Here is a 114,540-nt window from a genome sequence, read left to right on the forward strand (position 1 = left end):
GTGTAACTTCCTGGATGCCAAAATGGCAAACAAGGAATTGTGAGGTGCTGGGGAAAGAGAAGATATTCATCCTGAGCGCTTGTGGCTCAGATGGTTCTGAGAAGGATGTGCAGCTAGAGACTACTTGTCTTATTAGTACAAAGAATGACAGCAACTAAACAGCAGAAACATACAGAACTATCAATGGCCTCGTGTCCAGAGAAGGGCAACAAAGCTGTGAAGGGTCTAGAACACACGCCTTACAAGAAGGAGCTGAGGGACTGGCATTGCTCAGTCTGGAGGAGACTCAGGGACACTTATTACTCTCTACAGATACCTGAAAGGTTGTAGCAAGGTGGGGTGGGCCTCTTTCCCTGCTTACTAATGACTGGACCAGAGGGTATAGCCTTAAGTTGTGTCGGGGGAGGTTCTGGTTGGATGTTAGGAAGCATTACTTCACAAGCAAAGTAGTGAGGCACTGGAACATGCTGCCCAGGGAGGTGGTGGAGTCACTGTCCCTGGGGGTGTTTAAGAAACACGGAGATGCAGCACTAAGAAACATGGTGGTGATGGGCTGATGACTGGACTAGACAATCTTAGTGATCTTTCCAACCTTATTGACTCTGGAATTCCAAGTTAAGTATAAAGAGAAAAGAGACTTCTCCAACTGTAAAGACTAAATATGAGTAAGCATTAGATAATGATAAGGAAAAATCAATAAGAGCTAACCCTGCACGCCATATTTCCCTTTAAAGTCCAGTGGGCCTATTATCCCCACCTTAGCTTTTACATCACCCTATTCACAATCCTATTCTTCTGGATTTTCTTCTTTCTCGAGTCTAAGCCTGAATTTCACACTACAACAATATAAACAGAACAAGCATAACCAAAGCTATCTTTAGCTATCACGACTGTGACCTGACCTCACCACTCCTCCACCATCATATCCTTCCTCCAATCTCTGCATGCAGAGTGTCACATTTTCTCAAACTAATTGTTATATTCAGGAATTATACAACTGACTCAAGCCAAGAAAGTCAGTTTAAAGGAAAGAACAAAAAAATCACATGCCTTACGTAAATTCTTAAGTTACCGTGCTCAGTATCTCAAATGTTTTTAGTAGAAATCAAAATAATCAATGAAATTTGACCCTCTTAGAGCAAATGAAAACAGAACAAGAAAGCAAGGAGCAAAAACACAGAGTTAAACAGAAAAAAAACCAGCACAATCAGCTTACAAAGGACATCTGAATTACTGTGATTACACGTGGGACAACTGGAAAAGACGTGCACTAAGCACATACAAGAAAAACTTAATGACTGCATTAGCTCAGATTCACCACTGCCTTTCCTCTTCTAAGGTTGTTTGTTCTTAAAAGGACTTAAGACATGCAGAAATAGTTCTGAATCGAGAGGAATACAACGTTCAGCAATACATGCTGTAACCAATTTCACTTCAACGTGGCAAAAAAAAAAAAGTGAGAAACTATCTCATTTCAGTAGCTGACACATGCAGTTGCGACTACAGGAAGAGAGCAAGGAACTGAACTTGTAAATAACACTACCAAGCTGCAACCTCATTCTGCCAACACCCTGAGCCTGATTACAAGTGCATGCGCACAGGAGGTGCTCACCTCATGCTCCATCTGATCCTGCTCCCCTCTCAGTGGGCAACTGACACCCATACAGGCTACAATGGGGGCAAAGATTGCCCTGCAGGGAGAAGTGAGCTAAGCAGGAGGTTTGCAGAACGCTGCTACTCACAGGAAGAAACTGTACAACTGTATTTCAGAACAAACCTTGAGTAGGAGGCAACCCACCAAGATCTCTATGAGAGTTCTCCATCACTGAGCTAGGAAACGTCTACAAAAGGCTACGGGTGCCATGAATAACATGTGCACTACCATGCAACTGAAATGCTAAAGAAGCACTGCAGAGCATTTTCAGCTCCTAAAATAATAATAAAAATCCCTCTGTGAGGCACCTATGTAACTGAGCAGGACTTGCAATTTAAACATAATTCAATTGAATTTCACTCTGTATCAGAAGGCCAAGCATAAAACATATCTTTTAAAACATATATTCATACATAGTTCTTAAATGGCCGCTAACATCTCCTTACCTGATATGACCAACCAGCTCAATCAGTTTGTGGCTGAAGAAGTAGGCAGTCAGCTCAGACACGTGGCTGAGCACAGAGCAGACCCCAAAGAGGGTGGTGGTACCATTCAAATCTTCCAAGTGCCAGTAGAGAAAGGTGAACACAAAGCCATATCCAAAGCCCATGAACCACGCCACAAAGAGCACCGAGCCATACTGGATACTACACAGCAGCTTTATTAGGTCCCAAAAACTGAAAGACTGTGACTGGCTCATACTGGTTGTGGGAGTGTTGTCAGAGGACTCATTGGAGGCATTTCTGTCCACTTGTGATATTTCCACCTCTTTCCTCTTATTTTCATCTTGCTTGAAGTGCGTATAATGAAATCGAAACTGGGTGGCCACAATTAATGCCACTGTCATCAGAACACCAAAAACAATGAAGACTATTCTGTAGTTCTTGTATTCGGGAGCTTTACATCCTTGACCTTCAACGACAACTTCTATATGGGTATAGTCAATTCCGATTCCCACAGAGAGCATGGCCAGCCCCCAGCCCAGAGACCCCCACATCCGCTGCAGTCCATACCGGTCCCTGTGTTTGCCAAGGTACTGCAGAGTTACTGTGTCCACAATAGTAACAGAGGAAGCACTGAAAAACTCTCCTATTATGACAACAAGCAGAATGAGCAGGAAGATGGCTTCTACTTCTTGTTGATCATAAACCAGCATGGCTTGGTCAGAAGGCATCGGCTTGGTGGTGGTGGCAGATGGGGTGGTGCTGGGGGTCACATTCCCCGGTGAGGTGGTGGTGATAGTGGTGTTCTTCAAAATAAAATGAGTACTGTTCTCCAAGGCAAACTCCATATCACCACTCTGTGTAGGTAACAGAAATGTTACTTCAGGAGTAGCAGTCCCTGTAGCTCCCAACGTGACTGGCCTGGAAGTGAGCAGGTCTCTCTTCCCACGAACTTCTGGGGACGCAGTACTCACGGTTGTCAGTGGAGATGACACGGAGGTGTTTAGTGAAACGGTTGTTAAAAGGCTGCTTGCATTGGTGGGATGTGCTGGGGGAAGGCCCTTCGGCACACATCTTAAGGTGGCCGGTCTAACAAATCCAATCCCTAAGTTAAATAAAACCCAGCATAAAAGTGAAAAGAGAAGGACGATCTTCCCTTTCTTGAAGCGATCCGCAACCACTCCCCAGAAGGGAGCACTGCAAAACTCAATAAAGTACCTGATGCCCACCAGAAGTCCGCTCTGACTGGGTGACATACCCAGCTGCTTGTAATACACAGGGAGCAAGGGGTAGAGAGAGCCATACGCAGAGTAGAAGAAAAAATAAAAGACCTTGGAGATCAGAAGATCGTTGTTGATTTTGACGCAGTGCTTTTCTAACCAGTCCAGCTCTTCATCTGCGACGGTGGTTGTCTCTGTTGAAGGGGTTTCATTCTGGGGATGTGAGTCTTGATCCTTGGAAATGCCATTGAAAGGATCGGCAAGCACATATTTTCGCTTCTGTTCTTCTTCATCATCGGTTAAAATGGCAACCTTATCATCAGCTGCCATGGCTTACCACAAGCATCCAATGCTCGGTGCACTCTCAAGGAACCAGGGCTACCCTGTAAGCAATAAAACACAACACAATGAAGTTACCACAAAGGAACAGGTGTGCTATGCCATTCATCAAGGACAAACGTAGATAATTTTTTTCTTAAGTGACATTCCTAAGCAATACAGGCAGTATCAGAGCACGGAAGGCCATCTGCCTGGATTACTGGTACACAGTAGCATCAAGAAAAACATGCTTTATGACCAATGCTGTGACCAATTGTTCACCCAGCGTGTTCTCTTTCATTTTTAGGAGACAGAATACTAAATATACTCAAAGTTACTGGGGCAGTTAAGTGCTATTTTACTTTCTCTATGAAATAAAACACTAATAACAGATATTAAACACAATATTTCCTGCTGATCCAAGCAGGATCTTGCACAACAATTGTCAGAACAAGCCTCAGACACCTCCGGAGCAACAGCCCATTAAAATCCTCCAAACCTTACACGGCTCAGCATCACACAGGTGTAAAAATACCACCACTAGAACCCCAAACTGCCCTGAGATTTCTGCTTCTCGCTTCAAACATCACTTGCATGGAACACTGTCTGCAAGGATCTCTGCTTTCACTTAGGCAGAGAAAGTTACTTACAAAACTTGGATCTATAAACATTCATGTGTTCAAGGTCAGAAGTTAATCCAAGCACTGCCCGTGCATATACACGCAATGCTTTTTTCCTCCAGTTGCTCTAGAAAAACTTCAGAGATTTCCGATTTAAAATAAACACAACGTGTCAAAAGATTAGACAGAACGTTCTATTTAAGTTGCTAGAACAGTCAAATGTGAAAATACATTTCCTTGCTCATACCCATGAACACCAAAAGCCACTGAAACCCAGCAGCTGCATCGTTAGTTCCTGTAATTCCCAGTTCAGCCAACCATTTTCACAAGGTCACCTGTGGGCTTTTAGCTCTACGTGCTCACCCATTTCAGGCTCTCTTTCCACAAAACAAGTCCTTTTAATAACTAAATTACATCAGCCATCACCTGTGCTTCTGTTTTCTTTAAGCCTTCCCTTGCTTTGACAACAAAACCTCCAGAACTGGTGTAAAGCCCCACTCACATCAAGGGGACAACACAGAGGAACAAGTGTTGCTTCTATCCTGACCAAAGCAGGCTACCATTACCAGCTTACAGCAGCTTGATAATCAGCTGCACCAAAGCTTTACAGCATCTCTTTCTTTAGGATCAATTCCCTCCTGCGGACCCCATGATAAGATGAAACTCCCTCTTAGCCACCGGGATATCAAGACAGCTTCCTTCCAACCACAAACAGCAATGATCCTCATGTGAACCCAACAGCCATCCATATCCATAATTATAAACTCAAAACCACGTGATTTCATATCAACCATACTAGAGACATGAAAACTAACTTGTATTTGATCTGCTTGTTAAATCAGCTTCCCTTTTGTATTGGAATGGTACAACAATTTCTCAAGTTGTGCTGCTAACATTGCTGGTCTTCTTCCCTTCCTCCTGACTTCCAAGAGCCACAGCATCCATCCTCTTCTAACCTGCTGTGTCCAAGGAGGAACCCAACACTTCTAGCACACTGACTGGAGCATCTTAAGTAAGAACGCTATGAAAAGTATATTTCATAATTGCTTCAGTAAATATTTTACCATCCTGAGAGTGTTTCATTGAACATTATTAATAACACAGAATACACGCTTCAGAAATACAACAGCATCAAGACTGGTAGGAGCCATATGGCATTCTTTAATGTTTTGATCACCAGTTTGTTTGGGAGACAGGTTTCAAAAGTGATTTTATTTTGTGAATTTTTTTAACTCTAAAAATAAGCAACTGGAAATGAGAGAGCCAGCAAAGTGGTTTTGTTACTAAAAAATCCACAGAAAACTTATTAATGTGTCTGGCTTTCCTTCTCTTGATCACAAGAACCTAAGCCAGCTAGATACTGAACGTGCAGCAAAATCAATTGGATGGCAAAAATAAAGGTCTTGTAAGGACCAGCAAGGTGCCTGACGATTATTTTAACCACAGCCTTCAAATACTGCAGCTTCACTTAGCAAAAACCTTTTCTGATCCATGAGACAGCAGGGGGACAGAAGACAGCGCTACCAGTAAGCTGAAAGCAGCAGAGAACAGGAGCAAGAAGAGAGGCCAAGAAAGTAAGTAAAGATTCAGGCATGAATAGGAATTCTAACTCATCCAATGCAGGACAGAGCATGAAGTTTGAGCCCAAGGGCTGTCAGTATACTACAGTATACAACACACCCTGGAGCCATCTGTCCCAAAAACACAGAGAAGGAAACTAAACAAACTAACAGCTTTGCCCTGACTCACAGCTGACCAGCGCATCTGGCTTAGGAAACATCTCCACTCCTCACAGGGCAAACACCATGGCAGCTTTATAGGGTTAAAAAAGGCACAAAAACTCCATCTGCCAACTAACAGAACGTTAAGATTTGGGATGGAAGAGCACTGTGAATAAAGCTTAATTCAGCATTAATATTCAGTTTGCTAAGAGCTGATAATTAAGTTACAATTGGGGCTCTCAAAGCAAAACATCTAATAGCCCCAAAATCAGGGTTTGGAAGTATTAAACCGAATTCAAACAGTTCATTAGCCACACCTCAGTTCATCAGAACACAGAGGATAAAGAGTAACTTGAGTCCATCTGACACCTGCAAAGCCAGCTACGTCCATGCTGCCTCTAAAAACACCCTCCAAGGGCAGGGTTCCAACACAGAAACCAACCTCCCAGCAATATGCAGCTGGATGAACAGAGCAGGCTGGAGTGCTGTTTGTCTGCAAATAAAGCAAAGCCAGCCAGGAGGAGATGGCTTCCCACCTGACTTTCCCTGAGTAGAAACCTGAGTTTGTAGCTCACTTTGGAAACTGCACAAGTTCTACTAGGAACATCTGCAAACAAATCACACAAAAAGAAAACGTGTTATTAAAAAGTGCAGTGAACGTTTATTCAAGTTGCTAATTAACGTTTGCTTCACAGCAGGTCTGTGCCCAAAGGAAACTTACAAACCATCTGCCTTCCATAGCAAACTCACCTCCTGTTGTGGCCCAGCAGCAGCCACAGCACTGTACCGTGGTACTGCAGCTCCTCCTCAGCCCTGTCCCTGCACTGATCCCAAACACAGCTTTATTCTGTGCTCCTTGGCAGGCACGTGCTTTGTGTTTTGATCTATACAGGCCTTTTCCTCCTCTCACATAAAACCCCACACGCTTTGACTTGAGTCTCTCAATTAGACTGAGAGACTACAGTATGTCTGAGTATGGCAAGAACAGGTTTATAACAGGTTTAATGCACTTGATAATAGGTCTGAAGTTGCTAAGTTGATACAACCCTGGTGGCAGTAGCATTAAAGAAGATAAGCCTGTCAGGGCCCTGTCTGTGAAAGCAGAGCCATCAAACTGACATCTCAGGACTCTCGCTTTCCTAGCTATGTTTGCTATTTAATGTGCGCCAATTAGGATGCAAGCATAGAGTATGAAACTATCCATATAATATTAAGGAGTAAAAGAAGAGCAACTACACATATTGTTAATACGAGTAACTAGGCTAATAAGCGTATGATGTTAAGCTCAGTTCTCTGTCAGTCAAGCAGCACGCTCCCAGCTCCAACCTGCTGGTGATGGCTGCTGACTACATGCAATAAGCATCCAGGTAATGCAACCAGCTGTGCGGCCCAGGGCACGGGAGACACGCAGCACCCAGCCTGGGCGGTGAGTGCTGCTGCAGGTTTAGCCAGACGCAATGTAGGCCGCTCAGGATCCCGTGCCCTCAGTTCCACCCGTGAGCAGCACAGCTGTCTGTTCTGCGTGTGTTCGCCCCCACGAGCCGCTCGGGCCGTGCCAGGGCCGGCTGTACTCTGAGCAGCACCGCCCTTGGCGAGGGGATCCTTCTGCTCCCCCTCCGTGCCCGAGGGCTGTCAGGGCGCACACAGTCACATGGAAGTCCCTTTGCCCGCCGTTTGTTTACACCCAGTAATCAAACCCAAGCGCAAACCAAGCTCGGCAGCTGCCACCTGACATTCGCTTTCCCTGGACAAGACCCCGCGTACCTCGGTAACACAACGATGAGCGGAGCGAGCCGCCCGCCGCTACAGCTCCGCATTGCCGGCCCGACCGGCTGGATGGCTCTGACAGCGATACGAGAGCCAAGCGCGGCGGTGCGGGGATGCCCGATAGGGAGGCGGGCACGGAGGAGGCCCGGGGCACGCAGCACGCCAAAGGCAGGCGGCGGCCGAGCAGAAGGCCCACAACCCGCGTCCCGCCGCCCGGCCCCGCCGACTCACCTCGCCCGGGGGCGGCTGCGCGGGGGGCGCCGGCCCGGCACCATCGCACCTCTCCTGCCGCTGCGGCTGCTGCGGGAGCCGTATCCGCGCAGCCAGGCCCGCCCCCACCCGGCCGGGCCCTGCCGACACCAGGCCGCCGCCGCCGGCGCGCAGGGGCGCTGCGGGAGGGAGGAGCCGCCCGGCACCGCCCCCGGCACGGGGAGCAGCGGGGGGAGCAGGAGCGGAGCTGAGTGCGGGGGGTCGGAGTGGAGATGGATTGTAGCGGGGATGTGTGAGGCGATGGACTGCGGCCCGGTGGAATGATGACACTTGCTCAGACAGTCCCTGCTCTGTTCCGTCACCTAGAAAAATGAGGAGTAGCAGAAATGGACAAAATGCTGCATTGCACTAAAGTGCACCTAACATTTTTTTTTCCTTAAAAGCCAATGCATTTCTAGCCTAAGAGAGCTCAGAGAAGAGAAAATACAGTTTTTGGTCACATGAAGTACAAACTTACCCACTGAAACACTCACTCCTATAAAGCCATTATAGAATTGAAGTCAGCTGTGTTGAAATGAGTTAAAAGATGATCTTACTTGTGTCCAAGAGACCTCTTGGTCAAGCTCCACAACACCATGAAATAGCATTTAGAAATGTGCTACAGAACGAAAGGAACAACAGCCAGCCAAAGCTTCCCTATAGTAACTACTGACAAATACCACTGGACATTGGAGTATTCAGAAACTGCTTTATGTCTCACCAATATAGGCCATCTATAGGCTCTGCATTATGAACCCACAGCTTCTCAATGAAACGGGAGAAATTGCTGGGCATTTCTGTGTGGGCTTTTGGTTACGAATTTATCTTATGTTATAAAGATCTCAGCCCACGTGCCCCATCACAGTGAGAATAGTTGCCACTAAGTGGTTACCAACACCTCATTGCTTTACAAGGCCAAAAACTCGTGCTACAAAACAAAATCCAAACTAAACTGAAAAAAATATATAGTGAAGTAATTATGATTAGTAAAAATAGGATCCAATTAGCTACAAACATGGCTGGAGCTGCACACTGCTAACAGTAGGCTTTGCTTGGGAAGGACTCGGTGTCAGCTGACTCTGGAAGCAGCTGACTGGTCTCATGGGTTAGAGCAAAAATAAAGCAAATACAGCACAGGCAAAATTAGTATGTAAAGACATCTGACGCCATCGGTATGGTACATGCAGCTGGTATTTGACAGTAATGGCAAAGGTAAAGTACCTGAGTCCCATAAGGAAATGGTTTCTAGGAGCTCATAAGTTAATTTATAGTAAAGCTTGTCAGCTGGTTTCTTTCATGAAGTCGGGCTGTACTTGGAAAGCAGGAATTTCCAGTTGACACCGAATCTTCAGCTGCCCTTCAGCAGCTTTTAACTGTGGGCCAAAAAAGAAGAAAAAACAAAGGTAATTTACAGCATCCAGATGAGAAAGAGAAGCTGAAGGTGAGAGCTGTTATGCTAGGACTTGTTCCAGAGCAAACTGGAGATAATGGAAGAGCTTTCATTTCAACCAGGCCTTTAACAGTTTGCACAAAACATGAATGAGATCACTGGATCAGGCCCTGGGCAGTCTGATGGAGCTGTGGTGTCCCTGCTCACTGCAGGGCAGCTGGACTAGCTGGCCTTCAGGGGTCTCTTCCAACTCAAAGGTTACTCTGATTCTATACCGTGTGGTGCATTATGTTGACTATAGCAGTGGTTTCTTGCACTAGGAAGCTTTTAATCACACACAGTTTGTAGGCATTCCCAGGTAATCTGCGCAGAAGTGAAGTCACGATGGGGAACAAAGTGGCTTATCCCCTCCTGTTTCAGAGGCAGCCAGCAGCTCCATTACCAGTACACATGATCAGCAAAGAGAAACGCTGACAGAAGAACTGAGAAATAGTCCTGGAGTGAATCAGCAAATCACACACAGCTACGAGCACTGCTGATGGTAATTGAGCACAGCACATTCACAGCTGGTAAGATGAGGAGCTGCCGTCGCCGTGGCCTGTCTGGTTTGGCAGGGAAGCAGGGGATCCCCTTCCTCTGGATTTGCCTCTAAGGCCTTTGGATGTACTGCACGCATTAACAATCAGAAGGCAAAGTAATGCACAAAAGCAAATGCCAGCTGCAGAAACATATGTGCTTCTTCATACTGCATGAGCCTTTCCCACTCTCAAAGCCATCTTTCTGTTTGCATAGTCTCTGCCTACAGAGCAGTCAACCTTTCCTCACCTCATGAACATTTGAACCCACTGGCAAGTATCAAATTCGATGCGTGGCAGCGGCCTTGCAAATATTAAATTCCTTCAAGGTTGTGTGAACACCAGCAGCTGGCAAGGAAAGAAAGGCAAGAGTGCACTCTGTGGGAGGAAAGCCCGCAACTTGAACTCCTCCATGGACTCCCCTTGGCCAGAGACTTGTTCTTGCCCAAGCAGGAGCTGACATCAGCTGTGGAGAACAGGGGGAGCAGAGGGGGAACTTGCGTGAAACAGAAAGAGCATGTGAGGCTTCTTAAGTGGTGGAGGAAAGGTAGCGGGTGTAAAACTGAAATGCATAAACCCACAGGAAATCAAGCTTCATTAGATCTTGCTGTCTGCAGAGCAAATTGTTTACATGTTGCTTACATTAATGGCATTGAATACATGCTAAAAATATTGTGACCTTGATCCTATCGTGAGCCTCGCTGCTACAGACTGTGCAGTGAACAAAGCCCTGCTGCCCTTGCTATGCTCCTTGCAGGAGCCAGGGAGGCTTGTGCCATTTAGCTACTGACAACCTGCAGCGGGTTCTGCATGGCCCTGTCAGTACGGAGGGAGGCTCAGCTGGCCACAGCTCTCCAACACATCTTCCGAGACCTCCTCTTGTAATGGAGTGCCCAGAAAAGACTGCAGAATTTAAGCCAACAGCTCGTGTGCAAAGAACCCACTTTTACTCAATATGTGCAAACATCATTTGTGATGAAAACCACTTAAGTGGCACAAACAGGAAAACTACCTTTGGTGCCGTGGCATCAGACTCAGGGTGAGGCTCACCACTGACTTCAGAGGCTTCATATCCAGCTCTCTCCAGCTCTAGAGCTGAATTTGCCTGGCTATAAATAGGACCAGAAACAACACAATACAAAAGGGAGTCAAGTGTTAGCCAATCGCTCTGACCTTTTCCTGTAAGGAACAGATCCATCTCCTATTTCCTGTTTCACCTCAGGACCACTGGCATAACTGATGTGTTGGTCTCCTTGAACAACTTAGTGAAAATAAAGCAGCACCGTAGAGATAAAAGCAGTTGAACTCAGTTTCAAGGTGAAATAGTTTTTCCTCTTCCCAAGATGTGAAAACAAGCAATTTACTGATGCCCTTTTCGAATCCTTGAGATGATAGTCCTTGTTGTGGAGAGCAAAGGACCTCAGTATTTCAGTGTTGGTGGGACTGCCAAAGATGTCAGTTACACTGAGATTCAAAGCTGTATCTCTGATCAGAATAGACTGAGAAATAAATAGGACCTTCATAGACAGATGGAAGCAGTCATCAGTTTAGCATGTGCCCAGGACAGGTAGGCTGCTTTGTCAGTCATGCCACAAAATGATGTACAGGAGCTTTAACATACACTGACAACACTGTAGAATCAAGTAACGTTGCAATTTTTCCACTCAGATTTATGACTAGAAACAAAAATCTTTAGTCACATATAAGAAACACTTTGGAAATTTTCAGTGTGATCAGTGCAATCTGAGCTAAAGATCTCAGGTAATTGGTTTTAAAAGCACTGCACACAGCTATTTACCCATTTCCTACAATATCCTGGTAATCTCAGTGTATTTAAAATAGGACCTAACATAGGGTAGTACTCTCAGTGGAAGGCTTCAGAACATCTGTTTATTTCAGAGTCTGAAGCTGAAGACAAAAATAACACAAACAAGATCTCAGGAGATATTAATAGTCCCACACTTACCCAGCTCATTAATAAATTCATTGGATTCCTCCCCAGCAATGTTTCTTTTCCAAACCTGGAAACTAAATTGTTGACAGTGAAGAAAAACAACATATGTTTAGTCTTCAACAGAATGTTAATTTAGGTTTAAAGAACCTGATTCTGCAGAGTGCGTATCGGCCTGAACTTGTACAAAAACCAACAGCAGTTGGAGACGCACTTCAAGGACACAGACCAGGTGCAGCACTGGTGATACGCCATTGTATTTGGCAGAGACTGAGAACACAAAGCTTGTGCCAACGTGACACCGCTCCCTTGAAACCCAGCCTGCTTTCAGGAAGCAACTTGTCTTTAAAACATTAACGTGCCACGGGAAGATAAGTCCCTTCCACTGAATGAGTTACTTTACAACAGTCACCAAACCATCTTTCTCATAGTTACTCTGGTGGAACTGGTCAAGACACAAGCAGCTGGAGCTCAGCTCCGTGTACTCACCATCAGCTTGGAAGTATCAGCAGGGTCTAAAGGATCTTACTACAGGAGGCACCCAAGCAGAAACAAAAGAATATCAGACTATTTCCCACTCATGATTATTCTTTTTTACTGCCTCACTGGACAGGACAAGTGTTCAGCCTGTGCCAAGACACTTTGGTGATGTTAAGGCCTTTTGGAGGTAAAGTGGAAAATGGGAGCAAGCCTGATGCTACCTACATCAATAGTGCCAGAAAAGATACAGGGCAAAAGTAGCACAGTCTGGTTTAGTGGCTGCAGTGTGTGTAATAGAGCAATTGACTCCAGCGTTTCATCCTACAGTGAGGAAGGGCAAAGTGCTTTCTCCTCACATCACTGAGCCGTGAGCTCCCCGAGGCGAGGCTGGGTGTCACTCGGTGCTCGGCTCCACAGACGTAAGTGTTACCTTTCTCTGCATGGCCTTTCCCCACCGCTGCACAACAGGCCAGGTTCTTCTGCTGCCCTCAATAAAGCATTTCAGACTGAGTGCTTCCATTCTCAGAGACATCTGAAATATCAATCCACATCTAACGTTTTCAGCCAACCTTTTACAGTATTTCCATTCTCTTTGTCTCTTGCAGATTGCTTTCTATTTATAACATCCCAGCTATTTCTAAACCTCAAGCAGACACAAAATTGATGCGTCACTGCAAAGACATGCCTTTGAAACGGAAGGGTGGGGGAAGAAAGAAATACGGGAGGGTGACAAAAGCTGAAAAACACTGTCTACGTAACAGTATTAACACGTCTCACCTTTTTTTTCTTATGCCGTATCTTACAACTTCCTCAATCAGCACACGAGGTGTGAATTTTAAGTAGCTCTGCCTTTTAAAATCATTGACTAAATCCTTTATCACTTTTCTTCCCCCTGCTCTGTTAATAGTTGAGAAAAGGTTTGCTGCCTGCAGAGTGGGACAATTATAGCCACCTTGGGGATGGATATACAACCTACCTCCCTAAGGATTTGTTGCATTGTTTCAGTGTGCTGTTAACTGTTTAGTACCAGAAGGCCCAAAAACAGCGACAAAGAAGTCAGGAAGAAAAAAGTAAGAACTGCAAAGTAAGATGGAATCCTATTTTAACACAATGTTGGATTTTCTTTTTCCACATAGAGAAATCAAGATGTGGATCACGTGTGAATTCTAGCAGAAAAAGAGCTAACAGTATAGACTCCTCTTTTCCCAAACAATACGGAGAAGTAGACAAAATTCAGAGAAGGATGCTCAAATGTCTGCAATGACTTCTCTGCTCAGAAGAGCTGTTGCCAGTCAGGACAGTGGCAACACAGCAGGGAAAGGGCAGGTTTACAAAGTCAAGAGTTGGAGAAAGCAGGTTTATCTTCCTTCTCATTTGTGGATTAGGGGACATGAAGCGAAGCTAATAGGAGGCATGTCTTAAGATACAACAGCAGGGCCATTCTTCTTATAGGCATTAGACCTGCAGAACTGCTTACTGTAGACGCTATGAGTTCATAAACGTTCCAGGGAAGGCTAGACAAGAGCACAGGAGATCATCAGGAGGCTACTAAACAGTACAGAAACTTCATTTATTTTGGAAATCCCTGGTCAAAAGCAGAAGTCAAGACACGTTCCTCTGTTCTTACCCAGCTCCCTGCAGCTGTATTTCAGGAGACAGTGACCTAAATCTGACCCAGCACGCTTGGTTTGTGTCTTTTCGCTTTCAACAGCTATTGTCTGGTGAACAATTAAAAGAGATTAGAATGACTGTGACTCAATAATTCTTAAACATTTCATACTGCAGTTTATATTCCCTTCTCTTTTTTGAATCATGGTGTATTCTTAGAAATAAACATTTCAGATAAACATGGCTCTGTCTTTGCAGATCGCCTTTGTTATCCAATGGTTTCATAGACTAAATCGGTCAGGCCAAAATATGACAAGTGCTACTAGCTCTTGTGCTTTGCTTTAAACAACAATTTATAGAGGCACTGTGTTAGGAAGGCATTTTTCTGAAGACATTCTGCCTTACAACAGAAGTGTCCATCACAAGCACAGGTTCATTCATGCAGAGTGATGGATGAAGACTGCTGTTGCTGGCCTGCTCTGGCTTCCCCTTCTGGATATCAGCTCTATCTCAATCAGGAGAGCATCAGTCCAAAGTTAGTTGTGTCTTCCATAGCCCTCGCTATTTACAGCATCAGCAGAGGGCTGTTAGAGGAAGCCTTAGCTCCTTCGTGCTTTGAAGCAAGCCTGCAAAGCAGCCCTCCCAGTGACTACAGTCCACGAGGACAGCACTCTCAAAAGTAACAGTGAATCTCAACAACTCTCAAACAAGCTGCCTACTTATCACTTCCTTTGGTGAAAGTGAATGTGTGTATGGACATGAACCTACATGATGTAATGACTTTCTGCCTTCCTCTTACAGCCCTTACTTGCTAAATTAATAATACGAGCGCCAACTATAGTTTCAAACAGTAATAGAATAATTAAACTTTAACTGCAATGCATTTTACATCTTTGACTTTCACAGCACTGAATCTTAAGCAATAACCATATCGTTATAACAGAGTGCAGTTTGCAGAGCCTGCCTTATCTTACCCACCTTCAGATTTATTAGTTAAAGGAAACTGGTGAACCTTTGGACTCAGGGCTGGGTGGTGGCAATTGTGCAGCACCAGTGGCTGAACAAATACATGTGGCTCAGCCACAGAAGGCTCAAAAGGAAGAATTGATTATTGGAAGGCTGAATACTAATTAAGGAGAGAGACTCAAAGTGGATTAAACTACGCTTTCATCTCCACAGAGTTGAGCTTTCATTTATCTACTCACCGACCTAAAGCACTTTCAAAATATGGCTGAGCTATGATTTTTTTATTTCTTATTATTTCTCCCATGAGACACTACTCCCATCCTGTATTTGAAAGACACGTGAAGGGTTATACGGCTGATCTGCAGACAGAAAGGTGAAGGTTATAGCACAGGTAACTGAAATATCTGGCAAAAAGCTTCAAGGCACTAAAGACAAGGTGGCATCTCTCAGGGAGGACATGTCCCTTGGCCCTCAAGAAATAACTCAGCACACTCCTGAGACATCTGTTTCTGTCTGCTATAATGCAGAGACTAAATGACAGCACGCTGTCGCAGTCATTTTGTAGTGAGTCACTGTGCTACCTACGAGTGTTATGACTGCCTATTACGAGGAACCAACAAAATTAAATGTGTTACTGTGAAGCCAAGCCGACTGCTTGTGCAAATACACCACGAACCTGACACTGCACACTGGGGGACATTAAAGGACTCCGGGCTTTTTATTCCACTATGTGATAAGCATCTTACTGAAAGAAATTAAGGAGATTCTCAGATGAGAAATACTCCTTAGTACAGTGGGGCTGAATAGGTACGAGTTCATACAGCAGTTTGTCATTTGCTAAGACACATCCTTGTTTCCTTCTGTACAGCTGGGTAACGTCTGGTGGGTGACAGCACCACCAGTTTGTACGAATTCTTGTATTCCAATGAGAACAATAAAGGCTACTCTCTTCCCTTTGCAGATGTGAAACACGTAGTAGCAAAGCGACTCACTTACACCTAAATAACCAAGGCAACTTTACTAACAGCTACAATTCCTCTGTTATCTCCAACAGCAGATTTGTGTTAATAGCCACAGTGATTTCCAGGTTACATGAAATCAGATGTTACTGCAATCTTTTGGCTACTTTTCATACCTTAATTAAAACTTTCAAGTAACGTAATGAATTTTAAGACCAACATTATCAGTTGCAGACTTGCTTCTCAATGTCTCATTCTCTCGACTGTTTAAAGAACACTGAGAATTATATGTTGCTATTGTAATTAAGAACATAGATGTACCTTCAAAATGCAGCTGTCTCCTACAAGGAAAGAACTGGTCAATAGTGAAAGTTTCAAAACGCTCAGAGGAGTGACAAGGATGCTTTTTAAAGGCTAGACATATCAATTAAAGCACTTTTCTAACAGTCTTAAATTTAACAGCTTACGTCCCAAGCTACTTCTGTAGCGTGGGGCTACACCCCCTAGGCAGAAGCACAGCTTCTAATTCAGGCAACTGATTTGTGTGTTTAAAGGTCTTTGCAGGCCCCAGACCCAAACCCTGCTGCTAACTCCTGCAGCTATCTGTGCAGTGAAGCAGCTTCATGCTCCCTGAGCCTGAAGGATTGCTCTCAGCAACAGCTTTATAAGGTAGTGCCTGCCTGTTTCTTGGCAGACAGAGGTGTGTCAAAGTATGACTAAATCACGCTGTGTAACATGTTATTTCTGAAATAATTATGTATTCCTACCTACTGCTCTTAGCAGCATGAACCTCCATTCCGGGCAGGCTGCTGTCACAGACAAAGCAAGTGAGAGAGAAGGAAGGTCTAGACAGAAGCAGTGGCATCACAAAAACCGTGGGGCAGAAAGAAGACTGAGATGACGAATTGGAACTAATGACGGCTTAACTGCCTGTAAACAATTCAGATCCATGCTGTGCCCTGCCGGGGCTGCCACTGCTGGCTTCACCGAGCTGCACCCCGCTGGAGAAGAGCACTCAGTGCACGGGGCTGCGAGAAACAAGCACTCCCCCCATCAGCTCCAGTACAGAAAGCTGATGACCCAAAATGACAATGTTTCTTCGAAACAAACGAAGAAGCACGTTCCCTTCTGACTTGCTACACATTCTTTCAATGAGGTTAATAATTACACCTACTTACAGGAATCTGCTAAATTAAGTTGCACTGAAGTTACCATTTGCCCACAATTACGTTGTAATGGAGCCTGGTAATTTACGCTTCAGAGCAGAGTATATCTTCGGTAATGAACGATAAATACTTACTTTTAAATAGCTTAAGGACCTCTCTTTATTCTCCTGACCTATTTTCTTCCTGATTTTTTACTTCTCTGATCTGCTCAGTTCTTTGCATCATCCGTGGCACTGAGATACCTTCCCCCAGGCAATGTTCTTCAGAGCCATTAGTTCATGAACAGCATTTGCTGCGCCTCAGAATCAAAGAAAATGGAAAGAAATTGGAACAGTTCATCTTAATAATACATTTTCTAAGCCAAACGTAGAACTTCTCAAGTGAAAATTAATACCTATGCAAGGTGCCAGGTGAGCAACATGTCAAGGTTTAAATACACGCACATCTATGTAATAAGATAGTGTCATTCTCAGCCTGACTGCCCTGCTGAAGAGGCTTACCTGGGTTTAGAGCAGCAACCAGCTCTTAACACAGACCCCTGAGGTGCTCTCTGTATCCATCCCATACTGCCAAAACACTGCTCAGCAACATCAAAGACTCTTATGCGTAGGTAATGACTGGTTCCCTGCAACCCCTGAAAAGGCAAAGTTTGGTACCAGGTGCTGCAAGAGCAAGTTGTGTGACAGCTCCAGGGTACAGCCAAAAGCCAAGAGCAGTGCTACATACATGACTGAGCTCCTAAAATAGGCTTGAAACTATTCTAAACGTTGGTTTCTTTTTTTTACTTCTTCAATAATATCACTCCACCACAATAGATCACCTGAGGAAAATTCCAGGCTAACAGCAGCTGGCAAGATAAGCATATAATCTACATTTAAAATCTGATGTACATTCGTTGATACAAAAGGTATGAAAAGCACTACCTTTAAAATGAACTGAACCAACGCTAAATGCAGGATAGTATTACAAGCATGCCAATACTGCTTCCAAACGCTGCTGACAAAGGAATTAGTGCGATGTTTTAAAGTAAATCAGCCAAGTGACATGAACTCACTAGTTGGAATATATTTCCTCCTCACTGCGGGTATGTAATTCCAGTAGATAATAATTACCAGTTACATAAGATTCGGTGCAAAGATATAAAGTGGTTAAAATATTAACCACTGAAGGCTTTTGGAAACGAGACTTTTAAAAGCTGGGGGTAGTTAGTCCCACTGATGTTACAGCTCTGTTGATCCACATCTCATCTCGCTAACCTAAATCCATCAGCCCCTCTGTCTGTTGTGTCACACGCAGATCTGCGTCAGGCTTAATCACAGCTTGGTTTGTTTCTGAGCCCACCAGTGGAAAGCATCATGTCTACACTTCCCATTCCTAAAGCCAGAGTAAATCTCCACAAATAAAGAAAATGGGCTGGGGTTGGGGAGGCAATGAAATCAGGGAGCCCAGTTCCCTTATGCATTACAGCCGAGCAGCTCCAGCCCTAGGAATGGCTCCAGAAGGATGCTGTATTGTCTAGATGGTAGATGCCTTTGAAAGGGCTTTGTACTCTAGCATGTGCTGGACTTCCACAAAGAAACTTACTGTATCAAGCAGAAACCACTCAAATATAGGGCTCAACACCAGGAACAAATGACACGCCCTACTGCAGATCCTGCAAATATCTCCTGTGCTTTGACAGTGCAATCCCCCAAAACACATTAGTTGCCTGCTATTGCGCCTCCTTGAACAGCTACAGACCACATTCAGATACAGCAATTGGCATCAGTGATGAGAAAGGAAAGACTGACTGATTCTGGTGAGAAACCTTGAGATACACATGGGCAGAGTTCCGGATTAAGAAGGACACCTGTGTCCTAACACAGGCTAGGACAGTTGGGTTAGAATTACACATTGGACAACCTTCCTTTCTAGACAGGTGGGTTAGGCTGAGTCAGAAGCTGAACGCCACTGTGTACTCTCAGTTCTGTGAGTCTATCAGAGATATTGCTTAAGAAACAGCGCTACCGCTTTGCACTCTATGCCACTGGTCTTATGATTTGTGTTTTCCTATACTAGTTCCACTGCTGTTTTCATGTAATACAGGCAAAGTATCTCAAATAACATCCCGTTAACATAAATAAACCCGAATTTAATTTCTTATCGGAGCACAAGCTTAGAATAAATAATGAATTAACTGGTATTCTGGGATGCTGCTATTTCAAGAGTTCCAGCAGGGGTGGTATTTGGAAATACAGGTCCATGCTACGAAAACCAGATGCTTTTCTTCTCTTCCTACAGAGCAGCAGCTCTGACTCTTAGTAAATCAAACACATAAAGCAGGAGCAGAGCAAGAGACAGGATGACACAATGGGATGCAGCACAAATATCCCTCGCTGCGCAGCCTCCTGGAGGCTTGTAGGCACGGAGCGCTGGCTGCCGCTTTGACTACCAGGGAAAAATAAACAGCATTTCATTCTTTCCAGTCTTGGGAAACTCAACCCTCACAACTAATTATATGCCTAAAGACACTCCCAGCAGCAAGTGATCCTTGAGTATTTTTTTTCCTAGTCTACTGGAAGGTGCTGTCCTACCAACAGAAAATTCGCTTTCCCCTGGCCCCATTCCCACACACTCTCCCTACAGCTATTTCCACCCACACTGCAGCTCTTTTTAACCGTGTTTAAAAAGCAGAGAGAGAAATGTACTGCTGCTGCTGCTCCTCCTCCTCAGGTGGGCGGGCTGGTGGCCGGTCAGTCTTCTGCAGCGTTTCTCATCGCTGGATGCGTAGGAGGCCGGGAGAGGGAGTGGAAGGAAGGAAGGCACATCATGGCAGTGGGAGGCGAGCAGCCCCTTCCCACCTGCACATGTGTAATTACACGCAAATGAAAAACTATAGCAATACATCTGCAAACAGAGCTCGCCGTGCTGTGAGCCTAAAAGGTATCCGACCCCTTGGGACTCAAAAGCCAAACACGGGGGCGACCGCCAGATCTCCAGGAATTTTTCATCTGCTGAGAAAAACAGAGCGGTGGGGAGCGAAGGGGGAAGGAGAGAGGGTGTTCCTTGCAGTTATGGTTCTGTGCGTGGGTGGTGGGTGGTTTGAGGGGAGGAGTGACAGATTGCTTGCGGCAGCAGGGAAGAAAGACGTAGGAGGGTGTTTGCCCAGGGTCCTGTCTAACCCAGAGGGTAATGGTGGGCGGATGCAGCACATCTAAGCCAAGGTGGTGGGAGTGCAGGAGCTCGCTGTGGATGGATGGATGGAGAGATGGACGGATGGACCTTGCTGGAAGGCTCTCCCAGCTGCGCCCACGCACAGCGCCTGCTGAGGCAGCAGCCACCCCCACAGCTCCCCAGTGCCCTGCGAGGCCAGAGGAAAATGGAAAAACCGCCTCATTCCTGCAGTTTCATCGTGCCTTCGCTTTCATCTTTTTCCAAACGCTTCTACTTCCCCACTAGCAAAACGCAGGCTACCTGGTAAAAGGGGAAAGAGCTTCCCCCCATTTTTGGTACAGGAGAAATTCAGTTCTGAGTGCCATTAGTCGTGCACTGCTCCCAAATCTATGACTTGGGAGACTATGTGGATGTGTTATCTGACAGGGCTCTGACTAAAAGCCTGGGGGAATCGAGTCTCTCCCTGTGGGATTACTCACATTACAAACAAAAGCAAAAATTGCTTCTCCTTACCATATATGTTTCCTGTGTTTCAGCCCTTCCTTGGGCTGCCTCATTTTTAGAGAGTGGACAGACAGATTAATTTCATACTTATTTTAAGCCAACTTCTGCTCTCAATGAAGCCAATGGCAGACAGTCCACTGCAGACATGAGCCTTTAGTGCTTGCTGTTCACATACCAGCAAGTGTATATTTAAACCTGTTACATGTGTTTTAAAGTGTTGTTAATATGGGCTGAACTGAGGAAAGAAAGAGGGAAAAAAACAGTAATTATGGTTTGCTTGCCAGTACACAAGTAATTGATTTGAACAGGAGATTCCCCCATTCTACTCTCCAGCCTTCACACTCATTTTATCCTTACCTTTGTTTACTCTAAGGATGCTCTACCTATAAGGATTACTGCCCACATAATCCACACACAGAAATTAGATGCCAGCTCTTAGACCAAAGGAGGCAAAGACTGAGTTTACTGCAAGCCAAGATGCGGTAACACAGGACATGATGAAGTACTAGCACCATTTATTATCTGGTCTTGGCAAAACACACGCAGAGCTCTGAGGCAAGTAACTGAGAGGCACAAATTAATCATTAATTAGGCACATAGAGGTGGCACACAGAATGCAGCTGAGCTGCTCTTGGAGTCCTTAGGAGCACAGTCACCCACGTCCTGATGTGTAAGTTACATATATCTAGAAAAGAAGAAACAAACAAAAAAAGCCCAATAACCCAACAAAAACAAAACCCCCAAACATCTGCTCAGCTCTGAAGTCCTCCTACAGTCAGCAGTTTGTTTTCTCTTTCCAAACCTGCTGAGCACACTGCCAGGAAATTTCTCCACAGGGAGGGATTACAACCTGCCTGTCCTTCTGGCTACTGGACTTGCACTCCCTGAATTCCTGGCTTGGTGACTGTGGTGCTGCTTACTTTAAAACATCCAGCCTCCTGCTGCAGTCTCAGCTAACTCAGCTAAAGGTCACCTCATTCCAATTATTTCCATGTAACTCCATTATTTCCACTCTTTTTTCCCATTTTTATTACTTTTGGTTTCCAATAAAGGCACATCTGAACAGTGACCTGCATTCAGGGCTGCTCAGCACCCACACTGTGTGTAATCAGGCCCTGATGACAGCCTTGCCCATAGCGTGCAAGTGGAATTTATTCAGGGTTTTCCAGGAATTACACACAGGCTCTTCCAGCTCATACCTGCAATTAGCTCCCACGGGCTAATTACCTCATTTGCATGGCACTAACACACGGATCACCCCACAGCAAGGTCTTCCTGCATCAGACACCAAGTACAACAACGTTACCTGCCTATTAAATTCCTGATAACCGGGTTATGCCCTGGCGAGATGCTCCCTCACCTTTAACGAGCTTTAAAGTACAGGATGGGCGGCAAAGCTTTAAAGTACAGGTGGAAGCGAGGGATTTGGAAGCAAGCATTTGGCTCAGCGATATCTTTGTATAACTCAGATTGGTTGAGATGTACGTGAGGTGATTCTACAAGGCCGGGTGGACACAGGCTGCACAGGAACAGACACAGGGCGGAGCGCCCACCCGCCACACAGAGCACGGCCGCCCTCTGCGGGTCAAGGCGGCACTGTGCGCTCAGAGAGCCGGTGTCCCATACAGGTGTAAGCGAGGACAGGCAGCGCTGACAACGCGACTCGATAAGAAGCCAGATAGCGCCAAGCAGCGACCATTGCCGTCTGAAAGCCGCGTTGTGCTTTGGGTACGGCCCCATCACCGGCGGAAAGTCAGACGAGGGCCACGCATGCGCCCGCCCCGCCTTACCGCCGCCGATGACGGAGACCGACGGCGCCTGGTGCCGCCATGGCGGCCCGCGTGATGATGGCGCCGCTCAGGTAACGGCCGGCCCGCTCCGCGCTCACACCTCAGGGCGGCAGCTGTGGGGACGGAGCCGCTCGGGCCCCGCTGCCCCTGTGTAGGGCTGGGGACGGGTGGGGTGTAGGCGGCTAGCTCGGGTTCGGCTCGCTCGGCTGTGTGCTCCTGCAGCAGGGCGCCGAGAGTACCCTGTTAGTTAGCTAACCTCAGAGCTTGGGGGACCGTCACCCTGAAGGGGACATGGCACGGTTACATGCTGCCTTAATACGGCTGTGCTCGGTCCCAAAAGATGACCTTGTGTAGGACAGCAGAACGTGCAGCCACTGCACAAGTGCAGCTGGCCAGGGCTGTGTGTACACTGCCTCATGTAACATCAGCCTGGCACCTGTAGTCTAAAGTCCAGCAAACCCCACAATTTTAAGGCATTAAACATATTGCCGCTTACCAAAAACATCCCCCAGACTCCAACTTTGCCCTGTTTGCACCCAGATCTCAGAGCTTAACACTGGTTGAATAGCCCAAAACCATTATAACATAATAAGAGCTCTTTGCCATCTTATTATAACATACAGTGACACCCTACAACCAGTTTGATCTTAAAATAGCTCTTGCTTAAGCACAAGTAGAACATAGAGCAATCCCAGCTAGGAGGCTTTCAGACAGAACTCTGCACTGCTCAGCAGTTGTGTGCCTGGGGATTGTACAGCTATTTTATAGCTACAGCTCTTAACGTTTCTTTTTCAGACCGAAGCCCTTTAACAGACTGCAAGTAATATTACAGCATTTGGTAAGGACAGCATGTTGTTTGATCAAGGTGGAAGCTTATGGGACACTCCTGAGACAGACAACACATGCAACTTCCAACATGTCTGTTCACGATGCTTCTAAGTACCATTTGAGCATAACATTGCCTCCATATTTGAGCACTCGCTTATAATAACTGTGTCTTAGATCTTAAACAAAACCCGATTATTTAAGCCTTAATAAACTTTGTAGCTTGCTTCCATGCTGCCTGCCTTACATTTCCCCCTTAAGTATTGCTCCACTTTGAAATCAATAGCAAAAATAGCTTAGTGAGCAGTTCTCTGCTAGTAGAAACGATGTACAGTCAAAAGCTGTGTGCTCATTCAGGCTTGTGGTATCAAACTGTCCCTAAGACACTTGGAGTTCTTATTGTAATTGTTGCAGGTGTTTGCAGAATGTCAGTCTTATACAACCATAGTTTTATGCATATGTGTTTGAAGTACCTCAGATGACTTGGTCAAACCGTGTATGACTCAAGCTTGTAGGAGGCATATTGCACAAAATGATTTCAAATGAACTTCATAAGAAGTATGAAAACTTCAAGTACATTAGGAAGGCCTTAGCTTGGAATTCAATGTCTATGTTCCTAAAACTTTCTTGAGTGTTACTTGAGATATCAAAGCCGTTCGCTTTACTTAGTGTTTTTGCACTTGCAGAAAACTTTTAAGCACACTGATTCCACAGCTGATGTTCTGTTGCAAAAGAAAGGAGGTGCAGGAATAATAACTTTGAACAGACCCAAGGTTCTCAATGCACTAAGTCTGAGAATGATCCAACAAATTTATCCACAACTAAAGGTGAGTAGCTGTTACATTAACAGATTGCAGTTTTAGGATTCAGCTTGGCTCTGCATAGCACACTGTGTGAGATCACTGGCTAATGAGCTCAGATCTATAGAAAGGAAAGGAACATGCAGTTTCAAGCACATTAGGAAAAGAAGCCAAAGCAAGAAGATACCAGACAAAAACTAAAGTTCTAGCATCTACACAGATAAGACATTCATATTAATGCTGTCTGAATTAAAGGCAAGCAGCTGTCAGCATTCATACAGTCCTATTTGCAACACCCAGCTCATCATGCACATATTCCAAGCTACACTTAGTCCTAACTATCCAAGCTCTTAATTGAGTGCATGCTTGGTTGGGAAGCTAAATAGCTTAAACAAATGATACAAGTCACTAGGAATAAAGTCGCTTTTAGTTTTGTTCCTTGTAGAGTAGCTTTATGGAGTTAAAGGCAAAGATCCTACAAGGTAGTGAAGTGATGTGACATTTTAAGCATGCAAACAATCCTTTTTTAGTTATGTTATTTATCATATTGATTATGTCAGACATGAAATACCAGTGTTGCTTAGATAGTTACCTGGCTGATAGTTAACCCTCTGACTTCCTTTTCCAACAAACTAGTTTAAGTACGTTGTTTTTTCTAAAAGCAAATCATAATCATGCACTGTCCACAGACAGTATATTTTCATGTACAGCCTTTAACCTTATGTGAGAACGTTTATTTCTCTTTAGGCTTGGGAACAAGATCCTGAAACTTTTCTAATAATTATAAAGGGAACCGGAGAAAAGGCTTTTTGTGCTGGTGGTGATGTTAGAGGTAAGGACTCTCAAACCAACTTCTATTCCTTTGTACTAAGTTGTAACAGTTCTCTCATGATAACGCAGCAAGGTGGTGTAAGTCAGCACAACTCATCTCTCCCTGTTAAATATCAAGTGTCGTCCATTTACCCAGGTCACAGTAAATAAAGGAACTCAATCCACACACAGTAGTAGCTGTGAAAAATACATGAAAAGTTTGCTTATGAGTAACTAGCTATAGTAGCCAGTCATTTTTGGAAAGAGACGATTCCTATCTTTTCCTTCCCAGTGTTTCCTTATTGACTGATTCCTCACAAGAAATTAGAAGGGTCTCAATAGGTAGCACTGTTACTGCTGAATAATTTATGTCTGACATTTGACTCAGAGATGGGAAGATACATAGCTGAGTGCAGGGACTATGCTGTATCTACATACAATAGGAAGCCTCTAAATGTGAGAAACAGTTGTTTAAAAGCTTTAGTAAACAAGCAACAGAGATGGTTGTTAAATTACACCCTGCTTTTACCATTATTTCCATTTTTAGTATTCAGTCCAGTTCTAAGTGGCTGGTCCATATACTGATACAAAACCACTGCTACAAGGTTGCCAACCATCACAAATAGTCTTACTGTGCAGCAAATAGACTGTACTCTCTGCAGAAGTAAGTGACAAACTCCACAAGATAATGGAGGGCACTCTATTTTGATAGTCTGTTTTCATATTTCAGTTTGTTAAGTTTGCTCAGTTAAAATAAAGCAGGATTAGGTGGTTGTTTGCTCAAGGATCAAGAGTCTTAAATAATATTAATAGAACATACAAAAACAAGTACTGAAGTTAATATTGCAGTGATTTCTCAAACTTCTGTTTCTCTTAAGCTATTGCAGATGCAATAAAAGCTGGAGATAGAATGACACAAGATTACTTCAGAGAAGAATATACCCTGAACAACGCTGTCGGTATGTCCTACAGAACACTTAAACACAACATAGTTCCCTAACAATGGCTTGAAATATACATTCACTTTCTCTTTTCTAGTCCATAAAGGATACAATAGAATCAGTAATTTATTTAAAAACCAAGTCCAACACTAGTAAGGTGGCAACTCCTTTTAGTACCTCACATTCTCTTTGTGTTTAACCTATCACAGCTACCTCATTCCATCCCGCTGTTCCTGGTAGGTCTGAAAAGCTGTTTTTGTTTGATTAGACAAGGTTCTCAGCCTTAGCATCTTTTAGCACGCCTTCTTGCTTTCAGCTTGAGATTTCTTGTAAGAGCTAACTATTGGTATGGCAAACATTGCAAGAAATGATACTCAAATGCTCGTTTGCTTGTTTTAAGCAATTAGGGTGTTTTAGTTAGCGTGTAGTTACAAAGCCTAGGTTTTAAGTAGTCCCGACAGGATTGTATTCCTTTAGGATTGAGATTTCTACCAGAAATAAATTCTTGATGTTGTACTCCACAACTTGAAACAGACAGGGGAGCTGCTTACACTACATTTGTTATTACAAAGACATGCCTCTATGGAAAAGTAGGTCAAAGACAAGCATCTAGAACCTACATGCCATCTTAAATGTTAATGAAAGAACAAAGTTAAAGATCCAGTTCTCATATTTTCTAACTAATAACCTCAAAGACTAAAGAGCCTTGTAAAATTTTTTTTTGTTGTTTTAAAACAAGTCTATACTTGTAGCAGATACTTGTATCAGAAACTTGACTCTGAGAACTAACCTGAATATTTCCATAAACAGTAATTGAAAGCAGCAGGTCTTTAGTTGTATAGCTCCCAAAAGCTCCAACAATGAGTACAAATAAAGCCACAGTGCTTTAGGATAGCGTCTGGACTCGCACCACTGGAACATGCAGCAGAATTGGCGAGACAGAACACGTTCACACTGCAGAAGGTGGTAGTCATGTCTTGGCTTAAACCTACCTTGGCTTTATGCTCAGCTCCTGGTACACACACTGCTTTTAACCCAGGTGTGAGGCAGGGTGAAAGGGGAGCTGTTGCTTCCAACTTCCTGCAAGGCCACTTAAAATAGCCAGATACTGCTAAGTTAAAAGGAGCCCACACTGACACTTCACGTTCTCTTACAACACTATGGAATGTACTAAGTCAGCTGCTGGCATTTCTTCCCATTGCTTAATAATCACATGGAGCAGCTTTGTTCTTAAAGAAATGATATTTCGCTGTTTAATTTACTATTTTCTGTTGCTCCTGCTTAAGTAAGACATGGGGAAATGTATAGTAAGCTACATACCAATTTTTTTTTGGAGGAAAACCTATTCTGTACCTTTCTTATAGGCACTTGCAAGAAGCCATATGTTGCCCTTATTGATGGCATTACAATGGGAGGGGTAAGTTAAGTACCTTGGTGTGATACCTGGTGTAGCTTGTTTTAAAATAATTTAACATGAAATACCTCAGTTGTATCATGTGCACACAGTGTTTCATATACTGCAGTTCATAAACATTTTAATCCAAACCTTTCCTATCTAGCTTGTCAGACTAAATTGCTGCTCTTCCACCACTTCTGCGATTGCTGCTACAAGTAAAACCTCAGAGGATTTGGCAGTAGTCTTGTCATTGCAGCAAACACCACTCCAAGGTTTTTAAAACACACAAGTTAAATTTTCCACTCAGTTTTTAATTGTATCTTTATATAGTTGTATTTTCTAGTAAAGGATGGTTATAGAAAAAAATAGATTAAAATGTCATTCGAAGCTTCATTTATCAGATCTTTATGAGATAGACATTCTTCTATCAAATGATCTAGAAAAGCATCTAATGTCTCACCTCTCCATCACTTCCAAATAATGAGTTAAAATTCCCTAATTTTTTATTCCAAAGTTGTGCCTTACTTACAAAGCATGACTGGGAGAGACTCCATCACTGCTTGTTCTACTCAGTGCTAATGATGGTTTAAGCAATTGCTGGTATTCACTAGTGACAATAGGCAGAACCATGCATTTCAACTTCTGTTTGACAACTGATACATGTGCATCATAGCAGGCATGAGAGTACACTAATTCTTAGTTTGAACAATGAATTGACAGTCATGGCTGTCTGCCATATTGCCATATAGATTTACTAGTGCTGACGAATATTTCTGGACTACTAATTACAATTGCTTCAATACAGTTCTTGACAGTTATTCTTCTTTTTCCTGTAAGTAAAGATTTGAAGGGCTCTGTACTGTGGGCTATCAGTAATTTTGCAAGAAAGCTGCTTCAGTGTTTATGCTGCCTGTTCACTCAGTCAGTGGGGTTTGTGATTTTGTGTTCATTTTGAATATTGTAGGCCTACTTACTACATGAAATCAATTGTTTTTATCAGGTTGGATCATCAAGTTCCAACCTCCCTGCCACAGGCCGGGCCAGATTCAGATTATTGCCTGAATCAGACTGAATGAGAGGTAATATCCCCCAGTAGAAATAACTTAGCTCCTTTTATCTGTAGTACAGAGGTCCATATGGCTATTTTAACTAGGATATTTGAAACATGACATAGGTCTTAGGTTTTGAGTATCTGTAAAACATCTTAAGAGGACCTTCCACTGCAGAACCTGACGACTATAAGCAGTTGTCTTACTGACAGAGTAAGTAAAGCCAGTTGTGCAGACCTAGCTTTGTTTTTATTGTTTGATTTCTTTCCTTTTGAGACCAACTCTTCAGGCATTTTTGCCTGACCCTTTTCCACGTAGCAGCTTCTATTCCACGGCACTCCTTCTCAGTGCTTTAAGAAATAACCTAGTCAGCTGTCTGCTTTAGGCTAAGTTTAGCCAAAGTACAGGCATGTGCATGCAAGACCTCTGTAGCTTTACATTAAGAGCCTTTGTCTCCTGCCTCTCTGAAAACATTAGTGCAGCGTAACAGCCTAAACCACTACTTTGCAAAAGGCATTTGGCCTCTTCTTACCTCAGGCCTTCTGAAAAAAATAAAAAGATGAGACAAGCACATAGTTGCAAAGCCTGTATGCTTTGACGACAATGAAGTGTCTGTACTCAATTCTTCTTCCACCCTTCAATCTGGTCTGACAGTCAGGATTTTGGTTCTCATATGCTGTATTTGAGCCTTTGCAGTACCACTTCAAGCTCTCAGATTATAGCAGACTTTCATTTTAATATAATAAAGCCATACAATATACAGGCTATTTAAATTAAGTTAATCAAAGACAAAGCACAAGAAGAGGAACACCACATGATCCTTCCCCTGCTGTGACTCTTGAATTTCTATCTATTCTTGGTCATTTTGTCCATTTTGGTTGCAGTGTTTTCAGGTCATAATGAAAAAAACCAACCTAACAATTGCTTTCTTGGTTCTTTTCTTCTGTGATGCTGAGCCCCAGAGATCTTGTAGATGCATTTGTTAAGAAAACAAAGCTATGAGGAGCTACAAAAATAAAACTGCCCAGCAGCCAAAGTATTTTTAGAGATCCTATAGATTGCTCACTATGATTGTGAAGTATGTGTGAGTAGAGTGTTCAAAAGGCAAAGTAACCTTGAGTGCCATTTGATTTCCACTTGTCAGTAGAGATGCAGTTCACTCCAAGGTAATGGCCTTCCTACACAGTGCACCCTTCCATCAACACTTTTCTCCTCCATGGCGTTATCTGCTGATAGTTCAACAAAGGAGGCAGAAAGCTTTATTTCAGAATACCTATTGATTTTGGTGTGTTTTTGTTTCCAACTACCTTCCTTTCAGACTGCTCTTCTCTGCCTGCAGGATTAGGTTTCACTTATAGAAATAGTCCAATGCTTTTGCAAGAGTTCCTTAACTGCCATCATATTTTACCCCTTTCCCTCCCCCCCATCGCTTCCACCATTGGGAACCCAACAAGTACTGACCTTAAACTTGAGGCTGCAGTGCTGTTTTCTGTTCACTGTAGCAAGATTCTTAGATTAGGCCCACTTCTGGAGCCCATGAAATTGCCATATTCATAGTAATAACTTGCTCTGCTCCTACTGTAATCATTCACTGGGACGGCATTCATACAAAGGGGTTATTCATGTTATAATTAGATACTCTGTTTTAAATTACTCAGATGCCAGCGATCAATATTTTTGACACAATCAGGTCATATTTAATCTATTTCATATGCTCACAGTCTGACTGCCTTAGTCCTACAAGGGAGAGGGAGCATTCGTCACTGACAAACCACAGTAAACACACAAGGAAATAAAACTAATGACTCAAATTCTAATTAAAAGCTAATGGTTTTCATTTGGACTTGAAAAATCATAGACCACTTCAAATACTTCTATTTGACTCTAGGCTACTTAACTATGATTGGACATAAAAAAAAAAATCAATGTTGCTGTTCTTAGAAAGGCAAATGCTCCTTTTGTGTCACTACAATTATGGAGTGCACTGTTGTTCTATTTTCAAAGTACTTAGAAAAACCAGCAGTGTATTAAAAACTCAGTTACTGTGCACTTTGGTAGTGAAAGTTACTATTGATTCTCAGCTATCTAAGATTGGTAAAGGAACTAGAAATTTAATCTTCAGAATGGAACTGGTTCCACTTCAACCCTGCTTAGAGGCTGGTAAGCAGTGCACTGCAGAGCTAATCAGCCATCAGGTGGGGCTGTGGTGCTTCTTTTCTGCACCTCTGACAGAGTCCTGGAGTTTATTAAAAAAAACTAAGTCCAATAGAAATGTGTTCTTTAATCTTTTTGTACCTCCCCAGCCTCAGAACAGTAGGCTCAAGTGATAACAACTGATGAAGCAACCATGGTGGCATTCCACTAGTAAAAACAGAGAAACAATTGAAACACCCTGAATACTGCCTTTACTATTAAAGGGTATGTGCTGTTGAAGGGCATGGCAGGTATATACTCATGCATTGCTAAGAAATACTACTCAAATTATTGCAGCTGCCCTCTATCCATAGACTTCTTACTTCAAAAAATAAAAAACTGAGCAGAAGATTGAATAAAAACTATTTTTAATAATATTGTCTGTAAAATGGAGTTGTGAAGTTGGGTTGCCTGGTTCTAGAAAAGTCCCAGTCCTTTGGAGACTAAAAGAATGCTTTCAGCTCCATCAAAAAACATGTTTTTCATGAGGGTTTTGTCACAAACTGAGTTACTGTGTTGGAGAGGGCTATTTTTTAACCTGCTTCCTAGACAAATGAAGTGAGTTGCATCAATTGGAGTATTGGCTTGGCAATCTTAGAGTTTAAGAGGAATATTTGTTAACGTTTAGCTAAAGAAATAGACTAAGAGTAGATGGTGATACATCCTTTTCAGCAAGAGGACACCACTGTTAGTTTAGGGAGGAATCTGAGAAAGCATATTTAGAACACTGTCTTCCTTACTAAGATGATTTAGAAACTACTTCAGCTAGGCTTCATTTCAGAACCTGTGTTAATAAGCACTTACAATTGTAGTTACCTCTATATTGACCTACTGTTTTTGATGTTAATTAGGCATAGTCCTTAGAAAGGTAAGTAACAATCTGGCAGTTTAATTACCTGTCACTCAGTGCTGTTGAAGGTTTATGAGCTTAATTATCTGAAAGGCCAAAATAGCTCCTCAGGTATTTCTAAATAAAGGCTGTTGCTCAAATGAAGATATTTGTGCCTTTCAACTTCCAAATACTGGATTTTATCTTTCAGTCCAACCTGTTACACAGTATATTTGCTAGGCTTACATTAGGAAGTTACCGACTTAAGGGTTAGGTTACACTTTCTACTTAATTAATGCTTTGAGTAGTATCGTAAGAAAAGAACTTCCTGTTGAACAAGTAGACTTAACATGCAAAACTTTCAGGATAGAGGTGAAGTTTGGCAGGGATGCCAGCTCTCTTAAGCCCTTTTTACAGAGCTCTTCTTGGAGTTACTCTGACAGTCTTTTTTCCTGCTATTCACATACAGAGAGAGTAATGGGAGGTTGGAATTACAGTATAGCTTGCAACTCGGAGATGGCTCAGCTTTGTTTCCACCCTCACTAAGGTACCAATATAAAGCACCCTTAAGATGACTTAGTTAAAGTACTGTTTGAGCCCATGTTAGTCATGCAGGTAGCAATGAGCAATAAGGTAAGCTAAAGACTACAGAGGTAAGAGCTGAGATTATCATCTTACACTTGAAGAAGGGCTGAACATGCTTGATGACAGCTTAGCAGATTTTCTGCTGTATTTACAAGTCTCTGACATCAATAATTGTCTTTTACTAGACATCCCACCCTAATGGCTAATGATTCTCCCACAACTTCCCTCATGCCTCATTTAAAACTTGAGTTCATTTAGTCATTTCATTCCTGTCTTGCCCCACCTCACTAAGAACCTTTTGAGGTACTTTCCTTCCTCCCTGTCACCCTGGTTTCACTGGATAGGACTGGTTATTTGCTTTTTACCACAGATTAAGTCCCTTGGCCTTCTTGCAAACCTCTGGAATCACTCCAATTCCTGTACTTTACAGTTCATTACCAAAAACCAGACAGAATTTCAGCTGGAGGACTCATTAGCACCAAGTAGAGCAGAATAATCATCCCTCATACATTATAGAGATATTCTATCACAGATAGCTCATGCAAACCACAAAGCGCCAAATGCCAGATAGGCCACATTCTTAAAGCCATTACTCTTGCACAGCATAACTACCATCACAATGCATTTCCTTAGCACTATTATCATCCCTAGTTGTACCTTGAATGGAATATGTACATCAAAGAATAGCTCCTGTTCAATTACCCTTTACCTGATAAAAAGAAAAACCCAAATACACTCCCTCCTTCAAACCTGAATCACCTGCCATTGCCTTTTACAGCCCCACCACATCAAGCAGGTCAGGCTACCCAGGTATATTAAAGATAGGCTGAGGCTACGCTTCAGCCCTTTGGTGCCATCTGGAGCATGATATCCTAAGTAGCTCTTTCTGCAACAGCATGTTGTATCGCTACTTGTGTTAGAATTAGGGCTGCTGTTATGATCTATAAACACCAAGGCACCTGGTGCAGAGAAAACAGACTTGCAGTCTCTGCATTGCGTTTTACTTTCGTAAACATAGTTGCTTTCATTTCATTCGTTACATCTTTATTCCACCATTTCTCCTAAATAAGACTAAATCCTCATCCCACCTCAGTTCCCCTCCGCCCCCCAAAAATGTAATCTCAGAGTTAGATAGCAACCTCATTATTTCATCATCCAAGCACCTAATGAAAACTTAAGTAACACTTGATTAATGATTAGCTTCCACAGTGCCTCAGATGAGGTGCATTTGATTTTGGCTGTCAACTGCTGCTATCTTAAACAGTTTCAGGTCATGGTGCCTTCTGTTCCATAGTGATACCGTCTAGCCTGTGTCGCATTAGTTTACCTGAGGAAACTGCTGCATAAGGGGAAGTATCACATACTCCACAGCTCACAACAGGAAGCTTTCTTATAATGTAGTTCTCTGAGTGCTAACATCATTGTAACCTCGACCACAGCCAGTCAGCAAGTGGCCAGCACTACAAATAGGAAAAACTCCTTCTGTTGTGCAGGAATGCTTCCTATCTGGATTACACGTTCAGTACAACAACTGAAGGTTGTAGCAGACAGCATGAACTAAATACCTAACATTTAGCTTGAACCTTCTGCCTGTACAATTAGCTTTTCTGCAGAAGATTCTAATGACTTCTATAGTTAGAGGAATCAGAGTCCTCTTTTGAGTCAGGTATCAGGACACGGAGTGTACACCTTAAAGACAGAAAACACTTGAGCTGAATCCAGCATCTCCACTCCATAATAATTCTGTATTGCATCACATAGAGCCTACTTGTCTTAGTAAGGAATTCAGTTGGAATCTAGGAGAAACATAATCATGTAATACTCTTCCATAAAGGGAAATGCTACTTTTTTAGACATACACTTTGCCTTAAGCAATAGACTTGTCAAAGCACTCAACCATTTTTTGGAGGAGTTTGTAGTGTTTATTTCAACTCAAGCCTGGCATCTTTGTGAAACTACCTCAAACGTTCTGTAAAGTTACAGCCCCACAAAGGAGACCCTTCACACTCTTAAAATATCTGCAGTCAGTTTTAGTTTAATTTATACCCTAAAATCTGCCCTGAAGTAACTGCCACACTAAATCTGGATAATCTGCTTTCCACTTCGCTCTGCCCTGCTCATCTACTAACTCATAGCGTGTACTGCCCCCAAAACAACCCAACTTCTGGCCTGTTTGTTGCAGCTACTGCAGAACAGATTAGGGATTTTGCAAACAGGTATCTCTTGTACCCTGAAGCAAACCTTTGTGATACTGACTGGTGCACTGCTTAGCATTTGCAATATAGAACATTGAAAACAGTGCTGGAGGAACAAAATGAGATTCCCCCTCTGTTGAAATTACAGTGTCCTTACCATCTGGCATGTAGGTTTGCCCACTAAGCTCCTCAGACTGATCCTGGACAAATGGCACTCTTGGCTTTGCAGTTAATTAGACCAACATAGCAGCAGTTTTTACATCCAGAAGAGATAACTACTGAGTACTCTGATTTGCACATAGCATTACTCCTCAAAGGGCTGATCACAAAGCACAAACTAGAACACAAGTACCTTAAGTTACAGATTTGATAAGAGTAACACCACAGCACATAGAAGTCCACTTCCACTCTCACACCTGCAATGAGTGATGTAATTAATGTAAAACCACAAAAAGGAATGATTCCATTATTTTATACTTAGAAAGAGAAGTAGATTTTCTTACCATACATTGCACAGGTGTTGTTACACAGTTGTACAGCACTTAATGTTTTCCAGCCACAGTGTAAATGCCCTTAGAGTAACGGTGCAGTGTAATGAGGTAGCAATGACACCATAAAGCAAACACCACTTGCTTACTCTGAGGCTAAAGTTAATTTTAAACAATCCTTTCTAAATGAGTTTCTTGTGTGCAAGTGATGCCTCTACATGTTTACAGGATGTTTCATCCATAGCTTTATGGAATCCTTTCCTGCCCTTGCACTGCTCAGTGTCACTGTGGAGACATGCATGCTTCTGTGTGGATTCATTCTTTCCATTGAGCATTAGTCCTTCCTTTTAGCAATTGCACTATTTTCCCTTAGTTCTGGGCCTTCCTGAACCACCTCCTATTGAATGAGTTTACTTATAACGTTATTAATGCTCTCCTTCCCTTTGTTATAGCTCAAGAAGGAATCTGAAGAGCAGTGTTTTCTCCTGCTTCTTCACTCTTTAATATTCCCAATAAATTTTCCCTCTTCCCAGAAGAATGTGAATACGCATCTTCTCCTTGAGTTAGTTTTATAGTCTGTCTACTTGCATCTCCTTTTTAAGCTTTGTTTGTTCCCTCAGAACAAATCCATTGTGTCCAAACTCCCTTAGGTTGTTCTTGTCACCCTAAATAATTGCACTCCTGTTTAACTACAACTGTTGCACATATAGAACACTGCAAGAAACACTTCAGTTTTAACAGAAAACCTAAAAGCTGCCTTATTTTCTAGATACACCTTTCTGAAATGCATCCCCAGCCTTCCCTGCAGCCATTGAAGATGTGCATATTTAAATTTAAGGATACTCCTGAAGTAGCTGCGCTTTTAGGTAGTTTGGGAGCATAAATGGACGTATTATCTTGCAGAATGTAAGAAATAATTTTTAGACTCAGTAGTCATCTTGATTTTAATCTTATAAACTAAAACACAGCTGGAAAGGTCAGTCTCTTTACTACAGAGATATATGTTTGCCTGCCACTACTGCTTCAGTGTAGTCTATGGGCTGGAACTGCAACTCAACCACTTAGTGCTTGCCATGAGAAGGCTGGATCAGTACCAGTGGACTAATGGTGGGGGTGAAAAACAACTATTGGAGACAATTACCCTAATAAAAGTAGCGTAAAGTCATTGATAAGTTTTAGCTTGTGGTGAAAAAAAAACCAAAAAACAGCAACAACAACAAAAAAAAAAAAAAAAGAGGATTTTGGAACCATTACCTAAATTCCACTCCTAAAGGAACTGATGTACAACATGGTTTGTGTATTTGGTTTTCAGGTCTCACAGTAGAAAGAAACTAACCTAAATGATTGCTACTAATATAGCTAAACCACATTTGTTTAAATAATTAGGAGTCAAGATAGCAAGACGCACAGGCAGATAACAGCTCCACTGACAATGAAACAAAACTGCTTCCAACAAGGTCTCGCAATACCAAGCAAAGCATCTGCAGGCAGGCTAGTAATCATATTGAAAAAGAATATAAAGACTCACCCAGCTGAGGAAAAGGCCCCCTGGCAAAACAGCACTCCACAAGAAACAACCCAAAAGAAGCTGCCCCTTCAGTGACTGGTATTTATATGAGCTGTGGGGCACCACTCAGCCCACCCCTTCTGCTCAGCTGGGAAGCACAGGTGCACACAATTTGTGCTCCCTGGGCCAGACTCAGCCCTTCACCAGGTGCTCCATCACCACTTCAAGCCCTGACCTAACAGCTCCCCTAAATCACCATACAAGATATTCATAAATCAGAATTTTTTGGTGATTTTTTTGTGTGTCATATTTGAAACTATGGCAGAGATATAAGTAAGCCTTTGGAAACCTACTGTGTTTTGAGCCATGAAGCATCAGAGTATTCACCAAACAGTGGCTGGCATTCATAGCACAGGCTACCTTATAGGCTTGACCTTATCCAGGCCATCAATCCAACCTGTCCAGATCCCTCTGTAGGGTTTTCTTATCCTCAGGCAGATCAATGCTTCCTACCAACTTGGTGTCATCTGAAAATGTATTAAGGGTGCACTCAATCCCCTTGTCCAGGTCATCAGTAGTGATATTAAATGACTCCAGACCCAATACTGACTGACTAGAAACACCACCAGAGACTGCTTGCCAGCTGGATTTAACACTGTTCACCACCATTCTCTGGGCCTGCTGCTCCAGCCAGCTTTTTACTCAGTGATGAACAGTACATTTATCTATGGGCTGCCAGCTTCTCCAGCAGAACACTGTGGGATACAGTGTCAGAGGCTTTGTTGAAGTCTAGCTTTTCCCTCATCCATCAGGCAGGTCTTCTGGTCATAGAAGGAAACGAGGTTGGTCAAGCAGGACCAATTTTCAAGAACCTTTGGTGGCTTATTTCAGGTACACTGACTCAAATAGTAACGGTGTAATACAGTCTATTTGTCATTTACACTGAAAAAAAACTTTAAGATCCTCAAGCCCAACCATCACCTAATACTGCTCAGACCACCACTAAACCACATCCCTAAGCACCACATTCCCCCATCCCTTAAATGCCTCCAGGGATGGGGACCCCATTGCCTCCCTGTGCAGCCCATTCCAATGCCCAGCCTGCACTTCCATGAAGAAATTCTTCCTGGCTGCCAATTTAACCTTTGCTGATACAACAACTTGAGGCTGTTGCCTGATGTCCTTTAAATTAATATATCTCTGTCCTCTGGATTAGACAGAGAAGGTGAAACACATACAGTGAATGGATTAACCGTGTGGGGAGCAGCATGCAAACATACAAAAGCACATGATTGCCACTGGGCTTTGTTCTGTACCTTCTAAGTGTTAATTCCATTTTATCTCCTCATTTTATCTTCATGTTGGCTTATTTTGAAGTGGTCTTCAAAGAAATATGGCTGTACTTGTGCCATTTTCTTTACAGTGAATAAGGAGAAAATGCAATTTTAGACTTTTGAATATGCATCTGAATTAAACTCTTATCTGTGCTGTAAAAATTAGGGCTATCTAGAAAACAAATCCAATTACGGCCAAGTCACATGAGAAAGCGAGATCAGATTTAATTACGTCTTCCAAAAGAAAATTACTTCTTTCAACTTTTTATTAGCAAAACTCTGCAGTTATTTTTATCACTATAGAAAGGAACAAACTTGGAAGAGAAGCTGTCTTCATGGAGGTTGGGCTCCATTCTTTATTACTTAGTACTCAGCTGAACATGGCAGTCCTTTTTCTTATGCAAACTTTGGACTGCCCGGAACATAAGCCTCAAAGTGTTTTGTGATAGATGGTACTTGTATACAGAGTTAGGAAAAAATCCATAAGTTTATCCTTAGAAAAAGCAAAATGGACCTGATTTATTTTATTTCAAGGTATCTTTATAAGAGTATTGTCATTGTTGCTGAACACGCATAAAAATAACAGCGGAAGTATTGTGCTTTCTCTTGCTGTAGGAAAGGATTTACACAGTGCAGTGGAAATAGTGCTGTTGTGCTGTTATAAAGGACTGGAAGTGCTGAAGGCACAATTCCACTTGATTCAAGAATTCTACAGCTATTTTAAGAGAGAGTGCAGCTTCACACAGAGGGCGGCTGCCTTTGTGCCTCAGATGAGATCTACAACCAGTCAAGTTAGAGAGGGACAGATAAAAGACAAGACATTGATTGTACCCTATGCAAGTAAGATTCAACTATTTGCCTCCTTAAGAAAGAAGTTCCTCGTGTATAGATTTGGCTTAGTGTCTGGATATCATATAAAATACAAGAGCCAGAAACCTTAAGTGTGTGTTTGTCAGCAAATTAGACTGGGATCTTAAAAGCTTCATCAATTTATATTAAAATCTGAGATTGGCAGTTACTCATTTTACATGGAAAAATAAAAAAAAAAGCATGAAGATGTTTTCAAAGTTAATCACACATCACCCTGATGGAATAAATGGTGGAGATTAATTTCTTGCTGGGCAGAACTGTACGGGAGGTCTGGGAAGAATACTTGAGAATGGTGCAAGGAGATGGATGTCATTTGTATTAGCATGAGATAACTTTAACATTGTAACGTAAAACTCACCCAAAGAACTCTAGAAAAAGTGAAATGAAAATACATTCTACTGTCTCCTTAAAAGCATATCAAATACATAATGCTGGCCCAAGTGGCTGTTAGAGTCCTGAGGGAACTGGCTGAACACAGGTTCTACATTGATATGTATCCCGTAGATAGCTTTGAGAAGTGAGATGCCTTCACCCAATTGTGGTTGTACCAAGTAGTGCCAATAATTTTGGTGGAAGGGACTTGAAAAGTTGTAATTGTTTCATACAACTCTTTAAACATGTCAGTTTGCCTATCGAGCACTTCTCTGAATGAAATTCACCTTTTGTGAACTGAAAATACATCTTTTTCTTGTGCCTTGCTGCTGCTTTTTGCCTAAGTGAGAGATGCTAGCAAAGAGCATTGGGTACATTAGCAGCGTGGGTTCTGTTTGTGACCACAGACTTTGAGTTTTTATGAGTAATGCTAAAGACCTTTCCTGCTTAGAGTATTTCTGTATTGATAAAGTTGCTAATCATCACATAATAATTAAATATTATGTATTATATGGGCATTATTATTAAAGCTTCAAGCAATTCACATACATTCCAAAAGCAATGGTCTTTTTTTTGTTGTTGATACGTGGAAGCGTATGCAATAATGGTAGATGAGGGAAGATGAGCGAAGAACAAGGTCTCCCTGAGTTGTCACAAGGAGGAAGATTCACAGCTACTGTCACTCTGGGCTATTTGTAGTTAATCTCCATATGAGTCAGCAATCTTTTAAAGCATCAAGAGCTATTTCAGTCAAATCCTAGAGGCAGTGTAAGTCTTTGTCTTTGAACCCTAAAAGGCCTTTTCATATTCTGTTGAGATGTGCCTGGTAAACCTCACGTTATTCAGTTGTAGAGCAAAGCAGGAGGTGTGTTGTGTAGGATAATGGCTGTGATTATTTTTCCTGGTTGTAACCATCTCCTTGGTTTGGGTTCCATGTGCAGGGAGTTGGCCTCTCGGTCCACGGACATTTCCGAGTTGCGACTGAAAAGACAGTTTTTGCAATGCCAGAAACAGCAATAGGTAAGTAAATTTTAACAGGTTATCATTCTTTAACATGTTCCAAGCTTTTCCCTTCATGTAAGTAGGATGAGCTGACTGAGAGTAGCAGCTGCATGGGATGCGATATCAAGATGCGATTTGTTACAAATAGAAGTAGATGAGAGGGACTAAGGATTTGCTGTAAGGTGTGAGCAGATCAAGTCAGAAGATCCCAGTGCTAAACCTCATTACAGTTGGAGCTCAGCAGGAGACAAACCACCTGATCTGTGCTGTTAGTGTCACAAATGTTGAAATTCTCTTTCTTCTTGTGGGCTATCACTGTAGGCCCATTCTAGTTGTGTGTAGATTATATATGACATCACACATATGTTGTTCCTTCCAATTAGTGTTCTATAACTTCTATTCTCTGATGTTTCACCCTACAAAAGCTTTGTCATCATTGAGATTTATGATAGAAAATTTTATGTCCCTGAGCTACATAAAGAGAGTGATAGGCTTCAAGCAAAGTCAAATCATGTGAGATCGTTCATGTTCCCCTTGAAGGCAATACTGGGAGCAACAGAGCATCCACACACAATGTGTTGCTGTCCGCCTTCTGGACGCATGCTAAGTCTTTGTGTCCAATTCCCACCTCCCAGCTTAGCAGGAAGGCTTACAAAGATTGCTTAAAAAAGGCTAACAGTGCAGTTCTTTGGCATATGAAAGTATTCTAATAATGAAGATGCAGTCTTCATTTTCTTCTTCAAAGGTAAATACGCAGGTAGTCTTATGCTAACAAAGATGGTGTACTTTACATACAATTCCTGTGTATACAGGGACTTATTTAAGCAAAAATAAACGGTGAAGATGCATAAAGTAAAAGCTCAGATCTTGCTTACGAAAGGAAAGTAATTAAAACCCTTTTAGGATCAATTAAAGTGAAACCACTGAAATCTGTTTGGATTTAAAGGCTTAGCTGTTTTGGTCTCTGTGGTGCGAGTTCAAAATATCTAGCTGCTGGGAGGCTGTACTAATGGAATTGTTTGTGCGTTCACTTTCAGAAGACATCGTACCTTTTTGGTGAAATGAAAACAGTGCTCATTGAGCTGCTGCATTTTCACAGCTACTTACACAGCGCCTTAAATAAAAAGTGACATTTACGTGCCATTCTGGAAATACAAATAGAAGTAGTAGATAGTAGGCGATTCTTGCTGATATCAATAACGTTGGGATGCGGTTTAAATGTGGGAGGGTGTGGGCAAGCCTTCTCTGGTGGGACGAACAAGAGATGAAATGATATTGCCAGCAATGGGCTGTGAAGTACTGCTGGGGTATCTGCACTTTCTTGGATAGCTAAACTTTCTGCAGCTTTCTACATTAACAAACTAAACTACAACTGCAGCTGCAAGAAAAGGTGAGATGTGTTGTAGCACACGTGTCAGAGCTCAAGTTGCAGGTCAGTGTTACAAACATGGGCCTGGCCAGCCCAAGGCACATTCATTTTCTTTTTAAACAGGGGTTTGAGGAACCCAATAGCTAGCACAAAGATCTGGGAAGCAGTGTTAAGAGAACTAAGTGAAATACAACAGGGACAAGAGGAATAAAATCTGAAGAGGAAAGGAAGATGGGGTCCTTGCCTGGCATGCAGTACAGGCTATAGTGGACTGCTCTTAAGTGTCTGAGCAGATTTAAGTGGATTAGCTGCACTCTTAACTAACCCTGCTTGTACATATGGCACTAATTAAAGAGAACTTAATTCAGTTTAGTTTTGTTCACCTCTAAAGTAACTTGAATCTATCAACTTCATTTAGAATTAACTTTCCTTTGTATCAGAAGGGCCCTATAAATCATGAAGATGGTTTTTCCTCTGAAGGGGAATTTATAGGACCACAGGGAGATTAATGCTTCAGTACTGATGCTAAAGCATCACTATTTTCATTGCAGCAAAGAGGAAAAGGTTGTTGCAGCCCCGATGGATAGGGAGATGTAACTGACTCTTGTCCTTTGCAATGGATTTGTGAGAGAATTTCCATTTTGAAATGAGGGTGCCGTTTTGCAATGGTAGGGAATCCAAAAGGGGACAGATGAATAGAAATATAAAATGAAATGACAGTCTTTGCATCAACATAACAGATGGGATGTCTCACAGTGAGGAAGGACAATGCAGAGTAGCCTATTCATACAGCGACTGTAGATGATAAAGGACGCAGGTGATGAAATGGAGATTATACAACTTAAGGCTTTTAAATGCTGCCAGCAAGACATTGAGTATTACAGAAGAGCTGCAAATAGAATGAAGACAGCTGTCTGGCACATCTGTAAATTATGTGCCAGTAGAAATGAAACTATTTGGAAGGTGTTCAGGAGTTTGCTTTAGGGAAGGGTTTGGATGATAGAGAAACACCCAGCCGTATTGGAGAGAAACTGTGACACGAGAGCTGTGCCCAAGGTGGAGATGGAAGTGAGACAAGTGGAAATGAGCGCTGAGTTAAGTGCACGTCTGGGACAAGTTCTTCTCCCCTCATCTTCTTTTCTGTTTTATTCTGTTCAATACAGGCCTTTTCCCTGATGTAGGTGGAGGTTATTTCTTGCCAAGGCTTCCAGGAAAGATTGGCTATCTCCTTGCACTGACAGGATTCAGGCTGAAAGGAAGAGATGTGCTAAAAGCCGGCATCGCCACGCATTTTGTACAGTCAGACAAGGTAAGCTGCCAACTGCAGCTCACCAGGGCTCAGCCTGGCGCCGCAGAGACGAGTTGGAGTGGCTGAGCTCACCAATATGCGCTTAGCAACTTGAGTGTGTGCAGAGGTACAGTTACTGTAGCTGGCCCTGCTCTGCAAATGGGAGCTCTCAGGCTGTCAATGCAGAATTTGCCGGCTTGTGACAGCTTTGCTTGAAGAGGGAGCAAATGCTGCTGTCACCACGATTCTGCGATTGAAGGGCGTGATTCACTGAGCATAATTGAGTTACTTCAGAAGTGGTACCCTACGCCTTCATCTTGTCTTGCTATCTCTATCTCATTGATCGTTTGCTTTCTGGATGCAATCTAGGCAACAGTATCTGAAGCAAGAGGTTATTTACACAACTGCAGAGTCCCTAATTTAGATAATGGCTGATTAATGTGTTCCTTATCAGCCTCCTTAGTAATATTCCGTTTCCTACCGTGGCTGTAAGATAATGTAAAAATTGGCATATTTGATGAAGTCAGTCATCATGTTCCTGTACTTCGAGTTGTTATAAGTGCAGGAGAGAAGGCATCTGATTCTCTTTTGCCAAGAACAGACCAACGACTGTCAGTGTGACTGCACCACTGGAGCTGGCCAGGTATGCAGGCTGGCAGATTCCACTTGGAGCACTGCGTGGTTGCCAGGCTTCCTGCTCTCAGGATGGCTTTACCTGCCCCAGCAGCAGCACCAGGAGCAGATGTTTTTGCTAATCGCTGCAGTCATACCTATACCCAGGTTCAGCACTTCTGAAAAGCAAACTCCAGCTCGTTGTATTGGTTACTTGGTACTTCTTTAAGACTTGGCAAAAGACTGTGTGTTTTTTTTTAATTATTCTTATTTTTGTTCTAGCTGTATGGCTACAGATGTATATAAAATACACACATGTAGCTATACTATATAGTACTATTGTCATAGCAGTAGTAATTCAGAAAGTACATTCTATTTCGCTTACTTTTAGTTCTTATTTTCCATAGCTACCTGACTTGGAGAAAGACCTGATAGCATTGAAATCTCCTTCAAAAGAAAATATTGCGGAGTTGCTGAACTCTTACCACAAGCAGGTAATCCAAATAGTTGCTGAAATCAAGCAGAAATGCTACTTAAGTGTATGCAAGTATAAATTCTTTTTTTATGACACTGATTATTTGTTCTGTGGTGACGAGATAATAAGTTTCTAAACTCCATGTGCTCTATAAAATACTTTGTAGCACAGACACCCACAGATGATAAGTCTGCCTTTTCACGTTCTACTCATTTTGTATCCCATAAATTCCTACTGTGGTCAGCAGTCTCTCTTTTCTATTTGCTGGCTTGAAGAACTGTACTACCTTTATGCACTGGATGTGAATTTTAGCATATCTGTGGTACAGACCATCTGCAGACAGGGTTTGAAGCCTGAACTTTAGGGCTTAAATTGTCCCATTAATTCTTCAAATATTTTACATGTATGTAGCCTTGAAATAATTAAAAGTCTAAATGAGCACAGCACTTATTTGTAGGATATTTATGAGCAGAGCGCAGATATGTTCTCTTGAAAGCATTTGAGATCTTTAAAACCACATTTTCAGGGAGAAAAATGTGCTGTTTTCCCACTGGACAAGCCCATCATTTTTGGAGGTAGATTTAGGTAGACTGTTAACATGTAATTGGCCTTTGTATTAGCATCATGGAACTGTGGGCATGACAGTGGATGGGTTTATCCAGTGGCTGTTCATTTCAAAAGGAAAGAACTTGTGGAGTCCAGCTGGGTTTCCCTTTCATTGGTCATCCTGAGTATTGCTGCCCAGTGCACTGGGTTTCAAATGAGCAGTGCCTGCTCCTCCTATTTCTCTTTTGGAATTACTACATTCACAAGTAAAGATTAAATAGAAAAACAACATAGATTAGCTAATTTCCATAGTAGCACCAAATACTTTGCTGAATTGAGAGCCCTGAAAGCGGAGTGATTCTGCATTGCAGTCTGCTGCTTTACAAGTTGACATTTAGTGACTGAGAGAAGAACCATACATGCATTTTTTCTGCTTTGCCCTTTTCTGTTTTACACGTGCAAATACATACGTGGCTGTATGGGTAACCAGACATCTCTTTTTCCTGTCTTCTATATTCCCTGTTGTTGAAGGAGACTTCCCAACACTGGCTTTATTGGTCTATTTGATAGAAACATATCGATAGGATAACCATGATTACCTGTGTACAAGATGACCACCCAGTCCAATACATGTATGGCACAGCTCAGAGCCAGCCCTGCAGAAGGATGACACCTTTAACACTCACAAGATGGAGCAAGAAGTTCATTATATATATACTGTAAAACAAATTCATTAGAAACAGCTTACAAGCATTATGTGTTCACTTATCTTACCATATTTCTGACATTTTTCAGTACTGATAGGCTGTTCAGACAACTGAAATAACCAAGTCAAATATGTCTTTGCTTTTTAAATAGACCAAAATTGACCAAGAAAAGGAGTTTGTCCTCGATGAACATATGGAGAAGATTAACAGGTATTCAGATATCCTTTGGGTAGAAAGCATGAAAATAGATCCAGAAAGAGTGTTCTGCAGATAGGGTGATGGAGATGCCATGTAAATCTTTGCTTTTTGGTGTGAAGCTCATGAAACATTTCAGTCTGCAGCATATTAAATACTTGAACACAGTAGCCTGAGTCATAGACCGTTCTTTTAAGCAACGTAGCACATTAAAATAGGTGTTTTGTTTCGAAGGTGGATGGGGTTTTGTGAGAGTAGTTTCTCAGCTGGAAGGGAAATGTTACATGGTACGTTCCTGTTCATTGGTAGAAGGTTGTTTCTGTTTCTTTTTTGTCTGTTCCTAGCGTTTCAAAACGGAGATGAGGGCTGAAGCAGTTTGACAGTTAACTTATTCATTTTCTTTTTCTTTTAGTATTTTTTCAGCCAATAGGATGGAAGACATTGTTCAAAAGTTAAAGCAAGATGGTTCTCCTTTTGCCATGAAGCAGCTGGAGGTAATGCCTTCTCTGTTATTTTTCTTAGAGGTTTAAGCTGGTTCTGTGCTTTCCTGCTACAGAACAGTCGATATCTGCTGTAGTAATGTGAAAATGAACAAACAGAAACAAGACTCCATAACACCAGCAGGACAGTGGACTGTGATCCTCGAGTTCTCGTGTGTGGTTGTGTGGGATTGTAAGTCTTTTCCTCTGACAGGAATATTCCTGTGTGAAATGACAAACTGTAGATGCCATTGTGTGTTGTACAGAAGTGCAATCTAGTGAAAAACAAATGCCCTTTTCCTTTTTTTCCCACGATCAGGGGACAAAGGTTCCTTTTATAGCTTCTCATATTATTGCCAGGGGTTGGAATAAAACAGAGCCAGCACAGTGTTGTTCATTTTCTTCATTTCACATATCTCATCTGGGCAAATAGCACGCCATTTATCATCAAAGGTTTTTTGTTGTTGTTTTTAATCTCCTTTAATGCCCCTTGGCTGGAGTCATTAGTCACAAAATACATGGTAATACTGCAAGCTTCCTGCAAGCCTCAGAAGCAAGAAGCAGCTTACGTGTAATCTCTGTATTTTCTCTTTCTCCTGTTACGTACCTGTTTGTATGTGCTTTGTTAAAGAATGTCTTCAGGCTGTTCAAATACGGCTTACAATAGGAGAGAACACAAGCATCGCTCAGGAAAAGCTTTGTTTAAAATGTCATGTCTTATAGAGCCCTGATTTGTGGTAAAGCAAAACATATCCATCATCTGCAGACTTTCATTGGGATAGAAGGAGAATAATTTGGCCATGTAATACTGTTAGAATTAGGCATCCCATCCCTGCTCCTTTCAGTATGGTCCTGGAGCAGCGTGTTCTAGAATTACTCAGAGTAACACATACATTTTTGTTCTTGATTAAAGATTTAACATCTTGTCATTGGAACTCTCAAATGTTTGTGAGAAGGGAAATTTGGAATTATCTCTGTGCTGGGCAGCACGGCTATTACTTTGCACCCTTATGGGGCAGATTACAAAAGCAAAATAGGATGCATGAGATGCATGAGGAAACTATGTAGCACTTGCATTCGTATTCTATTCACTATCCAACATATTTTTGGATATTTTGCTGCAGATTTAGTTTTATTTCAGTGGACCTTATAGCAGATTTTTTTTATTATATGATTAATAAATGAACGGCTGTCATGCCTGAGCAGTTCTCTAGTATTTGCTTTGTATAAGAAGTCAGGTCTTGTTAACACTAATTACTTCTGTCTGCTCAGAAAGCTGAGAAGAAACACTGTCTGGAAGGGACAAGGTTTGGCAGTGTGAACACGTACATTCACTTCAGACAAGTTTCTGACAGGTTCCGGACTAAGCAAGAAATGTTTGTAGCATTAAATACTTACCTCATCCTGGTGGATGCGCTCCGCTGTGTTTCTTGTTAGTGTCCAGGTACCGGAACAGCAGCAGTTCTGCTGTTAAATGCAGAGACCAGGAATGATCCAGGAGTAGGAATGTTTACTCTGTTTCTTTTTTCCTGCTATTTCTTTTGATATGCATTAGCAAGCTTATTGAATAGGCCACAACTGAAAGATCAATTTGGAGATACTCACCAGCATATCCACACCTTGGATATAGTATACGTACTTCTGAGCATGCATTAAGTGGAATTACTGCTTCTGGTGTAATCCATGTATGCTGTGAGCTGTGCCATCCTAGGTATCCTCTTCTGTCCACACTACAGTACTGTTTATTATTTTCCAGATGTGCCTGCTTGCTGGGCTTCCACCTGTCTGATACTAAAATGGACTACACAAATAGGGAGCATGTAACGTTGTTAAGCCAGTCACAGCAAAGTATTTACTTAATCCAACCAAAAGTGCTAATTGGGATCAGAATCTGCAAAGCAGCACATTTGAGTTGTTTTTCACACGATGCTTTCGTAGAGCTTTTGGGGGGGCAGGTCAGTGCAGCTTCTGATCTCCTTCATTGTTAGCGAAGGACTTGCAGTGCAGCATGCAGAACACTGCAGAGACTGTAAGAAGGAACTGACACCATGCTGACAGCAGCGGGGATGCAGACACCAATCCCTGAATCTCTAAATGAATGTGTGGTAGGTGGGCGAGGTAGATGGTGGGGATGAAGCTGGGTGGTTTCCTGGTAGCACTGAATTCAAGAAAAGAAGTACTTGCACTGTTACAGACAAGTAAGTGATAAATCAGCCCCTGAGCAGCTTTCCAGCGATACTTTGGCTGGAGCTCCTTTTGTCAGAGCTTATCCAGAGTCATTGTTCAGTGCAGACCAACAAATGCTTTGGTATTTCAGACAGTGAGTGATGAATGTCTTCACCTATTGCAAGACAGGTGATGCATTGGGCCTCTGGGGTTTCTGTTGGTTGGAACTTACAGCAAGCTTTCCCCAGGGAACCCCAACAGCTCCGGTTCAGGTCAGAAACTGTAATGGCCTTGGGGACAAAGATTTTCCAGCTGTTTTTTTTGTAAGGGACTTCACTGAGTCAGACCCACTTTGGTCAGCTTCTGGTAGTATCTTACTGGAACTCAGATATGTTGCAATTCAGCTTTGTTGCTTTCAGGTTCGTTAACACTGAAATGAAGATGGTCTCAGAGATGCCAGCATAGATGTCAAATACTTGTATGACAACTCCTTTGCATTTCAGTACTCCCTCTCCCACACCAGCCTATCCTGTCTCCTTTTCAGGTCTGTTCCCAAGCACCAGTCTCCTCCTCCTCTTTGTGCAGAGGATTTATTTATAGCCATACACTGACTCATTTTTCTGCATTACCACCTACCCATTTTCTTCCCTTATTCCTCTTCGTTCAGCTTGATTTGTAGCAGCGTCTCTACCACCTCCAGCCTCATTGATATGCTGAGATGGGCAGTGCTGCGTGCGCATGACTAGTTAAGTTAACCTTCCCCTTTTCAGTTCTTTCCCCCTCATTTCACCTAGGGAAGCATCGTGTTTCCCTGTGCACACCACTTGGCTTGGTCTGAGCAAACACATTCTGATACAGAAGACAGCTTGAAACCAAGCAAAGGAGAAAAGACCCAGTTTAAGGGTAAATCCAGCAGGCATGCATTAAGGGAAGAAAGGAGCCCTGTTAGGAATCACTACACATCTGAGATGTAATTAAATAGGCATAGCTGGGTTCTTTATCTGCTGAAAAGATGCTACTTATTAACTTTACCAGGATCGGTTCCTTCTTAACTATTTTCTCTCAGAAATGGTCAACAAGCATCAAGGAGAACAACAGAACCGATGCTTTTAAGTCTCAATTCCACAGCGTCTCCTGCTTGTACAGTGATCACATGTTTTCCAGCTTAACTGGGCTAAATGGGTCACTGCTGTATGAGCTGGTGTCTGGAGGGGGATGAAGAGTAATTGAGAGCCAGAAAAAATGTTGATGTTGATGACTGGAAAGCTGCCATTCCAGTCTGTGGGTAAGGAGTCTAATGTCTGCAATGAAAATAATGTAAAGAGGCAAATCTTACCATCTGCCACACCTCAGCAGAGTGGTAAAAATGTCCTAATTAACTGGAAATGTCTGCTATGCTGTCGGTAATAAAGAGGTTTTAGTTGGGTTTGCAGGAGAAGGAGGGAAGGAGGCACGTTTAGAGTAATGAACCAAAGATCGGCAACCATAACATTTAGCTTCTTTCCTCAACAGGCCGGAAGCCTTTGAAGCTAAGTACTGTTTTATTAAGCAGGTTTTTGTCCTCCTCCCCACCTCCTCTACTGTTTACTGGCACGCTGTTAATTGAAGGACAGTCGTGAGAGCCAGATTTACAACATTTGTTTGTACGCCTTAGACAGATCCTGTCTGTTGTGCAATATTTATAGCCCGGAGCTCTGTCAGAAGAAGGAAGAGCTCCAGGCTTCCCATCAGCAGAGCAGGGTAGGGCTGAATTACTGCGCTGTCTGCTGATGCCATACAAGAAGCCTGCACAGACATGCATCTGGATTTGATATCTTCTGTGCCGTTTTCCCTCTTCCCAAGATTTTCTTGTTAGATGGTCAGAAAGCAAATACTTACAGTTTGTGGCTAACCTGGATGGCATTACCTTGCTATTCTGTCAAACAAAGCTTAAATGTTACATACAAAGTACGGAAATAATCATTCTTCTCTTCCCCAGACTATTAATAAGATGTCGCCTACATCCCTAAAGCTGACTCTCAGACAGCTCAGAGAAGGTGCTTCCTTGAGTTTACAAGAGGTGTTCACGATGGAGTACAGACTGAGCCAGGCGTGCATGGTAAGCAGGAAGCAGAGAGCTGTGTCTGCAGCCAGTGCAGAGAGGGCTTCTGCTGCATAAAAGCTGCTTGATCAACAAGAGATGGATGTTAGGAATTCTGGCTGTGTTTAACCAGGTTACGTAACTTTTTAATGAAGAAAGTATGACTATGAAATAATAGTAGAAATTCACTGACTGAGTCCTGAGAACTTGCATGTCAGACACATGTGGGAAAAGGAAAGATGGGATCAATAGTTTATCCTGTTACAGCTTGATTCTTTGTCTTTCAGAGAGGCCATGACTTCTATGAAGGGGTTCGAGCAGGTAAGTGCACATACCAAAGGTTTCCCAAACTAAATCATCTGCTACCTCACTGCTGTGTTAGCCTCTGGAGATAGAAGCCTGTGCAGCAACAGCCCAAGAATGCTTGCCAGCTTGCTGTATTTTGGCTTTTCTAGGTCAAAGGGTTTCATTTGGTACAAACTAACAGCTACAGTGTTTCCACTGTGAACTCACTGTCCTTAAGGTTTGTATCCATTGACTAACACTGCGCTGTGAGGTTTCAGGAGGGCACTGGGAAAGTTCTGAGCTTATTTAGCGTTGAGAGTAGTGATTGCTAAGCTGGTCCCTTCTGTGCCAAGTGGTAGACCTGCCACACAGCTGGCTCAGCCAGCTCTGGTGTGGTTTAAGGAAGCAAGACTGAAAGTCACTAACAAGTATTAGCATAGAATACAGTTACAACAGAGACTACTTCTGGCTACGTCAAAACATTCTCTCAATAAAGGTGTCTCAATGTAATAAAACTACATCTGTAAGCTTACCATTAAATAATGCAGCATTTTACAGCAACGGTCAAGGCAGGTAGCAGTAAGAGCAGAGCAGCAGTTCAGCAAGTTCATTCAGGGGACAGATGCCCTTGGTTCTGCTGCTGATTCAATGAGCAGTTTGTCAAAGCCAATGTCACATCTGTTAGGAACTGCAGGAATTATTTATGTGCTAATCAGCACAAGATGAAACAAAACAAAAGCATTTTCTTCTTTGAGTAGCTTACAGTACAAGACATTTGTATAACACTCCAGGAATAAGAGGTGGAAGCACGGCTTTTAGTTTTCACACAGTTATGCACTCAAGTATGTATTGTCACCTCCTCCTCACTCTATATATTTGTCTTTAAAATCAACTTGCATAGTGAAGGTTACTTGGAGTATTTCCTGCTCGTAATGCTGTATTATCACTGTCTTGGTAATGGAGATAATATCTTGAGCAGAGAACATTCCTACAATATACTCTGAAACACCATATAAGCTTTTGTATTTCATTATGAAATAAAGCAATTTGGGAAGATAGGAACCTCAGAGGCTGGGAGTGGGGTGAACACCAAACCAACTCCCCATTTGTAACTCAGTGCACTAAGCCATCTGGGGACAGGCAGAGGACAGCAGCAGATGGCTTCTCACCGTGCAGACTGTAAATCCCACAGAGGGCTGTAAAGAAAGCAGCTGCAGGAGCAGCGGTTGGGCACCTTCCCTTCTGACGTGGGATGATGCAGCAAAGGCTTAACTGCGTCAGAAATGGGGAAGGAAAAGTTGAGAGAGTGCCTGAGAATAAGTGCTTGAAGCACTTCGGTGCTTGTTGTATATGTGCTGTTCTCAGATTTGTTGCTTTTTTAAGTAAAATCTTTGTCTCATTTAAGAGTCAAGGAGAATCTGACCGTCATTTTTGCAGTTGGGTCCGATCTCATAAAAATCATTATCCAACAAGGTGCCAAGCACCCAGCTTTGGTTTGCAAGTGACTTTGCTGGGCACTTCATGGGACTGACCAGACTGAATGGAAAGGAATTTATGTATTTGTTCTTTGAATTCTGAGCTCTGCAGAGCCAGCTGTTGACTCTGTCTACCACAGAAGGATCTACCCACAAAGTGAACTTAAAATACAGCCTATGGCATTTTAGTTGTTGAAGATGGTCTTTCAGCAGCTATGGCCAGAGGTCATGTTTTAATAACAGCTTTTAGCTACTTCAGACCATTTTTAAACAAAACGCTAGCATATGAAGTAAAAGCCAACATGAACATTTTTAAACGTATTCTGATCTGAAGTCACAGTTGCATTTCTCTTTGAGCCCAGTTTCCTTCCAGACTGAGGAGCTGCTGCAAACCATCTCTCCATTCATATTTCTTGTTTGTGCTACTGAAGAAAAGCCAAAGCCTTAAAGCATTTAATACAAGGGTCATACCTCATCCATAGGGCAAGGGATCTTCTCATGTAGCAGCAGTAAATGTGGTCTCTGAACACTTTAGGTGTCTGTATCTCCCCTCTGTTTACAGAACAGTACTTACATTAAGGAATGCACAGCTCTGGGTGTCTGCCAAGGACCTGGAGTTCTTTCTTCATCAGAAGGGCAGGCACTTTTGGAGTCAGTACCTGAGCACACCCAGGTGACTACAACCTCAGCAGTCTGGGGGCATCAAAATCCAGAGAGCGACCCTCCTATGTGTGCACTCTGAAAGGACTTGCGTAGGCCTGCACACAGTGCTGATCTTGCAGAGATGATATTTCTGCCTGCAGTAGCGGGGTGCTGCTTCTGCCCTGCAGTGCTGGCAGCTGCCAGCATCACCCCCATAGGAGGGAGCAGGCAGACAGATCTCAGAGCTGCTCATAGCATATAAAGACTACAGTCGTACAGATCCTCACAACTAGAATCTATACAGCTCTGCAGCACTGTCAGTATTCACAAATAAGTAATGAGTTTCCCAAATGATGCTGTGCTGTGTGACTTCCCCATTGATTATTTCAGTGATCAGTTTGTCTGACGTGTTTCAGTTAGCCATAGCAATCTCCTGTTCTCTACAAAGAGTCCAGTTTGGCACTGGAAACCCATAACACTATTGAAGCGATTCCTCTGGGGTGGTTCGGCACTGCTTGTGGCTGGCAGCCCCCAGCTCCCCCTCTGCATGAATAACAACTCAGAAGCTTTTAGAGTAGAGTAGAGTAGAGCAGAAGGGTGCATTCCATCTGCTCTGTGTCCTCTGAAGCACACTGACTTGTCTCTCTGGTGTATCTCTGTAGATCTGGGTGCAACCAGAAGCCATCTCAGTTAGAGAATGTGCTCACTGTTGTGTTTCTCTCCCCACTCCACAGTGCTGATTGACAAGGACCAGTCCCCCCGCTGGAAGCCTGCTGCTCTGGAAGAAGTCAGCGATGAATTCGTGGACAGTTGTTTTAAGCCTCTGGGAAACAGCGATCTCAAGTTGTAGAGATCACGTCTATGGACATCTTATACATCTGCTTCATTTTATGATATAAAAACTAATAACAGCACAGTGAAGTTTGATGAGGCTCTAAGCCAGCATGACTTGTAACTCTACTTTTCGCATTCAGTACCATTCCCTTTTGTTACGCAGCTGTAACGACATGATTACATCTCTGGTTAACAAGGGGAAAAATGATTCTAGGGTAAACAGCTATTCTGACTGCTATCAAACAGTGATTAATGTTCAGCTTTAGGCCTCAGCCATTGGGGGGAATCTTGTCAGGAAACAGCGTGGCTCAGGGATGGGCGGGAGTTGAGGAGCCCATGGGGCTCATGGCTCTGTTGTTGGGCTGTTGAAGTAGGATTGAGCCTCTGATTCTTCTCTGTGCAATGAAATTAAGATATACTTAAAGCATTAAAACAGTCAGCTGCAAAGTTAAGTGGCAGACATGCTAATTTCACAGCGTTTAGTAGTCTTTTAAATCAAAGGTCAGACTGACATATGATTATTAGTCTGAGAGCAAGGAATTGTTCTATTGATTTAACATTTGGTCTGTGTACAGCGTTGCCACGTGATGCAGACATTGTTTCAAATATCATAATAGTGCCAGAGCCTCAAGCACATTTCTCTGTGCTTGTAAAATGTATTTATGAAAATGCCATTGATTGAATTACATAATGAGCCTCATGATTTCAAGCATTGCTGGAGCTTTTCCTGCTCTCCCCGTGGCGAAGTCTCTGTCTCCAGCCTCCTCTGGCTGCCAAGGAGCGTGTTGGTTGCTGGTGGTAGTGAGTGTCCACAGCGGTTCCAGTAGCAGTAGCCCTGATACTCACGTGGCTGCAGTGTGGCTGCACCGGGCCAGCTGGCTTCTCTGCTTGTACCCAGCAGCATCCTGAGCTGGAGCCATCCCTGGGTGGGAAACTTGGGGCAGCAGGAGGAATGCAGCAGGATGCACCAAAGATACAGAGTAGCTGCAGACAGAATGCCTGCTGCACAGACCATGAAGTTCTTTAACACAACGAATCCTTGCAAGTGTATCTGGGGGATCAACACTGAAACATTCATTAAAAAAGAAACACTCAATGTTCATTGAAGTTCACTGCTTTCTGTTGCTAACAATGATTAAAGTTATATGATAGAACCAGAGCCCCTTGCTACCACTACCATGCTGTATGGAGGGGGCAACATTTTGTTTTTCTATTGCATATGCAAAGCACAGTAATATTAGAGATATTAAAGACATTAAAGAAAGAATACTTTTGCTCAATACCGTCAGTTATCAGCACCAAGGAATTCAATCAGAACCATGGGATGGTTACAGAGCTCCCAGCATCGAGCAGCTTCTGTTACCAGCAGCACCACTTGGTGCTGGCCAAGGGCTCTTTCCTTCCTCATGCTGTTGCCTGGAAACAAAGTTCAGGGAATCCGAGCATCAAGGTGAGCTTCTAGATTGACTTACAGAGAATGAGAGGCGAGCAAAACAGAGCAAAGTGGCACTTAGCATTGTCACGAGGATCTGGGAACTCAAATCAGGGAGGTTTCAGCTGCCACATAACATTACCTTGTTCACATTTACAAGAGAGACCCTGGGGTTATCCTGAAAAGAAGCCGAGAAGTTTTGTTAACACCTTCAGGATAACTGAAAACACAACTCACATTTCTCCTTCACTGGTGCTGTAAGAAAAGCAGAACTTCCCCTTCTTTTAGTATTATCTTCTAGATCCTTGAAAGATGACTATTCTATTATTTACAAAGAACTCATCCACTCCATTATTTCTATACCAACACCATTACTATCAGCTGCTGTATTCATTGAACAACACAACGATTCCTGGGCTGCAGGGATTGTCCCTTCTGTGCCTGAGAGGTGTTTTATACGCACATCTGTGTGCTTCCAAACTTGATGTGAAAGGGAATCATCCGAAGCTCACAGTAATGAGACCCTCTCCAATGTGTGTCTTTTATGTCAAATAAAAGTCACATAAGCAGATGGTCATTTTAATTTTATTTGGTCCACAAGAAAATATTTTCCACAAAAAGTATTGTAAAAATATACTGTAGTACGCTTTATTTGAGCATATGGATGTGCTGTGCTACAGAAACGTCATTGGTACAAAGTTGTGCTGCAGTTGGTGTGCTCCAAACCATTCCTACCATGTCAGCAGTCACACGGTACCCACTCGGACCCTGCTTATGTTCCACAGAGAAAACAAAGCACAGACATCAAGCTCCCAAACAGAAGGACATGTGTATTTCAGGCCATACCAGCCCCCTGTCACAGTGCCTTTCTGCTAAATCAAAGAATCAGTGGCAACTCTGTGCTAAAAGTGGCTTTGTAAGACCATAGAATAGCTTCATCTAAAGGTAAGTGGGCAGATGGAACTCCATTTACATCAAGAAGCCTTTTATTATTATTACTCATTTAGCATTAGGCCTGTTAGCACAGCAGAACTCTGGGAGGACGCACGGCCCCTTCCACTCACTGCCACCTATGGCACATGGACAGCCCCGTGTCCAGGCCTGAGCGGTGAGAGCCAGCAGCAGAGCTACAAAGTACTTGTGACCATTCCCTCTGCATGTGCTTCCCACCAGCTGAACTTCGACTGATTAAGTTGGTGTCAGGAAGTTTGCAGAACAGCCGCGCTCCCTCTCAATTCACGTGTGAGAGGGAGCTAAAAATAACCCTGGAAATGCTTCTCTTTCTGCTGCTTACCGCTGCTTCAGATTCATACTCGTATCAGTCACGAGGACCGTGAGCGCCTTTTAAAAATAGTAACAGTGTTTGCCAGTATGGAAAGCAGCTCCTCTCTGCAAAATGAAAACATGAAATGGAAAGCACTCGGATGCAGGAAAAAAATGACATGGCCAATACATTGGCCTTAACAGAAGAAGGAGCAAATGGGTGCTAAAGAAACCACAAGCTTCCTACAAGGCATTCACTTTGCCTAAGAGGGCAGCAGAGCCGTAGGACACCAGTTTGATGCCGCCTCCTCCCAACCCCAGAGAGCAGAGCGGCAGGTCTGGCCCCAGGCCCCAGAGAGGAGTGGGGCTGTGAGCTCAGCAGCACTGCTACTGAATGCAGCAGCCCGTTAGTCTGGTGCCCAAGGCCCAGTGACAGCCCTGTGTTCTGCTCCGGCCTCAGTGTACATGGCTCTACCCATGGGGATGTGCTCAGCCTGTAGGAGCAGAAGGAAGGCAAAGGCCAGCAGTTCTGAGGGTGCGATGCTGGATTGAACGCTCAGCACAATGCAGCCATTGCCCCATGATATCAGTAAGCCCCCTGACCAAAAAACACCAACCAAAAAAACCCAAAGCAAACAGCTTTGGCCTGAACGCAGCAATTAGATGTAATTAAACTCTTACTTCAAGATTCTAGAGAATAGCCCTCACGCATTTGCAGAAGCTAGAGCATATCTTACCCTCATTACAATGCACTATTGATCAATATCGTAATGTTTCTCACCGGTTCTATTAAGAGTGGAAGTTGATCAGGATCAGAATCCATGTAGTTCCCTGAATACTATTTGGTTTTCTGAAATGCTTCTCACCACCTTCATCATGTGGTTTGTAGGCCTGCTCAGGTCAGAGAACCAAAGTGAAGGTTACAACAGCAGCTGCCTTGGCTACATAGAGGGCCTGCTTTCGCTTCAGCAGAACATAGACAAGCTTGCCAAGCATACCATTCTTGTCACCTACAAACAGGCCATATATTTTTTATGCAATACATAAGTACAATCCACACTTTGCTCTTAAGCACATCTGGGGCCCCTGTGCCAGCACTCCTACAGTTGCAAGGCAGTTGTGTTCTCCCCATTTTCTTTTTTAACACTAATTTCTGATCACTCAACACACACAAAGACAGACAACACTCATCATAGGGCTGAGAACGAACAACATTTGATTAATAGGTTCTACTGCATTCCACAGGGTTTCCTAGCAATACAGATTAAAAGGCAATTTTTGTACCAGCCTCTTCTTGCAAACACATTTAGAGGAGCACTCTGCTCGGTCACAGCTGACCTTACTCAACTTGCACCAGCACCAAACACGAGCTGCTGGCAGACAGACGCTCACTGAAGCCAGTCCTTGTGGGCCAGGCTCAGGGCACATCGCTCTCAATGAAAGGGATGTCGCTGTATTTGCTCTCTGTCACTGCCCACTGCTTCACCGCCTGATCGAGGATCTCATGGGAGAGGCGTTGTGCATAGTCCAGCACGATGGCGCTCGACGGACCTTTCTCGTTCACCATCCCTGCTATCAGCGATGATTTCTCCCCAGTGCACCCTTCGTCACCTTCCCCGCTCCCTTCCACACGGATAACGTTTGATCCTGCAAAGGCATCTTTGGATTTGATGCATCCCATGGTACATTTGAAAACGTAGCTCCAAAAGTCAGTTCAACAGCATGTTTTCATAACCTGGAAGTGGCTCCCTCCCTTGTTGCACGGTGTTGCTGCTTCTTGCCAGGTGTTGCGCTTTCTCCACCAGTGCTTCTTTACTTCTGGAGAAATCTGTCAAAACAGTGTTTCACAGAAATGCAGTAAATTGTTCGCCATTCTCAGCGAGCTCAAAGGGGAGCTAAATTCCCTGCTGTAAAATCAATGGATCTGTGCACGGTGCATGTAAAATGTGTTTGATCAGTGACATCCATCTACTACAGTTATCAGGCAGGGTCTGACTCAAATTCAAGCTTCCCTAGAATACAGTTCCCAGTGTGTGACAGGAGCTATAGGCCATCTGTAACACTCTGTACGCACTATAACTGTACAGGCCTTGAGAACAACATCTGTTTCTTCCAAACAGATGAGACAGTGCTGCTTTCCTCAATCCATACACAAATAGCATGTAACTGCAGCGCCTGCTGCTGCTGCTAAGAAAGCAAAACAAGGAAGAGCCCCACACAGGCAAAAGCAGCAGGTCACCACCACCTGACAGGACTCGGGTTACTTAAATGCCAGATCTGCTCACCTGGCCAGAACAAGTGCTGCAAGAAGCACACACTGACATGACCTCCAGGTCTGCTTCACAACAACGTGCCAGCAGAAAACTCTACCTTTTTCCCCACACCTGAGAGGGTCCTTTAGTCAAACTGATTGAGAATCTGAGCTGGTGAGCCCCACATTCCACTACATGCAGCTTTGCTACTAACCTAAAGAGCAGTTTCTCAGGCTCTTTCCTCTACAGGGGCACAGCAGAACTCTACGATCTGCCTGACGTCGCTTGGCATGAGCTTACCACTCCCCAGAGTTAGTAACTGCCAGCCAAAATAAAGACTGTGCTGCACAGAGACCAACTGTTCCCTACTGTTTCACCCAGTGACGTTGTACCGAGGTCAGCCAAAGTTAAACATTTTTCTGTAAATAGCCTTTGAAAACATAATTATGGCAAAGGTATTAAGCTTTGTTTATTTCCTTTATATACTGAGGGAAACAGGGGCTCCAGTTCAGTAACCCGATGCCAGGGAAATACTGAGAGAGGAAATCCCATTTGCAGGCAGGTGACCACAAAATGGCTTTGGTTGGAAGGAACCTCAAAGATCATGTAGTTCCAACCCTCAGCCATGGGCAGGGCTGCCAAGAATCAAATCAGGCTGCTCACCCAGGGCCCCATCCAACCTGCCCTTGAGAACCTCCAGAGATGGGGCACATGCAGCTTCTCTAGGATGCCCTGTTCCTGGAGGTGTTTGAAGCTCAGGGGTAGGACAGCACTGCCCCAGCACAGCAGCTGGCTGTGGTCAGGCTCATGGTGACAAGCTTCCATCCTCCCGCAGGAGAGGACTTTCATGAGAAGGCCCCTACCTCTAGAAGGCAGCTTCTGGGAACAGCTGTGCAGCTGGCAGCACCAAGCACTGCACGGTGGTGGATGGTGCTCCTGGAGCAAAGACAGTCCTGCGGGGCTCCCGAAGCCTCAAAATGTTTTGATACCTTTTGCTTGGTATCAGAACATCTCAGCACTTTAAAGAAACATCTGTAAATTGCTTAAATCAATGCAGCATTTACTTTGCCCATAATGACATGATGCAGCACGTGCCAATGTGCTTTAAGACTAAGCAATATAGCTACCAGGCCTGTGACAAAGACCCTGCCTCAAGCATCGGTAGTCTGACCTGACATAGAAGGGATGGTTAAACTACTGATGAAGTTTATATTGTAAGAACTTGTTAATAAATGAGTAATAGAATGGATTCTATGCAAGAAACTAAATATATATCCCTGTGGAGGTTAATGAAAATCCACGATGTTCATACCCATGTCTTTCAGCCACATGCACTGATGCAACTTATAACACTGACACAACACGCTTACAGACCAGGGGCCAAGGAGATGTCTGAAAGCCATTCAGACTCTGAATAATTCAAAACTTCTAAATAGTTTGATCTCATGCATTTCTAATTTCAATATTTATCATTAATAAAACATTAATAAAATAACTTCCATTTGCTTTTCCCAAACACTACATAGCTCAGAGCATCTCGTATGGTAAAGAATCTCTAAGCAGCGCTGCCGATCCCTGAGAGCTGCAGACTTTAACCAGACCAAGGAATACACAGGCTTCTCCCACAGTGCACAGACACACAGCCTAACCCCTTCTCATTATACTCTGCTGGTGACAGTCAGAAGTTTCAGATGAAATCTCAGGACCTCCCCCAGACTTAGTCAGAACTAAAAATACTATAAATTTAAACCTCAGCTTCCCCTAACTATAATGGGAGCACAGTCCAAATGCTCTATGCCATAGGTGATATATTAGTGTATTTTTATCACTTTCATCTCTCACATTTTATCTAATGACTATCTGAATTTGGCTTTTTATCTACAGTTAAAGCCCAACCCTTTTCTAGGTAATCCTTTTTTTTTTTTTTTTTTGGTGCTCTTTAGAGAAGGTCTGTTAAATATCAACCAGTTCTCATACTTGATCAATGTGTCAGCCCTACAGCTGGAGATTTCCTTTCCTCTTTTTAAGCAACTCCAGCAAATGAGTTATGGCCATGCAGAAGGATGGAGGAAATGTGAGTAGAAGGACAAGCATCTCCTAAAGCAGACATGGAGGGATTCTGTGGGCCAGCATCTTTCTCTCCAGGACTTCCTGCCTCCTACCTTCACCGTTTCATTTAGGTTAACTCAGATGTGGGTGGGACTGCCTGACACGGAGGAAGGAGCAGGCAAGAAAACAGCTGGACAGCAAGACATGCAAGACAACAGAATTGTTTCCTATTGATTACTAGTTAGGCTTAAAAGCAAAGTTATTGACCCTGGTTTCAATCGTAGACAGTGGCTCGTTTCATTATTCATGGAGTGCAGTGCTTTCTAAGTCAGCGCAGTAGGTTTTATTGTTTGCCTGCTCTACTCTAGTTAATAATTGTTGGCACATAAACATTTGTAAATGAAGCTGTCCTCCATCTTCTGACTGATTTCCCATTTTTCTGACAGCCACTGCTTGCACACGTAGGATAAAGCACTGTTTAAATCCTCTCTGCCTATCGCATTGCCAGCGCTGTTCTGACAGGGATTTTAACGCGTCTGGCTGTCTCACAGAGCACACATCTTCAATAGAGGTGAGTTCACATTATTGCCGGCACGGTGCTGCACTCAGTAACCACACAGAGCCAGTGACTGGAGTCTGTTTCCGCACCCAAGCTCTTGCCTGTGGTCACCTGTGTTCCAGAAACCGCTGCAGGGATGGCTCCAGGCTCAGGCCAAAACTCCTGTGGATGTAGCTGCTCACCCAAGAAGCTCTTGTTCTTAGCTCAAGGCAGAAGTTACTGTGCTGCAACCTGTTCTGTTGCACTGTTATCCAGGAGCTAAAGCAGCACCGCTGCAAATCTTAACCAATATTCTCTTTTCATGTACCAGTTTAACAATAAGTGAAAGGCATTTTTCAGACAAACTAAACCAACAAGTTGCTGGATGTGCTTAATTTCACTGGAGCTATGGTCAATAAGCTCTTAAATACCTCATTTAACTTCAATGCTATAAATGCTGTGTGCTGCTTTAAAAAGGGTTCTAAGAACACAGCCCTGGAATTTCAAGGATGAGTTCAGGTGTTGTTTCCCCTGGTAATTCCTACACACTCACACAATGCAGTGATACAAAGAGGCAAAGTCCTGCGGGAGCTGCGCCATGCAGCTGAACTCACCTTGCACACAAGGGCCACGCCGCCTCTCTGCCAGCCTTCCTCAGTGCTCCCTGCCAAACTGAGCTCATTTCCAACCACTGAAGGAAAGAAAACAATGTTAGAAAGATGCCTGCCATTTCCTATTGTAATACATTAACAAGGGAAAAAAGTTAATGACAAAATCACAGCTGGATTTTGATAAAAGCGTTACTCTATTAAAAACTCCAATCAAATCATCACTAAGGGATAAGCGTAAGCCATCTACCACGAAAGGTTTGGTTTCCCTCCCTCCATACAATGAACAGAAGCATAAAAGGAAGTTTTCGTGGCTTGAAGCAGCTCCAGTTGTCACAGGCCAATAAGCCCCAGCTCTCATTTACATGGTTTCCCTTGGTCAGACCTCTGAAATATCTCCCTGAAGAGCAGTGCTACACTGCAAGGAATCGCCGTCTCCAATGCTGTTTTACCAGTCAGATGATTAAAAACAAGTCCTACTTTTGGAAACAGCTCTGCGTAGCTGCACCCAGTTGAGCACAGTGGGTGATTCCTGCTGCCAAAACTGGGCTCCTCACTTCCCAATGCTCCCACGTGACACCCTGTAACAGGTAGGCTCTTAGGTCCAGCACCCATGAAGAAGGAAGCTCTATGTGCTACTTACCAGGGACCTGTCTGCTCTGAACAAATCATCCCCCAGTGCAGCACAGACTGCTTCAAGACTGAGACTCTGCAAAAAGAATCCAGACATAAAACACCGCACTTAGGATGTCAAGGTTCTGTATTATCACCAAGTTAGATGAATCCCCTGGCGCTGGCCCTGCAGAACTCTGCTTGCCTGCTCGCCCACAGCGTGTGACTTTCTCAAAGGCAGAAGGATGACGCAGCACTTCAGACATCAGACTGAGTGGCAGGCTGCAACAATTTATGCCTGGTTCCTAACCCCAGGGCCACTGCGGGTGGGCTGCTCCCGTCCCCAAGGACAGGTCGGGCAGGGTGTGGGACGGGCTCTATGCCAGGCTGCCAGTGCCCTGCCTGGCGCTGAGCTTACAGCCCTCTTCTCTCTCCCCTTCTCTGGGTTTCTGTAGGGAGACAGGTCTCTATCACCAGGCAGAGGGACAGCAGTCAGATAATCACAGTGCTGTTAGCAGGGCACTTAGTTAGCAGGACCCCAGTGTAACAAAGCCCAGCAGGGATCTCCTGCTTCCTTGGACTGCTCAGACAGCAGCAGCACAGGTTTCTGTGCTGATGGAGGAAAATACGATAATTTAGTGTTTACTATAAATATTTACATTGCAGAAAAGGGATAGAAATGCTGGTAACACCCAACTTCTCCCTGGGATCATTGATAAAACAAGAAATGGGACCTCCAGAACTACCCAAAAGCACACACTGAAGAAACATCCAACAACTGCTTATGCATACCAGCTGGATGCACAGCTAGGCTTAGCAGAACTTCTCAGCCTTGCAAAAAATGATGTGATTTCTTTTTATTTCCCTTTTAAAGAGACTGAAACATTAAATATTAAGGGAAATACATCTCCCTCTATTTCCAGCTGAGCACCTTCTCCCAGCCTAAGATGGAAGCACAGCAGAAGCACGCTGCACAGACCACAGGTGAGCTGAGCCATGCTCAGCCAGGAGGCAAACCAGCAGCACCTGGGCAGCCAGACCTCCGTGCTGCATCTCATGGCAGCAAAGTGCAGGCCCTCCATGAGACCCAGCAGTGAGGCAGAGCACCCCCAGCCTGCCTTCCCTCTGCCCAGCACGGCAGCACCTCGTGCTGTGGGACACACGATGCGATGCTCACGTATATTCTGCCCTCCTCCCTCACGGTGCTTGCTGCTGGCAGGAGATAAGCGTTACAGATTGGGAAGGGCTGGATGCTGGAGACAAGCTGCTGCTGCGCAGGATTAGCGTGTCAGTGAAAGTTTCCTCCTTATCTCCCTTATGGTGAGCGCTGGAATTTCAAAGCCTTCCCCCCTACTGTGGCTGGAACTGATTAACTCCAGCAGGCATCTAAGCTGGTCTGCAGCTGAATGGGGCAACAACGCGGGCCTGGGGAGCGCTTTCCTTCCTATCTTCCTTTTGAGAGCCAGGCGTGACCACCAGCTTATTCTAAACGGCTTTGCGGTAAGAGGATGGCTGATGGAGCAAGCAGAGGAGAAGGAAGGAACCTTTTGGATGAAACAGCAGTCAATCAGAAGACAACAGTCAGGCAGTAAGTGCAGCTCTCAGCTGCCAGAAGGTTAGGTTTTATCCAGGAAAAGCCTCGCTGAAGATACAGAACGCTGCGTGCATGGCAGCTCTGTCCTGAAAGGTTCCCTTGCCTTAGTGCATCAACGGGTTGGGTTCAGCTGGGAGACAGCCTGAAGGAAGAGATGAGGAGGATGCTGAAAGCTTCTTACAGGCTCACTAAACGTCTCTGCTTGTCCAAGCAACTATAGCAGAAAAGACATGAAGAACCTGAAGCTGCTGAGCTTCTCAGGAGCTCCGTCTGCAGGAAGCCTGGCCAAAGCTGCGGGAACCCAACTGCTGGAGTCACAGAGGAGCACCTCCTTCGGGGGAGGGAGCAGCTGATAGTTGTGGAGATCTGGAACTCCTCTGGAACTTCTCGGGAACCCAGATCTAAATCCCGAATGATGCCCAGACTGGCAAACAGAGACAACATAGTAAATGGATGTCACATTTTCAGCGCGGGTGTAAAGCTGTTTCCTCGAGCAGCGCGCAAAGGAAAGCATGTTTCAGTCCCTTATTAGCAAAGCCCAGAACACTGCGAGCATCACAAAACCCCATACATATCAGTTGCCTCCCCAGAGCCAGGGGAGACCCCACGAGGGCCAGCGTGGGGCACCCACCGAGAGCCCCGTAGGAAGGGCAAGGCCCGGGGTTATCCGAGGTGGGAGCCCGTCAGGTACCTGCGGCAGCACCAGCTGCAGGTGGGGTGAGCGCAACCGAAGAGCCGCTTTCCCGATCCTTCGCATCACGGCAGGAGGGGAGGCAGCCCCGCGCCCGCAGACCCAGCAGCGAGGAGCCGAGCGGCCGGCCGGCAGGGCGCGGCCATATACCCCGCAGCCGTGGCTCACCCCGCAGCCCTCATATACCCCGCAGCCCTCATATACCCCGCAGCCCTCATATACCCAGCCGTGTCTCACCCCGCAGCCCTCCCGCACCTGGCGGCCGGGCAGGGCCGGCCCGGGGAACAGAGATGGGGATCGCAGCGCGGTGCACGGAGCGGCTTCGCTAACGGAGCGATACCGTTCGCTATAGTTTCCGTTTTTTATTACTATATTTAGAAACCCAATTCCGACTCCCACCTCCCGGACCACGAGGAAGCACGAGCTGCCGCTCAGCGCTCCGCGATTCCCAGCGCTGCTTACCGGGCACCGCCGCACCCCGCCGGGCTCTGGATCGGGGCAGCCCTCCCGGGCCGGTGAGGACGAACCTCGCTGCTCCTCCAGCCCTCGGCCCGTCCCGTTTCCCTCCGCACAGCGCTGTACTGCCCCCCAGCCCCGCTCTGAGCGCCCGGCTGCGCTCCGGGACCCGCCCCGCTCACACCCCACGGGCGCAGGGAGCGCCCCGCGGCCACCTGCCGGCGGGCACGGAGAAGGAGGAGCGGCCCCGCCCCGCGGTGGGAGCGGACACCTCCCTGCCAAGGGCTCTGCCCGGCCCGGGATGTGCGGGGTGATGGTCGGGACCGGTTGGGATGCACAGGCAGGGGGAGAGCCAGGCCTGACCGCACGCAGCCCCCAACTCAACCTGTATCGGGCTGCGGGCTGTTCTGCTTTACGCTCACTCTGTTTCTCCCTGCTTTTGCGCTGAGAACATAAGCTGCATTAAACAGGGCTGTATTAAGACCACGCTGAAGGACCTGAAGAGCCAGCAGCCTCCTCCAACCGGTCCTCAACTATGCGGTGCCCCCACCAGCTCCACTTGTGCATACAGCCATACACGAACCACATGGATTGGAAACAAGTATGTGGTCTGAACGCAGAGATTTTGAGGAGCTGTGGTATAGTCTATCACAACCAGAAGAACAGGTACTACAAACAGTCACATGCTTCTGTACAGCATAGGTTTTAGTCAACTGAAGGTGGCAGCTCATAGAAACTTTAGTTTCAACTTGTGCGAGCTGCTCATCTGGAAACTGAGATAAGACCTGCAGAACGTGCCTGGGTCAATCTTAAAAATGTTTCAAATGAAAGTTAATTCACAACTCTGGTGTCAGTTGTTTAAGAAAACCCATCACACTGTCAATGTGCTGTGACATAATTCATCTCATTGAAACACCACTGAAAATCCCACCTTTAGAAAACAAGTTCGGGGTTTTAGGGAGGAACAGAGATGATAAATTTAACAAAATCCATTTAGTTAGACAAAGCATATAGATGTTTTTGTTCCCTCTTTTCTGCAGGGTCAGGCCTGAGAGTTCTCCCCTCACTTCCACCTTGCAGTCAGAAACCAAAGCCTGCCTCAAACAAACCTTGTATTGCCTCCACCATTTCTATATGGCTTCTGTCTCTTGCCATTCTGCAGTAGGTTTATCAGCAAGCACTGATAAGATAAATGCTAAGAACTGAAAAGCACAGCTAGCTGACTTAGGTTCTACATTTGCTAGTGCTTCTGTCATAGATAACAGATGCTGAAGCAAAAGCTGGCCTAATTGAAAAGACTTCAGGACTGAAGGAATGCACCAAGCAGCCTTTTGCACATAGGACATTCAGTCTGCAAGAGGAAGGCAGAGATACATTGCCATCGGCATTGCTAGTCACTCCAGAAATAGGAGCTTGGCAGGTTGGGATGCTTTTGTCATGTAAAACCTCACTCAATAAAGCATCATGTGCTCCAGACATGTAACTAAATGAAAAACTGTTTTCAAGAGAAAATAAATACTGAGTATTCAGTACTATTTTTACATCTTGAGTCTCATACCAAGTAGTTTCATTGTACTGGACTCTCTCTGAGACTATAACATCATAAAAACCTAATGCTTTCCTGATGCTCCTGTAGCTGTTTGCCATGGGGAACAAAGCCCTGGCAGCTCGGGGCTCTCTGGATTGCCCCTGCTCTCCAAAGGTAGCTTAGGGGCACATGCCCTTAAGGGAAGGCAGAGAAAAGGCTTCTGAGCAATTCAGAAGAAGCCAAAATGTTTTTTGTTTGTTTTTTTTTTTTAAATATTTCTGAGAATTAATTCTCATTCAGAATGACAATATTTTTAAAGGGGGAGGGGGGGGGGGGAACTTCTTTTAATGGAAAGATACTGAGCACTGCAATTAATGGAGACTTGTTGGTGATAGTCCCTGACCGGAGAAGTCAACTGTCGCAAACACTGGCCTCATCTTGGTGCCATGGCAATACAGAGGCATTTTCTCTCTTTTATTTTTAAGAACATTTTCTAAACACTGACTCTGTCAGTGGTGCGCATAGAAGCCAAGCTCTCAAGCATCACATTCATGGTGAAGAGAAACTGGAAGCACAGTGATAAACACACTCGAGAAGCTGAGGGAAAAAGACACAAATACCTTTTGCCTTTGTGTCTGTATGAAGTGGGAGGTGACGTTTGCAGCAGCTCCAAGCCTGACCATTGGTTGTCATTAGAGGCGGTGGGGATGCTCGGTGTCAGCCTTCCATTGCCCTGCAGCTTGCTGTGGTTGCAGGCAGCCTGTGCAGTGCTGTACCCTGCAAGTGCACACCATCCTCCCCCTGCAGCCACTACTAGAAAGCATAAAACAGGGAAACACAAAACACCAAGTACTGTTATATTTTTTGCTAATAAGGCAGCGTACCAGCCAGAGACATATTCCTGATTTACATGCAAGACTTTTTTTTTCCTTGTTTGCTCCAATTCTGAGCCCAGTAACACAATGCAGGCCTGCAGCACAGCGAGGAGATTAACTGAGCATGAGGCATTAGAATATTGCAAAGAGGATCAAAAGAGATTTGTGGCTGAAAAGCTACACACCAGAATTACAGTCAGCTGAGAAGCTGGGCAGACAGAAAGTGGGTAAATCTCTTAAATTTAGAGATCTTCTAAAATAAATCCAAACGCTGAGGTATGCGCTGCAGTGTGTCACATCAGCCCTCCCTGGGACATGAGGCTGCACACAACACCAGCTTCTTTCAAAATGGAAAACTGTACTTCTGTGACAATCAAATATTACCCAGCAAAAAAGCAAAGTCACAGTAAACATGGCTACAGATGTGCCAAAAGCAGAGAGCCTGGAGGACAGCAACAGACAAAGAGGCAGCCATGCATCATTTGCCACACAATGGTAAATAATACAGAGAAATAACAGCAATGCAAGTGCCCCATCTTACCAAAGCATTCCCTTCTCTGAAGCAAAAACCACTATCAGGCTTCCCAGTACAAAAGGTTTTGAAATAGAATTCAAAATAGGAAATAGCATCTCAGTTGAGGTAAAAGCATATTTCACTACTGCAGCCAAAGCCGTGGATCAGCAGGGCAGTGACACGCTAAGACCCTGCTCTTCCCAATCCTCTAGCAGCTCTGGGTATTCATGTATTTAAAGCAGAGGAGTAATGTGTTTTGGAGGATTATCGTACCGACATCTGCACTCAGCCTTCAAATTTTCACACTGAGATAAACCATCGTTATGAACAACAAAGAGCAAGTACAAGTACAGAAAACAAAGGGCAAATAGGAGGAGAACAGGTTTTGTACTGTGTGGGACCTAGCTGGGATGGAGCAAACTGTAGTCACACACAGGGTGCTGCGTTTTGGATTTGTAGTTACAGCAGTGTCAGTAAATCACCAGCAGGCAGGAGGCGGGGAGAGGACAGGCAAAGGACCCCAGCTGTATGGTGCCATCCAACCCAAACAGTGCACCAGTGAAGCGGGCAAGTGAATGGCCTCCTTTAGAGCACAGGGAGGAAAGAAGTCAAACAGGAAATGTACCAAAGTTACCTTAAGGAGAAGTTGGGGAAGATACTCGCTCATCAGGGCACAGACGGAGGACTAAAGGAGGAGAGTGCTATGGAAACATCCCTCAGGGAGCTGTATGGATAGTTATACGGCTACACACCTCCCATCTATGGAGGTGTATGGTTGGCTGGATCAGAGCTACTGCTGCAGAAGATGGTTTCATTCTCTTAGATTGCCTTGTTGGCTGAGATCAAGTCCTGTGTACATTCTCTCATACACCAAGATTACCTTCTGCAGTGCAGATGTCAAATGGATTCCTTTCTAAAGCCACAAAATGTCTTCTACTGATACCAAAGTGGAAAGATAAATTAGACTCTTCTGAAAATGAATTTCAGATTTACTAAGAACCAACATTGTGATTACTTTACATAATAAATGTGTTGTTATCTGCAGATATTATCCAATATCTCAACAATCTGGTTCTTTTATCTGAGGCTATTGTCCCATACTTAGTATCCTTTCCATTGTGTCAAGAGGTTTTCAGCTGCATAATCTTAAACTCAGAATTGGTGCACAGAGTGAAATTCATAAGACTAGACATTAAGCAGCAAGAAAAGAAATAACGTTGGGAGCACAAAGTGGAATATACAACTGCACACAGATTAAACAAAACAAGATAATTTTTTGGGGGGGAACATATAGAAATATAACATATAGCCACATGGCAAAGAAGAAAATAAGAAAATTGATTTTATGCGTGGTATTTGTAAGTCCCCTAACTGTACATTTTGGTTTCAGGAGGAAAAAATAACCTTTAAAGTGGTACAAGTGATTGGTCACTGGGGAAAAAGGCATCTTGAGGAAATCATGAACATGAAAGGCCAATTTAGTTGAAAAAAAACAGGTACTTTTGGACAGCTTATGTCACAGTTACTCTCCACTGAGAGGTTCAGCAGAGCACAAGTACTTGGCTCAGGAGCCCATTTTTATGGTATGGCCAAGAGTTGTGCTTTATATCTCAGTTTGCCTGATTTCCAGTTAATTTTGTGATATCCAGTTCTACAGCAGATATGAACACCTTGTGGAGTGAGCACTGGGTCAGGATAAAGCTGGGGTTAAGACCTGAGTTTATGTGGCCATGGTAGGGGCTCCTTTACTGAGCTGGGGCTTGAGCATGTCTTTCAGGAAGTGTCCGACATCCCATATCACTATGAGATGGAGTCCCAAGCCTGAACAAGGAAACACACACACATATAAATAGTTTTGTACCCAAATAAATAATATGTAAAATACGGATAATAACTAAAGCCCTTTAAACCTAAGTGTTGCCTTTCACTCAGTTTTAGCACACTCATATTCTCATTTGCTAATGTATTTAACATAGGAAAGATAATACAATTTCAAACACACAAACATATCACAAAAAATCCAGCAAGGCCATCCAAAACCACGTGATCTGCCAGCAACCCCACAGTTTAATACTGGAAATGAACTCCTATTAATTTTTAGTTCTTGTTTTAGCTCTCCTTCCTTCTTCACCCTCCCCGCCCCCACAAGTCAGAAGTCAGCTCTTTGATGTGTGAATTCAACACTGTTCATCCCACACAGTTCCAAGTTCAAGATCTTAGTTGTGGGCTGCACTTGCTGGAAAAACTTAGTCAAAGTCCTGACTGCCATCATAGGCTAAGCCTCTGGGTGCAGTGTCCACTGCTGAACTAGTGTCACTTAGCACCAAAACAAGCCTGCTTTTAGTGAACGAAAGGAGTCATTCCAGTAGCTCAGCAAAGAGCCCAGTCACACACAGTCTGACAAATTCTTTTTGGTAAGCGTCAGTAGTACAGACAGACAGACACATTATTTCAAGGCTCAGTTCTCCTGAATCAGAGGGAATGAAATAGAATGAATTGCTTCAGCCAAACAAGAGTATTTAGTATTTATGTCTAGCTCATCGATGAGCAATATCACATAATATCAGCAATTAAATACCAGCTTAATTTCTCCAACCGCTGCTACATGTCACTGCTTATGCATCTACTTAGTGGTTTGCAAAGCTCTCACCCCCGCAGCATCTTAGCACACCACTGATTTTGTTCTCAAAACTGTCCTCCAAGTGGAAAAAGGTATTTTCTTTTTAATGGATGAGCAAGAAGGGACAACGAGGGGGAACAGGTGGGGAAATCTGCCAAGCATACAGGCTTCAGCCCGCGTATAAACACAGAGCACTGAACTCACTCTGGACAAGCAAGGATTCCACTGCTTTTATCAATAAAATAACTATTTAACAATTACTCCTTCTATGTACATTTGTTCATATCTTACAGTCTGGAGAACAGAACCAGAAAATCATGCTTTCATTTCTTCATAATTGCTCCTTATAGTAAGATTTTATATAACAAAGCAATGAGTTTACATCTATATAAGTGAGTAACATGATTCTCTCTGACATTTTAGAGTCACAGAATCACAGAATGACCCGGGTTGGAAGGGACCTCAAGGATCATGAAGCTCCAACCCCCCTGCCTGGCAGGGCCACCAAACATACACCTTTACTAGATCAGGTTGCCCAGGGCCCCGTCCAACCTGGCCTTGAACACCTCCAAGGACGGGGCATCCACAACCTCCCTGGGCAGCCTGTTCCAGGGCCTAACCACTCTCCTAGTAAAGAACTTCCCCTTAAGATCAAACCTAAACCTTCCCTCTTTCAACTTAAAACCGTTTCCCCTTGTCCTACTATTATTGGCCCTTACAAAGAGTTTACTCCCCTCCTGATTACAGGTACCCTTCAGGTACTGAAAGGCTGCAATGAGGTCACCCCACAGCCTTATTTTCTCCAGGCTTAACAAGCCCAGCTTCCTTAAAGCTTGAGTCAGGACCCAAGCTTTAAGATTCCTAAACCAAACACAACCTTACCTCACTGCCCAATCTGAACACCTCTGAGCTTTGATAGTAAGGTTTTTCTATGCTGAAGGATTGATCCTAGGCAACTACGACATGTTTAAATTTGCAAACAATGTGATACGCATTTTACTATAAGCATGACTTTAATTAGTGAAGGGTTATATAAGTTTTTTTCTAAACTATTTGGACAGAATTAATTTAAAATTAGCTGGATACAGGAAAATTTGCTGGATACAAAGCTGCTTGACTTCTAAGATTCTGTGCAAGCTCATTATTCATGCAATCTATTCCAAATACATCAACAGCGACAATAACTTCATGACCTACACTAATGAATGTCATGTATTATTTCACGGATGCCATGTCATGCTGTTCTGATATTTGTTTGATTTTCAGGTGATTGCACAGTTAAATGGAGAATATTCCTCAACTTTTTATTAAAGAGAGGAAAGAATGAGAAACACCTTCTGTTTGGAAACATGGTCATTTGGGAATGCTGTTCAAACATTAGCCCTCCCAGGAGAGGTAGCCCTCCCTCTCTTCTGTTTCTTTACAGGAGCAGCCTGTGAGCCAGTGTTCCTAATCTTGGCCTGAAATTGGGACAGTGGAAGACTTACCTCGCTGCTATTAGAATATTCAACTTCCATATGGGTTCTTCAACTAATTTAAGGTTCATTTCTACTTTGAACATTATGCACCAGTACCAGGCACCGTGCTGCAGCATTTCCATTTAGTAAATTCTTTTTGGAAGAAGGTCCCGCTTGATGCAAGAAGAGCGAAGGGCACTAGGATTTAAAGACAAGAGCTGATGTCTGTTCAGATTTGACCCACAGTCTTTGAAAGTCTAAAAAGCCCTTCAAATCAATGGATTTCATTATTTCAGTACTTTCGGATCATGCTACCTTTGGAAGACGTTGTCTTTCATGATATGTTAAAGCTCTGTATGTCTGCTTGTTGGAAAGTGGAATCGCACTAAAGAGCTGGTTTATTCAATCAGCACCGTAACTGCTTTTGAATTTTCATCATGCTTCAAACTTAGCATATTTTCCCAACCTTTGAAAGATGAAAGGTGCTTTAAATTCTCTGCATTTGACTCTGTCTGTATTACAGGAATGAATTAAGATTTTTGTCAAAACATGTTTGCATCCCTTTGGATATTGCTACAGCTTCTTTATTCTCCCCAGCAGAAAACCAGTAATCAGATTTTCACGTCTTTTCCTTTGTCTGTGGATTTCAAGGTGTTTACAAATGTTTACAAGGGCATGTCAGTGAACTTCCTAATTCAAGTCAGTACAACAGTATCCATAACCTCCACTCCCAAAACATAGACCAAGGACTCCGTGCTACAATATTCCCCAGAAAGCTCATTTAAGATTCTCAGCCACTTTTTAGAGTTACCTCTGAGTGCCAGTCAAATAAACAAAGCCTGCTTGAACCTTTTTCCCCCCCTTTTTCCTCACATGCACTTGCACTGCTCTTGTGCATATAGCAAGTGGAAAATACATAAATTATGACTTAGTTCCTTAAGTTTTACTCCACAGCTGGCAATAATGTTGGTGATATTATTAAGTATAAACACCACAATGGATTAGTGAAAATATTTTTTCCTGATTTTACTTTGTAAGGAAAGGTACATTTAAGACCTAATATAGAAAATCGAACTCCATGTGATACAATATCATAGTTGAGAAACTGGGGTTCTTATACACTACTAAATTACACATAAGTAATCTCACCAATAGAAGTATTTACTATTCTAATTATCACTGCAGTAAACTCACAGTATTTAAAGCAGTGCAGTATTTAAAACTATTACATAAACATATTTTTAACTTTATATTCCCATAATTTTTTTAGGTAGATTTAATCTATGGAAACTTCTTTTTAGATACGAGATACTTTCATCTCACAAAAAAAAGCCAGAACCAGCCCCCTAATACAACAGCTTGGTTTGCTTTTTAAGATCTGAAGTTCTCACAGTGTTTAACTGCGGTTAAACTGGAAACCATTCTGGAGTGATATCTACTTTCTGCCTCCCAGCCGGGCAGACTTGTAGAGCAAACAATTCAGCTGAGATGGTTGAATATACAGTCAGCCAGAAGGAATAATTGTTTGTATAACTTACAGGTTCTTCTGTTGCTTGTAATTATTTTTTTAAACACACATATAGAGGAGAACAACTCAAAGAGAATTTTCTATTTAATGATGTACAGGTATTATGTATTATGTATTATGTATAATGATGTGTAGTTATTGTACACCTGAGTAGCCAACACATTCCCTGAAACACTGCAGACGATTACACAGAATTGATTGCTATTCTATCTCAAAACTGAACCTCGCACAACTGGAGTGGTTTTGGAAACTGAGGAGAACAGAAGCAAAAAGGATACAGACCTGGATCAGTCTGCCTAAAGTTACAGAAGTACTTACTATAGAAAGGAAAGAACGTGATAAACTAGGTAGCGTTATGCTTCGGACAGAGAAGATGCTTTTATTTCAAATAGTAAAGGTACAACAGATACTATAATGGAAGGGAAAAAGTCCATAGTGATAAGGAGGTGCCTTCATATTATGCCTAAAAAGACAACAGAAGTAGCTGCCTTCAGAATGGATTCAGAACACCCAGATATACTGTAGTATGCAATATAAGGTTTGGAAGGAATATCTGGTCTCATGATTTCATGCAGAAGCCAAGCCTTAGCATAGACTGCAGTGGAGGTGTATGGAGCAGCCGACAGTTTTGCATGCTTAGAACTTGAGGATTTTGTTCCGTGTTAGATACAGGGGCATTATCTCTGATTTACATCACCAGATTTATTTTGCAAGCTTGCCAGGCTCGTTTATATTACTATGGGAAAAACAATAAAAAATCCAGCAATCTAAATTCTTCAGTCTCATCTGATTTCCTCACAGGGATGCAAAACCTGTTCTAGAGGCATACAACTTCTGACACTCCTGAGAATTACACTAAGCTCCATCAGCTTTCTTATTGATTACCACTTGTTAACAAGATTCACATTTAATTTTTGTTCTCTATTACAATAAATGTTCTTCCTGAGACCATGGATAGAATGGCAAAACAAGTTTTCTAAAACAAAATGAGCAGAAAACCCACAGAGCCAAACAAGTGATATGTTATAGCGGCTGCTGCTACTGAATTTTGTCATCTGCAACTGATATTCCAAGTTTACTGTTTAGTAAGTTTGCAGTGGGAGACAAATGAACCGGAGAAGACACAATGAAAATGATTGATTTTATTCGCCATGCCCCGAAAACTGACCTGAAGCCTTTTGTGATGAATCAAAAGCATGCACTTACCACAATAAAAGCACTGGCAGCTCTGAGCAGCTCCTCCTGTCAGCACAAATCACACATTAGGTTGCGACTCCTCGGTAATTCAACGCTGGCTGAAATCATGCAGCATTAGTCCATTTGGGCAAGCTTCTTCCAGTTCCTTCCCTTTGCTGCTGCCTTTGTTACCCTTTTGTAATTCTGTGGAAGAAAGAACATGATAAAGGTTACCATAAAGCTATACCCTGACAGGAAATCTGACCTACCCCAAACTCAGATTTAAATGTTACGCTTCAGGCTCAGCCCTGCATTGGTGGAAGACAGATATTCATTTACCACTGCTGCAGCCTGGGAGAAGCAGAGAACTTCCACTCTCATGCTCAGCAAACATTACTTTTGAAAGAACTTCTTGCAGCGACTCTGTGTGTTGGCACCTGATCACAAAGAGCAGCTCTATCCCAATAACCAGCTCCAGTGGGGCAACTTAGAAAGTTGGCTGGTTTACAGGAAATAATACCCTCTCTGAAAATACTCGTAACATAAACATTAAGAGTAGTTTAGGACTTAAATCCAACATAATCTAATTGAAAAGAACATATTATGTCTGCGTAGATGAACAAATTACAGAATGGGGTGGCTACTTTCTCACTACAAAACAACTAGATGATGCTGTTACAGTGAAATAAACATTTCAATGAAATTCTCTCCATAAAATCACAATAAAATTGCACTACACACTGTTTGTTATCAGTACTATTAAGAATTCCTGTGACTTGGTACTTGCAGCTCTTTGTCCTGTTTCACGATGGGCTACTGCAGCTCCAGGCCATTCAAAAAGCTTCTTGAAGAAAAGAGCATCTTATATGGTTGATAAAGCTTTGCAAGGTGTTATGCATATAACATCCTTCCCATTGTCTTACGGTTGTTGGTGTTCAGTATGACTCAAAGTACAAGCTACAAAACTGGCTATCAATTTTCCCCTTTCTGATCCACTTTAGTAGCACTGAATGCTTACAAGACAAGCCTAAAACTAACCTTATATAGGTCCAATAATGAGCTACTATGTTCACTAATGATTGACAAACCAATTTTATGTTATTGTTCAAGTACAACATGCTGAAAAAGGAATCATAATAAGCCGTTCCAAAAATAATGACTCCTATTTACTACTTACACGTTAATTACAACAAATGTGAAGAGCACAACTACACTGTCCGACAAAGTAAATTCTCAGCTACAAAAAACTGCTTTTCAACACAGCCACCACCAGTAGCTCTACGTTTTCAGGCTGCCCCTCTGCTGCCATCTGCTGCACAGCAACAAAACATAACCATATTGGTGGGAAGGTTCCCTCCCTACTGCCGTACCACCAACATCTACCTCTAACTTCACAGACTAACTTAATAAAACAGGAGGTAGTACTTTCAAAGCAGCTCTTGTATATTGCAATTCCAAATAAATGTTGAAATAAGTAATTATTTCGTACCATTTTTTGGCAAGCCTTTTGTCCTTTATTAAATGTATATGAGTTGTCAATTTGCTCAGTTCAAACAAATAAAAGTAATGTTGATGTTGTTCTAGCTAACAGAAAGGGACATACAGGAAGATCTCTCTTAGTAAGTCAATAAGTGAAGTAACCGCTCCATTCCAAATATCCTTCTGCAAAGTTCACTGGGCATAAAACAAGCTTTGTGCACTTACCACAAATCCAGCAGCATACAAACAACTCTATTTATTAATTTGGGTATCTTAGAAGTATCACTGCTATTAACTCTTCCAGAACTACTCACAAAAAGCCCTTTTGTAAATTAGCATGTAGAGCGTGCTTATTTTGGCTAACACAAAGCCAGCACATCCTAATACAGAGCTCTGAAGGAGCATTCACTGTAATATTGAAGATATGTTATGTGAATTATGGTTTGTAAGCATGCTTTCAACTCTTTGCATAGTTGATGAAGAATATGAGATGTTCTCATCATTTCCATGAGTCCAGAGTACATGTGCTTTCTGGCAAGGACAGGCAGCTATTTGGTACCAAGTGTTCAGTCCTACATTGTTGTATATATGTGCAGAATGGCTGAGGTCTATTATTAAAGGTGGAAAAAAAACCCAACAAATTAGTCAATTTTCTTGTGATCAATCCTTATTTCTCATCAGCCATTTGGACTGTGCTGCAGATTATGGGGCTTGATGAAAAAGAAGAGCTTGCACGTCTCAAGGAAAAAACTTGTATATATTCAAAGCAGCAGCCTTTATTGTGAGAAATTGGACATGACTGCTAAAGAGCCAGGTCCCAAGAGAAAGGGGCAGGACAGCTAATGCTCTAGCCAGTGCAGATTGTTTTTCTCAAGCTGGTGCTCTTATGGGAGGCTTCATAATGGAGCTCATAAATAAGAAACATCTTTATTACATCAACAGGAAACAGTCAACAAAGAAGAAAATATTTATCATAGGAGAGACAGTAAAAGCTGAGTTTCTCTTCTTCCTGTAGAGTAGACATTTAAAATATTCTATAAATTATGACATAAGGCCTCTGAAGTTGTGTTAACTTTTGAAATACTTATATTTACAACAGCTAAACCAAAGCACTACAGATGAAACCCCTCAAGCTTGATTAGTCAATTTCTGTGGTAGGTACACCTGCAGCCAGGACAGATCTCTGCTGTGAATTCTGAGTGTCTATTTCAATATAAAATGATAGCACTGCAGCATAACACATTGTTTTCCATTCAAAAAGAGTTCTGTGAATGCATTGCCACCACGGATGCACAGTGCTGGAGCAATGCACCAGGGCTGCAACCACAGAAACCTCTTTGATTTTAACCACTGGAATTTGGCACACGTGTACAAGTTCACTGTTGCAAGTTGTAGAAAAGGGAAAAGGAAGAGGGAGCAAAGAAGGAAGGGGGAGAATAATAAGAAATAAAGAAAAAAGAGAACTCTTCAGACCCTGGATCTCCTTGTCCCATCGGGTGCCATTGCCGCAGAGCCCAGCAGAGGGCAGGCCGTACACAGCAAACCAAGGATTCTCGGCCTGAAAACCCCACTCCGCTTTGGGGATGCGAGTTGTTACCGTTAGATACAACAAAATGAAGGGCTTTGGAGCTTCATATGCCTTGGGTGTGCAGAAGGGAAACTCTTTCCCTTCCAGCACCAGCTCCTTAAAGGAACGACACGTTTCCCAGCACATGGAGGCCATGCTCCAAGCTGAATGCTAACATCTCACTGGGGTGGCTCCTGGCTACGCAGCTCCCAGGCTGACAATGATAATCCCACCACCACTTGTAGGCTTCTGCAAGGATTTAATGGTTTTCCTCCATGCCCAGAGATGATGTTCCCTACTTGTTAATTGGTGCTGAAAGCTGCCTTGGACAATGACTGAACAGGCACACTGAATTTGGTCGCATGCCTACACTTGGGGTCATGCTGGTTACCATCCACGCAATTGCTCTGTGACTTAGGCCTGGTTTTCCTCAGCTATTTTAGTAAACACTGAATATTAACATCAGGAATTCTGGGTAGAAGTGTAAAAAATCCAAGGCTAAAGAGAATAAAGCATCCTCTAACAGGATGGGAGCCATTAGAAATAAACAGATGTTTGACAGGGCCCTACTGTAGGGTTTAATGTAAGACTAATAAAGAAACACCATAGTGAAAGCTGAGGAATAAAATGCTGAATACAAAACTCAGAAAAACTGGAAGCATTTATTGTAGGCTCATGCTCCCTTAACTGTTTTTTAAGAAGTCCAGTGGGAATACATTTCCCTATCTGCTTGTAAAGTTCATTTCCATTAGCATATCTGGTCAGTTCCGGAGCAACGATGTGAATTAACAAGCACTGGAATATGCAGGAGAGAAAAACATGATGGGAATGATCTAGGCCAGCACAAACATACAGCACTAACCCACAGGAGAAGATAGCGAGAATCAAAAGCTGTCAGACACCAGCTGAAGGAGACCCAAAGTCGTTTCCCTAAACTGTACTAAATTCAGCAGCAGCTTTTGGGCAAGCTGAGAGGTACATCAAAGGAAAACATAGCCACAGCACCAGTTTCCCACCCATTTTATGCGTTTTGCCCATTTCATCCATCACATACTTACCTACCACTGCTGGTGAAGAAGTCCTGAGCAGGTTGGGCTCTGTCTAAGCTCCTGAAGAAAGCAGATCATCTGCCAGGCAGTGTGAAGTTTTGCCTTGGTACTTAAAACACAGACTCAAGCATGCCTTGAGTGGAGATTCTGCAAAATCCCAGATCTACAAACATCTTGGTTTTCCTGGGGAAACAACGGAAGAGCAGGAACTGAGGAGTTGCAGCAGATCCCATTCAGATGCCAGCACACCATGAGCACCATGCTCATCTCCTGCATGAACCCTGCTGTCTATTACCTGGAACTCGAAACGGGTGAAAACAAAATGAACTTGCTACTTTGTTTTTTGTAAGTCAAAACCATTAAATATCCATATCGTCAAGTATCTGGTGTAGCACAATGTTCAGAAGGTTATACACGTCCGTTTGTATGGGAAACTATATGGAGAAGAACAAACTACTTTAGGGCTTTTTTTATAGACCAAGATTTCTTCCTAGTTACAGATTTCATATTGTAGTTAATGATAATAAGTTCAGTTTAAAAAATGGTTATTTATGCCTTAAAGTAACTACAGCTTTAGTTTGCATAACACAATTTTGGTGATGTTTTCATAGTTCTTTTGTTATATTTCTGTTTCATTAGATATTATCTTATACGTATTGTCAAATTCAATAAAATGCACCTTCTTACAATTCAGGTGCCTGAGAGAAAGTACCAGGTGAATTAAGACAGCTGGGTTCATACCTCATACTTAAGAACTTGACATATTCCAACTCCATTGCATTTCATTGTATGTCTAATTTTTTCTGTTTAGTAATACATATTCTAAGCAAAATTATTTCTTAGCCATTAGGCCTAACTGTTATAGCAAATAAGTGAGAGAGGCGAAACTAGTAAAAAACATTTTAAATGTATTTTCTCTCCTTTTTGATACTTAAAGGATCAAAAATCTAGAGAAGCAGGAGGTTGGACTTCATGATCTCTATAGGCCCTTTCCAACCCCTGCAATTCATTGATTCCAAGAAGTAATATAAAGTGACTGAATGGTGATCTGACTGAGATCTGCCTGATTTCTGGCACAGCTATAACCTATATCCTTTCTCCTTCACTGTCATAAGCTCCTTCATACTCTCATAACTCTTTCTCAGCAATGGTCTGGTTCCCCTTCAGCCATTTGGTTCACTCCCATAACTGGCTCAAATCCCATCCTGTCCTTTCTATCTTTTTTGGGTTGCTAGCCAGGCAAAGGATGACACAGTGTACACAGTCCAGAGCTATGAGTGCACTGACTAATGGCTAAGTACATGCTGACTGGCTAATTAAAAGCTGCCAAAAATGATGGGTAATGGTTGAGCTCTGTTTGCGTTTTCCTCGGGGACAGCATTAGTAATCTCCTTTCCCTCTACACAGTCACTGTTTTCCCATAAAACTCACAGTAACGCAGCATCTTCAGAACCTCCTGTGTCCGTCATTTTAGGGTTTGGTTATTTTTTGCTATTTTTTTTTTTTTAGGTTTTCCAGTGAGTATGAAAACTGGTGGAAAGCCAAAGGGCAGCTGACAGCTAGATAGATGTGTGTCTTTTCTCTTTTGAAAGAGACACATTCTTACATTACTTGATTTTGGGGGCCTGAGTCATGATCCTTGAATAGCCAGGGTTGGGAATACTGTTCACTATTGGCAGGCACAGCGGGTAGAATGACACAAATCCCAAAGATAATATTAAAACACCATAAAGTTCAGTAAGATGTTCATTTCATTTTTAACTCTTTGGTTTTGCTGATTGCAACGTGCTGGTTATTTCTAAATCATTTTTGTAAAGTAATTTTGTGGGGAAATACTTCTGTCTGGTTACTTTGCACTTTATTGCTTACTTCCATCACCTACTTCTGTAACCAGCATTAGCCTTAAATGCCACTAAGAAATTCAGAAAGAAAAGCCATCTCTATATGGCACCGTTCAAGAAATCAAGTGCTTCAACAACTTCTGATCAAAAAGCCTTCAGCTCTCTCCAAATTATTGCAGTCTCATAGAAAAGAAATAGCAACAACAAAAGACAAAGACAAAGTTATTCTACTAACAACCCACAGGTATTCAGAGAATGTGCACCACCACAGTGGCTGAGAGAAAGCTCCGCTCTTGCTAGGAGCCCAGTGGCATTTTCTAACATGAAAAATAAAGGATTTTGGTCCTGGAGTGCGAAAAAAATACATTATTGAGGGGAAAAGGATGACTTTTTTTTTTTTCCCCCCTCCAGAAGCATTACACAAGTTTGACAGAAAAACATGCATCAGTTCAAAACAACTCAAGGGAAGTCCTCAAAGGAGAAGGCCACGTACTGCACCAAGTAAGCTGCTGCAGAGCATAAAGAAGAGACATGGTGATAGAGGTGTTTCTCACTGGCCGTTTCTCTTGTCCCTTCTCCAACACAATGAGTGGCTTCCAGCCAGTCTGCCAGAGCATTTAATGATGCTGATTTTAATGACTGCGTCAATGCTTCTACCTGTTTATTGATGGATCATCATTCCCTTTGGAACTGTATCTGGTGTGAAACTTGGCAATATTATCAAGGTTTCCACTCAGGGTAGATTCCCTTTTATATTCAGCTCTTCAGTCATTATGATTAATATAAAATAGCTTTAATATGACATTCATTGTTATAATATATTTAGAAGAACACCTCAGTCTGAAAGAAATAAAGAACCAACCAAAACCTTATAACTCTTCTGAAACTGGTTTAGTTATTTTCAAGATTCTTTATGTGAATCATCCTATCCGCTATTCATAAAGATGTTTTTTCCAGCACCTGTAGTGCCCTGGACTCTTCAAAGTACAAGAATACCAAGAGTCTGTTTAAAACAGTCTGCTGTGAACATGGCATTGCAAACTCAGATCTCTCCTAACTTGTAGTTTCAGTGAACCACAAGCCCATTTACATTACCATATATTGAGAGCACTTACAGGAGTGTATCGTATGAAAGTAAACGCACAGGATATAAGAAGGCAAAATGCTTGCTTTACACATGGATTTGGCCAAAATGAGAACATCAAGGGTACACCCCTTCAGCTGTAGCCTGGAACACATGAGCAAGATACATTTGGTGCTTGCATCAACTTTAGACCATGGAAGGATGACCAATTTAAATCGACTACTCATGATTTACGTTACTGGTCATGAGCTGAATATTAGGCTCAAATCTGTGCCATGTAGTGAATTTCTGTTCCCTGGAAAGTTAATGCTACATAAAACTAATGACCAGGCAGAAATGAGGATTTTTTTGATCCACATCTTCCCGTGTAGTAACATTCTTCCTGTATGAACATATGCAAACAAATCCCCATGTTTGCCACTCTTTCAGGTGTGTTTATAATGGAAAAGAAATGAAGAAAAAAGGTGGGAAAAAAAAAAACAGTGAAAAACTGATAATATGGTCCCAATCTCAATAGGCAAACTGTGGCATTTTGCATGAAATTCCTGTATTTATTGTAGTTCTAACATACAGACACCCAAATCCCCAAATGCTAGCAGCATGTCCAATGTCATCTACACTGAAGTCAGATTTTACAAGCCATGAGCTGTAATTTCACAATCCTGTCTAGGGTTATATTGTGCAGAAAATACAATAAAACTATAATTTTAAAGAAGTGGGATATAGAGAACTCACAGATGCTTAAGTAGAAAGCAAAACGCACTGTTACTTCAGTTGGTATAATACAGAGGTATCCTGAAATGAAATAAAATAGGATATGGAAAATGAAGGTTTACAGAAAAAAAGGATTTAAATTATTTGTGTCTCTAACAACTTTCAGTCTAATGGAAAAAGCAAGCTGGATTGTTTCTGTGTAATATTTGAGTTGAGTAGCTGATGATATTCCTTATACCTTTGCTACTAAAGGTCTCTCAGTATCTAATTTGCTGTCCAGGATTTTGCTGACAAGGCAAACTTGCTTTACTTATTAAGTATGAATGAATTTTAATACTAAAGGGTCAAATAGTTAGCACTTAAGTTACATGTGTACAAAATATTTATTCCTGCTTATCTAGTACCCATCAGAAAAACCCATTACAGTTTACTCAAATTTGAACTGCTTAATACACTTGAACTGTTAAACAGCATGGATTCCTAATGCTTGCAATGTATTTAGTATGCATCTTTTTCCCCTCCTCCTAACAGCAATACCTCAGAATTTGCCTTTAAATAACACAAACTTTCAGTCAGAATAGCAACAGGATCCTCAAGGAGCTCTAAAGAGAGCTCTGCCTCAATTCATAGTGCAGCTATGTGTTCTGTGTGTATTTAAGAATGATAGTGCTGTCTTCCAGCACTGCTGCCCATAGTACTTGGAAATATATCCTTTCCGTATGTGAAGACATATCCTCTAAGAAGCTACCAGATAAATCAGTTCACCCTTGGCTGTAACTAAATGCTGTCTAGTGACTTGTGATCGACAGGGCTTTAACCTCTGACAGCTAGATTCATTGTTGGGACAACAACCAATCGTCGGTTTTGACGACATGAGCCTAATCAAAGTCGCAGTATAAAAGCCCCCTTGGCATATAAAAGGCACACCAGTGTGGCAAGCCGTCTCTCAGATTGCATTTGCTTTCACGGATCTGTTTGGAACTGAAAGAAAAAGGGAAAGAGGGAGAGGGAAAAAAAACAACAAAAAAAAGAAAAAAGCTGCAGTGACTGTAAGATCATGCAAAAAATAGTAGTCTATGTTTATATTTACCTGTTCGTGCAGATATCTGTTGATCCGGTGGCTCTCGATGGCAGTAGTCAGCCCACAGAGAACACTGAAAAAGACGGACTGTGCAATGCTTGTACGTGGAGACAGAACACAAAATCCTCCAGAATAGAAGCCATAAAAATTCAAATCCTCAGCAAACTGCGCCTGGAACAAGCACCTAACATTAGCAGGGACGTTATTAAACAACTTCTACCCAAAGCTCCTCCACTGCAGGAACTGATTGATCAGTACGACGTCCAGAGAGATGACAGTAGCGATGGCTCTTTGGAAGATGATGACTATCATGCCACAACCGAAACGATTATCACAATGCCTACGGAGTGTAAGTAATAACCCTGCTGCTTTCGTCTCGCACTGCTCCGCTGAGAGTTTTCTCCGTGCTGTAGAGCCGCACAACTCCTTCTCAGGCTCTCCCAACAGGCTGCTGGCTGGAGTCTGCAGGAGGGAGGGAGGAGAGCGTATTCCTAAAGCATTTGAGTCAGGTTCAAGTGACCGTGCTGTGAGCCTTTGTTTTACTGTTCGTTTTATCAGCTCCTTGTAATGTGCGTGCCCTGTAGCACACTTAGGATTTGCCTAAGTGTGTTTAGAAAGCAAAAGGAGATCTGCAGTTGAGTTGGCTCTGCTATTTGCAGCATACAGGACATTCCCTATTGCAGACTGAAAGTGAAAGCGCAGCTAGTAAGATAACTATATTTTTCTGCATGACATTCCACCTGCTACTGTGTTTAAGAGCAACAGAAATGAATAGAAAGACAGCTTAGAGTAGGAGACCTGCCTAACTACAGCACGTTACAGCAAGCGTAAGCACAGAGTTAAACTTTTGCTTCTTTGCTGATCCCGTGAGTTAGCACCACCCACCTCTGAGTTAAAACTATATCTTTAAAGCAAATCTATGTGTAACAGATTTAAATGTTATAATGTCCACGTTACAGCAATCGGCTCCAGCAGTCGTGCCAAGGAAGAATGAAGGCATTTACTGAATGAGCAGATTCTAAGTTATCTTCTGAGTGCTAAACATCTGCTATGGCTCCTATCAAGTATCTTATGCACAGCTAATACTATAGTATCTTATGTTCTTCATCAGCTGAAATATTTGGCTATGGCAGCTGTTTTTTAAAATAACACTTAAGAATATGCTGTCAAAAAGGAAAAAGATGTCAGGACATGTAAGGCAGGTTAGCAGTTACAGATCTTATTACCATACAAATACTAGAATAATGTCAGCTCCTGTAGCCAGCTAAAATGGATTAAAAAATAACTTTATCTGTCAATTGTCTTAACTTCATTAAGACACATACTTAATGGCAATACATTATTGCAACCTTGTAGCAAACTGTCAGCAGTTCTATGCTGGACTATTATGTCCAACATTTCAAAACTGTTTTAATTATACTTGTATATAATCTCAATGACTGGGGAAAAGTCATTAAGCTTTATTGCTCTATTCCCTTTTTTTTTTTTATAAGAAGCCTTGGAACTACTATAAACATGCTGAAGAGGCAGTTATCTTAAGTGACCTGATTTATGAGTGTCAAAGATCCGTACCATTTAAGATGAGTATTATCTGTTTTAACTTGGCATGGAGATATGCTATCATGACTAGGTAGGACAGCTGCACTATAAGCTACAGGAAAAAGGAACACAGCACTGTACATGACTTTCCTATAATAACACTGAAATGAAAACAAATAGTTAGATTAGCAATTTTCTTACCACTCAGAAAAGAAAATAAAGTGTTAAGGTAGTTTGCGCATAGTTGCCCCTGTTTGCACAATATACAGCACCCTAAGTTTATTTAGTAACCTAGAAGTTCTCAGAGGTGACAGAAATGATGAATCAGCTCAGGCTAAGTTGCTGTTGCTTCAGGAAGGTTCTCAGATGAACAGCAGAAGTGGTCTTTCAGTAGTCGCTGTGAAGTTGCATTGGCTGTGCCTTGTCCTCTGACAAGTTTTGACTAAGACTTTTCTGCAGCTGCAGGGGGTCAGCCCTCTCTTGCCTATCACTTCTGAATTTCTGCCTGTGCTCATTGCTCACTCTGAATACCTACAGAGTGCAAAGGATCAGCTACAGGTACTAAGTAAACTGGTTATCCAAACCTTTTAGCCAGTTTACAAAACAACCATCAATTCCTTGTTACTTTTAGGTGGCAGCATAATGATTATACTTGCTGTAGAATGTAAAGTGCTGAAATAGAACGATATTTGTTACCAATACTGTTTATATAATATTTTAAGACATCCTATATGCTCTGGAAAAAAATTAGGTTGATATATGCATATTTCTTTCTGTTCCCTGTTCAGTAATTTGTTCTTTCCATTCATTTATAGCTGATTTTCTTGTACAAATGGAGGGAAAACCAAAATGTTGCTTCTTTAAGTTTAGCTCTAAGATACAATATAACAAAGTAGTAAAGGCACAATTATGGATATACTTGAGGCAAGTCCAAAAACCTACAACGGTGTTTGTGCAGATCCTGAGACTCATTAAACCCATGAAAGACGGTACAAGATATACTGGAATTCGATCTTTGAAACTTGACATGAACCCAGGCAATGGTATCTGGCAGAGTATTGATGTGAAGACAGTCTTGCAAAATTGGCTCAAACAGCCTGAATCCAACTTAGGCATCGAAATAAAAGCTTTTGATGAGAATGGACGAGATCTTGCTGTAACATTCCCAGGACCAGGTGAAGACGGATTGGTAAGTGTATTAGAAAAATCTCATATAATACCTTGCTTTTTTTTTTTTTTTTTTTTTATTAGAAAGTAATTGAGTTGTGCTTTAAGGATAAAAATTGACATGCCGCTTAAGGAATGGAAGATAAAGGTCCTATATCCCAAATTCTTTCACTCCTGGCTTTCAATTAATGGCAAAATCACTTTGCATTCCTTTGACTCCATTTTCCTGTTTGAAAAATGAAGATTACCTCAGGGTCATGTTGTGAGGCATAGACTGCAAAATGTTTTGGTACTTATCAGTAGATGGTACTAACAAAGTTACGCTGTGTCCAAACTTCAGAGCAAATACTGCTTAACACAAAGATATTCTGCACAAATAAAAGCAATCCAACTCTTTCTCTGATAAGAAATTTGCTTTAGAGAGTGTTTAAAAGATGTTTCATTCAGCATATATGAGAATTTCTCCCTATTCTGTATGCATTTATTTTCCACTAATGACAATGAAAATTAGCTACACTTACGATTCCTAAATTGTGCATCTTTTACTATGTGACAGAACGAACAATCCTACTAGAAATGTTTGAACACGTGCATTTTGCTTGATACAAAAAAACCCACATCAATATGATGAGAAAGAGCATGAAATAAATTGCTTATTTCAGTAAGACGAACACAACAAATCCAAAGTGTGCCAGCTGAACTACTACAATTTCCTTGTTGCTTCCCCAAATTGCCACATCTACAAACACATCTGAACTTACTGAAACAGCTGAAACCACCAAGAAATTTCTGCCTTTGAATACAGTACTGAGATTGTAGTTTTGCTTCTACTGATACATAATAGATCATTCTGTTTACATAGCTATAAGACGTTTAACTTCATAGCACTGTAATGCAGTGAAAAGAATCAACAGGAAAGGCACATCTTAACTGTAGATCCACCACAGATGTGAGTCTGTTGAAAGAGGCCACTGAGATATCAATACTGGCTACACAACCTCAACCCATTCAAATGCCCAACAAGGTGTTTTCACACACGTGGACAAGCCAAGGCTTCTCCACAGCTATCATCATCCCCAAAAACAAACTGAATCTTGATCAGTGCAGGGTTAAACAGTCTGCAGACCACAACAGAAAACAAACAAACTAACAAAAATCTATCCTCACACTCCTCCAGCTCCTTTCCAGCCACTCTATGCAGTGCAATGCTCCTCTCCATCAAGTCTCTCTCCATATTGCTTACTTTTGGAAGGAGCTTCTTCAGCACCTGGACAACAGGCAGCCTTCAAAAGAACCAACCCGAGTAGCTGTAAGCTGGGCTGTTTTTTACTCCTGAGGCAACACCTTGGTCAGTGCCAAATAGGCATGCGGTGCTGAAATGGACATGGAGCAGAGGAAAATGTGGGAACTTTTTCAAACTTGTGATTACAAAGGCTGCTATTTCTTTCTATTCTTAGTTAAGAACTGTGCAAAAACACCTCCAATAGGAAGCATATGCCCAAAGTACTCCTCTGTCCACAAGGCTCTCTCAGTAGCCAAAATATCAGCTACCCCATCCAAAGTCAGTGCAGCAGACTCAGCCCTCTGTCTGTGTAAAAGCTGTAAAGTGGAAATAACCAGCACCAGAAGGCAAAACTTTCATTTCTATCACCACTCCAATCACTCCTCCAAACTGTAACTATAGAGATACCCCGTTCTCCTTAGTCTAGAGGAGAAGCCTTCCCTGACATCCAGAAAACCCAATTAAAATACCATTTCAATGGTGGGAATTTCTAAAAGAATCACAAAAGGGAATCCAGCACTGCTTGGATCCTGCCCTTTAGTGTGTTTTTTTCACTTATTTTTGTTCAAGTTTGTTTTGTTTTTCCTTCTCCCTTTTGGGAGTTCTATAGAAGAAGTAAGCAAGAGAAACTCTTACTGCAGTATAAAAGAAAACAATAGCTTAAGTAGAAACCAGAGATCCTCATGATTTCTGAAACTGTCTCTTAGCAGGTATTAAGAAATGATGCTAGCACTGAGACGATGATTTCAGGAAGAGATACTCAGAAATTAACACTCTTTGTGGAGAAGCAGCAGGGAAATGCTGGTCTTCAGAACACAGATGAGAAATAATCTTTGAGCAGGGAACAAATGTAGCAGACTTGGATGAGGAAGAAGTTCTCAGAAGGGTAGAAGTTCGAAAACATTTGCAAATGTTATTTGAGAACATTTATTTGATATGTTTGTGTCACAGATATCTAACTGCATGTTTTTACTCAAATTACATATGCCTACCTCGTTAATACTTCCGATTCCTTTTCCTCTTCTCTCAGAACCCATTTTTAGAGGTCAGAGTTACAGATACACCAAAACGGTCCCGCAGAGATTTTGGCCTTGACTGTGATGAGCACTCAACAGAATCTCGATGTTGTCGCTACCCCTTGACGGTGGATTTTGAAGCTTTTGGATGGGACTGGATTATAGCGCCTAAAAGATACAAAGCAAATTACTGCTCTGGAGAATGCGAATTTGTATTTCTACAGAAATACCCTCACACTCACCTGGTGCACCAAGCAAATCCAAGAGGTTCAGCAGGCCCTTGCTGCACACCCACCAAGATGTCCCCTATAAATATGCTGTATTTCAATGGAAAAGAACAAATAATATATGGAAAGATACCAGCTATGGTTGTAGATCGTTGCGGGTGCTCATGAGACCATCGTGAGATCCACCACTTCGTAAATTGTGGAAGCCACCAAAATAAAAAAGCTATATTCCCTCACCCATTTTTGAAACTGTGAACTTACGTACACTAGGCATTGCCAACATCCTTATACTGTACAACTGTACAGACCACATTAAGCACAATACAAGCTGCAGAATGTGAACTTGAAGACAGTAGAGTTACCTAAGGGCTGGCTTTGAAACAATGGACAAAGAAGCTACAATCAAAATCGCCGGATTTAACCAATGAGTTTCTTACATTGTGAGGGAACCAATATTCAATGATTCAGACACAAATTTATATGCAGTTTTCAACTTATGCTGGTAATGAAAAGTAAACTCCTTCTCTTCTGAGGACAGAAGGAGCAGGCTATTAAATCAACTTCTTTACAGCTTCACTTAATGTTGTATTCACAGAAAAATATATACCGGTAACATATACACCACTTCGCAATACCACCAAAATCGTCCTTGAACACTTGAATATATAGTGCAGAGTTGTGATAAGATGAAATTCCACTTAAATGGACAAATCCTGAAGTTAGGGATGGTGTAGTGTATTTAGTGTGTTTCCATTCCTTATTTTCATTAGTATGTTAGTAATTAATGGCAATGGTGCTACGTAAGCAGGCTGAGTAAATAGATAGTTATCTAAGTGAAAGAATTTAGAGTAATAATGAATTTGCCCTATCCTCAGGTACACTACTCAACATTCGCAAGAAAAAGATTTTTAAGGGAAGGTGAATAGATTTCTAAATGAGGTCAAAGAAGATACAGTACGGAAGTCTAACATTCAAACCATAATCCCACACTGTAATCTGCCTTCGCAACATTACCGTTTGCACTATAATAAGCCAATGCAAATAGTTGGTTGCTACAGATATTGTTAAAAAAACCACTTTGATATAACTGACTTGTGTAATATGTATGCATCAATATTTTGTAAATAAATGTTTATTTTTTAATCACTGTCAGTATATGTTCAATATGTTCATCGCAAGAAAGGAGTGATGTTAACCTGTACTTTTGTCTAATAAACAAAAACCAGTATTGTCTTCATAACATTATTTCCTGGCCTTTAACAGTAATACGAAGGAACAACGCAACAAAGTAAATCACATGTAGAGAGTTATATTACATTTTGTATGGTTGTTAATTTTATTTACATTTTGATCCACGCCCTATTTTCCATACATAGAATGTTATTACCCTAAGTAATAACACCATAAAAGACTGCTGCTAGACACCTGGTACCATATCTTAACGATTTGTCTTCATTTGGGTAAACATGATAATGCAGATTTCCACCCTAATTTGGTGTATTTCCCTTTTGACAAAAAATTCTTTGGAATTAAAATGTTTTCACTTGAACATAATATATTTTTTACTATAATACAGAATTCTATTTTGAACTTTTCTTTGTGTGAAGCAATCATAGAAATGCGACTATAACTGATTTTCCCCTCTGATGTATTATGTATTCTTTCCTGAGGTGATAAATACTTGTAAAAAGGCAAACAAACTTGATACAAAGAAATCATACAAGAATGAAATGCTTAAGTTCGATTGATAAATTGGAAATTTAAAGAACAAGCAGATTTTCAAGCATCCCTTTTGAACCAAGAGGTGTTCTGCTAAAGCTGTGCCCAAGCATCACACAGATGTTCAGCTTCTCCAAACATAGTTAATCTCTGCAGCCCTTACATACACTATCAATTTAGTTTCCCACAAGCACACAGCGTAAAAAGTCTCAAACAAGTAGTCAGCCCAGCAACAGAGTGCCCTAAAGCACAGCAAAAGCCTGTTACACAGCTCACAGTTTTTCCATAGTGCAGCATACATCAAGACCACTGTTGATAACTGAGATTTTTCATAGGACAGCAGCTGCAGAGGTGGCAGCACATTGGAGCAGATGGCTAAGAAAACATGGTCAGTCTACACTGCAGTGCTGATACAACCTGCATGCTGACTTCTGAACTCAGCAGATGAACTGAAGCTAACGCAAATGAAGTTATCTCACGTAAGGACACAGTTGGCTGTTCCCTGCACAGATGCACTGCATGAGCAATGGGAGCTTTCCTACTGGTCCTGCCAGTATATCATGGACCTCCTGCCTGCTTCTCAGCCTCAGCTTCTGCTGAAGACCATGTTCTAGGGGCAAACACTTCAAATAAGCCTAAATGTAACTCACAGGGAGCTTAACTACTGGCAAAGGAGCCATCAACACCAGGCATGTAGAAACTGCGGCTTTTCAGAGGTATGGATTTGCTAGCTATGGGCAGATTTCAACAGTGCAGCTAAAGGTCAATCACACTCACAGCTTTAGGTCTATTTTCCAGTTCCATAGAGTTTAGGTTCATTCTTCTGTGGTAGTTGGCTGGTGGTTTTATTTTCCTACCACCCAGCCCTCCTCCTTATTTTTTTTATTTTTTTAATCAGAGATTACTACATTGTCTCTTTCTTGGATGCAAACAAGTTATTTTGGCCAAATGCTTTATAAAAACAAATTGGCCTAAGACTGGGACAGTCCAATCCAGGCAGTTGCATTTTGTTAAAGATACAGCAAGACCAAGTATGGGGTTATAAAATGAAGCACTCAACAAACACCATAGCCAAATCATCCTGAATCTACTTAAACAATTAGTGAAAAAAAAAAAAACAAACGAGAAGAAATAGTAGATAGATACAAGGCACTAACTAGAAACATGATACATACTACCTATACAATGCAGCAAAAATGTCACCAAGAACCTCACTTAAGTTTTAATGACCCTGGCCAGATGGAACATGAGCTCCATCCCAAAAACAGCACTTGCAGCAGCAGCACCTCTGCACATCGCAACTATCTGTGCACTGATGCAATAAGACATGCAGCAAAGATGAGCTCACTAAACCACTCCCACCACTGCAGCTGCCCTGAAGAGCAGTCTGACCATAATCCTTCCATGAAATGTATGTGATTCATGTTTTGAATCAATAAAATTGCATTTTAGCAAGCTTTGGAAACGCTAAAGCTCCAGTCCACTCTCCTGCTTAGCACAGAAAAGCCCTGATGACATCCAAAGGTCAATTTATTAATTCATACAGTATGAAGTAACGCTCTGTTCATGCCTCACTGTTTATAAGTATTCACAAAAGAGCTTATAGTGTCAGCAGCTCCTGAAGCAAACTTGCATGAAGAACAATAGAAACAGGCAGGCATACAGTTCATTCAGCACTAACAAAGGAAAATTGCCGTGAATATTCTACAACCTACGGTTCGGTACTCCAGAACTACCAACAATGAGAAGCCTGGAAGCCATGTGTAGGTCAGGTGAAAACATGAGCAATGAGCTTTGCAGCACTTTGGGTCTAAATTTGTCTGATATTCACCAGCCTTAGCTGCTAAAGCTCATTTTGGTGCTACAGAAGAGACTTAATTTTCTTCAGAAGCAGACAAAATCCATCTCGTGTGTGTTCTCAGAATGGTACAGCTTCCAGGGAAAATAAACCAGCTCAGTGCCCATGAGCCAACCTGTAACACACCAGTTTGTAACCTAAAGGCCATCTCTCACCACATTCTCTAAACTAATTATGTATACAAACAGCTCCTGCACAGAAGAATCTTTCATTAGAATTCAATGGCCAAATTTAACTTCCAACCTGTTGCTTTTCTATTATATGTGCTGTACTGCATTGAGCCTTTAGAAGGTAAGCCCTCTGAGCACTGAAAGGATTCAGCCCAAACGAATGGAAGTTGACAAAAGGCAAAGAGGGATATGCTGGTTTGATCTGGGGGCTTTTCCTGCAGAAATATTGACATAGTTCCTTTTTTTTTTCTTTCCCCTTCCCTTGATCAATTTTTGACTTGAAAGAAAACAAATGATTCTAGCCAAGCAATGATATTACAGAGATCACACTAAAAATTCCGATGCTATGAAGCACCCTGAAATAAAGCTCACCCTTGGAGCTCCCTTTGCTCTGCAGTGCATGCACCTTTGAATGAGAGGCTTATCCCACTATTTGCCAGGCAGCGAGCCTCTCTCCCGCCTGCACATTCGTCACCATTTTTCATGTCGTTATCCATCAAGTTCGGCCCCACTGACATATGAACCAGGCAAACCGAACACCTGGCTGTCACGCATTATAGCATCAGGTTGCAGCGCGGCGCCAGGTGGTCCCACGTCAGGCAGATGCCTGCAGGCTGAGGTCAGCTGCCTACTGTATGCTGCGGGCCAGCCACGCGGGCAGCAAAGCGCGGTGCTGGGAAAAGAGCCTTCTCCTTGGCTGTGCCTGGCACCTACTGTGGTAGGCAGGAGCTCCACCTGGCCCATCGGTTTCTGGCACATTGCTCATACGTCACTGCTGGAACAGCATCTGATATGCCCGCCCTGCTTGGAGCGCTTTGAAGATGTGCTGCTTTAAAAATTGTGCCAGTTCAAATCCAGTACATTACCTCCTTCTCGTGACTTTCTAGGGTCTTCCCCACTTGTGATGGTTTACATAAGAATTTTACAGGGGAAAACACTGATTTTTCTGCTACGCTTATGCTGCTCCCTGTAAATCAGCATGGTAAAACTCATTTACTGGCTTGTGGACACACCCTCTCACAGAACCAGAGCATTAGTCTGTGGGTACCAAGCTTCATGCCCGGCTTGTCAGTGACCCCAAAAGGTGTACAAGAACCCACAGCATTCCAGCAACCACCTCTATATGGGCAAAGGCATCTACTAACCAGGTTACACCAACTGACCCTAGCTGAACCTCCTCTTGTGTATTGGCAGCTTTTCTTTTTTACCCATATGTTATCACAGCTGGAAATGCTATCAAAGCATCCTTGCAGATGTACCTTCTGGTTCCCACACTACTGCCTCAGTTTTCCTTATCAACCAGTCCTGGTGTAGATCCAAGCTCTAGTCAACTCATAATGGTCATCTCTTTGGAGCTTATCATCTCCTTAGGTATGTTTGCTTGGCCCTGGATAGCACAGTGTTTTCAGTAGCTCTTGGATCTTAAATAAGAAGTGCCAAAAACTGCCGTAGGGTTTCAGTTCCATAATGGAAGCAACACACTTCCATGGCTTCATTCTGTTTTCTTGGTGAAGAACACCTAGCACACCTAACAGGACATAGGTCTGTGTTTCCGAATGGCTGTCTGAGGAACGTAGAATTGAAAATAAAAAAAAAAAGGAAAAGGTCTCTTACTGACAAACCTATCTTAACTATTAGTGAAAAACACATGTATTAACAATATTTCTTACGTATTCTTACATCATAAATAATGGGCAATAGGCAACAACTCTTCCTTGTATTTTTATTTCAAAGCACAGATTTTAGGCAGCACAGTATCAGCCTGGTAACAGACACCAAGCAGCCCCATGGTCTCTCTGTGCTGTCAGTCACAGTGGCTTTCCTGGCCCCTTACCATTACCTGCATGTGTTAAAGACTACTGGTCTTTACAAAGATACTGCCAAAATCTCTCACTGTTCATGGTTTTCCACTTCTTTAAGTCTCCACTGCTCTAAGTCCCCCACTTGTAAACGAAATCATCTGACTAAATCTGTGCCAAACTGTTACTGCCGTATGATTATATTACAACAGTCCTTTTTCATTTCTATACTGGATCTTAAAGTAAATTCAGTCCACAGAAGGTGCAACGCAACCCTTAGTATCTGTTGTTTGGATTAGCTATGACTAAACTTCAGATCTTCAGCTGATAAACAACCAAAAATCAGTCTGACATATTTCTTTTGACTGTGATTCAGCAGGAGCTTAGTTAGAACCAAACGTGATTACTCGGTTTTGGCTATGCAGCCTTCACGAGGCTTTACCAGATCCGGTCCCACGGACCCTAAAGCTGATTCAGAAGCCAACTGTTCCCTGGCAACATTGCCATGAGCCTTGGTCAGAGATTAAGCAACATCTCCCTCATGGGCTTACAGCAAACACCACTGCGTCACACACCCATAGCTTTCATATACCACAGCCTTAAAGTCATAGAACCATTAAATCATTTGAGTTGAGAGATACCCTTAAAGATGATTTAGTCCAACTCCCCCACAGTGAAGAGGGACACCTACAGCTAGATCAGGGTGCTCAGGGATCCATCTAGCCTGACCTCGAAATGCCTGCAAGGATGGGGGCATCCAACCTCTTCAGGCAAACTGTTCCAGAACTGCACCATCCTTACTATAAAGAACTTCTTCCTTATATTCAGTCTAAATCTCTCTTTTAGCTTGGAACCATTTCCTTTTGTCCTGACTAAACAGACACCACTGAAGAGTCTGCCCCCTTCCTTCCTATAGTCCTTCTTCAGATACCAAAAGGCCACTACCAGGTCCCCACAGAGCCTTCTCCAGGCTGAACAGCCCCCAGTCTCTCAGCCTGTCCTTGTGGGGAAGGTGTTCCATGCCTTCAATTGTGCAGCTCTACTCCAGACGTGCTTTAAGAGGTCCAAGTCTCTCTTCTGCTGAGGCCTCCACATCTGGACATCATACTCTAGATGAGGTCTAACAAACACAGAGTAGAGGGGCAGGGTTGCCTCCCTTGTCCTGCAGACCATGCTTCTTTAGATGTAGCCCAGGATACAGTCAGCTTTCTGGGTTGCGAGGGCACACTGCTGCCTCATGTCCAACTTGCCATCTACCAGTACCCCACAAGTCCTATTAAGTGTGTGCTCCATAATTAAATCCCTCAGCTTGTACTGATAGTGGGGGTTGACAGAACCCAGACGAGAGACCCTGCACTTGGATTTGTTGAACCTTGTAAGGTTCTCCAGGGCCCGCTGATCAATATTGCCTCACTCCCATACTCATTATGATGGAGAAGAGTGGCATTCTGTGTCACTTGAGAGGTTCTTCAACTCTATCTTCTACTATATTTTCACTATAAACAGCTAAGTTAACTTTTAAGTATAAATCCAACTACAGCCTAGATAGATAGAAATATCTGAACTGAACACAGTCTACTTAACAGCAAGAAGCTGGATGTATGTCTGCAAATCAGCTGTCCAGGACCAAGCCCTGGAGCCTCTCCCAGTAGAGCTGGTAAGACTGAATCTGCTGGGCTGGCACAGCATCTGTCCACAAGCTTCACACTTCATTCTCTCTGCTCTTTCAGAAAGCAGAGTTGCATAAGGCACATGTTAAGGGCATGACAACATGGTTAGTACTTCTACTGCAAGGAAAGCAAGTCTTCAAAGAGAAATTCATTTCCAAATACACCACCACAATCAAACAAGGAGCTGAGTCCCCATAGATATTTGACCTACCTAGTTACTGGTTTATCTAAAGGTACTAGAGTTGCATTTAACTGGTTAAAACAACTATGTTTTTATGAGGCTTACACAGAAAGAAAAAGCATATTTTCTGATAGAGAAAAGCAATAAGAGAAAGGACTGCTGTGAATTCTTCCTTTGCTATTACTGGGGGTCAGCAGCTGGCTGCACAGCAGGGCTCCCTTTGTAGGGAAGCTGTGGCACCTACTGACAAACCGGGGCCTTTAACCACTCCACACCAGCTAGAGACAGCGCAGCCAGGCAACCAGGGATTTCTGGCCTGTGACAGAAGGTGGACTCACAGTATAATACCAACCTGAAAGGCCAGGTTGCCCAGGACAGCTCACTGATTCCCACACTGCCTAGGACAGTCCTGCCTGATGGGCAGGAGGAAAAATTTTACCAAGTGCAAATTGCTGTTATCAGTGTGGACTGGGGAAAAAGAGATAACAAATGTAACATTAAGAAGTCTGCTCATTATTTTGTCAGCTATTTCTTTGCTTCTTGTGGCTGCAGCATTTCTGGGCTGTTTCTTACCATATCAACAAGACATAACTTCTGTCTGAAATCAAAAGTGCTTTAAAACCTTTCCTCTCAGTATTGCTTTCTGTGCATTCCCCCTGTTCAAGAAGTGCTAAACAAGATGAAATACACGTTAAACTGTGAAACTGAGCTAGAAACAGTTACACTCAAAGACAATAACCTCAATAACTGCCTCTTGTGTCTTTCTAAAGCCAAGGCATAAGGTTTCCATGTCCAGAGCTGCCTTCATCCATCCATGCAAATACAACAGGATGAAAACAGAAGGCCAAATAAGACAGTTGCTGATAGCCAGCTACCTGGAAAAACAATCACCAAATTTTCACGCGTAAAAGTTCCGTACCTATTACAACAGAAACAAAACAATAAAAGAAACATTGTCAACACTTGCTTTCTCATAGACTTGTCAAATTGAGGCAGAAACCAAATACTTGTGGCACTAATTTCCAAATGAGAGTTGGGGACCTGACTCTCTTTTATTATTTGCTTATTCTTACTGAAATTAAGATAGAAATGGCTATTTACTTGATCTACCAGAGGCCTCGTTCTACTGGCCCTTGCAACTCTGGGCTTTCAACTTCTTCTGCTCAAGAGAGTGACACATTTCACATTCTTCACAGAACACACTTTACATACTTCATAGAACTTAAGTTCTCAAATACCCTGCAGACAGTATCCAGGAAGTCATGTGGAAAAAGCACGAAGAAATCATGAGGCAACTGACCTCTTTCACCTTCAATTATTTTTTTCTTCAACATAAGAGAAACCGTATCTCAAACAGTATCATGCTTTAGAGAGTAAATGACTTGGAGACTGCTCCTCTGGGACATGAGAAGTTGATATATTCATGGATTAGCACCACTGAAACTCTCCCAGAATCCCTAGACTTAACCTAGACACCTATGCACTGTAAATAAATACGGTAGATCAGTATTTTCCAAAAAGTTATTACTAGCATTATATTTTTCAACTGAAATACTGGCAACATGTATGATGTAAACTCAAAAAAGAAAACTCATAAGTAAACTTGAAACAGAATCACATAATTCATCAATTGAAAGGGACCCACAAAAATAATCCAAGTTACAAATGCTGTATTTCTTTTCTTTTGGATGAGTACATGCTTAAGTCACAGGGCAGTTGTGCTGAAGCACAATGATCCAAACTCAAATAATTATATATTGTTTAGAATAATGAGGAAACGATACAGCTGCATTCATCAGATAGAAAGAGGAATATTTTTTTCCATCCTTTCTGGCAGTTTATTTTTAAGACTCCTCAAGTATGGTGGTTCCTAAGTGGCTCTGGTCACAAGAAACCTGACTTAGCCATGCTCCACATTAGACAACATACTATAATCTCTCTGGGAAAAGCATCTTGAAACAATTGCACTGAAATTTTTGAATTTCAATTGTGATATTTAATGATAAAGACTTTTTAACGTTTGACCTCTTGCAATAATGCTTGGCCATCCTGATTAACTAGGAGAGTTATCGACACAATTATTAAAAAGTTACAGAGAAATACCATTTTTGTATGACCAGATGGTAGTACCTCATTGAACAGCAAAACAACAAATAAAACCCACTGGACTCAGTGACAAAAATCATAGGCTGGAATCTGAATGTCACGATCATTTTTTTCTAAGTGAAGCGAAAGCCTTCTACCCCAGATTCCAGTTGTGCTAAAGTAATTGGATAATCTTTATTCTCTATGTATGGAAAGAATGTAAGAGAATACTGCCGTTACAGCTGCTTGCTTTAGCACACTATGGAGATGACTAGAAATAAGTGTAGTTCACCCCAGTAACTTACTTAAAAATATCAAGCAAGCTACACAGCCACATGAATGGAAAGACACAAATACTTATTTGGCCTATTCTTAGAAACCAGGCACCTAGATTTCTAGTTAGATTTCACACTATACCCATACTCACTCAGCTTTCATTTAACTTTGAACACATCTGTTACCAAAAAAATAAATTCTTATTCACTCTGACTGCCAGCAAGGCAGTGGAATTTGGCTGCTCAAAGATGAGTCTCCTGTTGGCCTTTTTAAATGCTTTTTGGTATTCCTGCATTTGGGATTAAAGGGAAGACTGATTACACAGACATGCAGGTGAAGAAATGGCTTTGCATGAGGTCTCATGTTCTGTGTCACACCATAGCCTCCTCCCTGTTTAAGAACTCAAACTGGGGCAGGCTATAATTTACGTGAAATAATGCTTATAGAGCTAAGTCATGTCATGTTTACTTGTGTGTAGTTCAATGCACTAGAACAACCCTATCTTGAGACTATTGATTGAGGAAACCCTTGAAGAACACAGAACTTTCTGAGCTGATTCACGGCCTCTCACAGAGCTCTCTCAAAAGAGAGGCAAAATCATGAACCTATGTTCCCTATACCCTCAGCAGTGCTTCACAAAGGTCTTAGTGACTGTGACACTGCAGGGTCTGTAACCTTCCTGCCATTTCTGATGATACACTGAATGAGTCCCAAAACATTCTCCTCCCTTGCAAAGGGTAAGACACCAAGAGCAACCAAAACAAACATATGTGGATGTACAGAATAACATAACTTATTTAACTAAACCCCAACACATTCCACCCTATTTGGTAGACACTAAAATGAAGCAGCAGTAGAAAGGTTAATGTAGAAACGTAAAGTAGGAACTTTACATCACCTCAATGATGTTGGCCTCTAATTTGATCACATAGAGAAGTAGGAACATAACAGTCTTTTTTACTGAAGCTGTTTTTCACCAACTGATCACTATCCTACATTCAATTCAAAGTTGTGTTTCCCTCCCTTGAGGAAAAAAAACCAAAAAACAACAAAACCCATCAAGTGATTAAACAACAACTACGACAACAGTGCTGCAAATAACAGCAAAGACTTAAGTGCTACTTGTTCAAGAAAATGAACTGCAACCATTTCTTCAGAAGAACATAACAGCATAAAGCTATAACAGAATAAACCATGCAGGCAAACACTTGTTTCTCAAACAAAGTGCACCTCTTACCTGAAATAATTAATCCTCTCAAATAGAGAAAAGCCAACTCTAAAAAATACTGAAGTTGGAAGCACTACTTGATTTAACCAAGGTGAATACAGCATTATCACCATGCATTTGAAATGTTTTCTTCCCTCCCCCCCCCCCCCCCGCCCAGTACAGGACCTATGCAAACAGAAGCCACAAAACGTAAGCCTTTTCTGCACTGCTGCCAGCTGATTTGCTTTTCTTCATTACTTGTGCATGTTATTGGGTTTCTTCTGCCTTTCTCAATCTCCTGATCAATAAAGACACCCACAATTAGTTTTACAATGAGCCCTGAAGGACTGTTATCTATGATTTGCAGTTCTAAGCTTAACTCTTTGCTATCCACCATAATTACCTCAATAGAAGCACAACACAGAGATCTACTTCAGGGCTGGAAAGCTGAGACATGAGCAACTTCTCCCATGAATCCACCAACACAGCCACATCTCCCAGGCCTCATTATTGCTCTTACCCGGGGACCAGCTTACTCAACAAAGAGCTGCGTGCAGCAGTTGCCTCCAAACCCCAGAGCAACTCGCCACTCACATTTTCACTGTCCTGTTACTTCCATAACGTGTGGAGCATTTCAGTCTTTGAGGTTCTGTCATTCTGCTTTAAATTTGGAGGCCAAGTGTTAGGAAGGATTGTAAGCAAAAGACTCTGAATGAGATAGGTACAAGAATTAACTGAATGTAGCTAATTCAGAAGCAGGCTGCATGGTTTTATTATTGCATCCTGTTCTTAAATGACAGGGAAAGGAACAGAGTGAAAAAAAATAATGCATTTTTACATTAGTAGCAAAAAGCTTCGGTCTCCCCTTAAAAAAAATTACTTGAAAGAGGTCGTGATTTTGACATCTAAGTACAACACTCAAACATGGTTTTTCCTCATCTTGCCAAAAGGTTGTTGAAAAAGGATGGAAAATATCAGGAAGTGGAGATTTTTAGGATCCTGCAGGCATCCATGTGTTGCTCTGAACCCTGTTCCTGTAATGCGAAGCATTCCTAGTGAAAGGAGACACCTGCTTTTCCACGAGGCAGTTCCCCTATGGGCCGTGAATAATCCGATACACTTCAGCAGGGTTTTTCATCCTTCTGAATCCAGCAGTAATCCAATTTAAAATACAGAGTGGATTTTCCAAGGTAATAAATTATATCTGTTATTAACATAGTGTTTTGGACAAACTTCCCTTTACAAAGTTAACTAGAGTTTTCTAAGGACCTGGATATTTCATCAATATGGTTTATTTTGGCATTCTCTTTTCTCCATATTGATAATGAATATTCCAAGCTGAAAACATATCTCTAAAATGAGCTGACACAATATACTGTGTCAGAGAAGTGCTTACACATGATAGGTTTGCACTATTATGAACTGAACCAACAGTCTGAAACAGCCATAGAACTGCAAACATTGGTACAAAGCTAAACTAGGTTACATAAATATTATGAGAAAATTCAGTACATGGGAAAATGCATTTTGGAAGTGCAGAAATCCTAAGATACAAGAAATACTTATTAAAATCTCCCTCTGCCTACACTTTCAAACCAAGCAATCCTGTTAAAGTACATTTAAGCATACTACAGTTAACTAAAAGCAATAATCTTCAGTTCATAAGTGATGCTCTACTTTCTCGTTCTTCTAGCCTCAGAAACAGTACAAAATCGCAATTCTAAGATGCATGCATCACACACTTTGCATATAAAGCAGTGAAGCAAGAAGCTACATCAGTGTAATTACCACATCAAAACTGAGTATGTTTACAGACCCCAGCAGCATGATGGCAGTGAGTCGAGAAAAAGCAGTTTGAAATCAATTATTAATTTCTTCTTAATGAACACAAGGTGAGCAAATATGACTAACCACCCTGGATTAAAGGCTGCAGTTTGGCTGCACATTCACAAAGCACCTGAAACCAACTGGTGCTACCATAGTGATGCTTGAGAGCAATTCGGAGCCAACATAAAACACTATTTCCAAGGCAAATGCCAAAAAGCAGCAGTGATGACAAGCTTGGGAGTGCAGCATTCTGTACCTGTGGCTTGGCACACTAGGTGTATCTTCAAGTAATTTTTTATTAAATCTGTATCAATCAGTAGCCCAGAGTTTGTACAAAGAGCTCCAAAAAAAGTAAAATCATTTAAAAAAAATTCTCACGTTTCTTTAGTGAAACTTTTAGTGAAACCCACTTGATGAGTTTATTTAGGTATTATTTTACATGACTACATCCATCACAGCAGTGCAGAACAGATAATGAGAATCACTCAATATCATTGCCTTTCCAGCTGCAGTTCGAGCTGACATATTTAGCTATCACATAACCGTGGCAACTCTCCAGGCAGCAAAAAAAAAAATAATGCTTTGCACCTGTTTACAAATGTATGTGGTCATTATTCATCATTACCTTAAGTCTACATCTGAGCCAGCCTGCTCTTCCACTACACCTGTTTCACGGCCCTCATACAGTCTAGATGAATCCTTAGTTTCTAAATGGCACAACTGCACTCCTGCATAAGCCCAACAGTCCATAAGCAAATAATAAATATATGCATTCAACCAACATTTCTTTGAAAACCTCTGACGCTCTGCCCTCTGCAAACCTACTTCAAATGTACACAAAAACCTCCTAAATGTCTTTCTCCAGCAGAAAGCACCGCACTGAATCTACTACTAATCATACTTCCCAGCTTCAGTAACTTACAACAGCATCCTTTCCAGTACAAACATGAGGAAGAACAACATCTTTATTTAATTGGGAAGAATTCACAGAAATGCTGACCAGTTACACTCCCCACTGTCAGCACTGTAATTGTTCTAGAAGTTTAAGTCAGGCTTGGATAATTTTGAAAGCATTACACAACTAGGGAATTGAACTCAATCACACAAACCAAACATGATGACAACATTTAGTTACTTTGGAGCCATAATATGACATAAGGAACTACTGGGAAAATTTAAAACAAATGCAGTTCCTCTGCTGAACTCCATCCAAGATGCTGACATGGCTGCTCAAAAAAACATTGGAGGCTCCTTGAGAAATAAACAGGACCATCTGGAAAGCGTGCGAGTCTGACTAAAAGGAGATTTGAGTTATTCCAGTCATCGTCTACCAGCTATAGTCAATCTACTTCATTTGTCAGATTGTCTTCTGTTCTTAAGGAATGTGATCAAAGACTGAATTCACAGAACAGGCCTCGGAAACAGGTTTTGCCAAGCTGCTTAAGCTGCTTACTTGCTGTATACCTGCAATCAGATTTTTAAGAATAAGTTTCGCCCCTCCTTATTACTTGGAAAGCAGGACCTTCACTACACTTCAGTAGGGTTTCTGTTTGTCTTATAATTTATACTTCAGAATTTTGAATCAATACTTATTCAAGATAATTGGGATAGACAAGTGAAAATAGCAATCATTGTAATTCTACAATTACAGATAGGCATTTACTAGAGCAGTAGCAAGTATTCCGGATTCCTCAAATGATGGCCCACACCAACTCTCCTCCAGGTGACTGAAAGGTGTTTACACTGAGCTTCAAGACAGAGAAGTGCTCCTATTTGAAGGCTGAGGGTACGAGACGCTCCTAGTTCTTTTGACAGCGCTGCCTCCACAGGCACTAGGAAGTAACAAGTAATTCAGTTTCCTCAGCACTGAACCATAAAAAATAAAAGTTTTTACATGGGGTGTGTGAAACTTAATAAGGTTCAGATTGTAACAACAGATTATGTGGAAAGGAAAAAAAAAACCAGGAGATAAAACAGTTACATTTAAAGTGTACCTTTTAAAAAAACATGAGAGCATATCTAGATTTTCTTGCAACATAGAACATTAAAGACTTTCCACAAAATCCATTCCAGATCACTTCTTTTGAAGCAATAACTCCCATGAAGGCTGCATCCTTTTGCAATTCACAGTAATGGTCAGAGGGTTTCCCAACAAAGGTCAAGGGACATAAGGGACACACAAGGCTCCTTATAATTTCCCATGGGCAGCTGTTTGGAGCACAGGAAGGTGCACCACTGGAACATTCAGAAAGGATGCATACAACAGCCTTCTACCAGGCCCATCTGTGGGACTTCAACAAAAAACCATTCACATATATACTAAAACTAGAAATCTCACATCTCCAGAGTGAGCTGCTCATTGTTACACTTGAGCTAAGCAAGGGTTTACCAGATTTTACCAACCAAGCTAAAGAGAAACAGATGACTGAATTGTCTGAGAAGAGCACATAAAGCATAACATTTGTTTTATTGATGCCTATCTTTAAAAATCAGGGTTAAATTTCAATTTAACCAGTTAAAAACAAACAAAAAACCCAAAGATACTCTCAAGAAAAAAGAACTGCTAGAATAGCTTTAGGACAAGATGACAAATCAGTGTACAAAATGTACTTGATGTCAATTACTTTGCAATGAAGTCTTAAGAGCATGACTTGAAGATGAGGCAAGGGATATGGTTCTGAAGAAGGCCAACAGAAGTAATTTATAAATGAGAAAAATTTTGAGGGAATCATGTTTACACTTTTTCATTTTTATGAAAATAAATAAAGGAAGAAAATAAAATGCCAGCTCCCACAGTGCCCTGCAGAGTGAAAAGATCTTGAGAAAATGCCTTCTGATAACGCTGAAGTTTATTATCTCCTCAATAACAACTCTCTTAAGGAGATTTTATAACCCCAATGACTCCACAATGCAAATGCAGAGGATGGCATACCATAAGACATTTACAAGCCTAGTTTTGCTCATTGTTGCATGAATCCCATATGGTTACACTTGACATCTCTACACCAAACAGTTGCTTCAATGGACAGTATGACTACTGAGATCACGTACTAGACTCTTGGCAGGCATATGGGGCAAAAACTCCACATTCTGACACACATCAATCAGCACAAGCAAAAGCCAAACCACCACAGGGACTGGGAGATTGCAGGCTTGGCCATGCAAGAGACCTCAGCCACACCGCTGCTCCCATTTCTGCCATTGGCAGCTTGGCTGTGGCCGCTGCTTGCCCTCAGTCAAAAGATAAGACTGGATGAGTGGGAAGAAACAGGAAGGTTTTGCATTATGCTGTTATTTGCAGTGCCAGCAACAGCCAAAACAGATTAGTCAGTGTCCAAATTCAAGAGCACGTGCTTCAGAGCGGGCTTCCCAGTTGTTCACCATTTATCTACCCCTCATCTCCTAAGATAGTGTTAACTATTTCAAAACTTGAGTTAGTCACCCTCAAATTACTTACCTCCATTTCAGATAAAGCAAGCGCTCCTGGTATGACTGGTTTTCTCATGAGAGCACCTAATTCTCCGTGTAAATCCCCACCTGTCTCCACAACCAAATTCAGAAAACGATTGTAAAAAAAGTGGAATTGAGAACAGTCATTAAGACAATGTCCCCTCATGATGTTGTAATTTTGGACTATACACAGAGTTCTGTGCACAGAACAGTTTTGTTTCAATGAATGGCAATAATAGTCCACTCTCCCATAGCAAATATACAATCCTCAGAACATGGGGAGGTTGGGACACTGAGAAGAAAATAGATTCAATGCTTTTTTTTTTATTTATTCCCCCCTCCCCCAATTGACTAGCACAGTAATACTGAAAACTTAGTCTCCTTAAAGTTTAATGAAAATGTTCTGAATTGAATTTCACAGATACTTCAGAATATTCACTTAGCTGCCTGCCTCTTGAAATATGCGCAACAACAGAAGGAAATTGATGAGCAAAGAGCTCCAAAACAAGCAAGGAAAAAAGTATAAAGGTGGGGAGGTGAGGAAAGGCAAGAACTTGCAAGGAACAGGAAAAAAAAAAAGCCGAACATGACTTTCAACTCCAGATTAAAAGCTTAGAAAACTGGATTTATAGATAAATAATGAAATATTTCTAATTTTAAGTCGCACTTAATAGCAGTGAGTGCTGGTGAAAAAGAAAGCTGTAAGTAGGAAGAGGAATGGGGAAAAGGCAGCTGTGAGTAACTAAAAGAAAGCAAGAGTGAGAAAGCCATGCAGGGGTGGAAGAGCACACTCCTTTCTGGAGGAAGAGGCTGAAAAGGATGAAGGAAGCAGCAGAAAAAATAAAAAATAGAAGAAAATTGAAGTGCAGTAGCTGGAAAAGAAAGGGTAAGAGCAGTCAAGACTATTTGCTGAAATAACAGAGAATTGAAACTTACAAAGTTACAATACAAATAGAACCAATATATTCCTCAGATATTGATTTCTGACAAAATAAATATGGCGCTTAGACTAAAGGAGTGCAGATACAAGTTAAGCTGACTGTCATGTAGTGAAAGACTAAAGAAAAAAAGAAACCACAAAAACAGCAAAAACACAAAAAACAAGAAAAGTGAGGAAAATTAAACAGATGTCCAGAATAACAGGGTATCAACCTCCAAAGTATCTAGCCATGAATTGTCTTCCTCTTAAGTAAAACCACTCTATCTCATATTGAAAACTGAAGCTGGTATAAAACATAAATGGATGGTGATCTGCCAAAGCTCAAATGAATAAAACATACACATCAGACACAAGGAAGGATGCTTAGAAATCTCAAGTACTTGTGGAAGTCAACAGCAAGAGAGTGTAATGTTATGCCTGTTGAGAGAGCATCAGCACCAATAAAGCTGTTGATGTTTACTTACACATAAACTGATTTAAATTGCAGGTTCCCTTCCATAACAGAATAACAGCTAAGTGCATCTCAAAACTGCATGACTGGAATTAACTTTAAATGAACGTAAGAGAAAGCCTTTACAGCTCAGTCATATTACACAAATATTTAACACCACGTATTTAAATTAGACTGGTAAATACATAGAAACTCAGAAACATAGGGGTCAGACGGGACCACTGGAGATCACCTAAATCCACCCTGTGATACAGCAGGTTAAGCTGAAAAGTGTCCAGAGGGTGCCAAGTATCTCCAGAAAAGGAGACGTCACAACCTCTCTTGGCAGCCTACTCCAGTGTTCTATCACTGTTACAGTGAACAAGTTCCTTAATGTGTTTACATGGAACTTCTTGTGTTCCAGTTTTTGCCTGTTGCCCCTTGTCCTGAAGAGAGCCACATCCATGAGACTCATGATTTTTGGGCATTCATAAATGGCTATGAGATCAACACCCCAGCTTTCCCTTCTCTAGGCTGAACAGCTCCAGCTTTCCTTGCATGGGAGATGCTCCAAGCCCCTATTCATCTACGTGGCTCTCCACTGAACTCTCTCTAGATGTTTGTCTTTTTAAAACTGAGCACCACAGAACTGGAGACAGGTGTATCATTACTATGGTAGAGTACAGGGTAAAGTAAACCTTCCTGACCTGCTGGCCACACTCTTTTTAACGCACCCCAGGGTAAAACTGGCTTTCTTGGCCACAAGGGCACACTGCTGACTCACGACAAACCTGTTGCTCACCGGGATGCCAGTCATTCTCCACGGAGCTGCTCTCCAATAGATCAACCCCAAACCTGTACTGATGCACATGATTATTCCTCCCCACATGTAGGACTTCACATTTGCTGTTGTTGAATCTCATCACGTTCCTCAGTGTTCATCTTGCCATTCTGTCCAGGTCCCACTGAAGGGCGGCACTTCCTCCCGGTGTGTCAGCAGCTACTCCCAGCTTCGTATTGCCAACAAACTCAGTGAGAATGAACTTAACCCCCCTTTGTCCAGATCAATGATGGAAGAGTTGAATCAAGTCTGAGCCCAGTACCAGCCCACAAAGAACCACACTAATTGCAGGCCAAAAATAATTGTCAGGAGTGGGATTTGAACCCACGCCTCCAGGGGAGACTGCGACCTGAACACAGCGCCTTAGACCGCTCGGCCATCCTGACTCATAAAGATTGTTATACTAAAATGGTATTTTTTAAGAAATAATAATTATTTTTATTTCTCATTCTAAGAGGACAATTGTTTCTTCATTATAATATACCTGAACTGGTCAGTCAAGAGAACTGAACTTCCTTTCAGAGTAAAAAAAAAAACAAAACATCACCAGGCAGGTTTATATTTAACCCTATCTACATAGTGAGTATAGACTGCTTACTCAGCAAGAAATAAGCATTGAGTACATTGAACTAAACATGGCATTAAAACTTAATTCAATCTATTTCAGCTTTCCTCACAGCTTGTAGAGAAGGATATGCTCATTGCACGTTCTTCCACTGAAATGCTATGAATGATTTTGCAGGATTTTCTACTTTTCAGACTTCCTGTATCACAGCAGACTTCTATTTATTATTAGTATTTTTTTACTTAATAAGGGTTATTTTGTCTTCAGTTTGGTGATAGTTTTTTGTTGTTTCTCTTCCCTCGTTTTAGAGCTTCCAGAGAAGCTCTGGAAAATAACTGCCTCAGGCAGGAGCCAAGACACAGAGATCCACACCGACTGAGGAAGTAACACCAGGAAGCTCTCAGAAGCTTGAAGAGTGCTTCATATTCACTTACATAGAGTCATGTATCTATTTTTGAGGTTTTGGCACAGGAATTGCATTTCCTGTGCTACAGGAAAAACCACACGTGAAGTCTTCAGCTTTCCCTACACCTGTGGAACAGCTTTCCAGCTTCAACACCACTCTGAAAGATCTCCTTCAGTTGGTCCCTTGGCAACAGAGAACATTGGTGTTCTGTGCAGCAAAGACGATCAGGGATCCACTGTTTCTACTCACAGCCTATCTGCTGCTGGTGTAAGAGAGAAATACCTGGCCTAAACAAGCACTAACACCAAAAGCAAAATGCAACAGCCATCACACAACACAAAACACAAAGCCACCTTGTATGCCTTCCAAAATAGTAATTCAGTTCATTCTGCTTGTTGTCTGTACAAAGACTTCCTGTGGAACACAGATCTGTTATGGGCCACTCCATGACTGAGGAGAAGAACTTAAAATAAATACCAAGATGTCCCCTACCATCATCACATGCTATTTGCAAAGAAATCCCCACATTTAGGCAACACCGTATGTGAAATCTCTGCACACTTGCCATATAACAAGATTATGTGTCTCCAATTCCATATTAGTCTTCACAGAGGTAAAATTAAAATTCATCCCAACACACTTCCAATAATTTAATCAAACTTAACACCATTTTTATATTAGAAGGCATTTCTGGTCTAAGAAGACTGTAGAGCAACTGTTTCAGAAGAGCATTCAAATGATACTCTGAAGGTCACGCCAGAACCCCTAAGCAGAGAGAACATCGTATATAAACGCTTCAGTTGAGGCAAAGCTCACATTAGCCTTGCTACATAGTCCATATACTTCCCATTTTACATACATCCTGTAGTTTGATCTTTTATATCTGAAAACCTCTGGAAAGAAGTTCGAGAAGGAATCAGAGCAGTTGTTGATCCTATCTCAATTCTAGGTCTGTTGCACACAGTTCACATGCATTCAAGGCTGAGATTAACCTAATGCACTTTAGAAAGTAGATAATTAAAAAAAAATTAAGCATCATAAATTACATTCCATCCCAAACGGTCTTAAAATGCTGTATAGGCTATGCACACAGAGCACTCCATCTGTCACCCAAAGCAAGTACCTCTAGGATGAAATGCAACAACTGTTACACAGCGAATGGCAGCAGAGAGGAAGTGAGGAATACCAGCGCATCAAATCGGAATTGCAGGGGGAATTTAGGTAGGAAGAATGCAATTATCCACTTTGGAGCCCAGCCAGACCACGGGGGTTAAAATCTTATAAAAAGCCCTATGAGAATTTTAACAACCCCTCACGCTCAGGACCTTCGATTTACTTTTAGCCTTCAGGAACAAGGTTAACAGCTCTGCTCAACTTGCTTCACATGCTGCCACAGGACACAGGGAAAAACCAACTTATGCTCCTTCTCTGCAGCTTCCACCCAACTACTAAGCGAGTTAATACTGCTTAGTCTCCAATACGTGATGAAAACGCAGTAGAAGGCAAGGCTATTGAAAGCTGCAATGAATGAGAGCACTTCTTACTCATCCTCCAAAAGCTCTATAGGAAGAATATCTCCTACTCCACTATGACCTCAAATCCTCATAATGTAAGAATTTGAGGTCATCTCAGTAGGTATAATAATGTTTGTGAAGGTGCTCAGAGAAGAATGATCAAGGTACTAATGTCAGACACAAATGTTCTTGCTCCAACAGCAACGACTGAGAGCACATGCACAACTCAGGCCTTATCACATACAAAGCACGCAATGGTCACAGATGACATTTTTATAACTTCTCATGTATCTGCACACACAGGTGTTGCTCAAGTAAACCTAAATGATAGAAGCAACTAAGAAAGTGAGAAAGATGAGCAGGTAGGAAGAAACATAAGCACGTGGCTCATCTGACTTCCCAACCCACTTGCACCTTTAGGCTATAAAAAACATCACAGTTACACTTGCATATTTCCTTCCTCCAAAACAACATATCAAGTGAGGCTGTAATAGAGCAGGGCCCTTCACTCCCATTCAACTGAAACTAGTTGGAGCAAATTCCAAGACACTGCCAAACACCCTTGGAAACTGTTTACATTATGTACCCATACCCCACAGAAGTGTATTATTTCTTCAACAAAGTTACACAAAAAACAGATATTTAACATCTTTACCATAGACTAATGCAAAACAGCACAGATATTTTTATGACATTGTTTTGAAACCTATACAGTTGGCAAGGGTGCGTCACATTTGCCTTTGGCTTAATTGTTTTGTTCGCGTGAGATAAATAAGGAAAATATCCATATATTGTAGATGACTTCCTCTTAGAAATCCTTGCTCACTCCATGTTGTTACCATGAAAGAAGTGAAGGAAAGAATCAGCAACCCAAAGCAGAGCATTTGGGGTTGTAAATATCCCTCAGAGATAGCGGGAGCGCTGTGTGTCACATGGACAACGCTACTGCTGCAGGAGCTCTGTGATTTATGCTAATGAGAAAAGCCACCTTGACGAACAGAAAACAAAGGACAGACCAGCTCAGTGCTGATGCAGATTTTGAACATTAGGTTTAGATTTCACAGGAAATACCGAAGACCAGTGGTTTCAGGAATCTTGCAATGCTGGTACATATCTGGGAGTCTTCACTGGAGAGATGTCAGTCAGAGGCACAAATCACTTGCGGACCATTTGTACCATGTGGTTTTATCCCAGGTCTTACCAGCTCTCCTGCATGCTCTGTTGAAGATGGGATGGTTCCTACTTTTTAGAAAGGATTTGCAGACTGGTGCTTCTACTCCAAGGGTGCACTTGAGTAAGCACAGAATTCAGCCTCCTCTGTAAGATCATAATGCACAAGTACTTTGCAATACTGCAGCTGCAAGAGAGGCTTGCCTTGCTCTAAGTTTACATATAAGCAGGTCTTGGAAGAGTTGGTGGGATCTTCTCCTCCCCAAGCAACTCTGGTACAACTTACAAGAGCTGAACAAGTATTTAGGAGCCTATTTCTTCACCGACTTTCAAGGTAAACCAAGCCCCTGAGTCCCTAATAACTCAATTTTCAGCAGCTCTTAGGTACTTAAAGAAATTTCACATGCTCATTCCCTTTAGATTTCAAATCAGTGAGGAAAACACGAGCACTGGCTTAAAACCTGTGCCTTTAGAGCATTCTAAGAAAATCAAAACCAATTGTATGAGGTCTCTGAATGGTCACAGAGGCAGAACTTTAAAGCTACACTTAGACATGTTCAAAGTCACTCTGAGCAAAACAAGCATACAGAACAGCTAGTACTCACATACAGCAATCAGCACACCTGCACTTACTATGTTTTGAAAGAATTTGCTTGGCATTGTCAGAAATAGCTCTAATTCTGATGCTCATCTTTCAATTCACCTCAATTAAGGAGAATTTAATTGGTCCTAAGCCCGAAGTCTTTTCTGCTGACTTCTAGAGAAGAGGGATCAATTCACACCAAAAGGCTGAAGACCAACTATGCTGCTATAATCTTAGGTTAAAACACTTGAAGCTCTTGATGCATTTAATTTGAGCAGTATTTTCTTTCAGTACATACAACATACATTCCATGCACGTGAATGCTTGATACACATCTGCTCCATCTGAAGGTCTACATCCATTCTAGCCCAGAAACTGGTCTGAGTAGGTAGGTTACTTCCAGAGGTAAACATCTTTAAGTACTTAAAAAGAATAGGCCTCAAGTTATGAACTCGGGTCCTGTCAGTATTGACTACAGAGAGATTATGTCAACTCACCAGTTATTTAGCCATCAACAGCAATTTTTGAAAGAGACTGATTTATTTATAGCTGCTAATGATCATATCCATTGACTAATCTCATGCTAAACTTTTTACTTGACTAAACAGAGTGATAAGGGCCAATGAGCCCACTTGTCATTACTCCAAGTGCCCTCCCTTTCCAGCATACCTAAGGAGAACTGCAGTCACACATATTGCTTATTCATAAGCTATATTTGTGCCTCACATTAAATGTGGCAAAGACTACTAACCCCATAGAACTTAAAGTAAGAAAACACTACTTAGATATAGAAACCTCAACAAAAATCTGTATGGACATCACTCCAGCTTCAGTTTAGGGAGGGCTTCCACTTAGGCTGCCAAGTTAATAAGTGTTGGTAAAGCTCAAAATGGATGATTAAAATAAAAGTGATTAGAAAATGTTGCTGCTGACTCCATCTAGCTAAACTGAGGAAATACATACGCTGTTGAAACATAAGTAAATGGCTCTAAAAAAACACCTCTGTAACTTGCAGGGTCAGCACTGCTAATTCATAGCAAGACCATGGCACACTGAGGAGGCCTTTTTTTTAATACTCTAAATCCATACCACCGTACAGATGCTGCACACCATGACACTTAGGCACAACAATTAAACAACACGGACACCTTTGTTGAGTTACTTGCTGTGACATCTCAAAACCACACGAAATTACACTTTCTGGGTTTAGTATAAGGTGGGGAAGAACAAGGAATGTATTTAGCCCCATTGATTACAGGGAACAAAAGTGGCCATGATCTTAACACCTGGGAAAAGTCAGGGCATGCACAGCTGGCCGCGAGCTGGTCACACATTCCTGAGGTTACAATTACGACCAGTGTTCTCAAACCAGGCTCACTGACAAGCAGTTGCAGATGGCCAAAGTGCTTATGTGTGGAAATAGCTTTACTCAGCAAAATCTTACAAAAATAACGTATCAATAGGAACACTTGTATATGTAGATGTAGCATTTTCTCAGTGATGTTTTCTTCAGTTAGCCCACAGGTCATGTAATATAAACTGAAAACAGGAAATCTTTTGTATCGCATGCCATATATATATCACTCAGTACCAGAGTATCACTTTCTGCAGTGAGCAGGCTTCCCGTGCGCTTAAAGCAGGGAAACAGGCTGCACACTAGGTCCCATTCCCAGGTCTGCCATCACTGGGACAGCCCTGGGCTCCACGTGTTGGCTTCCTAGTGGGGCCAATGGGTGCAGTGCTGCTCCCACCCACATACACAGGACTGTGGTGCAGACACAGGGGTGAGCAGCACTGAAAGCCATCAAGTACTATTTCAGACTCTCTGCAAGTACATACATTTTCTCTCTTTAGTAATAACATTTTACAAAGATGTTACAAAAGGTGCAATGATCAAAACTCAAACAAGGTAACATGGCCTGCTATGGCACAAACACATAAAGCTTATTCTCTTGCTACTTAGCAAACCTCCCTTGCAAGATATTCCTTCAGTCAGGTTACCCAGGAGCCACTCAACTAGGCGACATGTTTTTATGCTTGAGTTTGGACATTTTGTATTTACAGAAGGAAAAAAGCTCTTATTGCTCCAAAACACAGGAAGGAAGGAGTACTTCAAGGCACCATATGCCTTGAACTTGATGTTTTCAAACTCCCAAGTTGAGGGTCTAGCAAAAACTACACCAGAAGCCACCCAATGCAAGTTAACAAACTTACCACCAATGCAGACAGAGCAAGCAATCAATGTTGTATCAATTGATATTAAAACAGCAACGCCAATACCTATCTGGACCACTAAATGCATCTTGTTCTCTAGACAAAAGAAAAACAACCTTATCCAGCACAAAAAAACCCACAAAACTCCATCATCTGAGCACAGCTACAAACATCATAATTGCAGAATTTTCCCTATAAAAACAAAAGAGAACAAACATGCAAGAGCATGGCTCATCCCTGCTGTCCTCTGAGCCAGCAACTCATTACGACAAACATCTTTATGCACATGGTCAGCAAGACCAAAAGGTCACTATGGTTTTAATTTACTATTTGCTATAAAACTCATATCACAAGCAGACTTGGCATTAAACTCTCAAATATTGCACGTATCTTGAAGACAGCAAAATGCAAAGTTAGGTTACAAACCACTCAGTGCTAAGTCCTGCTAGTGATTTCTGATCAAAACCAGCCCAAAGCCCACCTCCCCAGGTGTCACCATGCCTTACATTGCACTGCTTCACCCAGGATAGCCCCTATGAAGACTAAGGTGTTTTGCCATTGTAAATTTAGCAAGACATAACGGGGCAGCCGCAACCATAATGTTCTCCTAAAACTATCACCGTCTGCACACAACATTAGTTATTTCATTTATAAATATTTTAAATAATTAGTTTAAAAATTATTTCCTCAATGTGTAGGTTAATAACAGTGAGCACCAAAACTCCCTGAAAGAGTTTGCTGTGAGATAAATTTGAACTAGCATATTCCCTTCTGCATATTGAGCTTTTCAGAGATATTTTATTCAGCTTGTAACCACCAGCACAAATGCTGATTCTAAATATATCTGCTGAACTCTAAATGACTTCTGTTTATAGAAATAGGACATAACAAGCCATTAAACCCTCCTTACAACAACCTGCCCTGTGCCAAAATACTTGCTGCAAATTTTTAAGTTAAAGACTCAGACAACACTAAGAAAAGTACTACAACAGTTATTATTGCAATATATTACACCTTTGAAGCCTCTATTAAAAATTTAAGTTTTAATCCTGTACCACACAGACTTGCCAAAAAGGAAGAAACCTACTACCAGTGCTTGAGACTATCGCTGCTTAGCATGATTGAAGGAATCAGCACAACACTTGATTGCTATACAGCATCCAGCTAAATGCAGAAGGAACAGGGCACACGAGTAACAAAAGACTGCACAGTTTTTGGCAACTCTTTGTACCATTCAGCCTAAGATTACAATCCCAGGGACTCTAAAAAAATTCTTAATTAGGTAACAGTTTAGGACAGCCAACCATCAGCCATTAGGTTCATGCTAATTATTGCTAAAACCTGAGAGCACAAGCTTAACTGCAAGAATTGGGCTTTATTGTTCCCTCACTGCAACTCTGTGTCCAGCTCAAGCAGCTGATGGTACAAGACCTTCCATAACCTAACAGCAGTTGGTGCACTTTTCAGCTTATAAAATCATTAAGGTTGGAAAAGATGTGGAAGATTATCTCAT

General features: G+C 42.2%; 4 protein-coding genes and 1 non-coding gene across 15 annotated transcripts in view; 2 read left to right on the forward strand and 3 right to left on the reverse strand.

Annotated features, from left to right (window-relative positions):
* Window positions 1-8,109, reverse strand: part of MFSD6 (major facilitator superfamily domain containing 6) — a 22,132-nt gene extending 14,023 nt beyond the window's left edge. Inside the window, exons 1-2 of one of the 4 annotated variants that reach the window (XM_015867871.2) lie at window positions 7,975-8,107; window positions 2,101-3,700 (exon numbers count right to left, since the gene is read on the reverse strand). In XM_015867871.2, coding sequence (XP_015723357.1) covers window positions 2,101-3,647 — 1,547 coding nt within the window. In that variant the 5' untranslated portion in view covers window positions 3,648-3,700; window positions 7,975-8,107. Of the gene's footprint in view, window positions 1-2,100; window positions 3,701-7,740; window positions 7,930-7,974 lie in introns of those variants that run through there. The other 3 variants (XM_015867872.2, XM_015867874.2, XM_015867875.2) reach the window with 3 other exon arrangements.
* A 14,247-nt stretch (window positions 8,110-22,356) lies between these two features.
* Window positions 22,357-54,042, forward strand: HIBCH (3-hydroxyisobutyryl-CoA hydrolase). 2 transcript variants are annotated; one of them, XM_015867856.2, is made up of 14 exons: window positions 22,359-22,605; window positions 23,330-23,372; window positions 24,046-24,186; window positions 24,907-24,991; window positions 25,848-25,928; window positions 27,275-27,327; window positions 39,670-39,748; window positions 42,263-42,408; window positions 43,407-43,493; window positions 44,879-44,937; window positions 45,335-45,416; window positions 49,546-49,665; window positions 49,935-49,968; window positions 52,784-54,042. In XM_015867856.2, the coding sequence occupies exons 1-14, from the start codon at window positions 22,574-22,576 to the stop codon at window positions 52,897-52,899; spliced, it is 1,158 nt and encodes a 385-aa protein (XP_015723342.1). In that variant the 5' UTR covers window positions 22,359-22,573; the 3' UTR covers window positions 52,900-54,042. The 2 variants fall into 2 exon arrangements, with proteins under 2 accessions (XP_015723343.1, XP_015723342.1); XM_015867857.2 differs by lacking the exon at window positions 23,330-23,372 and having other exon boundaries at window positions 22,357-22,605; window positions 52,784-53,356.
* An 842-nt stretch (window positions 54,043-54,884) lies between these two features.
* C7H2orf88 (chromosome 7 C2orf88 homolog) lies at window positions 54,885-83,009 on the reverse strand. 7 transcript variants are annotated; one of them, XM_032445672.1, is made up of 7 exons: window positions 82,901-83,009; window positions 78,181-78,354; window positions 74,107-74,280; window positions 66,527-66,719; window positions 61,669-61,734; window positions 61,032-61,108; window positions 54,885-57,406 (listed from the first exon to the last, which is right to left on the reverse strand). In XM_032445672.1, exon 7 carries the CDS (start codon window positions 57,257-57,259, stop codon window positions 56,996-56,998), a length of 264 nt encoding a protein of 87 aa, XP_032301563.1. In that variant the 5' UTR covers window positions 57,260-57,406; window positions 61,032-61,108; window positions 61,669-61,734; window positions 66,527-66,719; window positions 74,107-74,280; window positions 78,181-78,354; window positions 82,901-83,009; the 3' UTR covers window positions 54,885-56,995. The 7 variants fall into 7 exon arrangements, with proteins under 7 accessions (XP_032301563.1, XP_015723353.1, XP_015723356.1 ...); XM_015867867.2 differs by lacking the exons at window positions 66,527-66,719; window positions 74,107-74,280; window positions 78,181-78,354; window positions 82,901-83,009 and adding exons at window positions 62,815-63,373; window positions 63,471-63,655; window positions 64,385-64,561; XM_015867870.2 differs by lacking the exons at window positions 66,527-66,719; window positions 74,107-74,280; window positions 78,181-78,354; window positions 82,901-83,009 and adding exons at window positions 63,471-63,655; window positions 64,385-64,561.
* MSTN (myostatin) lies at window positions 82,717-89,265 on the forward strand. The gene is made up of 3 exons (XM_015867858.2): window positions 82,717-83,240; window positions 85,246-85,619; window positions 87,910-89,265. Exons 1-3 carry the CDS (start codon window positions 82,868-82,870, stop codon window positions 88,288-88,290), a joined length of 1,128 nt encoding a protein of 375 aa, XP_015723344.1. The 5' UTR covers window positions 82,717-82,867; the 3' UTR covers window positions 88,291-89,265.
* Window positions 89,266-106,878: 17,613 nt separating this feature from the next.
* On the reverse strand, window positions 106,879-106,961 carry TRNAL-CAG. Its single transcript has one exon. It is a non-coding gene; the product is annotated as a tRNA-Leu (tRNA).
* Between the last annotated feature and the right edge of the window lie 7,579 nt (window positions 106,962-114,540).

Source organism: Coturnix japonica, chromosome 7, assembly GCF_001577835.2.
Source record: "Coturnix japonica isolate 7356 chromosome 7, Coturnix japonica 2.1, whole genome shotgun sequence".
Classification (NCBI taxonomy): Eukaryota; Metazoa; Chordata; class Aves; order Galliformes; family Phasianidae; genus Coturnix; species Coturnix japonica.

Excerpts from the sequence above, each read along its gene's own strand:
- HIBCH (XM_015867856.2), top strand. The coding sequence starts at position 22,574 with ATGGCGGCCCGCGTGATGATGGCGCCGCTCAG. Across the intron at positions 25,929-27,274 it reads TACCCTGAACAACGCTGTCG|GCACTTGCAAGAAGCCATAT; the intron begins GTATGTCCTACA and ends CCTTTCTTATAG. Across the intron at positions 45,417-49,545 it reads TTGCCATGAAGCAGCTGGAG|ACTATTAATAAGATGTCGCC; the intron begins GTAATGCCTTCT and ends TCTCTTCCCCAG.
- C7H2orf88 (XM_032445672.1), bottom strand. The coding sequence starts at position 57,259 with ATGGGATGCATCAAATCCAAAGATGCCTTTGCAGGATCAAACGTTATC.
- MSTN (XM_015867858.2), top strand. The coding sequence starts at position 82,868 with ATGCAAAAAATAGTAGTCTATGTTTATATTTACCTGTTCGTGCAGATA. Across the intron at positions 83,241-85,245 it reads TATCACAATGCCTACGGAGT|CTGATTTTCTTGTACAAATG; the intron begins GTAAGTAATAAC and ends ATTCATTTATAG. Across the intron at positions 85,620-87,909 it reads GACCAGGTGAAGACGGATTG|AACCCATTTTTAGAGGTCAG; the intron begins GTAAGTGTATTA and ends CTCTTCTCTCAG.